At 45.4% G+C, this 144,179-nt stretch overlaps 4 protein-coding genes across 8 annotated transcripts in view; 3 read left to right on the forward strand and 1 right to left on the reverse strand.

Annotated features, from left to right (window-relative positions):
* Positions 1-4,928: 4,928 nt before the first annotated feature.
* USB1 (U6 snRNA biogenesis phosphodiesterase 1) lies at positions 4,929-35,498 on the forward strand. Of its 3 annotated transcripts, none has more exons than XM_068129239.2 (8): positions 4,929-5,407; positions 7,197-7,286; positions 13,364-13,521; positions 28,553-28,733; positions 31,374-31,427; positions 31,517-31,622; positions 31,790-31,873; positions 32,299-33,551. In XM_068129239.2, exons 1-8 carry the CDS (start codon positions 5,268-5,270, stop codon positions 32,401-32,403), a joined length of 918 nt encoding a protein of 305 aa, XP_067985340.2. In that variant the 5' UTR covers positions 4,929-5,267; the 3' UTR covers positions 32,404-33,551. The 3 variants fall into 3 exon arrangements, with proteins under 3 accessions (XP_067985340.2, XP_067985343.2, XP_067985341.2); XM_068129240.2 differs by lacking the exon at positions 32,299-33,551 and adding an exon at positions 34,667-35,498 and having other exon boundaries at positions 4,936-5,407; XM_068129242.2 differs by lacking the exon at positions 13,364-13,521 and having other exon boundaries at positions 4,934-5,407.
* A 15,046-nt stretch (positions 35,499-50,544) lies between these two features.
* Positions 50,545-80,911, forward strand: LOC137435451 (guanylate-binding protein 7). Of its 2 annotated transcripts, none has more exons than XM_068129238.2 (11): positions 50,545-50,715; positions 59,921-60,350; positions 62,212-62,365; positions 62,462-62,586; positions 71,105-71,250; positions 71,368-71,666; positions 71,871-72,063; positions 77,385-77,575; positions 78,197-78,250; positions 78,458-78,511; positions 78,615-80,843. In XM_068129238.2, exons 2-11 carry the CDS (start codon positions 59,932-59,934, stop codon positions 78,807-78,809), a joined length of 1,830 nt encoding a protein of 609 aa, XP_067985339.2. In that variant the 5' UTR covers positions 50,545-50,715; positions 59,921-59,931; the 3' UTR covers positions 78,810-80,843. The 2 variants fall into 2 exon arrangements, with proteins under 2 accessions (XP_067985339.2, XP_067985338.2); XM_068129237.2 differs by lacking the exon at positions 50,545-50,715 and adding an exon at positions 56,341-56,602 and having other exon boundaries at positions 78,615-80,911.
* A 14,368-nt stretch (positions 80,912-95,279) lies between these two features.
* Positions 95,280-116,878, forward strand: LOC137435458 (kinesin-like protein KIF20A). Its single transcript, XM_068129250.2, has 18 exons — positions 95,280-95,375; positions 97,424-97,528; positions 101,707-101,808; positions 105,471-105,609; positions 106,193-106,371; positions 106,669-106,735; positions 107,289-107,456; positions 108,531-108,642; positions 109,680-109,751; positions 110,049-110,204; positions 111,724-111,883; positions 112,858-113,004; positions 113,226-113,365; positions 114,661-114,829; positions 114,924-115,062; positions 115,396-115,508; positions 116,337-116,441; positions 116,541-116,878. The coding sequence occupies exons 1-18, from the start codon at positions 95,283-95,285 to the stop codon at positions 116,709-116,711; spliced, it is 2,337 nt and encodes a 778-aa protein (XP_067985351.2). The 5' UTR covers positions 95,280-95,282; the 3' UTR covers positions 116,712-116,878.
* An 8,142-nt stretch (positions 116,879-125,020) lies between these two features.
* Positions 125,021-144,179, reverse strand: part of SMARCAD1 (SNF2 related chromatin remodeling ATPase with DExD box 1) — a 107,600-nt gene continuing 88,441 nt past the window's right edge. For both annotated transcript variants that reach the window (XM_068129235.2, XM_078784300.1), the window contains 4 exons: positions 133,952-134,070; positions 130,631-130,813; positions 127,815-127,915; positions 125,021-126,025 (listed from right to left, as the gene is read on the reverse strand). In XM_068129235.2, the coding sequence (XP_067985336.2) occupies positions 125,973-126,025; positions 127,815-127,915; positions 130,631-130,813; positions 133,952-134,070 (456 nt within the window). In that variant the 3' untranslated portion in view covers positions 125,021-125,972. The remainder of the gene's footprint in view (positions 126,026-127,814; positions 127,916-130,630; positions 130,814-133,951; positions 134,071-144,179) is intronic.

The following is a 144,179-nucleotide window of genomic DNA, read 5'->3' on the forward strand; positions in this document are numbered from 1 at the left end:
CAGCGTGCCGTTGCCCTCAGCGTCGTCGACCCCCACGACCCCTGACAAAGCTGCCGTTCCCCGCAACTGATGCTAATCGCATGAAGCTACAACAGTATCTCCTTGACTACTATAAGTCAAGCACATTTAACACTTGTGAGCATCAAACATTGCCTCTAATGGATGGCCCGCCCATGAAACTGATGGTGGATCCTAATGCTGAACCAGTGGCACACCACACACCGGTACCAGTCCCACAACACTAGCGGGATGTGGTCAAAGCTGGGATAGACCACGATGTACAGTTGGGTGTGCTTGAACCAGTCCCCATTGGTGAACCCGTCACCTGGTGCCATAGAATGGTTGTCTGTGCAAAGAAGAATGGCCAGCCACGCTGCACCATTGATTTCCAGGCCCTCAACGCCCATGCTACACGGGAAACACATCACACGCCATCACCCTTTCATCAGGCTAGATCGGTTCCGAACGGTAAGAAGAAGATGGTCTTTGATGCGTGGAACGGTTACCACAGCGTGCCCATCTGCAAAGAAGATCGGCACCTGACCACCTTCATCACACCCTGGGGTAGATACTGCTATAAAACAGCCCCTCAAGGGTATATTGCGTCTGGCGATGGATATACAAGACGTTATGACGAGATCGTGTCTGACATCCCCAATAAGACCAAATGCGTTGATGACGTCTTGCTATGGTCTGACTCGCTGGCAGACAGTTTCTTCCAGGCTGTTCAGTGGCTTGACACCTGTGAACAGAATGGAATCACCCTGAACCCTGACAAGTTTGTGTTTGGCGAAGATATAGTGGAATTTGCTGGGTTCGAAATAACTCCCAATAGTGTCCGTCCTTGCAGGAAATACCTACGTGCGATCCTCGATTTCCCAACACCCAAGGACATCACAGATGTACGTTCTTGGTTTGGACTTGTCAATCAAGTGTCATATGCTTTCAGTATGGCTGAGAAGATGTTGCCATTCCGGCAACTACTTAAACCTAGTACACCGTTTAAGTGGGATGAGCACCTCCAAGATGCATTTGAAGAGTCGAAAGCTGTCATTGCCAGTGAGATCGAGGAGGGTGTCCGGATATTCGACCCAAGCAAGCCCACGTGCCTCGCTACAGACTGGTCCAAGACTGGCATTGGCTTCTGGCTACTGCAGAAACACTGTACCTGTACCAACATAAAACCCTTCTGTTGTCACACAGGATGGAAAATCACACTCGTTGGCAGCAGATTCACCCACCCTGCTGAACCACGTTATGCACCAGTTGAGGGTGAGGCCATAGCAGTTGCTGACGCCCTAGACAAGGCCAGATACTTTGTTCTGGGATGTGAAGACCTCATAATCGCTGTTGACCACAAACCTCTGCTCAGGATCTTTAATGATCGAAGTCTAGAGGATATCTCAAACGCTCGACTTAGGAACTTGAAGGAGAAGACCCTGCGATACAGATTCCGGATGGTCCATGTGCCGGGGATTAGACATCGTGCCACAGACTGCAACTCACGCCACACTACTGGAGAGCCTGTGAAACTGACCCTCACTGACGATATGGCGGCCATTGATTCCACACCCATCATCCTGACACATTCCAAAACCCTCCTGAGTGGCTTACGTAGATCAGCACCAGAAACCCCCGACGACTATGTTTCCACGTCTGCTATGTCCTCCCTCGCCTCACTCAGCCTCAAATCTGTAACATGAGACAGGGTTCGAACCGCAATAGCGAGTGACAATAACATGCAGAGCCTTGTTGAACTTATCGAGTCAGGTATCCCTGAATTCCGTCATGAGCTCCCTGGACCCTTACGCGAATACTTCCAATTTCGAGATAGTCTACATACAGTTGATGGTGTCATACTCTACGAGGATCGTGTCCTTATACCACCGTCTCTCAAGGACGAGGTGTTAGCCGCTCTGCACGCTGCCCATCAAGGGGTCACCTCTATGACTGCGAGAGCCGAGTCTTCCATCTTCTGGCCTGGCATCGCCCCTGCCATTGTGGCCCTTCGTGCTGGGTGCTACCATTGTAATCGGATTGCGCCCTCCAATCCAAGTGAACCACCCACTCCTCTGACACCTCCAGATTATCCATTCCAATGCATGTGTGCCGACTACTTGCACTACAAAGGATGCAACTACTTGGTAGTGGTCGACCGGTATTCTAACTGGCTGATAGTTGAGAGAGCCTCACATGGTGCAGGTGGACTCATCGCTTGCCTAAGACATACCTTTGTCATATTTGGTATCCCTGATGAATTAGCTTCCGATGGTGGTCCTGAATTCACAGCTGTCGCTACACGTTAATTCCTCAAGGACTGGGGTGTACATCATCGACTCTCCTCAGTAGCTTATCCACATAGCAACTGCCGTGCTGAAGTTGGTGTCAAGACTGTGAAGCGTCTTCTCATGGACAACACTAGCCCTAATGGAGGCCTTGATACCGATGCATTCCAACGTGCACTGCTCCAGTATAGAAATACTCCAGACAGAGACACAAAACTCTCTCCAGCGATGTGCATTTTTGGCCGCCCAATTCGAGACTTCATCCCAATACCACCTGGCAGATACAAACCTCATAACATCTGGCATGGGACTTTGGCGGCTCGGGAGGAAGCACTTCGCAACCGCCACATGAGAGACGCTGAGCGCTGGTCTGAACATACCAAGAGACTCTTGCCCCTTGTTGTCGGCGACTGTGTTAGCATCCAGAATCAGACCGGGCCACACCCCCTCAAATGGGACAAAACCGGCATCATCATCGAGGTTCGCCAGTTTGACCAATATGTGGTAAGAGTTGACGGTTCAGGATGGGTTACTCTGCGCAATAGGAAATTCCTGTGAAAGTACATTCCTGTGCTAACACCCCTACCAAGATTGACGATAAGAGTGGTAAGAGTTGACGGTTCAGGAAGGGTTACTCTGCGCAATAGGAAATTCCTGCGAAAGTACATTCCTGTGCTAACACCCCTACCAAGATTGACGAAAGATGGTGATATTGGAGTGCAGAGACCAATGGTTCGGCAGAACATCCCACACCCATGCATTGTGCACACCACAACCCCGGCCAGTCACAAGGAGGCTTGTGGCCCATCCATTACTAGTCCAATGCCACCACAACATCCCACCATCAACTCTGACACCACTCCACCGCAGCCACCTGCTACGTTTCCTGTTGAATCACCCAGGGTCAACCGGAGCCCTCCTGGCCGCCATCAGCTCTTTGATGATGCTACATCCTCATCCATGGCTAAGTCATCGCAGGTAACTCGGCATATCAGTGCAGCGACTCCAATGTCACCTCCTCAAGTCAGTGGTCCCAAACTCAATACGGTTACCACACGCCCTGCACTTGACAAACCAGCTGCTGCACCCAGACGGTCCGTCCGAAGCACTAGCAAGCCTGCCTGGCACTCTGACTATGACATGTGATTCTGGCATTGACCATTACTGACATTGTGTTTGGTTTCTGGTTCACCAGTTCTTCAATTAGCTTCAAAGTTAGTTACATATATTCTTCATATTCTCAGTCTTTGTCATGCCAAAAGACACACATACTTGTTATACACTTATATTTTCCATGCCAAAGACTTGGGGGGAGAAAGGGGATTCTTAATCATTACTGATCATTATGTTTGTTCTTATGTCTTTCAGACCGTGTTCATTGTTGAAGTTGCAATAAACCGCCAACTGGATTAACAAAGAGAACTGGTCTTATTTAGTCACTGTCCCCAGTGTCCACCACGGGCTCACAAAATTCCACCTCAATTTGCATTTAGCCCTCAAATTACCCGTGCTCTTTGGGCCAAGTTTAAACAAAATCGGTCCTAGTATGGCCGAGAAATGGTTGGGGACACGTTTCAGTAACAAAATGGTTTCTAGTCGGCCATCTTGGATCTGACCTCAAAAAGAAACAACGTGCATATTTAAGCTGTCATTCATTATCTGTGTGCCAAGTTTGAACAACATCGGTAAATACATGTCCTTGAAATGGTTGAGGACGTATTCAACATCAGATTTTTTTGCAACTAAAATGGCCGCCAATCTACCAGTCGGCCATCTTTGATCAGATCATAAAGTGAAGTGCACGTGTATGCACCATGTACTCTGCTTTTGCAAAGTATGAACAAAATCGGACCATACATGTTCAATAAATAGTTGGGGACATGTATGTCACAAAATGGCCGCCAGTCGGCCATCTTGGATCTGATCTCGAAAGGAAATGACATGCATATATGTAAGCCATAATTCATTATATGTGTGCTAATTCATTATATGTATATGTGTGCCAAGGCTAGACCGCTTAGAGGTGGGTATCACGAGCGACGAGCCAATAGTTTACATGCAGACAACATTGGGACATTGAATTGCTTCCACAGTGCAACCCCACGGTATCCTTCGCAGAGAGTAGGCGAGCTATGGACGATGGTACGCCTGAACAAATTCAAATGTAATTCCTGCCCTAACGTACAAGCACAAGGTCAGGGGCACGCACCTCCGAGCATTTTGTGACACATTGTACTCGTTCATTTTACTCACAGCAGGAGCAGGTGGAAGTTTTAACTCTTCAGTATAAATCAGTATATGCAGTGTATTATCGCCATGTTGGTATTGTTAGCGGCAGAGGCTTTCATGTTGATTTTGAAATATTTATTTACCTGCTCTTTCCTCACCTTCAGTCATTTAGAAAAGCACAATTTGTTAAATGCTTTTACAGCCTTTGGATCCAAAGGTTTTCGAAAAGAGCAGGACATTGGGGGAAATACGTGCTGTGCAAAAATAGTCAGTATGTATTAAAATCTGAAATCTTAAGATTGCGTAAATACTGTATATTAGTGCGATAAAAGGATCCGATCCGATGAAAGGATGTTTCGATTTCCATTATTATGAAAAATGTATGATTTTAACATTTTATTTAGGAACGGGATCACATCACACATGTGAGTTCGGCTAAACACTTCCGGCTTCGTACTTCCGCATTCGCTGAGGTGGTGATGTAGCACTAATGGAGCTCTGGTGGAGCTGTTAATAGTGTTACTGTATTAGTTCTTGTAAAATTATCCGGCTAAATCAAAAGTATTAAAATATACAAACAAACCCTTTATGAAGATCGTGGCACATCCTTCTTGTTCTATATCCTACGTTTGTGGGTTTTCCTTCGAGTTTTCAATAAAGACAACGCGACAGGGACTAAAATCGATTACTTTAGCGGCATTCGTTTTAACTATGGACTATTAAGGAACGAAATATCCCAACTTGATATTGGCCATGGCCTTGGGACTAGTCTGTTACAGTAGTTCGGAGGACGAGGATGGTGATGGTGATCTTGGACCAGGGGTCGCCATGACAACCATGGGAGATTGCAGAGCTTACTTTTGTTGTGAAAATCTTCATTCTTCCGAGGATGGGTAAGACGTCGTTAGTCTGTTTTTCGATTGTATGATCATAATTCTTAAGTAACGATGTATTAAAATGATCGTTTGCTGAATACAAATAACAAAAAGAAGGTAACTCTAGGTTGATGGGTAATGGAACACATACGTCATACATCCCTGGGGTGAGTTTCGTTGGTTTCTTGGAGAGTGCTCGCCAAGTCGCTTAAGCTCTCAAGCAAGCACTCCAACGGAACGGTTGATAAGGAACGGAATGCTTGCAAGCGCTAGCGAACTACCCGGTGTTTCACAGGCCGGGTGATTCATCAATGCGTGTTCCGTCCCTCGGATGGACGTTAAGCCGGGCGTCCTGTCTGCTGGTATTAGTTAGTGGACGTTAAAGATCCCACGGTGTCCTCGCTGAAGAGTAGGCTTGCTATCATCAGCATTCAGCACCCTGAACAAACTAGATGGTATTCATAGAATACTTACCCTGCACAGTCAATTATTATTGTCTCTTCTGCTTTTGAACGTTTTTTTTTTTTCTTTGATCCAATATGGCTGCCAGACCACGTGAGCAATGACATAAATTTATATTCTCGAATATAATTATTGCATAGATCACGCTCAATAAATTTCAAACTGATCAGACGAAGTGTTGTCTCTGTCAAATTATGACATCATAATTATAACACCAATGACGTCATCGTTAACAACACCTATTCTCCATGTGGAGTTATTTTCAAAGAGCCACGTTTCAATTTTTGTCCGTTCAGTGGTTTCGGATATATATAGAGGTGTAATGTTTTTCCAAGATGGCGCCCGTACCACGTGACCTATGACGTCATAATTATTAATTTAAAATTCGACAGGCGGAGGCACTCCTATGGTAAAATTTCGTGTCAATCGGACCAACGGTTGCCGAGAAAATAGATTTTTCAAATGCATACATGTACGCACGTACGCACGTACGCAACCGAATGCCTAACCCTGCTTTCTGCTTCGCGAGCGCAGGGTAATTACAAATTCCTGCCCTGACTCCCACGGGAAGGCAAAGGCAAACCACCTATTGCAATCCTCACTGTGGGGCTACTTTGGCAGTACTGAACCTGCTTTCAGGGCAGAACATTAGAAAGGAGGAATAATACGGAAACTAGAAAGGGTAATCAGAGATTCCAAACCCTCGCCAGGAATTTTGTGTGGTTTTGTATGGTGGTGTGGTTGTTTGTGGTGTGTTTTGTGTGGTGTGTAGACGATGCATTGACGATGTAGGTTTATGTTCATGCAACAGACAAACACTCCTTTTCGGTTTTATTGCACGGATTCACCTTCCAATCGTGTATATTTTATAGACTTACTCACATTCTTAATGGTACAACTTTTTAGAAACACTCGCATTCTAATAGTACGTACTTTATAAACGTGTTCACATTGCAGTAGTATGTACATTATAGACGTACTGAAATTGTGTGTGTGTGTGTGTGTGTGTGTGTGTGTGTGTGTGTGTGTGTGTGTGTGTGTGTGTGTGTGTGTGTGTGTGTGTGTGTGTGTGACACAGACAGACAGACACACAGACAGACAGACACAGAGACAGACAGACACAGAGAGAGACAGACAGACATCTACAGATAGGGATCAAGACTGCAGGAGAGGTGGTAAAACACTGATTCCACCGACCTGTCTCCGATATGAGATAAACAGACCTCGAGCTTCAGTCTCACCGCGAGAGATGCCAAATAATGTAGAGAGCTCCCTGAATTGATGGTGTTTTTGCTCTTTAAGAAATCATATCTCGCTCTTCCTTTTGTGCCCCCATTTCTTTTAGACAACCCAGAACCCCTCCGAAGAAGCAAGCTAAGTTGGAACAAAGGTCTGCATCTCCACAGCAAGACAGAACCTCAAAGCGGATGTCCTGGTAACTAAATATGCTGTCTTTGAATTAACGGATGTGCTAGATTGCATTTTTGGCCTGAACATTTGATTTTTGCTCACAAATTCAAAGAGCAACAGTTGAGCAATGGAAAAAAAACTATTCGTAATCGGGCAGATTTGTAACGGAATCTACCATCAAGGAATGGGTGAGAAATGTTATTTCACAGCATGTTTTACTAATTAGTGCTGCTTTTGTGTTCTTGGGGTAGTAACGGCGTCTATGCCTGGCTACCTCATCGCCCATCTTGAATCTGGGAGAACATACAAGCAAATGAGAACAGAACAGAACAAACTAGAACGGCACTCGGTAGAGCGTATGCTGCGTATACCTCCGTCAGGCTGGACAGTTTATGTTTTGTATCCCAATGCTAGGCCGGATCTGGATTCGGACCTGAACCAAAATCTAATCAGCTTGTTCTTCTCACCTAACCAACTCATCCAACAAGTTTAGTAATAACTCGTCCATAACTTTTTTTAAATATCATGTTGTATATCGGTTTTAGCCCTATCTCTCAATGGTGAAGAATCACTTTTTTTTTTTCTTTTTTTTTTTTGTATACTGAATCGGGGCTCGTGAAAGAGCTAACATTTACTTCACAAACAAATCGACCAGACAAACAAAATACACAAAAAGAGGGAGCGGAAGACAAGATGGGGAGAAAAGGGGAAGCACACAAACACAACATCCGAGAGCAGGGAGATGTGTGGAAGGGAGAGGGCCCGGGGGTAGGAGGCATGGGAAGGGGGGGGGGGGGGAGGGAGAAGTATAAAGCACAAGGACACCAAGGACTTCCAGGACAGAAGTTGGTATTTCAAAAAGTGGAATTGGGGTGAAATTAGTGGGGGTAGAAAAGATCAAGGTTTTGGATGGGGGAAGATAAGAGATGGTGGTGAACAGCTGTTTTAAAGACTTGGAGGGTGGAGTGGGATTGAAGAGAGTGAGGGAGTTTGTTCCAGAGGTGGGAGAAAAGAGGAATGAAGGAGTGAAGGTGAGCAGAGAGTCTTGATTTTGGCAGTTTAACCAAAAGAGGGTTGCAGGCAGATCTTGTGCGACCTGTAGGAATATTTGCGGGACAGAGCCCAGAGAGAGCTGGGGGGGAAAGGCCAGAGAGGAGTCGGTAGAAGACGGAAAGACCACCAACCTGCCTGCGGTGAGTGAGTGAGAGGCCCTTGGAGTTAGCTTCATCGCGGGAGATTCCAATGATTCTGAATGCTTTAGTTTCAACAGCGCGAAGGCGAGCTAGGTGTGAGGCAGGAGCACCAGCCCAGAGGGGAGAGCAGTATTCCATTGAGCTGCGGATGAAAGCCTTGTATGTGGTGAGGAGCTCAGGTGTGCCAAGGAAGGACTTCGCACGACGGAGGATGCCCAGTCGGCGACTGGCTTTGGATGCCAGATTTGAAATGTGGTTTTCCCAGGAAAGATCATGGCAGATAGTCAGGCCCAAAAGCTTGAGTGACAGAACTTCTTGGAGAGGATTATTCAGAAAGTGGATGGGAGGGTTGTCCAGTCGGTCTTTTCGGAGAGACATCGTAAGAGTGTGAGATTTGTCAGGATTGAAAGACATGTTCCACTTGTTTGCCCAGTCTGTGATTTTGTCAAGGTCTGCAGAGAGTGAGGAGGCTGCAGACTGCCGATCTGAGGGATGAAGAATGGAGCGACAGAGAGTCGAGTCGTCAGCAAAGAGATAGAGAGGATTTTCAAGAGAGTCAGAGAGATCATTGATGAAGACCAGAAAAAGCACAGGGCCCAGAACACTGCCTTGGGGAACTCCAGCCTGAACAGGAAGAGGAGATGAGAGAAACCCATTCAGGGCCACACGTTGACTACGACTAGAGAGGAAGTCCGCCAGCCATGCGTGGAGATTTCCATGGATACCAAAAGAGGAGAGTTTGGTGAGCAGAGCGGGGTGCCAGACCGTATCGAAGGCACGTGATATGTCAAGGGAGACTGCTCTACAGTCTGTCAAGGGAGACAAACAGACTTGCATTTAACTTGCAAGTTAAATAATTCTCATATCCAAATCCAAATTCAGATCTTCACCAAAATCGAAACGATTAGTCCTTGTCACACACGCAACCTTTCCACCAAGTTTCGTCCAAATCCGTCCACAACTTTTTGAGATATCCTGCTATGTATCGTTTTTGGCCCTGTCTCCTAATGGTGAAGAATCACTTTAAAAATTCTAGTAGCCGGATCCGGACCTTCACCAAAATCTAATCATTTTATTCAAAATGTAATTATTTCATTCTTCGCACATACGCTACCTCTCCACCAAATTTCGTCCGAGCCGCCCACAACTTTTTGAGATATCTTGTTCACAGACAGACAGACAGACAAACAGACAAACAGCGTCTCCTCTGAGTCTTGGTGGTCAAACCCTGGTCGAGTCATGCAAAAGACTTTTATGCACACAAGATGGCGGTGAGGGGGAGGCGGCGTGCTTTGCTGCCTCCCTCTCGCTTGGGATGGAAAGGGCTGATGGCCGAGTTGAATACAACAGTTTCAAAGTCAGCGAAGACCGAGCCGAAAATGGCAGCTTTGATGGGAACAAGGACCGCACACGAGGCGCCTGGTATCACGCCATTGGACATGTGTTTGTGACATGGCCTGGCCTGCGGCTTGGTGGGATTTGTTGACCCCATGCTGCTGGGAGTGAAGGCCCGATCTTTGGCGAATCCCTCTTCCAAAGTTCCGCCCGTTGAGGATGAGAGAAGCTGAGTTTTGTGTGATCAGGAACTGCACCGAATACAACGACTTTGATGGGAGTGTGAACCACGCCGAGGACAGTAGCTTTGTTGAGGCCGAGGGCCACGCATGTGGTGCTCCAGGCATGCTGTCATGTGCCTTTTTGTCAGGAGTGGCTTCCATAAAGCCTAGATTTGTGAAGTGCTGCAGAGACTGTTATCCTTCTGGCAGGTTTCACTAACATTATGGGCTATGAGGAAGAGTACTCGTCCCAAGTGATGGGAAAAGCTAGCAAGAGTATCCCCTCCTCTCTCGCTCTCCTGCCCCTTCACCCTCTTTTCCCACTCTTCTCCCTCCACCACGCTCTCTCCCTCTCTTCCCCCACCCCACTCCTCTGTCCCTTCCCCACTCCCCTCTTTCCACCACTCCTCTCTCTCTCTCCCCCTCCCCTGGCTCCACTACTTCCCTGTCTCCCCCCACTCCTCACCTTCCTCACTCTCTCTCTCCCCACTTCCATGTCTCTTCCCCCACTCCTTCGCCTCTCCGCCACTCACCTGTGTCCCCCACTACCCTGTCTTCTCCACTTCATTGTCTCCCCCACTCCCCTGTCTCCGCCACCCACTCTTCTCTCCTCTCCCCCATTCCCCTGTCTCCCCCATTCCCCTGTCTCCCCCATTCCCCTGTCTCCCCCATTCCCCTGTCTCCCCCATTCCCCTGTCTCCCCCATTCCCCTGTCTCCCCCATTCCCCTGTCTCCCCCATTCCCCTGTCTCCCCCATTCCCCTGTCTCCCACATTCCCCTGTCTCCCACATTCCCCTGTCTCCCCCATTCCCCTGTCTCCCCCATTCCCCTGTCTCCCCCATTCCCCTGTCTCCCCCATTCCCCTGTCTCCCCCATTCCCCTGTCTCCCCCATTCCCCTGTCTCCCCCATTCCCCTGTCTCCCCCATTACCGTCTCCCCCACTCCCCTCTCCCCCACTCCTCCCCCCCTACATGTCTGTGTCTATCCTTTTTAAACGGCTTTAATTTCCTTTTCAGTTTTTTTTTTGTTTTCGTTCTTAAGTTGTTACTTATATTACTTGTTACAGAGCATCTGTCACCAAAGCAGCTTTTTGAGCAATGGTTATACTGGGTGGTTTGCCATTGCCTTCCCAGCAGTAGTTTGGGCAGGAATTTGTAATTTGTTCAGGATGCCAGCAATAGATCACCCACTCTTCATGAAGGACATCAAGGGGATCGTTAACGTCCACCAAGGGGATCGTTAACGTCCACCAACTAATGTCGGTCGATGGGACGCCAGTTTGATGTCCATCCGAGGGACGGCACACATCGATGATTTACCCTGTCGGTGAAACACCGGGATGGTAGTTTATAGCTGGGTTGGGGTTCAAACCCAGGCTACACAGCTTAGGGGAGAGTGTGGGTACCTCAAAGTCATCCTATCAGCCCAGGTCTTTCCATGTATGTATTACATACACTAAAATGTATAATAGAAGTGAAGTAGGTTCCGAATCCAAAACGATTGTGACCGATGTCCCGAGACGGTGTAAAATAAAATCACACATACAATAATTACTTTTGAAAGAGTGGGAAAAATAATTTTGGAACCATTTTACCTCACATCTCACGGAGCCTATTATTTAATTTTTATAAATCACTTTTTCATAATTTTGTTCCAATTTCACTGTCGATTTTGTCATAATTATTTCGGCCAATGGTTTCGATCATGGAATATGGAGTCAGATTTTGAATATCAGCTTTTAATAAGCCTATGCGATACATTATTTAATCTTGCCAGGAGCCAATCACATTGCACCTAGCCTCACACCAGCCAATCAGCGTAACCGCGAACGGACGAACGGACAGCCATCTCTGTTTTATATACTGTATATAGATTATGCGCAGATCAGTGACAAAATATATCGGTTTAATCCATTTTATATTCAGGCTGTAACGCAACAAAATGTGAAAAGAGTCGAGGGGTGTGAATACTTTCTGAAGGCACTGTATGTCTGAACATGTTATAATCGAAACTTCGTGGCCAATTCCACTCAAATTTTACATATGTGCTTGGGGTGCCAAGGGTCAGGTCATGAGCATGAAATAAAGTAGTTTCTGTTTCGTTACAAAATTCAACAAAAAAGCCAAATGAGTTAATTAATTTCATCATTTGAAAATCGCAATTTGAAACAAAAACATTTTCTGTCTGCCTGATCTGATAAGTGCTTCCAAGAAGTGTTCTGGCAAGGATTGCACTGTATTGCCTTCTCAGTAGGAGTCAGTTCAAACTTTTGCAGATTGTCAGGATAATTGTCATATTCTGAAATGGGTATGAAAAGTCCCATTAGTTTGGGGTTTTTTTGGTTTTTTTTGTGTTTTTTTTTGTATACAAGATCGAGGCTCGTGAAAGAGCTAACATTAATCACACAAAAAATCAAACCGATACAAACCGACACATAAAACAAAAAAAGGGGAGCGGTAGACAAGATGGGGAGAGAGGCGGAAGGACACAAACACAACATTTGAGAGCAAGGACATCGAGAGAACTGTGGGAGGGAGAGGGCTTGGGGGGGGGGGGGGGGGGAGAGGTATAAAACATATAGACACTGCAAGGACTTCCAGAAAAGAAGTTGGAATTTCGAAAAAGTGTATCTGGGGTGAATTAGCGGGGGTAGAAAAGATCAAGGTTTTGGATGGGGGAAGATAAGAGATGGTGGTGAACAGCTGTTTTAAAGACCTGGAGGGAGGAGTGGGATTGAAGGAAGTGGGGGAGTTTGTTCCAGAGGCGGGAGAAAAGGGGAATGAAAGAGTGAAGGTGAGCAGAGAGCCTAGATTTTGGCAGTTTAACCATAAGAGGGTTGCAAGCAGATCTTGTGCGGACCTGTAGGAATATTTGGGGGACAGAGCACAGAGAGAGCTGGGGGAGCAAGGCCGGAGAGGAGTCGGTAGAAGACGGAAAGACCACCAACCTGCCTGCGGTGAGTGAGTGAAAGGCCTGGTGAGTGAAGTTTGCCCAAATATGTCACAAACTGGCTTGTCAGGCCTCGTGTTCAAGAATTTGTAATATGTTCCAGTGTACAGTCAATAACTCGCCTATTCTTTGCGAAAGGCACCACAGGATATTTAGCTTGGATCAGCAATAAATACTGCTCGATGGATCTCCAGCGTAATGTCCCATCTGATGGATTGCAGACTCATTGAATGCCAGGTGACTGTTATTAGATCTGGAATCAAATCCAGATAAGACAGTTCAAAGACAAGTAAGCTATAGGCTAAGCTATTCTGCCAGCTCTTATTTGGTGAAAAAGCACTACATAAAACACCTTATCAATGTTTTTTTTCTTGACATTTCATTACTTTCTGCCATCTCCTCAGGAAGAATGATCAAGGTGACCTACCATTACCTGCAAGTGTGTTAGCAATGTTTCCCGAGGTGGAAAAAGGCCCAGCAGATGATCCAGGCTTACATGAGGGTCGGGTCCGCAGCTTCGCCCATGAGCGTGGGAACTGGGCCACCCACGTGCACCTCTCATGTGTGTGGGCACTATTCAAAACCGATTATTTTTTTCACAAAACAGTATGACTGAAAATCACAACGTGATGCAACATGCCATTATCATTTCCTTCACTTTGCCTCTGTCTGCTCCTTCATTTGAGTATTTTTCCTTTATTTCCTATGAAATTGATAATTGTGATACTGACACATTATATTGTTAGATGTGTGCAAATGAAGGATACACATTGGAAATGGTCAAACGACATGCTTATTGTGTCCAAACATTCCAATCGAGAGAAAATAGCAAAGTTTATAAACAATTAAAGCTGAAAGGTAACACCAACATTTTTTACAAAAACAAAGAGGAAAAGGATGCAATAACAATATTGGGGAAAAGAATATACAGTCGTGGCCAAAAATATTGGCACCTGTCGTGAAAATCAACCACAGACACGACTTGTACCTTGGGTAGGTTTAATATCATTTAGATCTGTGGTAACATCCTGTAAAATACATTCATGCAATAGACATCAGAATCGGAGTATTACATGGGAAATGACCGATATCAATAGGCAAAGCAAGCAAGTCCAGCATATAGGTGCGTACATACCATTCAAACTACAGGACTATATGTCACAGTAAGTGTCGCTGGAGTGTCCTTGTGCCGCGGTTATCCCGGGTCTTAAAGACGCCCCTTTAGTGGGATAAGCGAGCACTCCCGGGTTCACCTTCAGTATAATTTCACTACATTCTCCCCGCCGTTAAAACTATACTGCCGCTAGGCAGGTCGCAAGCAAGCGTCAGCAATAATCGAATGGGGTACGTCAATCCACGTCAGTCGGTCCACACGTAGCGGTCGGGGCGGCGAACTACCCTGCCAGTTCGTGTCCGGAGACCCCAAGCCCGGAGTCCCCCGCGTCGGAATAGCTGCCGGAGGTGGGTGTCGGAGGGGGCACCCCAGAGCCATCAGGCAAGGGGGTGGGCGACGACGGTAGTGACGGCAGCAGTTCCATAGAGGAAGCTTCGGTAGAGTCCATAGACTCGTAGATTGGTTCGTCGATATCCCTGTCGTCGACCCCACAAGGGGCGAGATGGCGTACAGAGACAGTAGACTCTCGTCCGTCTGCCGTTATCACACGAGCATGCTCGGGATTAGCCTGGAGTACCCGCACCTTATCAACAAGGGGGTCGTACTTGCTAGCGCGAACCGCTCGTTTGAGATAGGCCGGCCCCGGCTCAGCGAGCCAGCTGGGTAAAGATTGGATACTACCCGAGCTTCTAGGGTGGTGGAACAGTCTCTCGTGAGGAGTCTGGTTGGTGGCTGTACATAGGAGAGCCCGGATCGAGTTTAGAGCCGCAGGTAGCGACCACGCCCATTTATCGAGGCCCCGGCCGAGGGTCCTGAGGCTTAGCATGACGGCTCTCCATATAATCCCATTAAAGCGTTCGATCTGCCCATTCGCCTGGGGCCGGTACGGGGTGGTGTAGCTCGAAGCGACATTATTTTGGAGCAAGTAGCCCCTCACCTCCTGAGACAGGAACACTGCACCCCGATCGGTATGCACGTAGGCCGGATACCCAAACATAGAAAACAAATTCTGCAGGCACCGTATAACCGTGGCAGCCGACATATCCCCACACGTATAAGCAAAGGGGAATCGCGAATACTCATCAACGATAGTGAGCAGATAGCGAGAGTTACTCGACACCGGCAGCGGCCCTTTGAAGTCCATCGCCAATCGCTCCCACGGTCTAGTAGCCCTAACCAGCGTCCCTATAGGAGGGTTGTAAAAACGCGGTTTGAGCTCCGCACAGATAGTGCAATCACGGCAGATCCGGCAGATGTCCTCAATCGAGTACGGCAGATTACCACTGCGCACAAAATGCGCGAAACGCGCCACCCCGGGATGACACATAGTGCCGTGCAAAGCGCGCAGTCCCTCCAAAGTTACAACCCCCGCGCAAGTGGCCGGCCTCGATAAGGCGTCGGCGACCAGGTTATCCTTCCCCGGGCGGTATTTGATGGTGTAGCAGAAGTCGGCGAGTTCGATACGCCAGCGAGTGATTTTCTCATTCTTAATGCGTTGAGCATGTAAGGTGTCGTACATGAATGCGCAACGCTCTGTTGGTCCGTGACGATTTGGAAACACCGCCCGAGCAAGTACGGCCGCCATCGCCGAATTGATTCGACGATCGCGTACGCTTCCTTTTCGACAGACGAATGCCTCCGCTCAGCGGAGGTGAGAGTCCGCGAAAAGAAAGCCACTGGGCGCCCCCCTTGGGAGAGAGTCGCCGCTATCGCATGATCCGAGGCATCACTTTCCAAGACGAAAGATGCACTCTCGTCAATTGTCGCTACAGCGGCGCCAGCGATGTCGGCTTTAAGGCCCCCGAAGGCCACCATGGCGGCCGGGCCCATGGGGAACGTGTCGCAGGCCACGAGGGGGCAGAGCTTCACGGAGAAATTTTGCACCCACTTTGAGTAGTGGGCAAACAGCCCAAAAGCGCGTTTCAGCGAAGCCCGATCGCTAGGCGGAGCCATATCGAGCAAAGGTCGCAGACGCTCCTTATCCGGAGAGACAGAGCCATGGGTCACGGTGTACCCCAGAAGATCTACCGTGCGTAGAGAGTAACGACACTTAGCCTCATTCATGGTTAGGCGATATTTCTGCGCGACCTCGAGGAAGCGCTTCAGATTAGCGTCGTGATGCCCCTGGTCATACCCACAAACCGTAAGATTGTCCAGATAGACAAAGACATCGGTCAAGTTCTCCTTCGTAATGAGGTCATCCATAGCCCTCTGAAAACATGCGACCCCGTTAGTTACCCCAAAAGGGAGTCGAGTGAACTGGTACAACCGTTGACTCGATTCAAAGGCTGTATAGACGTGATATGCCCTAGAGATGGGGACCTGATGATACGCACTACGCAGATCGAGAGTGCTGTAAACGGAGTACAGGGCCACCTGGCTTACCAGTGCATCCATCCCCAGTAAGGGGTAGGCATCCAGCTGTGTAAAACGATTAATCGTCTGTGAGTAGTCGATTACCATGCGCCGGCGATGGGCCTCACTTCGCACCACTAAGACTTGGGCCCGCCACGGTGACCGACTGGGTTCTATAATACCGTCCTTTAAGAGCTGGGCCGTTTCTTCCGCAATGAATTGCGCGTCTGCGCGAGAGTAGCGCCGCGATTTTACGGCTACAGGGGTACAATCCGTGGTCAGGTTGGGGAACAGCGAGAGAGGCTCCACGTCCATCTGAGCGAGGGCGCACACAGCAAGCGTGTCCGGCCCACCGAAGTCCATTTCCAAATGTCCATGTCGCTTAAGGAAATCGTGTCCTAACAGAACGTCGGCACATAACGCAGGTAATACCATGAGATACACGTCTGGGAACATGCGTCCCTTTATCACAAGTTTCAATCGACATGCCCCTTTTGTGCTCAGCCGAAGTCCTTGGGAGGCCATGAAGATCCGTCGTGTAGTCCCGAGAACCGGCCACCCATGTTGATGCACTAGTCGTTGATCGATAAAACTATCCGTAGACCCCGTGTCGATTAAGGCTTGCGCAAAAACGCCCTCGACCTTGAGCGGAATGATGGCCTGCGCAAGGCCGGAAGACCCAGCAGGTATTGTGCCGTCCGGGCGAGAAGATCGCGCCTCGCGAGTGGATCCCACACCGGCTGCAGTTTTCCGGTCGTTCGGGCAGCCCGTGGAGGACCCCCGTAACAAGGGCATAGTTGGCCGCATTGGAGCAGGAGCATGTAAATCGTAAAAGCCACTGTCAGAGGACGTTCCCACACCGGCTGCAGTTTGCCGGTCGTTCGGGCAGCCCGTGGAGGACCCTCGTGACAAGCGCATAGTTGGCTGTGCTGGAGCAAGTGCGTGTAATTCGTAAGAGCCGCCGTCAGAGGGCGCTCGAGTCACGCATAGAGGATCACTGCCATCCACCGTTCCATGAGCTGGTGCGGTAGCGTGTAATTCGTAAAAGCCGCCGTCAGATGGCGCTCGAGTCCCGTGCAGCGTTCCCTGCGAATCCAGAGGAGTTGGCAAAGCAGTACCTCGTTGCTTGTTTGAGGTGGGCGTCCGGATGCAAGCCAAGGCCGATCGCTCCGCGGCCGGTCGTGGTCGCGCCGGTTGTTTAGGCGGCCCGATGTCCCCCACCAAGGTCGAGCGTGCAGCCAGGGGCCCACGAGGAGGGGAGACGCTCATCAAGGCCGGGCAGGGCGCTCCGCTCGGTGCGCAGTCCGTTGGCTCAGCGATAAGCCCATTCAAGGCCGCGCGGGCTCGCGTACCTCGCGCGGACTTTTTGCAGACCTTCGCGAAATGGCCCTTGGTGGAGCACAGATGGCATATTGCCTCCCGAGCCGGGCATTCTAATCTGGGGTGCTGCCGATTGCCACAAAAATAACACTTCGCGTACCGTTCAGGCCGTGGCCGGGCAGCGGTAGCAGCAGTCAGGCCGGAAGCCGAGTCCGCTTCAGGAGCACCCAGAGACTCGGCCGTGGTCGAGTCCTCCCCCATATCCTCGGCGGTAACCCTCTCCGGTCGCGCGAGTTGAGAAGTCCCCGCCACGACTCGTGGGTGGTCATAAGCTGTAGATTGTTCACGGGCATCTGTAAAGACGTGAGCCAACCATAGTGCCTCCGTAAATGTCAGCTCCGCGGTCTCCAGGAGTCGGAGACTCAAGGCTCCAGAGCTGATTCCAGAGACGAAAGAATCTCGGAGAAGGTCATCCTGAACTTGCTCGTGGGTCCGTACCTCCTGAGCGCTGTCCGCAAGGAGGTGTCGCAGCTCCTGTGCGTAGCGATCGATCGATTCCGATGGTTGTTGTCGCCGCTGAGAGAGCTGATGCCGGCCGTGCACGGCGCTCCGTTTCTTTATGTATCGTCGCTTTAGCTCGGCCAGAGCGGTGGCGTACGTCTCAAATCGAGCAATGCACCGGTAAACGCGGTGATGGACCTTCGACTGTAACATGGACAGCTTCACCGCGGCAGTGGGCTCTGTTTCATGCGCGGCGAAGTAATTCTCCAGCGTTTTGAGCCAGTGGGTGAACTCCGACCCCGACTCCTCGGCTTGTGCGTCGGCGTCGAGAATCGGTACCATGATCATCTTGGGTTCAGCCATTTCGTAGATTTAAATGATATTAAATGTCGTGAAAATCAACCACAGACACGACTTGTACCTTGGGTAGGTTTAATATCATTTAGATCTGTGGTAACATCCTGTAAAATACATTCATGCAATAGACATCAGAATCGGAGTATTACATGGGAAATGACCGATATCAATAGGCAAAGCAAGCAAGTCCAGCATATAGGTGCGTACATACCATTCAAACTACAGGACTATATGTCACAGTAAGTGTCGCTGGAGTGTCCTTGTGCCGCGGTTGTCCCGGGTCTTATAGACACCCCTTTAGTGGGATAAGCGAGCACTCCCGGGTTCACCTTCAGTATAATTTCACTACAGCACCTTTGCACTGTTTTCAAATAACTCACGATTCTCTCTAAAAAGAAGTTGAAATTGGCAAAAGTATTTGGTCTCCAAAATTCTTTATTTCACTGTTAATATTACAGAATTTTTGTTTTTGATTCAGATCTTAATATATCCTTTTAAATCAGAAAATAAAAATAAATGGCATTGACAAAATTATTTACACCCTTGATTTAATATTTGGTAGCACAGCCTTTGGACAAAATAACTGCAGTCAAGCGCTTCCTATAGCCATGAATGAGCTTCCCCACACCTCTCTACTGGCAGTTTGACCCACTCTTCTTGTGCAAACTGCTCCAGTTCTCCCAGATTTGAAGGGTGCCTTCTCCCAATTGCTGTTTTCAGATCTCCCCACAGGTGTTCAATGGGATTTAGATCTGGACTCATTGCTGACCACTTCAGAACAGTCCAGCGTTTTGTCTTGAACCATTCCTGGGTGCTTTTTGAAGTGTGGTTGGGGTCATTGTCCTGCTGCAAGACCCATGACCTTCGGCGGACACCCAACTTTCTGACACTGGGTTGAACATTGCGCTCCAAAATTCCTTGGTAATCTCCTGATTTCATGATGCCATGCACACATTCAAGGCACCCAGTGCACAGCAGCCCCAAAACATCACTGAACCTCCTCCATGTTTGACTGTAGGGAAGGTGTTCTTTCTTTGAAGGCTTCATTTTGTTTTCTGTAAACATAGAGATGATGTGCTTTACCAAAAAGCTCTAATTTGGTCTCATCTGTTCACAGGACATTCTCCCAGAAGGATTTTGGCTTGTTGAGGTGTTAGTATAGGCTCTGGGGGGTTGCTTGTGTACATCTCTCTTCTACGGCAAAACTTTTGATTTTCCTGTTCTATATGTTGAGACCCTTGGAAAAAATCTGGGTAACACTCCCAGATCAAGTACGTTTTTTCTGCACACCCCAATACGTGATTATGACTTGAGGCCAATTAGCCGAAATAGCAAAATTCAGTTTTCATGGAATAATTCAAGAGTAGGCAGCTTTAGATTCAAATGTAACATTTATTTATCATGTTTAGACATAACTAACACATTTTTAGCATGGTTCAATACTATAAACTGTCTTTTTTAGGAAAAAAACACGTCATTTAGCTTCTTTTTCTCCAAAAATCACTTTCAGTTTGAAAGGCGCTCAAAATCCGATCACCTCTCATACACCCAATTATGTAGATAAAGCAACCAAAATTTGTCAGAAGCTTCCTTATGAAGCCCTTTAATAATTCCATGCATCATATTTATGATTCATTATATTGTATAGTGACAGTGGGGTCAAATGTTAACAAAGGTTACCCCTACCCCAAAAAGCGGTATAAACCAAAATTGGTTAAATTGGTCTAACTTTAGAAGTAAGTGTGATATTTGGCTGATTTTGGTGTCTATGTATGGGTTTTTGATAGCAAGCTATTCATTGGAACCATAATCAACCCCTTTTGAATATACCTAATTTGCATAATTTCAAAATGGCCACCAAACACCTCCTGGCAATGATGTTGACTAAATTTCGCTCAAAATTCAGCTTAAGCAAAACTATTACACTTACATAGCTAAGGATTCATGAATTAAAATCATAACATGTCCACAAACCCAATATAACTGTCATAACAAGGAAGCGCGTGCTGTCAATTACCACCATTTACCACCCGTGCAACTTCAATACATGTACTCTTTATCAAGCGACAGGATTCTTGCAGGCATCAGGGGAAGCCTTTTTGCAATGACAAAAATTTACACATTTGACTATGGCGGTCCTACAGGGGCATGTTGACCTGGCACACTTAAGTGCATGAACAGACAACTGTCCAATGTGATTCTAGAGTTTTCCACGTTGTCTCAGGTATCAGCTGTTCCTTGTCATGCGTATAACCACAATCCTCTGGCTTAAGTGCGATCACATTTTCAGAATCTTGATGAAGCTCCAAAGCATGCATGATATTGTAGGCATTGAAAAAGCTACGCTTCATATGTGGCAGGAGACCTTGGCTGGTTGGTGACAGGTTGTGATGAGCACTCCCTTTGACATGATGGAAGATCTCCGCACGCAAGTTCGAAAATTTCTTCGCATCGCTTTTTGGTTTCAGTACTTTGACCAAGTAGGATTCTGCATTCTTGATCAAAGGCTGAGAAAGGGTCGGCAACCCTCCAAAGTGCTTCAATAACTTTTCTGGCTCGGCATTCAAGGCGGCTTTCTTGGTCCCAACTTTGCTAGTGATATCACATCCTGTAAGACTGTGTACGGCAGGAAGAACAGCACAGAGTTGACATCCGATGCGCTCGAACAAGGTATGAAGGGGCACATACCGAGTGCTATCTCCAACTCCAGCTCGTACCCACAGCTCCTCTAGGTCATGTTGGAGAAAGACAGGCATGTGGTGGAGCAAGGCAACAACTACATCAGTATCATTGGAGATGACAACACATATTTTGTGTCCTTCTTTGAGCGCGTCCAAAACATGAAGGAGTATGCGAAGATCCGCCTCTTCAAATGTGGATTGAAGGTGTACCAGTGCGCTCTCATCTCCGTTGTGCATTTTCATACATTTCCAATCCTCGTTCTCTCTGGTCACCTGTCCGAGTACAGTTGGGTACTGACCGGTATTTGCAATATTTGAACGAACATGGCTGTAGATCAGTTTTTCAAGGGGAAGTTTGTTGTTGTTGGAAGGCCAGAATGTGTTCATATCCTTAGGTAGTGGTGTTGATGGCTCTATTGAAGTATATTCGATGGGTAGAGTGTCACTTCGCCTTTTCCTCTCGCTGTCCTTCACTGATGGGTCATCAGAATACATGTCAAAGACATAGTCAGTCTGCCCAAACCGATGATATATGGCCGAAAATGACATGAAATTTGATAGAAGGTCATTGAATTTGGAGAGTTTCGTAACATTAACCTTTCGGATTGTGGCCATGATGTCAACTACAAATGATGCGTCTTTCTGATGACTATATGTAAATTCTTCCGGTTTTAGGTGCGTCTCCAACTCCTTCAGTAGCTGGCTCTTTGCTGGTTTAGTCATCATTCCTGCATCATCAAACAACACTGGGGAGGGAACAACATCGTACTTTAAGAGATCATCAGTGGTGAGGCCACGCTCCCGAGCTATTTCTATGTTTCTCTCAGCGATGTTCATCTCCTTCACTGTCGTCTTGGTAGTCTTCTGTGGCTTCTTTCGAAGAGTTTTCATCGTCTTCAAGTTTGTGCGGTGAATGGTACTGCTTATTCGTTCAGTCTTGGTGACAAACCTTTCCTTTCTGAATTTCAGGTACTTCTCTTTTCCTTTTGAAAAGGCATTGAGCATGTCAGTTTTTATATCATCGGACATAACCTCTTTTGTCACAAAGTTTTGTAGTGTTTTGGAAGCGTCTAGAGACAGAGGGGACCCCTTCTCTTCAATGAATCTCATCATCTCCTGAATATGTCCTTCTTTGCGGTTCGTTGTGGCTTGAGATGATTCGTGGTGGCTGTAAGTCTCATGTGTCCTGTCAATCACATCACTGTATTGCCGATGTAGGTTCTTCACTGCCATCATTTCATGGTATATTAGGTCCCAATGGGCGACATACTGTTTTTGCTTTGCATGTCCAATGACTCCATCGCTGCACTTAGATGAAAGGTTAATGCTTTGCTCTAATTTCTGGTCTCCTCCAACAGCGGTGAATCGGCCGGGTATCTCTCTGATTGAAAAATTGCCTTTGGCAAATTGTTCATGAACTGATGGTGCAGTCTCAGGTAGACGTCGCATGTCTTCAAGGTAGAGAGAACACCATCGCAAGTAGTTGGTCGAATCGAATGCACGCTGGACAGCGTCAAGATGCAGTTCCCAAATCCCTTCACGATCAGCTCTCAACAGATCACGGACAATATCCATCATTTGCAAGAACTGAGTCCAGAACTTGAAGTTTTCATTGGTATCAGACCGTGTTTGGATGAATCTGTTCAAATCTTCGACCAACGTTTTTGATGCATCAGCAAACTGAACCATATACTTCTGACTATCTGTGATGCATTTCTCCTTGACACTAGACTGGAGGTTCGTCAGGATGGCAAGCTCATGTGTATATTGGTCGATGCCTTTCTCGGAGAAGAATTCTTTGTACTGGAGGCGTTCAAAGGCTTCAGCAAGGAGCTGCATACCCTCAAGATAGCGGCTGTAGTGACCTCCATGTAGAACAGAATTCTCGATGACAGTTGGACCAAAAACACCAGCCTGCAACCATGTGATGTCCACGCCACTTCCATCCAGGAGTTTGCCAATACATTTCAAAACAGTTTTCACTAAGTGAAACGTTCCCAGGCATGGAACCAGGGTGCTGAATTCCTCTGGTCTCAGCAGTTGTATATCACGGACGATGCAATAAACACCTTCATCACAATACATTGGTATCTCATTTTGAGTCAGCTGAGAACCAATGTCCATAAAGTTCTTCATAGCCGTATAAACTGTCGCGTACTCTGTAACTGGATGCGGCAGAACAGGCACAAATGCAAGATTATTTAATGGGATGGCCTCCTCCGTCCAAACAGAGTTGCTAGCACTCCAAGATGGCATTGTTTGTGACTCGGGGTAGATGGACACTTCATCATGCATGACGTTCAAGCGTGCGAGGGACCAAGAAATATCCTTCAGTTTTGCTGCATCGGCTTCGGAGGAAGTGTAAGGCAGTTCGGCCACTTTGTAAGTTGCTGGGATGTCAGCACGGCGTGCAGGCTTGTGAAAGTCGGACAGTACCTGGCATTTTAATATTAAACTGAATGACTGTGGACCATGTGTGACCTGCGTGTCAGAAATCTTTGGTTTACTGGTCGACGACGGGGGTTTGTCTTGGTGTAGAACAGTCACAGTGTCATGTTCAGATACATTTGCCCCCTCATGGTCCCAGTTGTCAATTGCATCGGAGGTGAATTGCCCAGGATCAAAGTGTGACGGCAGTGAAACGCGATCGTTGTTGTGCTGTGCTGTAAACGTGGCAAGGTCATGTTGGTACCTACGCAGCTCCGGGTAGCTGATTGCTAGTCCTCCGTGGTTTAGAACTGTAGTTACAATTTTGCCACCACGCCCAAGACCATGAACTGATTCCGCATTCATAATATGCATTGGAGTTCTCTTTCTACCGCAGTGATGGATATAGTACATGACTTGGAAGACAGATTGTATCTTTCTGCAACGCTGTGTGGAGAGGCTGTTACCTGATGGCTTGCTACCGGTATCGTAGTCATCATCATCTTCTTCATCCTCATCAACTGGTTCATCACTTTCTGTCATGACAGCTTCGGCTGCTTTTGCATATGTGTCAGGATTGAAATTGTACAAATGACTGAAAAAACGTAGTACAGGTTCAGGGATATTCATCTCGCTCAAGGAATGCTTTAGATCATGCGCATCACAAAAGCTATCGTCAAGGCCAAAATCATACTCATCTAGAGCCTTCCTAATCACACCAGCGCATACCTGAACAGGATCAAGGGAACGAATGCGCTCAGCTAACACTTTCTTTGGAACACTGAATACCATCATTGATTTTTTGAACGAACTGGGATATGTAAAATCAATCTCATTACCAAAAGTGTTCAACAAGAAAACTTTTACATCTCTATTATGAAAAATTGATAGATTGATAGCACTAAGTTCATAACCCCTCCCTTCTTTTAGGCCTTGCTCTAACTCTTTAACAACCTGATTCCAAGTAAGCTGTTTCTCAGACACTTTTGGTATGGAAGCTTTATCACGAGAGTCATACTTATACAAGTATTTAGTCATGCAGTCCCTGTGGTAGTACAGATCTGCTCCAAACACAGAATGCGCATCTTGAAGGTCGCACGTTCGGGTGAACACATCATCTTGAAAGAAGTTTGTCGCAGCCAGAAAGGCTGAAGCACGGCCTGATTCACTAATGCGATATTTCGTGTACTGTTGTTTGTGTGATTTACTGTCACAGATAATACACTTCACTTGACGTAAGGCTGTTGTGGACGTCTCTGTATTCGGTGGCTGTCGGACGGCCTTAGAACGAGTACTTCTATCTTCTTCCTGCTCAGAACGGGACAGGTCTTGGCATACAGCGAGACTCTTCCTTTTCCTATTGAGAACTGAAGTCATGGTGTATTTTTTGTAACAGTCATTGGTCACATGATAAACAAACCCATATCCTTTAACCAGCTTAAGCCGTTTGGAAACTTGATCATTGTGGATGTAACTTGCTTCTCGTATCCTTTTGCAACCATTAGTTGTGCTCACAGTTTTATCCCCCGCGCTTTTCTGGCAGATGATGCAGTTAGTCGCATCAAACGAACTGTCTTCGGGCGGTCCTGAGAGAGTAACAGACTCCATCGTCAGCGGCCACGCCTGAAAAACAAAAAATGGATATTAGTTACGTTTGTACGGCTGTAAAAATCGGCAAGGTCGGACCATATGCTGAAAATATAAAATGTGAAAGACTGATAAGCCACAAAGAAACCCATGTTTATCCCTATTAAAGGGCTTCATAAGGAAGCTTCTGACAAATTTTGGTTGCTTTATCTACATAATTGGGTGTATGAGAGGTGATCGGATTTTGAGCGCCTTTCAAACTGAAAGTGATTTTTGGAGAAAAAAAAGCTAAATGACGGTTTTTTTTCTAAAAAAGACAGTTTATAGTATTGAACCATGCTAAAAATGTGTTAGTTATGTCTAAACATGATAAATAAATGTTACATTTGAATCTAAAGCTGCCTACTCTTGAATTATTCCATGAAAACTGAATTTTGCTATTTCGGCTAATTGGCCTCAAGTCATAATCACGTATTGGGGTGTGCAGAAAAAACGTACTTGATCTGGGAGTGTTACCCAGATTTTTTCCAAGGGTCTCAACATATAGAACAGGAAAATCAAAAGTTTGGCCGTAGAAGAGAGATGTACACAAGCAACCCCCCAGAGCCAGGAGTATGTGTTTTGGCAAACTCCTCTCTCAGCAGTAGGGTCCTCCTGGGTCTCCTACCATAGAACGACGGCCCCCATCCCGCCTCCCTTTTATTGAGTTAGTGATGGATGGTGCGAGTTGAAACTGTCGTACCTTGTGTCTGAAGGTCAGCTTGAATCTGTTTGACAGTTGATCGAGGTGCTTTCTCCACCATTCAAGCAATCCTACGCTGCAATCTTCAATCAAGTTTTCTCTTGCGGCCATGTCCCGGGAGGTTGGCGACAGTGCCATGGGCCTTAAACTTCCTGATAACATTGCGTACGGTGGACACAGGAACATCAAGGTCTCTGGAGATGGACTTGTAGCCTTGAGATTGTCCATTCTTGGCTACAATCTTGTGTCTGACCTCCTCAGACAATTCTCTCGTTTTCTTTCTTTTCTCCATGCTCATTGTGGTACACACAGTGACACAAAACAGCAGAATGACTCCTTTTCTCTATTCAAACTGGTTGAATGAGTGATTTTATATTGCAGGCACCTGCAACTCACCATAGGTGAGTTCAATTCCAAAATAAAGGAGAATCAGCTGCTTGAAATGTAATTATTTCTAACAACTTCTAAAAGGTGCCAATAATATTGTCCGGGCCATTTTAGGATTTCTGTGTGGAATAAGCTAAGATTTAGTATTTTTCACCTTTTTTTGTTTTGTTCCACTGCAATCCAAAAAAATACATATGTGGATACCAAAATATTTTTTTATTTCAACAATTTTCTGGAAGACATGGTGCATTATTTGAAAAAGTGCAAGGATGCCAATATTTTTGGCCACGACTGTATATGAAGCAATATGTGACTTGTGTATGTTTCTTGTTTTTTACTCGCAAGTAACCAGCCCATAGGGCCTGGTTAATTCCCCACTTAGATGATGCCTGTGGCTACCAGCTTCCACCAGGAGGCACTATACAATACACGTTTATATAGAAGGAATTGGGATCTTGCGAGGGGATCGTGCGAGGGGTAAAAAAGAAAACACATACAGTATATAGCAACTTCTAAGTTACATTCGCATTGACAATTAAACAACTTTGGCATTCATTCTGCTTTGGCATTCCATTCATTCTTATGGGTGAAAGTGTTAAAAGACATTTTGTGTATGTTCCCTTCTGGCAATAACAGAAACAGGACAGCATCTAAGAGTATCCTTTAAATGGCCACGTCAGCTACATTCCTTCATGTTATGTATAATTTGTAGCTCCATTTGTAAGTTATGTACTATATACTTGTGGAAACGTTGATCGAAAGCAATATGGTCATTAAAACTTGTATTCCTGATTAGCAAGTCCAAGCTTTTTTGTATACAATGTCAAGGCTCATGGAAGAGCTAGAACACAGAACAGAGTGGAAGGGTGACCTGGGGAGAAGGTGAACAGCCACCTTGAAACCCCTTGTTTGTAGCACCCGCAAGCACATCTACAAAGTCTTTTATACGTCCAATTGCATTGTGTACCATCAAAATTCATTGTTTTTATAATGTTATAATCCACTGTCACATGCAGGCCTTAAAACACAATTTTCTCTCCAGCGCAGACGCATTGCAAGTTATATATTTACACATTAGACTCTTGTTAAAACAGTTTTTAATGCAGTGTGTGTGTGTGTGTGTGTGTGTGTGTGTGTGTGTGTGTGTGTGTGTGTGTGTGTGTGTGTGAGAGTGTGAGTGACACAGCCATTTGGTTTGGTTGTCGCACACATAAATCACACACGCACATACAGACGGACACACCAGATAACCCAAAACTTTACGCCGTAACTTCCCGGAACAAACTGTGTGCCGACATTGCCATCTAGTGGCGGATCTTTCCTCTCTATAGTCAGCTTGGGATTTTTATGGCGAAATCTTGAGCTGTTTTCAGCTGAAAAGAAGTAAACTCCACTCCTTTGCTCCTCTTTTATATCATTTGTGGAACTTCTTTCTGGAGACTGTTCAATAATCCCATTTGTCTCTCCATGGCTTCAAATTGACAGGACATCTCCATCGCATGTCATGCTCCAATCATACCCATAATCCTCTCCATCCTCATTAACCCTCCCCTACATATTCCCATCTAATTTCAGGTTGCTGTGTTTCCTTCCCGCGTCTCTTTCTCCTTTTTCGTTGATCCTCTTTTTGCATCTGAATGTTGCTCCACTGCCGCACTGTCAGTTCATTGCCTTTTACCAGCATCTTCCATGAGCCTAGACTTTGTATGTGAGTAAATAACCTAAGATAAATATACATAGTTACAAGTGCTACAAAATGTTTTTTTTTTCTCATTTGCATGAATTTCTTTGCAATCACACTTTTACTAATACTTAGCTTGTTTTTTAAAATACAATGTCAGTGAATTGAAGTTTCTTGCCACTTATCTTGAAATAATCTACATGGAGCTTCAACCTTCCTTTTAAACCTGGGCAAACATGTCTGTCCACCTGTTGGGTATTGAAGTGTATCTGTTTGTTGGTGACTTTATGTCCAACTTGGTTACTCACAAAATTATTTGAATTTTTGAGATTATATAAAAAGTCCATTCAACATTTTTGAAAAGAGCAATCTGTTGAGGAATATGTATGTATCCTATAACATTGTAACAAATGCAGACTACATCTTCCTGCTGTTTAACAGGTGCAGGTGGAGAGGATCTGAATGAATTTGTCGATCGGTTGCTGGATGTCACTGCCACCTTGGGTCATTTCTCTCGTCAGGATGGCTTCCACGTGAGCCTTTCACACACGGTGGTGCTTCGCCACCACTGGATCGCCCCATTCGTTGAGTCGTTGCGTGAACTTCTTCATTCATTCTCTAGGCATGTTACCATTGTCACACGGTTTTTAATGCAAATTTATTTTCGTCTTCATTTATATGGCACTCATGTTAAGACAAATGCACAAAATAATGCAAAAAATAAAACAAAAACATCAGATCAGATGAGATCATGAACCATGCTCTACACAGGGTGTCGCAGTTTCTTTGGCTGGGGTTAAAATTCTGGATGGGTTGCCACTGACAAAGGAAATCGTCGCAGGAATTTGGCCAGCATGCCGGCGATAGGTCGATTACTCTTCGCAATTCTGATAGACGGGACTCCCAGTTTGACATCCATCCGAGGGACAGCACAGACATTGATGGACCACTCCTCCTGTGAAACACTGGGATGACAGTTTATAGCTGGGTCGAGATTCGAACCCAGGCTAGACCGTTTAGAGGCAAATGTGCTCGGCCATCCTGCCAGCCCCTAAAACAAAAAGGTGATTTTGTTTTTGAAATCTCCACTGCTTAATGCAGCACTTCTTCTATACCATATCAGAGTGTATATGGTATAGAGGAACTGCATTTTCCTAGACTGCATTCCTAGACCCACTAGACAGTGCTTTTTTTTCTTCTTTTTTTTGTATACAAGATCGAGGCTCGTGAAAGAGCTAACATTCATCACACAAAAAGTCAAACCGACACATAAAACACAAAAAATAAGGGGATCGGTAGACAAGATGGGGAGAGAGGGGGAAGGACACAAACACAACATTTGAGAGCAGGGTCAAATGTCGTCGTTGTCGTTTTGTGTTGTCGCTTCAAATGCGCTCTGCTTTCCAGCATATACTTGCCGTACATTGAACTTTCTTTTCGCAAAATCCCTATAAATTAGCAGTATTCTTAAACCAAGCATGATTATGCCAGGGATGAGAAATTTTTCATTCTGTGCTGAAATCAAAGGAATGAAATCTCTGTCATCTTATTTTGGTATATCTGCTAAGATGATGGAGAGTGGTTTTGAGTCGTTAAGCCCTGCACATTTGTAAGCTCATTCTCCCTGTATATCCTGTACTTGGACTCACCAGCTTTCACATTTGTAAGTGACAGCAGTATGCATCTCTTCGATTGAGTATGATTATGCTTATAGTTACAAAGTATAGCATGTTGGGAATAAAGGTGAACAAGTAAAATGTTACAGCGGTCGCATCCACCAATAGCCGAATCGATGGCCTAATCGCACCTCTACCTACCTCAATCTTAATATAACTCACCAAATGTCCGTCCGTCTGTCTGTCTGTTGCACGTCTGTCTGTCCGTCATTCACCAAATGTCCGTCCATGAAAACGGGGATTCATCTCCACAGGGGGGAGGAGGATGCTTCCTCTTCATCAACACCCACTTCACCCCATGTCACTCAATCATCATCACTATAAATTTTGGGCCACGCACTTCAATCACATTTACCTTTCTCAACATCCATTCCCCCATTCATCCCTAATCCTGTTAGGACGAGAGAAGGGAGGAGGAAGGCATTCAATCTGAAAAGTCCAAACTGTCTGCCTGTGCAATCCAAGGCCAACTCCACTCTTGGATTACTGACTTCCTCCGCTCTCGTAGCCAATGTGTGGCTCAAAATGGAATCCTTTCTTCTCTCCCTGTCCAGGCTGGAGTCTCCCATGGCAGTGTTCTAGGCCCCCATCCTATTCCTAATCGATCTCACTGACTCTCCATAAAATTCTCTTCATATTTTGCCGTGACATCTCTCATCCTTCAGACAGGCAGGCAGACAGACAGGCAGGCAGCAGCCTCTTCCCTCTCTACAGACCTTGACAAAATCACAAACTGGTCAAACACTTGGAATATGTTTTTAACCCTCAGAAATCCCACACACTCATTGTCTCTCTCCAAAAGGACCGTACCGCAAACCCTGGTCCCACCAGCAACCCCCTCATATTGAAACTGCCTAAATCCATAACCACTGTGCACCTACGCTCATTTTTTTCCTCTTTTCCTACCTGTGGAACTGCCTTCAACACTCTCTTCAATCTCATTCTCCCCTCCGAGTCTTCAAGGCAGCTGTTTGCCACCATCTTAAGTGTTCACCACCCCGTCCAAAGCCCTGATCTTTTCTACACCAGTTAAATCCCTCCCATCCTTCTCAAAATGTTGCTGATGTATCCATCTTGTAAACCCCTCGTGTTCTCCCCAGGCCCTCATCGTTACCTGCATTCCTTGTTTGTCCATCTCTGTCTACCTTCTCCCTCCGCCCTGCTGTTGGCATTTCCCCTTTCTCTTGCTGTTCCCTTTGTTATGTGATGTCCTGATCTGTTCTGTATCCTCGTTCTCCCACGAGCCTAGACCGGGTATTTTTTTTAAGTTTTGGCCCCATCTCCCAATGGTGAAGAATCACTTAAAATATTCTAGCACCCAGATCTTCACCACAATCTAATCATTTCATCCTTGTCACACACCCAACCTCTCCACCATACTTTGTCTGAATCCATCCACAACTATTTGAGATATCCTGTTCACAGACAGACAGGTTTCATCATGGAGTTTTTTTTAATAGATTAATTATTTACATCCGTTTTATGTTATTTTTTGGGTCTGACAGTATTATGATGTGTATTTCTTAATACGTGCTCTGGGTTTCGCATTTGAACGTTGCGCTAATGCTGATGTAATTTTCTTGCAGGTTTTCCTTTGTTGCAAATAAAGTTAATATTTACACAAACGAAGAGAGAACGCGGTAAGGATTCCTTACATAGTTTGATGTTTTGGTGTTCGTTTAAGGCCTTGTTCCACTCAGTCTCCCTAATACCACGTCACTTGCTTCAGCACATTCCTTGGCTTGGCAGTGACTGGAGGAAATAATCAACTGGAAAACCTGGTGACCGAGGTGAATGAGGCTTTACATGAGTTCCGCCTCCCTTCATTTTACGAGGTATGCCAAGGCCTTTTTATTTGCCTTTTGTGAAGCTTTCAAACGTACTATTTCGAGCCGGAGTTAGATATGCAATACCGATGCGTTTTCCTTCTCCGTACAAGCTGCTGCTGTCACCTGTTTGGCTATCAGAGGTGCAAACAGATTGGCCTATCACTATTTTGCAGGAACCGTCCTTTCACGTCACCTTGGCTTGGTGTATTGGAGACTTGTCTGCAAGCTTTGATGATTCTATGAAAAACAAGTTTCAGGTAAGATGGATGAAGAACATGCACTCATCCCATTAAATCTGATTAAATACAAAATGGAAGAAGATTTGGGGAAACTTTCTTGTTTTGTCCATCATCAGATGTGCACACATTCCATTTCATTACTCAGTAGTGGACATCAATAATGGTAAACAAGATTTTTCTTCTTGATATTTACCGATAACAATCTTCAATGTGTGTAATGTCAATATAAGGTAGTAGTCAACAAATGCAAGCTGACTGTGTAGAGCTAATCTATCTCTACTACCCTCTGGCTCCGCTCACTGTACCTGCTGTTCTACCATCAAAGTCCTCACTGAAAGTTCCTGTTTAAAGAACGTGCTTTATTCACACGATATTTTGTATTTCCTTTAACCAAGTTCTGCCCCCGTCCCACTCACCCCCATCACCCTTCCCTTCTCCCTTAGGCCCTAATAGATGACTTTCAAGACATCAGTGAAGTATTTCATTTTAAGGTTGAGTGCGTTATGTGCAAGGTCGGTAATAAACACTTTACCGTCCCTCTTCATTAAGCTTTCTTGCAAAAGGAATCTTTCCATTCCAGAGGCATTCTAAATTAATTTTTGTATATGTGCTTTTGATGGCTTTGAAAGACCATGTTCTTCACTCTAAATGCAAGCTTCCAAACTGCAATCCACATTCAAGTAAGTCACACATTTTACTGTTATCTGGTGCATTCAATTAATTCTCACAATTCACACGTGAAGATTACTTAACTACCCCTATTCTGTTTGGTGATGTCATTCAGTAAAATGATTGGCTGGTCATTCTTTCAAATTTGGATACAGTGGTCGGACGGTTATTCGCCGGAACCCTGTCCAAATTCCCAATACCTGACACCTTCGGTTTAAACGGCTGGTCTGGTCAGCCAGTTTGTGAAAGACTTTGGGCAAAAACGTTCCCTCACTGTGGGAATAATTGGTGCCTTTAAAAAAGGTGGGGGCGGTGGTGGTGGTGGTGGTAGTGGTAGTAGTATGGTTATTACTCTAGACAGAGATTGTGAGCCGAAGTCTGAAAACCAAACGTGTCTTAGTACATTCACCATATTGCTCTCGTATTCCAATAAAACCCAGCTATCTCACTAATATATAATCTTCAGGAATGAGATATGTGCTTGCTCCACGTAGTGTCAATTGAAGCTTTGTATGTGACTTCTAAATGTCCGTCAAGAAACCTGAGATTGGAACTAAAATGAATTGAAAGGCAGGTGCGCCCACAGACACTGTATAGATAATCGTAAATATATTCTTACAAATTCCCTCCTGTTTTATATGAATGTCCTGTGTGGGCCTAGTGGCGGGTTGGGGAAAGCGCTCACCGGTGTCGGTTCAATTCCCATTGCTCCTCAAAGGAAGCATTTCTGTTTCATATCGGGCCTGGCCATTTTGTGATAACGTTTGGCCAATCCTACATGAATGCTCTATGAACCGCTACCCCCAAACTAACTGGGCACTGATTTATGATGATGGATATTCCTGTCTTAAATCTTCCATGAAAGTTTTGCGAATTTGTGAATATCTTGTAACTGAACCATTTTAGAGTTCAATCGTACAAAATAGCACAATTTATGGAAATGCTTTTTGACTCATCAATTCATTTATTGGTTTATTTAAACATTTATTAACAATGCAATAAAAAGCATTTTTCTAATGAAAACATATTTGATTTTGAATAGAAGTTCGTTATTTCATTTTGCTTTGGACAACAATTATTTAACTATTTTCGTTTTTTTCTGCCAATTAATGGATAATATTCAGAGGATTCTCTGGTGTTCCAGAATGGTGCACAGGTAATTGCTGGTCTTCCAGGATGGTGCACAGGTAAGTGCTGGTCTTCCAGGATGGTGCACAGGTAAGTGCTGGTCTTCCAGGATGGTGCACAGGTAAGTGCTGGTCTTCCAGGATGGTGCACAGGTCTTAGAGTAGACAGCTGGTGCCCAGATGTCTAGTCTAAAAGTTTAATACATGACACGATATAAACGATCAGAATGGGGCTTCACAAGTGGGTCGTTGCATCACAGAGTTCACCCTCCAAGGAATGGATGTTAAGCTGGGTTTCCCATCTGTAGTATTGGCTGATAGAGGTTAAATATGCCACAGTGTCATTTGCAAAGAGTGAGTGAGTGAGGTATCAGCATCACTTTCACCAAATTGGCTCCAGTGGAACGTCACGTATGGTCAGCCGGTGCATCAAAAAAAACTTGAGCCAAAAACCTTCATTGGCTGACCCAAAGAAGTCATCGTTGTATTCGATTCATATGACGTTTGCCAGTTCATATTATCCTTTTTTCAATGCTTCTCATTAACCAAAGTTCATACAGGTCCTGAAAAGTCATGGAATTTTAATATGATGTTTTCCAGGCTTGGGAAGTCCTGGAAGCTTAGTGTATGTTGTGAAAAAGCATGGAAAAAACTTGAAAAAGAGGATTTTTAAAAACAATAAAACATCGATTTTCACTTCAGGCAGTTGATTGAAATGTCTGTTTGTTTTTTTTACATGATGTAAGCCTCATAGTGTAGAGCTAACTGCCTTTCCCCCCTAAAGCCCCCCCCCCCCTCCCACACCCCTCCGCACACATGGACAAACAGATGAACATATGCGACACAACACAAGTCAGAGAATGTGTAATATTAAGAGGCTAATCCTTATATACGAGTAGTTCTGCAGCGCTTCTTTGTCAAACCACAGGTTTTGGTCATTCCAGCACTTCTTTGTCAAAATAGTTAAGATATTCTTTTAAAGGTAACTAATTATATTGTCGTGTCTACCCTGTAGTGAACACCACAGGGCGACGGATGACCGAACGAGCTTTAACTCCTTGAGGCATTCGGTCAATGGCAGATCTTCTTTATACGTGTGGAGGGGGTGGGGGGAGGTGAGGGAGGAGTGGGGGAAGGGCCGCGAGCACTTACCTGCACCGGTGCACCGGATGTCTTCGAAAGCCCTGGCGGGAAGTAGGCGTCAGCGCGCCCTTGTTCACTCAGCCGTGCTCATCCTCGTCGTCCGCCTCACCAGCACCCACATCTCCCAGCGCAACAGCCCTATGAACTGTGGCTGCACGGCACCAATGTTCCAACGCAAGAGCTTATCGGCGACCGTTCACCTCTGGTCCACAAGCCGGGAGAAAGCCAAGAGCGCTCATGAACTTCGACCGTTTGTTGCGACATCCCGAAGCAGAGAGAGATATAAAATCGTGACCGTTCTCAATGAATTTCCCTCGTTCAAGAGCGCACCGTATGTGTGACAGTTCGCTATGGAGGCCAGCCCAGAGAGAGCGATCAAACCAAAGAGACAAAATGTCAGGAACACGACCGTTCGCCACCAAACCCAGAAAATGAGAGAGAAAATGTCAGCTCTCCAACTCCTTTGTACTCAAGGCTCTGACGTCATCCGACGCCACATGCGTGTCCGCTCCTATCAGCTAGTGCCATCTCATCGCTCTTGGTGGTCCTGACCAATCACTGCTCTTCGGGGGCGTGGCCGCCCGGACTTGCCTGCTTGATGTCATCACCTGTCAGTGGTTGAATGTCCTGTTTCCGATTAGTGTTTATTTAGTGTTATAAATGCGCGATTTCTTGCTATATGTGTGTGCTGCATTGTCATTAGGAACAAAGAAAAAATAACAGAGGCCATTACATAAAAAGGATTAATTACCCATAATCCCTAACTAATTAACATAACCCCACCCCTCATGATGGGAACGAACATACACACTTACACGACATCCGGTCTAAACGAATTTCCTACTTATGTACATGGGGGTTCTTCTTCACGACAGTTGGAGCACACTACCTATACAATTCTATCTTGCTCTATCTAAGGTAATCATTGCCTACCTCCCACCCCCCCCCCCCCCCCCCCCACAAACACAACAATAGAAAATGTTAAATAATGCCATATCTGTGTATTTTATAGGTTTTTCATTTATAGGTTTTATTGGTCATGTGCCTAACATGGGTGAAGGTTATCTTCTGGTTGTGGATATTCTCCAGGTAGTGTAAACTTGCTACTTTTCTTCAACTTAAGATGCTGTTAGATCCTGGAAAAAATATATACAGGCCATGGAAAAGGTCATGCAATGTCGTGGAATTCCAGCTACCATTAGGAGTATAAACCCTGTTAACATGTCAACATGGTAATAAACATGCATTGCATTTCTCTATTTTCTATCGAATACTGTTCATCGACAAATGTGTACATCGATATTAGGATACCCAAAGCTATTTTACACAGAACATGCCATTTGAACTTGTTTCTTGTTGGCCTGTTTTATGTGTTCAAAGTATTAGGCTCCAAAAGAAAAACCTTTAGAACGTTACTCTTGTTCCAAGCTTTATTATAGGTAAATTTGTTGTAATTTTGTCAGCCACCGATCCAGTCCACTTGTTTCTCAGACAAGAAAGGCATTTTTTTAGTTTACAGCAAACTGACAGGACACTTGGCAGCCTTTGATAACGGATAACCGCCTGCATTGCCCATTTTCAGTGGACTGGTAAAGAGATGACAAGTACAGAGATTGGAAAATAGACAAGAAGTAATGCAAGGCGTTTCTTAAACACGTATTTATGCTGCAAGTATCTGATCCCAAAAAGACTAGGGCCAGCCAAGATTAAGTACCTGTTACACACCACTTTCTGCATGATCGAGTAAGGGATTAAAATTGTATAATTTTAGTATCTTTTTCTGTCCAGCAGTGCGTGTGTGCATTAGTAGATTTGATCATTCATTCTCATGTATGGTAATCTAGTAAGGCAGATAGGTGAAATATTTGGGAGAATTGTGACTTTGATGACACAAGCACGAGAGTTGGCACACAGTTAGAGTATGCCCTAAGGAAGATATTTGGCTATAGGGCCATCGCAGATTTGTCCTGTGACAACAATGGCGGCCATTTTTCAAAAGAGGACAAATCTGCGATGGCCCTATAGCCAAATATCTTTCTTAGGACATATTCTGTGTGCCAAATGCCATGCTTGTATCATCAAAGGCACAATTGCTACACCTATCTGCCATACTAATCCCCCACTTTAACATAAACGTAAAAACACAAGTTGTCGGTGCTATCCTGAAACACACAAGCTATCCTGAAACACACAAGTGTAAAAACACACAAGCTGTCCTGACAACTGCGAAGAATGTTCCCGTGCACACCCAGAGTACAACCACCACTTATCAACTTAATTCGTCCAGTAGTTTAGGAGTGCATAAAATACAGAGCACATATGGAAATTGGCCAAGTAGTTATCGATTCCAGAAGGTTTTCATACAGCGACTCATGTGATAAAACTGAAAAATACAATAAGTACCGGAAGCCGAAAAACGCGGTAGGTAGGTGTTTGTCGCCAACCGTGCTGCTGTCCTCACTTTCAACTGCTGTAGCTTTGACTAAAGGCTCAAATGTATGCCCGACATAAAGTCTTGGAATTCTTGCAGCACAGGTCCTTGTTCAAGATTCTTGGAAATCTTGGAGTTTGAGCCAGAAAGTGACACCACACAAACAGCCATTTGGTTTTATTGCAATGCAGCATATTCAGCAAATAACTCAAAAATCCATCCACCTGAAAGTTGGGCAAACTGCAAGTACTAGTATTACAATACTGTAAACCGCTGAGACCTGTAATACTCTCCCACTGCGAGAGGTGATGCACGGATACACATTTACATAGAAAATTTGTTTCCATCAACCCCCACTACTGCTGGGCCCATGCGCCTATTTTTTATGCCTAACGCCTTCCCGCTCACACACCAAGTACAACTAGCATAGGCGCATCCCACCCACTGTGCGGGATTCCCCATCTCTGCCCACCTTCGGTAGGCAATTTGAAGTGGTGGTATTTTCCACAGAGTGATACACGTACTTTCATCTGGAAAAAAACAATTTTTGAGACGCATTATAAGCATATTTTGCCTTGCTGGACCACACTGTAAACGCCAAGTGGTCAATTGTGAGGTTTTCGTCATATATGATGATGATGATGACCATTCCATTTTGCACCGTGATGATGCATAGGGCTGCCGAAGCAGTCTCCTTGGCTATTGGGCACAATCCTGGAAGGGTCGCAACTCCAACACAGGATACCCGAATGGCTCATTCATCCCAGCAAGCTGGTACTCAATTTGCCGACCTCGGAAGGATGACAGGCTGAGTCAACCCCCCTGGCGTTAATTCAACGATCGACCGGGATTCAAACTCTGGACCCTAGGGTCCCAAGCCGGCACCCTAACCGCTAAGCCAACACCAGGCTTTTTCATTGTATATTTTGACTCCAATACTCTTCCAGCCAAAGAAAGCTGCATAAAACCACCAAGAAATGTTACACCAGGTAAGCCCTTTGCTATTTCAAACCATACCCGGGTTCCTCTACAGATGGAGACATTCACAAGTAGCACATATGTACATGAGAATCCCAACGCTATATGCTCTCCTCAGCCGCCGGACCAGTTTCATCGCCTATTGGCGAATCATCAACGACAGTGTAGACAGAAATGTGCACCAACAAGGCTCCCAAGCAAGCACCACGTGCAATGCCGTTGCAGTTAACATATAAATAAGCGCGCAGGTTGGTGTAGCATACAAGCCTCTACGCACCATCCATAATGTTATTTCAAAGCTAAACGACAGGACATCAACTTGTGACAAATTCAGAGTAGTTTACCATTCATCATGTAGAGACTGAACAATTCTACATTGGTGAAATTGCAGAGAGTTTGAAACAAAGGCCACATGAACATGGCAGAGCAATTAGGCTGGGAAAGATGATGGTCAGCCACAGCGCATTATTGCTTGCAAACTGGCCACAAATTTGACTTGGATGGGACCCGTGTCCATGACGCAATATCCAACAAACGCCACAAATTGATTTTGGAGGCATGGCAGATCAAGAGCTGAGAGGTTGGTCCAACTGGGGGGATCGTGGACATACCCACACAATACACACCTCTGATATGAATGGCAATAAACATAGGGGCAATACCCCTGGTGCTCTCCTGGTACACTAAACAGTATACTACACTGACTAAAGGTATTTTAAACCAATTTTAATGGTTTCTAGAAGACAGGGCAGCACGTAGAATCATACTAACATAATCATAAGACTTTAAACAAACAAACAAAAAAATACCTATTTTGGGGGGCAACCCCTACCCCCTCCCCATCCTGTATACCTCCTCAGACCCCAATTTTTCTTATGCCTTGAACAAACATTGGTACATCACAGGTGATGAAGGTTGTGGTGAAGTTTCATTGAAATTGTGTTTGTAGTTTTAGAGAAAAGAGCAAATACCTATTTTGGGGGGCAACCCCTCACCCCCTCCCCATGCATCCCCTCACGGCCCGATATATTTTTTTAAATGCTGTGAACAAACTCTGGTACAACACGGGTGATTAAGGTTGTGGTTAAGTTTCATCAGAATTGCTTGTGTATATTCTGAGAAAAAAGCAAATACCTATTTTTGGGGACAACCCCCCCATGCACCCCCTCACGGCCCGATTTTTTTTAATGCTGTGAACAAACTTTAGTACATCACGGGTGATGAAGGTTGTGGTGAAGTTTCATTGAAATCGTATGTGTAGTTTCAGAGAAGAAAGCAAATTCCTATTTTGGGGGTCAAACCTGGATCCACTTTGACCCCCCCAAAGATCCCTTTAAACTTTGATTTTCTTCGTGCCATGAATAAACTTTGGAACATTATGGGTGATGAAGGTTCTGATCAAGTTTCATCAAAATATTGTGTGTAGTTTCAGAGAAAAAAGCAAATTCCTATTTTGAGGGGTCAAACCTGGATGCACTTTGACCCCCGGTAGACCCCTTAAACCCTGACTTTTAAATTCCTTAAACAAACTATAGTCACAACACAACAAATATAATTTGTTCCAAATTTGGTCGCAATCCTATCGGCGATTTTGGAGAAGAAGTTTAAAGTGTTTACAGACTGAAGGGCTGACTGACAGGCTGGCTGACGGATGGACTGGCTGATGGACTGACTGACGGGCTGACTGACGGATGGACTGGCTGACGGGCTGACTGACGGATGGACTGGCTGACGGATGGACTGACTGACAGACTTGTGGACTGGTGGACTGACGGACTGACTGATGGACTGGCTGACGGGCTGACTGATGGACTGGCTGATGGGCTGGCTGACTGACGGACTAGCTGACGGACGGACTAGCTGATGGACGGGCTGACTGATGGACTGGTGGACTGACTGACGGGCTGGCTGACGGACTGGCTGATGGGCTGGCTGATGGGCTGACTGATGGACTGGTTGACGGGCTGGCTGACGGACTGGCTGATGGGCTGGCTGACGGACTGGCTGACGGACTGGCTGATGGGCTGGCTGACGGACTGGCTGACTGACTGACGACGTGCCATTGCATAAGCTCCGCTGAACTTCGTTCCAGGTGAGCTAAAAACTGGATGGTACAAACAGATGAATAAGGTGAGCAAAAAACAGCGCCATGCCCAACACCATGCCAATCGTGTACAACGTGTACAACGTGTACAACGTGTACAACACCCAAAGCAGACACCCCTAATCATGCAACCCATTCGTCACCATGTCCAACACGGACACAAACCCAGCCATGCTCGTGCTTGGAAAAACACGAACCAGCACACACACTCGCTCTCCCCCACACATACAATACCATATCATGGGTGAATAATAAAAAGAGCAGAGCAGGTCATCGATGATTATCATGGTCACATGTAAATAATTATGTGTTATGTCGTCCTGATTAGCCCCAACAAGAGTGAAACCATGGTCGATGACTCCACGATCCTTTACTTTGACCTTAAATCCTCGGTTTTTTGCAATAGACTCGAGTGTGCACTGCTGAAGCTATTTGTGCAGGAGGCGAAGTGGTACGCATGCTCTTGTGACGCCATGATGCATTTATTGGGTCGGAAGGGCCATATTTTGGTTTGAACAAGATTGGCAAATGCATGTCCGAGAAATGGTCGAGGACGTGTTCAACATCGGTTTTTTTAACAACTAAAATGGCCGCCAGTCTACCAGTCGGCCATCATTGATCAGATCACAAAATAAAGTGAGGTGCACGTGTATGACATTATGTGCTGAGTCTGTGCCAAGTTTGAACAAAATCGGACCAAGCATGGTCAATAAATTGTTGGGGCATGTTTAAGTAACAAAATGGCCACCAGTCGGCCATCTTGGATCTGATCTGGAAACAAAAATGACGTGCTTATGTAAACCATCATTCATTATTATCTCCATGCCAAGTTTGAACAAGATCTGTAGATACATGTCCAAGTAATAGTTGAGGACGTGTTCAACCTCGCTTCTTTTTTTTTTACAAGTAAAATAGCCACCAGTCGGCCATCTTTGATCGCATCGTGAAACAAAACGAGGTGCATATGTATAACATCATGTATTGTCTTTGTGTCAAGTATGAACAAAATTGGTCCATGCATGTCTAAGATAGGGTTGCGGACGCACGGACATGACTGTAGTGCCGTGTACGGCCGAGTGAGGCCGCTATGAGCGGGACCGAGAGAGGCCTGCGTTGCCGTTGCCTGGAATAAAGATGGTGCTTGATCCTATCCGCGTGTTCGCATCTTTATAACAGACATTACAATTGGCGACGAGGATTTTTCGGACCATGGCTACGTCGTATGGAAAGGTCCCAAGTTGCCACTGCGTGCCAAGGGACAACTTTGAACTTTTTTGCGGAGCAGCTGAGCTTTTATTTCATCGCGAACGACATCGTCCAGGCAGGGAAGCAGAAAGGGATCCTTCCGTCGTCCCTCTCGGCGGAGGTTTTCCGTTTGCTGTGTGACTTGATTTCGCTGGTGAGGACGTCGGATAATGCTGTTACCTACAAGTCCATCGTGAAGACGTTGCACAACCACATTAAACCAGGTTGGTCACCACAGTTATCGCGATACGAGTTCAACAACCTGGTTCGGTTTCCCGATGAGAGGGTAGCTGATTTCGTGGCAGGGCACAAGCATCTGGTGGGGGATTGTCGTTTTGGTGACGATGAACGAACACAAAGGTTGAAGGATCGTGTTATCGCGGAGTTGCGAGATGAGAAGATGGTCGCGTCAATTTTGCGGATGACATTTGAAGAGATTACGTTTGCTAAAGCAGTTGAAACTGCGGCTGTTGTGGAACAAGCTAGAAAGGATGTTTGCGCCATTGTTGGGGAGGACTGCGGTTGATGCCATTGCTGCGGGAGGGTCACGTGCTCGCAATTCTCCAACTGGGTCGGAGGATCAGGGAACTTCTTCTTCTTCTTCTTCCTGGGTACATGCAAGCAGTGTGTTACAGGGACAACTACCACAGCAGCCTTGTCAGGGATGTGGTGATTCACATTCTCGTGGGTGCTGTCCATTTCGGAATGCGGTGTATTACTGGTGTGGTAAGACTGGCCATGTGCGGAGGGTCTGTCTTGGCCGGGCACCGTCATCGGTTGATGTGGTCGGGGCTGGCAGTGAGTTTGATTAACAGGGTGTGTTTCCGATGATGTCACATGTGAATCACCCGTTTGTGGTAGCTGTGAGTGTGAATGGCAGGCCAGCCAACTTCACAGTGGATACCGGGGCATCAGTCAGTCTCATGAACATCTGGCGTCAGTTGGGTTGTCCGGTGTTAGCCTCGATACACACAACCTTCGTACTTACACAGGGGAGATGATTAGCCATTATACGCATGATAAGCCATTCGGCTTCATGGATGTATTGGTTCGTTATCGGGACCAGCAAGCGGTGTTGCCCCTGCATGTGGTTGATGGTTCTGGACCATCTCTACTTGGTCGTGATTGGTTGCACACCATTCGTCTGGATTGGGCAAACATTTAGGCCTACAGTGTGCATGTCATTTCCGTCTCCTTCGCGCTTGGAGACGATCTTGGAAAAACACCAAGTTCTATTTGGGCCTGAACTTGGGAAGCTCAAAGGTGCTCAAGGTCACCTGCACCTGAAGGAGGGTGTCAGTCCACGATTCTGTAAGCCTTGGCCAGTGCCATATGCCCTTCGCGATTGGGTCAAAGCGGAGCTCGATCGATTGGAAAGGATTGAGGTCATTGAACCGGTGGAACACTCTGAGTGGGCGACGCCCGTGATCACAGTGCTTAAGCGGCATGGAGGCGGCTCTCAGAGCGAGTGGAGTACCTGGGGCATGTTATCACCCCAGAGGGGCTGTCACCTGTGTGGTGATTTTAAAGCGGCTGTTAACCCCAACCTCTGTGTGGTGCAGTATCCACTGCAATCCATTGACGCTGTATATTCAAAGTTGGCGGGGAGTTAGTACTTCATGAAGTTGGACTTGCGTGATGCGTACTTTCATCTTGAGATCGCGCCAGAGGATCGTCACCTCCTTACCGTCAATAGGTGTCAGGGTATGTACCAGTATACCTGTCTTTGTTTTGGGATCGCTTCAGCTCCGGCAATGTGGCAGAAGGTGATGGTTCGTCTTTGTACCGACTTACCTGCACAATGCTCCTTGGATGACATCCTCATTGCGGGTGCCATGGCGGAACAACATCTTGAGAACATTGACAAGGTGATATCTAAGTTAGCTGCTCATGGCCTTCGCTTGAACCAGGACAAATTCTTATTCTTTCAGAAGCGAGTGGAGTACCTGGGGAATGTCATCACCCCAGAGGGACTGTCAAAACCCCCTCAGAAAGTCGACGCTATAGCCGACATGCCCAGCCCAAGGGGCAAAGTTCAGCTCCGTTCCTTCATTGGGCTTGCTCAGTATTACCAGAGGTATGTCATCAACCTGAGCATTGAGCTTGCTCCGCTGACTCGCATGCTGCGTCGAGATTTTCGTTGGAGGTGGAGTTCGGCGGAACAAGCAGCATTTAACGAGTCAAAGCTCGTTTTACTGCAGACACGGTACTCGCACATTACGAACCTTCACGTCCTCTCATTCTGGCGTGTGACAGCTCGTCATACGGAATCGGTGCCGTCTTGTCTCAGGTAAGGAGTGACGGTGCTGAGCGTGTGGTGTGCTTTGCGTCACGTGCTCTGAGAGCCGCAGAGCAGAACTTTGCTCAGATTGAGCGTGAAGCGCTGAGTTTGGTATGGGGCATGTTGACATTTCGTCAGTACATGTTAGGTCGGCATTCTCCTACAAACTGATCATCAGCCACTTCAGTTCTTGTTTAATCCTCAGAAAGGCATTCCAGTCACTCCCGCTGCTCGACTACAGAGATGGTGTCTTGTCCTCAGTGTGTACGACTATGAAATCAAATTTTGTGCTTCCGAACAGCATGCTAACTGTGATGGCCTGTCCCGGTTGCCGTCTACAATGGCCAGTGCCGAACCTGCGGATGAGGTCGAGGTGTTCATGTTGGAACAGATTGAATCTAGTCCGGTAATTGCTGCGGAAGTGGCTGCTGCCAGTCGTCGTGATCCTGTGCTGTCACGTGTTGCGCACGTTGTTTTGTCAGGTTCTTGGCACGAGTTGCCCTCGAAGTCAGAATATGCTCCATATGTATCATGTGTGTCCAAGCTGTCTTTAGTTCAAGGTTGTGTAATGTGGGGCATGAGGATGGTCATTCCTGCTGTTTTACGTCAGCGTTGTCTCAATGAGTTGCATTTGGGTCATTTGGGTATGGTCAAAACAAAGAGTTTAGCCTGGAGTTTGTTGTGGTGGCCCGGGCTTGATGCGGACATCGAGCGGACGGTAAAAGCATGTGATACGTGTCAAACTGATGCTGATAATCCCTCACTTGTGTGTCGTTGTTATGGCCGCCTGCTGATAGAACATGGCAGCGCGTCATGTAGATTTTGCAGGGCCAGTCATGGCCCTGCAGTTGCGGTCGTGCCTGGATTTGCTTCGACCTGGTGCACCTGAAATTGTTATGGTGACCAATGTTCCTTCATTCACGGTGGACCAGCCAGTTTTGGCGGGACTATGTACACCGACAGAAATTGGTGCCGGCTGTTGTGGTCCGGGTTCTCGGTCTGGCGAACTACCTTGTTCGTACTTCGGCCGGGCTTACCTGGAAACGTCATGTGAATCAGTTGTTGGCTCGCGGGTCCGGTCATCACACACAACCAATTCCGTTCCGCCGTGCGATGTGTCCTCATCCATTGAGGTGCCCGTGACCATGTTTCGGCCAGCTGCCCATCCATCTGTGGAGCCGAATGTTCATGGCAGTGAGAGTAGTGTGGATGGTCCTCTTGTTTCGGTTGAGCCTAGTTTGATGTCTGGTGGGAGCCGTCATCTGTTTCCAATATTCCTCACCATCATGGTCGTGTCCACGGCTTAATGCCCGCATGTTTCGTCTAGACGCATTGTGCGACCAGCATATTTGAAAGACTATGTGACTTAAGGGGGGAGGATTTAGTGCCGTGGGCGGGGCCGAGTGAGGCCTGCATTGCCGTTGCCTGGAATAAATATGGTGCCGCTTGATGCTCTCTGTGTGTCCGCATCTTTATAACAAAGACATTACCGTGACCCAATCCATAAGCCCCCGTTTCGGACTGAACCCAACAGGGGATAATAATGTAAGCCAATATCAACAAGCATTCTGAGTATTGCGCTGCAATACATGTCCCCTACCAAAGTTCAAAGTGCCATAACTTTGTCAAAAATGATCGAATATGCAAATTTATGCACGGTTGATGCTGGTTTTCAAATTTGATCTGAGGTATGCTGAGACACGTGTGTCATGCCTCGCCTCGTTGATAAGCCCGCAAGGTCGCTCCGTGGAGCGGCCTGCACGTATTGCACTGTGTGAATTATATAATACTAGCCCAAACCCGTGGAACATCCACGGAAGGGAGGATGTGGTGTATGGATAGAGTGTACCATTATGGATGGCAGAGGGGAGCGCTCATGGGATCTTCTTCTTCCGTTAGGCTCCAATTTTTTCTCTTTAAGTTAAGTCCAATCAGTCCTCTCTGCTCGAAGTGCTCAGGCCATGCCTTCCCGCTCTCATACTTTTATTTCCGTTCGGTGTAGAAAGAGATTGACATATCGTTCGTCTGTTTTCAGCTCGTTATCTTTAAGCTTCCTTACGTCTCGCCACCTGCTACACCTCTCTGAGTTACAAGGATTTATGCAACGCACCCCGAGTATCGCAACGTCACTCCATTTAACTTTATTAAAATGACGATAAAGACGTTTCCTTATATATCCTAATTTAAAATGTTCAAGGGAATAAAAAGACCATTTGGTTCACACCACCCATGTTCACACCACTCGACTGTCCAATCAGCCGACGGCTCGCTTCGCCTTCGCCCAGCAGACGCCAATACGATGGCGTCGTAAGATGGCGTCGTATCGGCAGTTAATCGGATGCTTTTGGGCCCCAACGTCGGCTAATTCAGATTTTTCGAGTATGTCTGTACGTGATAAACAAAGAGCGCGGTTCGTAGATCGTAAATCCATTAGTGCCTTGGGCATCGGGTCACTGGGTGCGGCGTAAAAGGGATAACAAAGTCGAGTCCTTACGGTATTATTATATAGACTAGCCGAAACCCGTGGAACATCCACGGAAGGGAGGATGGGGTGTATGGATAGAGTGTACCATTATGGATGGCATAGGGGATAGATGGTAAATCCATTAGTGCCGTGGGCATCGGGTCACTGGGTGCGGCGTAAAAGGGATAACAAAGTCGAGTCCTTACGCTATTATTATATAGATACTCCCCGTCGATGTGCTTCTGTGGTAATCGCGAATATGAGTCACATACACGGTCACAGTGCCTGACGCCACTGTGACCATGTTTTGATTAATAAATCTACGAGTCACAAAACACGAACCGAAATCACCTCAAGTAGTAAAAACGTGCAAATCGCTCCTAGAAACCACCTCATCTCTTCAGACCTCAACACACCTCGATAAGTGACGGCAGCGCTCATGGGATCTTCTTCTTCAGTTAATCTCCAATTTTTTCTCTTTAAGTTAAGTCCAATCAGTCCTCTCTGCTCGAAGTGCTCAGGCCATGCCCTCCCGCTCTCATACTTTTATTTCCGTTCGGTGTAGAAAGAGATTGACATATCGTTCGTCTGTTTTCAGCTCGTTATCTTTAAGCTTCCTTATGTCTCGCCACCTGCTACACCTCTCTGAGTTACGAGGATTTATGCAACGCACCCCGAGTATCACAACGTCACTCCATTTAACTTTATTAAAATGACGATAAAGACGTTTCCTTATATATCCTAATTTAAAATGTTCAAGGGAATAAAAAGACCATTTGGTTCACACCACCCATGTTCACACCACTCGACTGTCCAATCAGCCGACGGCTCGCTTCGCCTTCGCCCAGCAGACGCCAATACGATGGCGTCGTAAGATGGAGTCGTATCGGCCGTTAATCGGATGCTTTTGGGCCCCAACGTCGGCGAATTCAGATTTTTCGAGTATGGCTGTACGTAATAAACAAAGAGCGCGGTTCGTAGATCGTAAATCCATTAGTGCCGTGGGCATCGGGTCACTGGGTGCGGCCTAAAAGGGATAACAAAGTCGAGTCCTTACGGTATTATTATGTAGATTACCAACTCATGGTCTTAAGTAATAGCGATTCAAGAGATATCCATTTTTAAAAATATTTTCGTTTAATTAACGATATCTGCCAAACCACGTGCCCTATCGCAAATTCCAAAAGGACATTTTAGTAGGCTGACATGCTGAACAGATTTGTGAATTTTACCCTCGATTGGATCAAAAATGAGAGAGGAGCTCGGTTTTAAAGGTTTTTTTTTTTTTTTTTTTTTTTCTATACTGAATCGAGGCTCGTGAAAGAGCTGACAACCGCGAGGGAAAGACAAAGACAGTACATGGGGACCGCGAGGGAAAGACAGTACATGGGGACCGCGAGGGAAAGACAAAAACAGCACATGGGGACCGCGAGGGAAAGACAAAGACAGCACATAGGGACCGCGAGGGAAAGACAAAGACAGTACATGGGGACCGCGAGGGAAAGACAAAAACAGCACATGGGGACCGCGAGGGAAAGACAGTACATGGGGACCGCGAGGGAAAGACAAAAACAGCACATGGGGACCGCGAGGGAAAGACAGTACATGGGGACCGCGAGGGAAAGACAAAAACAGCACATGGGGACCGCGAGGGAAAGACAAAGACAGTACATGGGGACCGCGAGGGAAAGACAGTACATGGGGACCGCGAGGGAAAGACAGTACATGGGGACCGCGAGGGAAAGACAAAAACAGCACATGGGGACCGCGAGGGAAAGACAAAGACAGTACATGGGGACCACGAGGGAAAGACAAAGACAGCACATGGGGACCGCGAGGGAAAGACCAATTATGTTCATGCTTAAAAACGTCATAACTCTGAAACCATCAGTAATTTATTATATTTTCCGGTTCACGATCAATGATCGATGTGTATAAATATGTTGCTCGGCTTGGCTCCGCCCCTCCCGAAAGCGCGCGCCGTGTCGCGCTGTTGACGTTCGCGAGACGAGGCTGAGGACGCGCAGTGCGGCTTGAGGAGAACTCGAGAATAAACAAGAGATATCCATTTTTAAAAAATATTTTCGTTTAATTAACGATATCTGCCAAACCACGTGCCCTATCGCAAATTCCAAAAGGACATTTTAGTGCTGAACAGATCTGTGAAGTTTCCCCTCGATTGGATCAAAAATGAGGGAGGAGCTCGGTTTTAAAGGTTCATGCTTAAAAACGTCATAACTCTGAAACCATGTGACGCCTGACGTTATGCTCGCTGACTTTTTTGTTCGTCATGGGTATGCGATTCTGCCTGCAAAGTTTGGCCTCGATCTGTTCAGCCGTTGCAGAGAAAAAGGGGTTTTCGTGTTTTCACGAAAAACAATATGGCGGCCGAACCACGTGACCTGTGACGTCATAATTACCATTAAAATATTCTGCAGACCGAGTCCATCATATGGTGAAAATTTTATCTCAATCGGTCCTATTATTGCAGAGAATTGGTTTTTAAAGGAAATTAAAACTTAAAATGGCACTGAGTTAAGGATCATCAGAATTATCAGAATTACCAAAGTTCAAAGTGCCATAACTTTGTCAAAAATGATCGAAACGTCGTGAAGTTCGAACTTGACCTGTAACTTATCATGAGGAAACCATGTGCCAAGTTTGAAATCATTAGCATTAAGCGTTTAGAAAAAAAGTCCGGAAAACTGTTCTTTGCGTGACGGACTGACAGACTGAAAGGACTGACGGACTGAGGGACGGCGTGCAAACCTATAGTCCCCTCCGGTGTCCACCGGTAGGGGACTAATAAGACGAGGCAACTTGCAGGGGTGGATCCGGGAATTTCAATATGGGACGGGCAAGGAGGGAGAGGGGTGCATCAAGCCATAGTGCTGAATAAAGGAGGGGATGCGGGAGTCTGGGGGTCCTCCCACAGGAAGTTTTGAAAAATTGATCATCGGAAACGGCATTTCCTGCGTTCTTGGAAGTTTCTGCAATTCCTTGAGTTCTTCCCTGGCCTGAAAGTTCAGCAGATTCGCGTTGACTAATGGGCTAAAGTTGCGAACTGATGAGTACACTTGTCCAGCCGGAATCCTTAGTCAAAACAACAATGACGTCGTTGTGATCACAACCTGCAACAAAAAATGGTAACGGGCCGATTGGGAAACACACATTTAAAACCATTAAAAGATTAACTCAAAACCTCCCATCCATGTCAGCCTTCACCACAGTTATATCAGAACGATCCGATACTGGTCAAGGATTGTTCAACCCCAATATGGGACCGTTCAAAAATTACGTAATGCTATTTTTTTTTTAGTGATGTAAGCACAATAGTTGGTTAGTTATATGTAAGCACAATAGTTAGCTGGCTATAATATGTAAGCACACTTGTTAGCTAGCTATGATATGTAAGCACAATAGCTAGCTAGTTAGATGTAAGCACAATAGTTAGCTAGCTATAATATGTAAGCACAATCGTTAGCTAGCTAGAATATGTAAGCACAATCGCTAGCTAGTTATAATATGTAAGCACAATAGTTAGCTAGTTATACTATAAGCACAATAGTTAGCTAGTTATAATATGTAATCACAATAGTTAGCTAGTTATAATACGTAAGCACACTAGTTAGTTATACTATGTAAGCACACTAGTTAGTTATAATACGTAAGCACAAAAGTTAGCTATTTCTAATATGTAGGCACAATAGTTAGGTGGTTATAATATGTAAGCACAATAGTTAGCTAGTTATAATATGTAAGCACAATAGTTAGCTAGTTATAATATGTAAGCACAATAGTTAGCTAGGTATACTATGTAAGCACAATAGTTGGCTAGTTTTAATATGTAAGCACAATAGTTAGCTAGTTATAATATGTAAGCACAATAGTTAGCTCGTTATAATATGTAAGCACAATAGTTAGCTAGTTATTTGCATTCCCAGCTCTTCTTGGAGTGTCTTCTGGTGGTTGTTTTTTGGGCGCGAAGACGGGACGGAAGTGTGGCCTTGAGGTGCTAATTTGAACTGTTGGTGTGTGCTGCGCCCGCTTGGAGTAATCGTTACGTTGGTCGGTTCTGTATTGTATATACTGGAAATACTGCCCTTGGGTGTTATAGTAATATTTGTTTAACGTAACGTTTGATTACCGTACGTTCTGACGTGCCCATTGGGAAACACACATTTAATGTGTCATTTAAAGATTAACTCGACACCTCTCACCATGTGACGTGTGTCTGCTGTAAACACACGCATGATTGACTCACACATGAAGATAACGTTGAATTTGTGCCACCACTGTACCTGCCACTCGACTTCATCCAATATATTACAGCGAATAACTTATCATCGAAAATCCGAAGGGGAGGGGTTCGCACATCACCTGGATCCGCCTACGACTTGCTACCCACCACAGCCCAGGTAGGAATTTACAATTGGTTCAGACTGCCGGCGATAACTCGCCCACTCTTCGCGAAGGACACCGTGGGATGTTTAACATCCACCAACTAATGATAGCAGATGGGAAACCATGTTTAACATCCGAGGGGCGGCACAAACACATGTGAAACACGAGAACGGCACTGAGTAGAGAGCATACCTCCATCTGGTTGGCCATATCATTCAATGGTGAAGAATCACTTAAAAAATTAAATAATTCTCATATCCGTATCCATATTCAGATCTTCACCAAAATTGAATCTATTTGTCCTTGTCAGACACCCAACCTCTCCACCAAGTTTCGTCCAAATCCATCCATAACTTTTTGAGATATCCCGCTATGTATCTTGTTGGCCTCAGCTCCCAATGGTGAAGAATCACTTAAAAATTCTACTAGCCGGATCCGGATCCGAATCTTCACCAAAATCTAATCATTTCGTCCTTGTCACATACGCTACATCTCTGTCAAATTTAGTCCGTATCCGTATACAACTTTTGAGATATTTTGTTCACAGACAAACGGACAGGGGTGGAAACATAACCATAACCTCCATCCACCTTTGGTAGTGGAGGTAACCAGAATAAAATGGCGGGCACAAAGGGCAATAATTCCGCGCACCAGTGGGTGGCGCGAGCGTCCAGGCGGGGGACGAAAGCACATGCCCGCCTTTCGACCGATCGGCCACGCCCGGGGACTCGGCGTGGCCTCGGCACATATATGCAGGCTCTAAGCTCGAGCCCGCCCAGTGCTGAAGTACGAGCTTTGAATAAAGACTCTTTGTTATACCAACGCGTTGTGGCCTACCTCTCTGGCAATCGAGTCGTGTGTGCACAGCACCACACTGGTGACCCCGATTGGTTCAGCCGTTGCTGACCACCGAACGCGCCATGGCCACCAACGCCATCGCAGTCAAACTCCCGGAGTTTTGGGAAGCGCAAGCCGACGTTTGGTTTTTGCAAGCCGAAGCTCAATTCCAACTCCGAGGCATAACGGCGGACGAGACCCGGTACTACCACGTGGTCGCCGCCCTCGGGCCCGGCACTGCCGCCCGAGTCGTGTCCATCCTTCGGCGCCCGCCAGGCGACAACAAGTACGAGGCGCTCAAACGTCTCCTCATCGCCACGTTCGGGCTCACGGAGATCGAACAGGCCGACCGCCTCCTGGACCTTCCCGCCCTCGGCGACACACGACCATCCATCCGGATGGATTCCATGCTGTCCCTGCTTGGAGACCAGCCCCCGGATTTCTTATTCCGGGTGCTTTTCCTACGCCAGCTACCTGCACAGGTACGCCTCGCGCTGGCCGGTTCCAAAATAAAGGAACCCCGCGCCCTGGCCGTAGAAGCCGACAAGTATTTCGCGGCCTGTGACACGCGGTCGGTGTACGGTGCTGCCGTAGTGGATCCCGGCGCAGAGGCTCCAGCGCCCCCGGCTTCCCTCGTGGGCCGCTGCTACGCCCCGTCCACTACCGCCGCCGCCACCAACACCGCCGCCGGCACAGCCGCCGCGGCCGTTACCGCCACAAACCTGGTACTACTACTATGCCAGGTTCGGCCGCCAGGCTAAAACGTGTCGCCCGCCGTGCTCTTTTGACGGGTCGGGAAACGACCGGCGCTCACTTGCGGCCATGAGCGTCGGCCATTCCGGCAGCCTCCTGTTCATCACGGACACCTTGTCCGGGCACCGTTTTCTTTGTGACACAGGAGCGCAAGTAAGCGTCCTCCCCGCCTCCACGTCCGATAAGCAAACCGCGGGCCGGGGCCCCGCTTTGCTTGCCGCCAACGGTACACCCATCCGCACTTTCGGGAAGCGTTGCCTATCCCTGCGGTTCAGAGGGCAGCGCTTTCAATGGTCGTTCATGACCGCCAGCGTGCCAATGGCCCTGCTGGGCGTGGACTTCCTATGTGTGAATGGGCTGTTGGTCGACGTGAAGCGCAGATGGCTCGTTCAGGCCGAAACCTTCAGCTCGCTCGCTTGTTCGCTGAGCGGCTCGTTGAGCAGCTCACTGAGCGGCTCACCGAGTGGCTTGCCAAGCGGCTTGCTGGATGGTTCTGTCCCGGCGAGTTTAGTTTGCACGCTTCTGGCAGCGGACGACTTTACCCGCCTCCGAGCCAGTTTCCCGGCCCTCACGCGGCCCACCTTCTCAGCGGTGGCCGTTAAACACGGGGTGGAGCACCATATACCCACGGTCGGGCCGCCGGTCTATGCCCGGGCACGCCGACTCGCGCCCACGAAGCACGCCGTGGCGAAAGCGGAGTTCGCCACGCTGGAGCGGCTGGGGATCGTACGGCGCTCCAACAGCGCTTGGGCTTCTCCTCTGCACATTGTGCCGAAGACCGGCGAGGGATGGCGGCCGTGCGGGGACTACCGCCGGCTCAGTGATGCCACCACCCCTGACCGCTACCCGGTCCAACATATCCAGGACTTTTCCGCCGGTTGGCAAACACGACCGTGTTTTCCAAGGTGGACCTCACCCGGGGCTACCACCAGGTCCCCGTCCAACCGGACGACGTCCCGAAGACGGCCTTCATCACCCCCTTTCGGCCTCTTCGAGTTCCTGAGAATGCCTTTCGGGTTGAAGAATGCGGCCCAGGCGTTCCAGCAGCTTATGGACAGCGTCTTGCGCGACTTACCTTTCCTTTTTGTCTACCTGGACGACATCCTAGTTGCGAGCGCGTCCCGGGAGGAGCACCTGCTCCACCTCCGCACGCTTTTCGAATGCCTGGGCCAGCATGGCCTAATCATCAACCACACCAAGTGCCGTTTCGGCGTCGCCACCATTGACTTCTTGGGGCACCGCATCACCAGGCACGGGCCGTCCCTTTACCGGCCAAGGTGGAGGCGGTCAGGGATTTCCCGTGGCCCCGCACGATCAAGGGGCTCCAGGAGTTCCTGGGCATGGTAAATTTTTACCACCGCTTCGTGCCCCCACGTCGCCCAGCTCCTCCGCCCCTTGCACGAGGCCCTCCGGGGCAAGCTGGGCAAAGGTGACATCGCCTGGTCGGAGCCGATGGCCGCGGCGTTTGCAGGCGCAAAGCTGGCCCTGGCCGACGCCACCATGCTGGCGCACCCGGCGCCCGATGCACCGATCGCCCTCACAACCGACGCGTCGGATTACGCGGTGGGCGCGGTGCACGAGCAATGGGTGCGTGGTGCTTGGCAACCTCTGGCGTTTTTTAGCCGGCAGCTTCGCCCGCACGAAAGCCGCTATAGCACCTTCGACCTGCTCGGGCTCCACCTGGCGGTCCGACACTTCCGCCATCTGCTGGAGGGCCGCCCGTTCATGGCTTTCGTCGACCACAAGCCCCTTGTGTTCGCGATGGCCAAGGTCGCCGAGCCATGGTCGGCACGGCAGCAGCGTCACCTCTCTGCCGTGTCCGAGTACACGACGGACATCCGCCACATGGCGGGTAAAGACAACCGGTGGCGGATTGCCTTTCCCCGTCCGTCGTGCACGCGGTCCACCTCGGGGTCGACTATGCCCGGATGGCGGAGGACCAGACCGCCGACCCCGGCGTCCAGGCCTTGCGGACCGCCGTCACGGGCCTCCGCGTCACCGAGGTGCCATTCGACGCCGCGGGCACGGCCCTCCTATGCGACGTCTCCCTCGGCCGGCCTCGCCCCATCGTGCCCGCTGGCTGGCGGCGCCCAGTTTTTGACGCCATCCACGGCCTGTCCCACCCGGGCACGAAGGCATCCCAGAAGCTTGTCGCGGCGAAGTTCGTCTGGCATGGCCTCCGGAAGGACGTCCGCGACTGGGCCAGGACGTGCCTCGCGTGCCAGCGCGCAAAGGACCACCGCCACACCCAGGCCCCGTTGGCCCCGTTTGCGGTGCCCGAGCGTCGGTTCGACCACGTGCACGTCGACTTGGTGGGACCTCTCCCCCCCCTCGCGGGGGTTCACCCACCTCCTCACCATGGTGGACCGCACCACACGGTGGCCGGAGGCCGTCCCATTGGCGGCGACGTCTGCGGCTGACGTGGCGCAAGCCTTCATCGCCACTTGGGTTGCCCGGTTTGGTGCCCCCTCGGACATCTCGTCCGACCGCGGCCCCCAGTTCACCTCGGAGCTCTGGGCCGCGGTGGCGCAAGGGCTCGGGGTGAAACTACACCGCACCACGGCCTACCACCCCCAGGCCAAAGGCCTGTGCGAGCGCTTTCATCGCTCAATGAAGGCCGCGCTCCGGGCCAGCCTCCGCGACGGCGGCTGGGTCGACAGACTCCCCTGGGTCCTGCTGGGCCTCAGGACGGCGCCCAAGGACGACCTGCGCACGTCCTCGGCGGAGCTGGTCTTCGGGCAACCACTGCGGGTACCGGGTGAATTTATCCCCGACTCCACGGCTCCTTGGTCCGCGGCGCAACAGCGCTCCGCCCTTCAGGAGACCGCCCGGACGTTCGCCCCGGTGCCGACGGCACACCACGGTTGCCCGCCTTCCCACTTCGCCCCGGAGCTTCGCACGGCAAAGTACGTCTTCGTCCAGCACGACGCCCACCGGGCACCACTACGGCCCCCGTACGACGGGCCGTTCCGCGTGCTGGAGACCGGGGACAAATTTTTCACCATTGACATCGGCGGTGCCCCGGATCGCATCTCCGTGGACCGCCTCAAGCCGGCCCACCTCGATCCGGACCACCCCCCGCAAGCAGCTCTGCCTCCGCGTCGAGGCCGCGCCCCGGTGGTCGGACCCCCGGCACCCCCCAGCCCCGCTGTCCCGCTACCCCCCAGCCCTGCACCCATCGCCAGGGGGCGTTTTGGCTGGGTCATCCGGCTTCCCCGCAAACTCACCCTTCAGCTGCGCGGGAATTCTGGGGGGGGGGGGGCGCGTGTGGCGGGCACAAGGGGCAATAATTCCGCGCACCAGTGGGTGGCGCGAGCGTCCAGGCGGGGGACGAAAGCACATGCCCCGCCTTTCGACCGATCGGCCACGCCCGGGGACTAGGCGTGGCCTCGGCACATATATATGCGGGCTCTAAGCTCGAGCCCGCCCAGTGCTGAAGTGCGAGCTTTGAATAAAGACTCTTTGTTATACCAAGGCGTTGTGGCCTACCTCTCTGGCAATCGAGTCGTGTGTGCGCAGCACCACAATAACATGATAACTGTGTCAAGATTCGAACCCAGGCTGAACAGCTCACAGGTGATTGCGCGTGCCTGGATTATCTTCCAGAAAGATGGAATCCTGTTGGAACCCGGAGTACAATTTATCGATGGGATTCGGAAGTTTGATGCATATCCTCCTCCCATCAGAAACCTGCTTTATTACCCACCGACACCGATATCAAATTAAACGTTCTTCACACCTGTACGAGCACGCACTACCCAAACCACTGTGGTTGTTCGAGGAGTTTTCCACACCAAGGCGGCAGCACGTGTGTGTTTTCGGGACATTCCTCCCACGTGAACTCAGTGGTGATGAATGAACTTTGTACCGTCTTCGTATTGAAATAACCAACAAGGTCACGTGTCCACAAACTTTGTACCACGAACCTGAGGCATTCTAACGGACTCGAGTTGATCATTAACACTGATGTAAATTATGTTAATTATCAAAAACTAGGTGCGTGTGCGTAATTACTGCTGTTTCTCGAATAACCATTGCAAGCAAAGTTCAGAGGACGATTTGGGCGGGGCAAGGTGAAAATGACGCGCAGCAAGGACGACCGGTGGAGGAAGAAGAAGAAGAGGAAGAAGAAGAGGAGGGGAGGAGACGTGCGAGACGACTTTTAGTTACCGTACACAGAAACTAGAGCACGGTGTTTCCAGTATGCACTTGTCTTCCATTGGATCGCAGCTTCCGAGGATTTTCTTACTCTCCGCAAAAGTTTACAGTTTCAAGTGAATCCACGGCGGTGGTTTTGGGTCTTGTGACGAGGTAAGGAAAGTCTGCTTTGGCTCCGCACGAGTTAAAGAGAAGTTGATCAAAGTTCCAAACGAGCTTGTACGTTACATTGCGTGACGTTTATGCAATGGACACAGCTCGTGGTTTGGCTTTGACTTCCTTGTTTCATGTTTGTTTTTCTGGTTGATTGTAATTTTTTGTTAACTATTTTACCGCCTCCACCGGAGGTTGATGTGTTATGTGTTTTCAGCCCTGTCTGTCTGTCTGTCTGTCTGTCTGTGCGCATTATGTCTCAAAAAGTTATGGACGGATTCGGACGAAACTTGGTGGACGAGTTGGATGTGTGACAAGGACAAATAGATTCGATTTTGGTGAAGATCCGAATCCGGATCCAGATATAATATTTTTTTAATTTTTAATTGATTCTTCACTATTGAGTGCTCGGGCTAAAAACGATATATGATATGATGTTTCAAAAAGTTATGAACGGATTCGGACGGAACTTGATGGACGTGTTGGGTGTGTGACAAGGAAGAATTGATTCGATTTTGGTGAAGATCAGAATCCGGATCCAGATATAAGAATTTTTTAATTTGTAATTGATTCTTCACTATTGAGTGCTCGGGCTAAAAACGATATATGATATGATGTTTCAAAAAGTTATGAACGGATTCGGACGGAACTTGATGGACGTGTTGGGTGTGTGACAAGGAAGAATTGATTCGATTTTGGTGAAGATCAGAATCCGGATCCAGATATAAGAATTTTTTAATTTGTAATTGATTCTTCACTATTGAGTGCTCGGGCTAAAAACGATATATGATATGATGTTTCAAAAAGTTATGAACGGATTCGGACGAAACTTGGTGGACGTGTTGGGTGTGTGACAAGGAAGAATTGATTCGATTTTGGTGAAGATCCGAATCCGGATCCAGAAATAAGAATTTTTAATTGATTCTTCACTTTTGAGTACTCGGGCTAAAAACGATATATAATATGATGTTCCAAAAAGTTATGGACGGATTTGGACGAAACTTGGTGGACGAGTTGGATGTGTGACAAGGAAGAATTGATTCGATTTTGGTGAAGATCGGAATCCGGATCCAGATATAAGGATTTTTTAATTTTTAATTGATTCTTCACTATTGAGGCTCGGGCTAAAAACGATATATAATATGATGTTCCAAAAAGTTATGGACGGATTCGGACGAAACTTGGTGGACGTGTTGGGTGTGTGACAAGGAAGAATTGATTCGATTTTGGTGAAGATCCGAATCCGGATCCAGAAATAAGCATTTTTAATTGATTCTTCACTTTTGAGTACTCGGGCTAAAAACGATATATAATATGATGTTCCAAAAAGTTATGGACGGATTTGGGCGAAACTTGGTGGACGTGTTGGGTGTGTGACAAGGAAGAATTGATTCGATTTTGGTGAAGATCCGAATCCGGATCCAGAAATAAGAATTTTTAATTGATTCTTCACTTTTGAGTACTCGGGCTAAAAACGATATATAATATGATGTTCCAAAAAGTTATGGACGGATTTGGACGAAACTTGGTGGACGAGTTGGATGTGTGACAAGGAAGAATTGATTCGATTTTGGTGAAGATCGGAATCCGGATCCAGATATAAGGATTTTTTAATTTTTAATTGATTCTTCACTATTGAGGCTCGGGCTAAAAACGATATATAATATGATGTTCCAAAAAGTTATGGACGGATTCGGACGAAACTTGGTGGACGTGTTGGGTGTGTGACAAGGAAGAATTGATTCGATTTTGGTGAAGATCCGAATCCGGATCCAGAAATAAGAATTTTTAATTGATTCTTCACTTTTGAGTACTCGGGCTAAAAACGATATATAATATGATGTTCCAAAAAGTTATGGACGGATTTGGGCGAAACTTGGTGGACGAGTTGGGTGTGTGACAAGGAAGAATTGATTCGATTTTGGTGAAGATCCGAATCCGGATCCAGATATAAGGATTTTTTAATTTTTAATTGATTCTTCACTTTTGAGTACTCGGGCTAAAAACGATATATAATATGATATTTCAAAAAGTTATGGACGGATTCGGATGAAACTTGTTGGACGAGTTGGTTCGGTGACGAGAACAAGCCGATTCGATTTTTGTTCAGGTCCCAATCCAGATCTGACCTATCGGTGGGATACAAAACGTAAACTGTTCAGTCTGGCGGAGGTATGCGCTCTACCGAGTGCAGTTCGAGTTTATATATTTGACACTGGAGCTTGTTTTTATATAGTTATCTAAAGCTCATGCAGGAGCTTGTACATACGTGACAAAGAGGACACCAAAACACGAACGAGAGACATTCAGACGGACAAGGGACAAAATAAATCCAGTAGAGTATGTGGGATTTTATTGGTCTTTCTGTGGAAATGCGTCATTCCAGGAAAAGCATACAGGGATATCAGTCAGAAACACAGGTTGCTTGGGATTGGTTTGTGTGATTTGTGAGTGTTGTTTTCCTGGTGTGCTTTAAGGATATTGGGATATTTAAAAATTCTAAACTTATAAAAACAATACATTTTATATAACCTATAGTGCTATGAAAAGTGGTGTCTAGGTATTCCTTCTCCTCCATGCCATCATTCCCCATTCCACCCTTTTCTATCCTCTCTAACCAAGCTCCGTATCTCCCACCCCTAATACCACCACCAACACTGAGTTACTTTGTTTAGATCGTATTTTTGAGTGGTCTGGATATGGTACAGGCAAAATGGTCCAAGTGGCCACCTGCATATGGATATCTTTGTGTGTATCCTTTTTCTTTTCTTTTTTTCAATCCAGATTCAAGGCTCGTGGAGGAGCAACAGAACAGAATGAATCAAGACACAACAGAACAAAACGAAGGGCAGAAGGAGAGGGGGAAAACACAACAGTGGGGCTGAGTGACAAGATAGAGAGAGAGGCTTCACGATAAGGGTTGGTGAGGAAGAATGAGGACTAGGGGAGGACACAGGATGGGCATGATGGATACAGAAGCAAACTCTCAGGAAAGGAAAATAAGAAACTTGGAAAGAAGTGGGCTTGGGGAGGGTTAATGGGGGTGTAAAAGATCATGGTTTTTGATGGGGGTGATCTGAAATGGTGGTGAACAGCTTTTTTGAAAACCTGGAGGGAAAATGCAATTAAAGAGAATGTGGAAGTTGATTCCACAGGTGGGGGAAAAGTATGTCAACCTGGGATCCCAGAATCATGAGCTATGTTCCAGGTGCGAAACCTAGAGTATTAAACATTAAGACGCATCCAAACATAGGTATCCTTACATACAAAAGCAAAGCATTCGTCTAATTTGTGTACCTTCCCCTCTCCCTACCTTAGCCATCACCACCATGGAGCAACCAGTCCATTTCATCTACATTGACGAGAGTGGAAAGTTTGAGGTAGATGCTACAACAGCGAGGCACCTGAGCTGTCTCGAAGGACCCTCTACAGTCATTGCCATTATTGGAAGTGCACGGACTGGGAAATCTTACCTGCTGTCAAGGTTCTTTGGCTGGGAGCGATCAGGCTTCGAGACGGGAGCCAGCACAAAGCCGGTGACTCGTGGTGTATGGCTTTGGGCTCGGCCGCATCCATTCAAACCGAACACTCAGCTAATTCTCCTGGACACCGAAGGCCTGGATGAGCCAGGCACGTTGGAAGGCAACGATTATGACTACAAGCTCTTCTCACTTACCATACTTCTTGCAAGCTGTGTACTGTATAACACGGTTGGAAAGATCCAGAGGAGCGACATCGAAGCCCTTCGGTGAGCCACACGATGATTCGAGGAGTTCTTAGCATCTGAACACCGGTGTCGGTCTTGTGTTTGCCGCACCTTATATGTATATCTGGTTTGCCAGCTGGGAAATTATTAGGTTTTGATTAGGATTTTGATGATTAGGAAAAAAATTCGATTTGCCAGTGTGTTTCATCATCACCCTGTGCTTTTATGAAGGTCACATTTCCAATACGATCCTGTTTGTCATTAAAAACAAAAAAAACAGTGTACACCAGCAACCGCATGCCGAAGGTGCAAAAGGTGTAACACAACTTTACTCCGGCCCTCAGGATGCACTGGAGCCCATATCTTGTTGAGCCTGATCTCTGCGGTTGCAAGATAAATAAATTGGAGATCGTATGTTGGTGCATTTTAAAACGATTCCATTAGAATCTAGAACTCGACGCGAATGCGCCGATGGATATGCCTCCACCAGCATTAGTTGTCGACCTGCTGTTCCGTTTGTTACGATTAAAGGTCGCATGGTAAAAAAACAAATTAAAGGTCACATGATAGAGAAAAGAGACACGACCTCAGGTGTTTTTAACTTGAGTTATGGTCTGCAAAATGAATTTCAAAGGGCACATGTCCCATGACCTTTGATCTTTTCAACGCAAAATGTAATCTGTTCATCTTTGTATTCCATGCCTGTACTTGTGCCAGGTTTGTGGTTCACAAGTTATCATGGTAACAGAAAACCAATAACGGACGCATGCACGGATGCCGAGGCATGAAGGTTTGAGGAAAGCACGGATGCCTTGACCTGTCGAGGCATAAAATATATAAAAAAAGAACATTTGTCGAAGAACAATTGATAAAACAACAATTGATTAAGTCGCCGACTGGGCATCCTCCATCGTGCGAAGTCCTTCCTTGGCTCACCTGAGCTCCTCACCACATACAAGGCTTTCATCCGCAGCTCTATGGAATACTGCTCTCCCCTCTGGGCTGGTGCTCCTGCCTCACACCTAGCCCGGCTTCACGCTGTTGAAACCAAAGCGTTCAGAATCATTGGAATCTCCCGCGATGAAGTTAACTCCGAGGGCCTCTCACTCACCGCAGGAAGGTTGGTGGTCTTTCTGTCTTCTACCGACTCCTCTCCGGCCTTGCTCCCCTAGCTCTCTCTGTGCTTTGTCACCCTAATAGTCCTACAGGTCGCACAAGATCTGCCTGCAACCCTCTTATGGTTAAACTGCCAAAGTCTAGGCTCTCTGCTCACCTTCACTCTTTCATTCCCCTTTTCTCCCGCCTCTGCAACAAACTCCCCCACTCCCTTCAATCCCACTCCACCCTCCAGGTCTTTAAAACAGCTGTTCACCACCATCTCTTATCTTCCCCCATCCAAAACCTTGATCTTTTCTACCCCTGCTAATTCACCCCAGATACACTTTTTTTTTGAAATTCCAACTTCTTTGCTGGAAGTCCTTGCAGTGTTCATATGTTTTATACCTCTCCCACCTCCCCCCAAGCCCTCGCCCTCCCACATTTCTCCCGATGTCCCTGCTCTCAAATGTTGTGTTTGTGTCCTTCCCCTCTCTCCCCATCTTGTCTGCCGCTCCCCTTATTTTTTGTGTTTTGTGTGTCGGTTTGACCTTTTGTGTGATTAATGTTAGCTCTTTCACGAGCCTCGATCTTGTATACAAAAAATACAAAAAACTTTTTCTGGATTTGTTGAAAGTTTGGTTCTGATTGGAGCATTTTTTGCAGTATTTCCTGAGTCTGCCCACTGTCCTGGGCATAACTATGAATGCCTTCTGGTTAAAGAGCTTGCCGTAGAATCATTCGATTTATTGAGGCCTAAGGTATGTCCTTTAAGCACCTTTGTTTCTGCCACCTTTGTTGCCCCCAGTATTGTGCTTAAGCTCTCGGACTACATCCGGGTGAAACCAGTAAAGGAGGGAGCTACGGACCACACACTGAGCGACCAACTTGCCGGGGCACTTTGCTGGGTCATCCGTGATTTCCATCTCGAGCTCGATGACGCGCCTGATGAATATATGGAGGCATGACGACCAACCCATTCTTGCAGATGTTGCACGTTGCCAAAAGGGAATTCTTGACGGCATGTTTTGCAAAATATCACATTTTCTGTGTTTCAGGATGCTTTCCGACGCTTTGAAATGTCAGCAGATGGACGTGAGTTGGTGAGCACCCTCAGGAAGTACTTCCCAAAGAGACGCTGCTTCCCATTAAGCACACCTGTGCCAGATGCCAAAAACTTAGGGTGAGCTTGGAATTGCTAGTTCGACCTCTCAAGCCTAAAATCCCATATGTTGTTGGTAGAAATAATATAAATGACCGTATGACAGCCATAGGTTATGCTTACAATATGACACAACAAGATGAGAGGAAATGGTGTAACAGGAATTGCCCTTTTAAGGGAATGTTTCACCAGTATCGCTTCAATCCCACCTTGTGACGGTCCTGTGATGAAATTGGCACTGGCTACCAGGGTCTCATCACTAGTGATGTCGCTTTAAGGCTTCCACCCCATTCCATGACCGGTGACCATCTATTGTATCCCATAATTACATAGTGGTGCTGGTGTATCCCTTTTTTCTTTTCAAAAAAACATTTTGCCACTCAACAAATACTATGTCAGCAGATTTCATTGTTTATTTTCTGCAATTGTGATGCTAAGTCACATGGTACACTCAAAAAAGATGAGAAGTCGCCTGAAAAAGATAAAACCCAACAGCGCTATTTATTCGAAAGATTTTTTTCAAGAGAAAAATCTGCAGGAATGGATTGAATGATTAATGTTTTAAGTCAGGTAAGTGTATGAATTGTTTCTGGTCATTATGTTTTCAAACAATACCCAATGCAATTGGTTAAAAAAATTTTTAAAAAATTCTTCTTCACTGTCTAGTCCACAGCTTCCTGGCGAGTACGTGATCTGAGAAAATAATCACCCGAATGGAAAGGGCAGGCCATTAGGCTTTAGGAATATGGTCGAACAGTTCCTCACAGCCAGATTAAGCTGCTTGCGGACTTGTTGCAACTACAACTAGCGGTACCCGACCCTAACCCACCACCTTTAATAACAAGCTACCACAAATATTTTTATTAAGCTATAATGTGTGCATACTAACTACAACTCAAGAGTATTTCACTCATCTCTCATGATGCGTTCAAGTTTTCTCGACGTGATTTGGTGACAGTAAATGATTCAATCGGTTGGCCCACTGCACCACCACATTGTACTGGGAATACGATGGTGTGTGTTGTGTGTGCTACATTTGACGTTAATGGATCGGAGTCGTTTTCACAAATTTACAGCATCACTTTCACTAATTACAGTGTATGTTTAATTGGACTTCTTAACTGACTAGATCGCTTTTTCATTCATCATGGCTACTTGTAATATTACGAGCCACAACTCATTCAGTATATTGCGCTAAATGTTCCCCATTCTAGAGCCACTCTGCAGCACTATTCTTTTTTCACCGTCAGTGATATTCTCCATCCATTACTCGTGTATGGATTATGAAATTGTCCACAATTCATACGGATGCACAAGGAACTTTGTCTCAGGAGGAGGCCATTCGACCCATCATGCCTGCAATGCACCAGCCCCAGTATCGTCAACCATCCACACACAACCAAATATACCTACACCACTCTATCTCCAATGCATACAGGCACCTACAGTCTCGTGAAAAAGTAAGTACACACCATTGTAAAGTTTTGACTTTTTCAACATATTTCAACATACAGCTATTTGATCTTCATTTCAACAATATCGATAGATAAAGGTGATATTGAAGCACGCGGTGCTACGCGCGCGACTTGCTACCAAGGAGGAAGCGGACAACGCGGTAAGTTTAATGTTCTTTATTCCAAGAGGTCACTGTAGCACTGGCCCGCTCCGGGCTGCGCGCCCGGTGTATATCCTGAGGCCACGCCTACCCCTCGGGCGTGGCCGCCGCCCACTTGGTGCGCGGAATGATGTCACCACGCCAGTGGCTTTCGTGTCCGCCACAATATAAAATAACAAATATCATGAAACATTTACATTTTGTAGTCCATTGTATAATTTAAATAAACATAAATGCAAATTTCACATGTGGAAAAAGTAAGTACACCCTTGGCTCTAATAGGTGGTATTGCCCCCTTAGGCAGAAACAACCTCAAGTAGGCATTTCTTATAACTGTCTACCCGTCTCTGACATCGACTGGGAGAAATTTTTGGCCACTCCTCCATGCAGAATTCTTTCAGCTGTGCGATGTTTGATGGGTTTCTTGCATGCACAGCTCGTTTCAAATCACCCCACAACATCTCGATGGGATTTCGATCCGGGCTTTGGTGCCATTCCAGAACCCTCCATTTCTTTCTTTTCAGCCATTCCTTGGTGGATTTACTGGTATGTTTAGGGTCATTGTCATGTTGCAAGGTCCACCTTCGGTTGAGCTTCAACTTCCCGACAGATGGCCTCACATTATCCTCAAGCACCCTCTGGTACAATGAAGAATTCATAGTGGATTATATGATGGTGAGCTGCCCCAAACCATAATATTTCCACCACCATGCTTTACAGTTGGTATCAGGTTCTTGTGGTCAAATGCTGTCTTTGGTTTTCGCCAAACATGTCTTCTGGTACTGTGGCCAAATAGCTCTACCTTTGACTCATCTGTCCAGAGCACATTGTTCCACAAGTGCTGGTCTTTGCCTTGGTGTTCATTGGCAAACTTTTGTCTTGCCCTGATGTTCTTTCTGGACAACAAAGGTTTCCTCCTGGTACACCTCCCATGTAGATCAAATTTGTGCAGCCTCTTTCTAATGGTAGACTCGTGCACTTTGACATCAACCGTGGCAAGAGCTACCTGTAGGTCCCGTGATGACATTCTGGGGTTCTTAGAGACTTCTTTCAGCATCTTGCGGTCTGCTCTCGGGCTGAACTTGCTGGGGCGGCCTGGCCTGAACAAGTTGGCAGTTGTTTGGAATCTTCTCCATTTGTAGATGATCTTCTGGACAGTCGAATGATTGATTTCAAATTGTTTGGAGATCTTTTTAAATCCCTTCCCAGACTCATAGGCATCTGTAACCTTCTTTCTGAAGGCCTCAGAGAGCTCTTTTGATCTAGGCATGGTGACGCCGCACACTTCAACAACAAAGAGCAAACCAAACGAAATGTCTGAGGTTTAAATAAGACAGGTTCCTCCAAGATCCTCTCTAACGATGTTCTAATCATTTGCACCTGAGCTGGTGCACCTGATTCTAATTTTAGGTATTTGAAGTAGTGATAAATGTAGGGGTGTACTTACTTTTTCCACATGCGAAATTTGCATTTATGTTTATTTAAATTATACAACGGACTACAAAATGTAAATGTTTCATGATATTTGTTATATTATATCACCTTTATCTATCAATATTGTTGAAATGAAGATCAAATAGCTGTATGTTGAAATATGTTGAAAAAGTCAAAACTTTACATGGGGTGTACTTACTTTTTCACGTGACTGTATATAATTTCCATTTAAACCTTTCCACCCACTTCACTGCCACTACCTTTTCAGGGAGACCATTCCATACATTAACCACTCTCCAACTGAAAGACCCTTGCATTAAACCTGTCCTAACTCTTATACTGTTTTTACCCTCAACCTATGGCCCCTGATCCTAATACTGTCCTCTCTGCTGAAAAACTCCACTTTACATATCTTGTCCACACCCTTCATTATTTTAAACACATCTAACAGATCTTCTCGCAATCCCCTCCTTTCTAGTGTATGAAGTCTTGTCTCCTTCAAGCATTTCTCATGGCTTAGTCTCGCTCGCCCTGGAATCAATTGAGTTGCTCGACGCTGAAACCTCAGTATGGCAGCTATTTTCTTCCTCAGGTGTTGTGACCAAAACCATGCAATATTCCAGATGAGGCCTCACTAAATTCCAATACAACGTTAACACTACCTCTTTTGATATATAGTTTCTCTCCCTACAAATACAACCAATGTATAAACTAAATGCAAAAAAATGGATTTCCTCTGGTTTCTCCTGTGTGTGTGGTGCCCATGCAATGGGTCATGGGGTCTATCACAGTTGCAAGAGTTGCAGCATTGTTAATCCTGGTCTGCTACATCCATTTCATTTCATTTCAATGCCTATGGTGTTTATTAATATATGAACATTGAACAAGCTCTTCAAATTACAGTCGTAAACAGTATAAAGATGTACACATGTACATGTACATTCAGTTGAGTGCTGGGCATAGGGCAGTGATGTACGAAAAGTAAACGTGGGACAGAGCGGTGGAGAAGAGCTGCACTTGTGTCCCACAAACCAAATTGCGAGTTATCTTGAAGTTCTTGGATTGTAAAAAATAATACTTTTTCACATTGAAATCCATTTCTCGTATTTTCAACATTACGACAACACCTCCACCTTCTATCACAGCCCAGAAGAATCCAATGTGTACCAACACGCGTAAGCTTGCGATGAGCCTCACAAGCGAATTAACCAATCGTGATTGTGTCATGCATACATTAACACGTTAACACATGTCTGTATTATTAAATGATTAAGTTTAGAATATGATAATGGAAGAGTTTTATTTGTTAATCTGTGAGGTACCCATGCTGCGCATGGGCAGCTGGGCATGGGTGGGATTCCACATTCGGTAAATGGCGAAACTGCGAATGCCGAACCCGTGAATGAGTCTACATGCAGAGAGAGAGAAGTTTCATACGGGTGCAAACTCAAAATCACAACTGTATTGAGAATTACCAAACTAGCGAATGTTTCCACATGCGGGAAATGTTGAAACTGTGAATGCCGAACCCATGAATGTGTTTACATGCAGAGAGGGAGGGATAGAGGGAGAGGGAGAGGGAGTGATGTATAACTTCAGGATTTATTTGATTTAGCATTATGCGGAACTTCAGAACTTCTCCCTCTTTGGTATGCAGCACAGCATAGCATCAGTGCTGGGAGTATGGCTGTGCTGCTAATGCAGTGCCCTCCTGTAGGTAAGAGCAGCAATTTGGAATTTATTCAGGGTGCCGGCAACAGTTCAGCTATGCTTCACGAAGGACACCATGGGATCTTTAACATCCAACAACCAACGCTGGCGGACAGGATGCACAGTGTAATGTCCATCCAATGGACGGCACACACATTGACGAATCGCCCTGCATGTGAACCCCTGGGATGACGGTTTATAGCCGAGCCAAGATTCAAACCCAGGCCAGTTAGCCGAGAGGCGAGTTTGCATCCCTGTCGGCGATTCCTGCCATCAGGATGGAACTTGTTCATTAATAAAAAATATATTTAATGAAAGATTGTCCATGAATGCTGAAACATGAAATGTGTATTATTAGCTCACCTGAACTTTCATCTGGTGAACTTATGCGAATCGAGCAGTGTTCGTAGGTCAGTGAGTCAGTGAGTCCGTAAACACTTCAGTCATTATCGCTTCAACCAAGCAAAGCCTTTTGATGAATCTTGGCCACAAGCTTCATATCTGATGCTTAACAAAGGTGTATTGACCTCATCAATACCTACGCTCATTATGGGAGTCTACGGGGGGGAGGGAGGGAGGGTTTGACTCCCCAAAATAGGTATATGCTCTCTTTAAAATAGGTATATGTATCAAAGTTTGTTCACGGCATAAAAAATATCAGCGTCTAAGGGGATGTGTGGGAGTTTCACCTCCCCTCCCACCAAATAGGTATTTGCTCTCTTCTCCAAAACTACACACAAAATTTCAATGAAACTTGACCACAACCTTCATCTGTGATCTACCAAAGATTGTTCACGGCATAAAAAATATCTGAGTCTGAGGGGATCTGCGGGGGGGGGGGGGGGGTTTGAGTGACTGTTGCTCCTGACCCAGGTGAGCTTCAAGACCCACTGTCGTATTTTTGTGGTCTGTAGCAATAAATTACCTTACTAATTCTTCACTCTTATTTCAAAGTTCTTTGAATGCCATTTTGTTCACATCCTGAACTGACTGCAAAACTATTTTCTTTGTTAATCATATCGATATGAAGAAGCGCTTCTGTCTGAAAAACAGGAAATATAGTAAGTTTTAAACTAAATCAGTTTGACTTGCTTCGCGTTTGGTCAGCCGTGTAGTCATTGTGGGGAAAGGAAGGGACGAAGTACATGGAATGTCAAAAGCAAATTTGGTGTTGAAATATCTCGAGAGAAAACCAAAGAGGAAGTACCTCTAAAGTTCAGAATCTGGAATGAGTCATCTTCCAAACATTTGTTATTTCTGTCATCCAAACCACCACAGTTAAACAGATGATTGTAAGACAGAAGGTCATCAAATGGGGACGATGAGCTACGGTCAAGCATTTTGATGAATATTATTGTTCATTGTTATTGTCAGCCAGTACCGTGTTTGGAATGTCAAACGATGGAAGATTTCATTTCACCTATTTTGGCTCATATTGTTCATTCTGGCTTAATTATTCACATTCCTTCGATGTTTCAAACTTGGATGTTTCTTAATGAAATGGCATTAGTGATCAGTCGTATATCAAAATGTAAAAAACCTAGCCTATAACCTTCCCAGGCCCGTCCCGACATTTTTAGTTATTTTTCAAATGAATTTACTATTATAGTTCAGCTTTTACTCGCGGCCGTAAAAGATTGACTACGACAATTCAGCTCGGCTTTTAATTGCGAAATGGGCCCAGCCTGGCCGAGGTGAGCCTCGACCGGCCTCGCCACCTAGCCTATAACCTTCCCGGGGCCCGTCCCGACATTTTTAGTGGTGAGATCTCCTTGCACCATCTGCATCCACTCACCTGGGATGACGTACCATTTCAAAACAACATAACTTGTCAGAAATCTATGCTGCTTTTTAGTATCCCTTGTTTAACGGAGTCTACATGCACACTCACCTGTAAGCTGTCTCGCCTGGGTTTGAGTCCCGACCAGCTATAAACTGTCATCCTGTTGTTGCACAGGCACAGGGTGATTCGACAATGTGTGCCGTCCCTGGGATGGACGTTAAACAGACGTCTTCATTCCAAATTGAGCTCAGGTGCATCCAATTTCCTTTGGTCATCCTTGAGATATCTTTACAACTTAAATGGAGTTCACCTGTGGCCAATTCAATTGATTGCACATGACTGAGAAAGAAACACACCTTTCTATATAAAGTCCCACAGTTGACGATGCATGTCAGAGCAGAAACTCTACCATGAAATCCAAGGAACTGTCCGTACAACTCAGAGATAGAATTGTGAGGAGGCCTAGATCTGGGGGAAGGGTATAAAATAATTTCTAGAGTGTTGAGTGTTTCCACGAGCACAGTGAGCTCCATCATTAGGAAATGGAAAGAATATGGAACTAACCAGATGCTTCCAAGAGCTGTCCGTCCGACTAAGTTGAGCAACCGGGCAAGAAGGACCTTGATCAGGGAGGTGACCAAGAACCCATTCACCACTCTGACTGAACTGCAGAGTTCCTTGGTTGAGATGGGAGAACCTGCCGAATGGACAACGGTCTTTGCAGAACTTCACAAATCTAGGCTTTATTGGAGAGTGGCCAAGACGGCAGCTACTCCTGAGAAAAAGGCACATGACAGCATGTCTGGAGTTTGCAAAAAGGCATGTGAAAGACTGAGAGCACGAGGCAAAATATTCTGTGGTTTGATGAGATGAAAATTGAACTTTTTGGCCTGAATGCAAAGTGCTGCATCTGACGGAAACCGAGCACAGCTCATCACATCTCACACCATCCCTACGGTGAAGTGTGGTGGTGTCAGCATCATGCTATAGGAATGCTTTTCAATGGCAGGGACTGGGAGACTTGTAAGGACAGAGGGAATTATGAACGGAGCCAAATACAGGGAAATCAATCCTTGAGGAGAACCTGCTTAAGAATGCAAAAATACCTTAGACTGCAGTGAAGATTTACATTACAACAGGACAATGACCCCAAACATACAGCCAAAGCAACAATGGAATGGCTTAAGAACAAGAGTGTGAAAGTCCTTGAGTGGCCCAACCAAAGCCCAGACTTTAGTTCCATTGGTAATTATCTGTGGAAAGACTTAAGGATCGCTGTTCTTTAAGTCTTTCCTCGCTCTCCATCCAACATGACAGAGCTTGAGAAAATCTGCAAGGAAGAATGGGCTAAACTCTCCAAATCTATATGTGTAAAGCCGATACAGACATACCCAAGAAGACGCAAAGCTGTAACGCTGCCAAAGGCGCTTCTACGAAGTATTGACTCAGGGTTGAATACTTATGTAAATTAGAAATATGTGTATTTCTTTTTTATTTTTTTTGTGAAATTTCAAAAAAACGTTGACATTATGGGACATCATGTGCAGATCAGTGACAAAAAAAATCTCAATTCAAAAATCATTCCAATATCAATAAAATAAAATAAATATTCCATTTTAATTTCAGGCTGAAGCACAACAAAATGTGAAAACGTGAAGGGGTATGAATACTTTCTGAAGGCACTGTGGGAGATGACATTAAATGGTGGTGAGCTGCAGTTTTGAAGCACCAATGAGAAGAGCGCGATTGGTTAGACATAGAAAAGTGATTCCACAGGTGAGAGGATGGAAACAAAAAATGGACTCGATTTTGATTGGACTTTGAAAAGCCTTGATTTTGGAAGGATGAAAAGAAAGATGTAAGTGGATGACAAAGGTTGCCTCAAAAAACGTAGGAGTGTAATTAAGAACTAAAAAGGTAATAGGTGCAAGACCTAATGTTGCCGGATCAGGAAGCCAAAGCACTGTTTTATAGACTCACTACTCATTGTTGTACAGGAATCTTCAAGATCTTGCCCCGAGCGATCTCAGCGAGGCTTTCCGCTGTCAGACCGAAGACATGATACACACGATCCTCACCTCGATTTCCTCTGTAAAGAAGATTGTTGGTGAAGAAGCAACTGTCCGAACAATCAACCCAATACGTGAGTCCTGGTCTTGGGTGTCATTCAAAACCAACATAGTTGCTGGTGCACATTTGTGACCTATTCTTGACGGTTCTATTTGCTCCTTGTTTTTCCTTCCTTTTTAATTTTTTGCAGAATTGCTAACGTTGGCAAACCACTATGTGGCTGCCCTCAACTCAGGGCGGCAGCCTTGCATCCAAGATGCTTATCAGCATTTACTGCAGAGCGATGCTCATCGTGCCCGTAACCACAGCCTCAAGACCTACCGTGATACTCTAGCTGCGGCTTTAGAGGCCTCTTCACAGCCGCGGTCAGCAGACAACATGGCTTTACTCTGCGCTACACTTCACGATACTGCCATGACAGATTTCATCGCACAGCTGGATAGCCTAAACCTGCAGATGCAGGCTTCAAATTTCTTATCATCAATGCTCGTATGTATTCACTTGGTTCTATTTTGCTTCTTAATGCAATCTTTGTTGTCCGTTAAAATTGCCGCCTGTTGGACACCTTCAGCAGTGTGCCGATGAGCTGTGTCGAAGAGAAAGTCTAATCCAAAGCTCGGGACATTGATTTCAGTCCACTCGTGATGAACATGCATTGCCATTGTCACCAAATCTTTCTTTCACCTTTCCCAGGATGTCCTGAAAGAGGAACAGAACAAAGTATGGAAACAAAATAATGACATTTCATTGGAGTCCAGCAACGCAGTTCTTTCTGATCTTGTAACCAGCTGCGCAATGGATGAACCAAAGTACCTGATGGTGGGAGGCCACCACAACTTCCTAAAGGATGCCTTCGGTCTTATCATGACCTACCTAAATCACGAGGGTAAGAAATGCTGAGATAATACATTCTCTTGTTATTTTAAAAGGCGAGAACAATTTATTTCAGCAGCTTCCAAGACCCAAGCAACCCGAGAGTCTCCAAATGCACACCAGCGATTTGGTGGGGGTGTTAAAAGTAACATCATCTAATCCATAACTGACAAGCGCAACATCTTTTACTACACCACCAAATAGTGTATTCATTGGAAATATGGGCCATCTCCATGTATACTGGATGGTATTCATAGAATACTTACCCTGTGCAGTCAACTTGGTGTGAGCCAAGTCTTTTGTTTTTGAAGTGTTCTTTTCTTTACTTTTTTTACTTTATTTTCTTTACTTTTCTGTCAGACGATGTGACTTATGACATCATAATTATAATTAAAATATTCTACAGGAGGAGGTGCTCCTACAGTGAAAATTTTGTGTCCATCGGACCAACAGTTGTAGAGAAAAAAAATTCATGCTGATCAGATGAAGCATTATACTTCTTGAATTATGACATCATAATGGAAGGCAACATAATTATTAACATATCTTATTCCCTATGGGGATTACTTGACAACGAGTCGAGTTTCCAAAAAAATTCCATTGAGCGGCTTCGTAGATATAGAGGTGTAACGTTTTTCCAAGATGGCGCCTGTACCACATGACTTATGACATCATAATTATGAATAAAAATAATTATACAGGTGGAGGCGCTCCTATGGTAAAAATTTCGTGTCAATCGGATCAACGGTTGCCGAGAAAATGAATTTTAAAAATGCAGACACGTACGTACGTATGCCACACATACGCAAGCGACCGATCGCCTAACCCTGCTTTCCGCTTCGTGAGCGTAGGGTAAAAATGAATAAAAGCCTTTCCTCTATTTTCTCATCTATACAAAGTGGGGGGATTGGGTAGAGGAGAAGGGGGGCAATGTTTGAGGTTTGGGGGTAGTGGAGGGTCTTTTGCCGCTTGCCGCTCACGGCAAGTTGCCGCTACATCAGTAGCTACATCAGTAGCATCAGTAGCATCAGTGCCGCTACATCACGAGTTGCCGCTTTATACATCAGTGTAGTTCGAAACGATGCCAATTACCACCTTTGATCAAAGATGTATGCCTGGTTTTCAAGGAATGTCGAAAAGGCAGTTTAACTCCACTTTGACCGACATAAAACACGAGTTGAAAAGGAACCCGAACAAATAAGAACGATCACTGTAAAGAATGTTACTCACACATTTTCTGCAAACCTGGCATCAGTTTTGGAGAGGTGTAGAGTGTTCGCAGACACAAAGGGCCAACTATTTATTGTACAACCCGTGCCTCCCTCGCACCTCACCCCCACCTTTGCCTGTATAAAGTACAGATTGGAACTTAATCTCGATGATTTAATATCACAATGCAAGAGAATTCTCCACAATTTAAAAACTTTTGGCCGAGCATATGGTATTCCAATAACAAAGTAGAAATATGAGGGCAAATGTCATGGTACTGATGGTGGTACTGATGTAATGACCAGACTTGGTGGTGTAATGGTGAGAACGTTCGCTCAGAGTCGAGGAGGTTCGAACCCCCACTCGAATCGTAACAAGACTAGTAAAAATGTTACGAGCTGCTTCCTTGCTTCATGCTCAGCATTTAAAAGGATAAAGCACGGACAAACAACCATGAGTTGGTAACCAATGTGCAGGCTTTGATAGGCCTAATGACCTGTGTTGAAGTTCCTTGTAAGGGAACTTGTATTTACTGTAAGTTGATCATTATATTTTGGACAATGTTTTAATGTAAAAAAAAAAAAAAAAAAAAAAAAAGTCTTTATTTCAACAAAATGCGCATCATGTTCAATGTAGGCTTGAGGTTACCGACCGTCTGAAACCATCAGCTCTCGGTGGGAATTTACAGGTGATTTACAGATTTACAGGGTGATTCATGTGATTCATCAGTGTGTGTGCCATCCCCGGGATGGACCTTAAACTGGGTGTCCCCATCTGCCGGAATTATTTGGTGGATGTTAAACATCCCAGGGTGTCTTGTGAAGAGTAGGCGAGCTATCACCGGCACCCTGAGTAAATTACAAATTCCTGCCCTGACTACTGGAAGGCAATGGCAAACCACCCAGTATAACCCTCGCCCAAAAATGGCTTCAGAAGCACCGTCGCTCTGTAACAGAGTATGGTAGGCCTACTTCAGAAGCACCGTCGCTCTGTAACAGAGTATGGTACTTCAGAAGCACCGTCGCTCTGTAACAGAGTATGGTACTTCAGAAGCATCGTCGCTCTGTAACAGAGTATGGTACTTCAGAAGCACCGTCGCTCTGTAACAGAGTATGGTACTTCAGAAGCACCGTCGCTCTGTAACAGAGTATGGTACTTCAGAAGCACCGTCGCTCTGTAACAGAGTATGGTACTTCAGAAGCACCGTCGCTCTGTAACAGAGTATGGTACTGCAGAAGCATCGTCGCTCTGTAACAGAGTATGGTACTTCAGAAGCACCGTCGCTCTGTAACAGAGTATGGTACTTCAGAAGCACCGTCGCTCTGTAACAGAGTATGGTACTTCAGAAGCATCGTCGCTCTGTAACAGAGTATGGTACTTCAGAAGCACCGTCGCTCTGTAACAGAGTATGGTACTTCAGAAGCATCGTCGCTCTGTAACAGAGTATGGTACTTCAGAAGCACCGTCGGTCTGTAACAGAGTATGGTACTGCAGAAGCATCGTCGCTCTGTAACAGAGTATGGTACTTCAGAAGCATCGTCGCTCTGTAACAGAGTATGGTACTTCAGAAGCATCGTCGCTCTGTAACAGAGTATGGTAGGCCTACTTCAGAAGCACCGTCGCTCTGTAACAGAGTATGGTACTTCAGAAGCACCGTCGCTCTGTAACAGAGTATGGTACTTCAGAAGCATCGTCGCTCTGTAACAGAGTATGGTACTTCAGAAGCACCGTCGGTCTGTAACAGAGTATGGTACTGCAGAAGCATCGTCGCTCTGTAACAGAGTATGGTACTTCAGAAGCACCGTCGCTCTGTAACAGAGTATGGTACTTCAGAAGCATCGTCGCTCTGTAACAGAGTATGGTACTTCAGAAGCACCGTCGCTCTGTAACAGAGTATGGTACTTCAGAAGCACCGTCGCTCTGTAACAGAGTATGGTACTTCAGAAGCATCGTCGCTCTGTAACAGAGTATGGTACTTCAGAAGCACCGTCGCTCTGTAACAGAGTATGGTACTTCAGAAGCACCGTCGCTCTGTAACAGAGTATGGTACTTCAGAAGCACCGTCGCTCTGTAACAGAGTATGGTACTTCAGAAGCATCGTCGCTCTGTAACAGAGTATGGTACTTCAGAAGCACCGTCGGTCTGTAACAGAGTATGGTACTGCAGAAGCATCGTCGCTCTGTAACAGAGTATGGTACTTCAGAAGCACCGTCGCTCTGTAACAGAGTATGGTACTTCAGAAGCATCGTCGCTCTGTAACAGAGTATGGTACTTCAGAAGCACCGTCGCTCTGTAACAGAGTATGGTACTTCAGAAGCACCGTCGCTCTGTAACAGAGTATGGTACTTCAGAAGCATCGTCGCTCTGTAACAGAGTATGGTACTTCAGAAGCACCGTCGCTCTGTAACAGAGTATGGTACTTCAGAAGCACCGTCGCTCTGTAACAGAGTATGGTACTTCAGAAGCACCGTCGCTCTGTAACAGAGTATGGTACTTCAGAAGCACCGTCGCTCTGTAACAGAGTATGGTACTTCAGAAGCACCGTCGCCCTGTAACAGAGTATGGTACTTCAGAAGCACCGTCGCCCTGTAACAGAGTATGGTACTTCAGAAGCACCGTCGCTCTGTAACAGAGTATGGTACTGCAGAAGAAGATGGCTCAAGGGAAGATGACGCGTCTTTCCACTCATCGCAGGTTTATTGAACTATCAGTTTTGTGTAGTTAGATTTGCACGTTCGTTTGTTTTTAATCGATTCAAATATTGTAGTCTTGTTTGAAATCTGTTTATATTTAAACCATCCAATCCCTTCCCTCTTTTTGTCCCCCGTAGCACCGCGGAGCGAAAGGGGGACGATGGTTTTCCCCTCCGTCCGTGTGTGTGTGCGTGCGTCCGTCCGTGTGTGCGTGCATGCGTCCGTCCGTGTGTGCGTGCGTGCGTGCGTCCGTCCGTGTGTGCGTGTGTGCGTCCGTCCGTGTGTGCGTGCGTCCGTCCGTGTGTGCGTGCGTCCGTCCGTGTGTGCGTGCGTCCGTCCGTGTGTGCGTGCGTCCGTCCGTGTGTGCGTGCGTCCGTCCGTGTGTGCGTGCGTCCGTCCGTGTGTGCGTGCGTCCGTCCGTCCGTGTGTGCGTGCGTGCGTCCGTCCGTGTGTGCGTGCGTCCGTCCGTGTGTGCGTGCGTGCGTCCATCCGTGTGTGCGTGCGTCCGTCCGTGTGTGCGTCCGTCCATGTGTGCGTGCGTGCGTCCGTCCGTGTGTGCGTGCGTGCGTCCGTCCGTGTGTGCGTGCGTCCGTGTGTGCGTGCGTCCGTCCGTGTGTGCGTGCGTGCGTACGTCCGTGTGTGCGTGCGTGCGTCCGTCCGTGTGTGTGTGCGTGCGTCCGTGTGTGCATGCGTCCGTCCGTGTGTGCGTGCGTCCGTCCGTGTGTGCGTGCGTCCGTCCGTGTGTGCGTGCGTCCGTCCGTGTGTGCGTGCGTCCGTCCATGTGTGCGTGCGTGCGTCCGTGTGTGCGTGCGTCCGTCAGTGTGTGCGTGCGTACGTCCGTGTGTGCGTGCGTCCGTCCGTGTGTGCGGGCGTGCGTCCGTCCGTGTGTGCGTGCGTGCGTCCGTCAGTGTGTGCGTGCGTCCGTCCGTGTGTGCGTGCGTGCGTGCGTCCGTGTGTGCGTGCGTGCGTAAGCTAAGGACCGAATTCTAATCTGGTGTGTGGGTGTATCTCGGCATAAGGAAAACCCCTATTGAAAATTGAGTCGCCACGTCAAAATCCAAGATGGCCGCCACCATATATGTCTGAACCTTGTGAGCGAAATATCTTGAAAAATAAACGAAGTACCAACTTCTAATCTGGTGTGTGGGTGTATCTAGGCATAAGGACGAACGCTATTTAAAATTGGGTCGCCACGTCTTCCACTTCCACTTTGTCAACTCGCATCACTTCACCGACTGGGGACCGAGGCGTAACGCTTGTTGACTACATAATAAATGCATGGCCTTTAAGCCACTCTACATTTGCTATTTTTATGTGGTGGCATGAGAAATTAATTTTAAAAATTGTTAATATAATTACGTTTGTTTTGTCTGGGTGGGGACTGGGGAGGTGGAAAGGCATCACCCTCATTTTTTCGTCATTTTTCTTTTAGAGATGGGTCCTCGCTGCCAACTCGCTCTGCACGACTTCGTGTCTGGGCGGCTGGTCCACCTGGGCTCGACGGTCAAACATACGGAGGCAGAATTGGCACGACGTGAACACGAAGCTGCTGAGAAGAAACGAGCGGAAGAGATTGAAGAAGCACGAGCACAGGGTCGGCGTGAGGCAAAGAGCAAGTACAGAGTGAGTCGTCGCATTACCAGGCTACCTGCACAAATGCACCGATGGAATTAGGGTGGATATTGGGACTTATTGGGATGGCACGATGGCCGAGGGGTATGCGGCGCCCCTCTCTGAGCTGTCTAGCACTGGGTTTGAATCCCGACACAGATATAAACGGTCGTACTGGTGTTTCGCAGACAGGGCGATTCATCAATGTGTGTGCCGTCCCTCACAAGGACGTTGAGTCGAAGAGCCAGTCTGGTGGCAGTCGTCGCATCTGCGGATGTTAAAGACGCCAAGTTGTCTTTCACGAAGAGTAGGCGAGTTATCGCGAGGAAGGAATTACAAATTCCTTCCTCGACTGATTTCTGGGAAGGCAACAACCCGTCATAACCCTCGCCAAGAGACTGCTTCAGCAGAACCAACACCCTGTCAAGAACTTGGCTCGTTGATGATGATGGTGATGATGATGATGATGGTGATGATGATGATGATGACGATGACGATGATGATGATGGTGATGATGTTGATGGTGATGATGATGATGATGATAATTAGGATAGAATACATGAATGACTTGTTACGTCTATATAGTTTACTTACGCAAAAACAAATTGCTCAAGTAAATGAACTATTTTTCAGGAGCAAATTCAGGAAATGCAAGAGAAGCATCAAGAAGTTTGTGCACAGCACAAGGTAAGGTGGATTTTCACAAAAGTGCGTAATTTGACATGATATCCGAGCCTAGGCCCGGTATCCGAGCCGAGGTACCAAGGACAACTGGGAGATAATGAGACGGGCAGCAGACGCAATTCTAAATGACGTCATCACAGTAACATATGCATTCACTCTGTGTGTATAATTCGATTAATGGAATGTTTTCGTCATCGAATTTTCCTACAGCTCGAGATTCAATTGCTCGAACAGAGTCTGAAAGAGACGACGGAACAACTCGAGGTAAGTTCAGCCTGGTAGCCCAAGGAACTCTGGGTCAAATGACGTCGTGCTTGTTGACCGGTCCGTGATGAGGATGTTCATGAAGGAACGACTGTGTGGGCAGGAGGACCTGGCTGTAGCCAAAGCGAGCTGGCGAGAAGAGCGGATGAAGATGCAGTGCGATCTCGAAGTGGAGAGGCAGCACTCTCACGACTTGCAAACGAGGTCGCCAATTTCCTCACCGGGTCAATGGAGCCGACGGTCGCTCCAGAGGAACATGCAGCGGTTGTCGTGTCTCGGTCTAAGTAAGAGTGAATGAAACAACATGGGGGGAGTGAGGACGTCATTTGGAGACGAGTTCGATGCGATGGTTTAAGGAAGCAGGTGCTTGGCATCCGGTGTGTGTGTTTTTAACAGATTCCTGGTGTTTTGGCCAAATTGATTTACCTGTGTGTATCATTTTTGTCAATCCCGATAAGGGTCCTGGGATTGGAGCTCAAATTGGTCCGGATCAAGATTATGGTTCACCAGGTGCAATGGCATATCGGTATGTAATCACCTTGACAGGCCCAGTGCGATAAGGCCTCGCTGCCCCTTAAGCTAACTAACTTGCAAGAAAATGCAGAGTTACCTGCGTTGCTTCAGGTTTCATCTCACGTTATCGACCGGACTGTCATTAAAATAAATTAACTTTTACTTTGTTGCAATAAAATGAACAAAACAGAAAAACAAAACCGTGGTTCCATTTCTTATGCGTGGCTGGTAGGATGGCCTAGAGGTGTGCGCACTCACCTTCGAGCTTTGTTTCTCGACACACCTATAAACTGCCATACTAGTGTTCCCCAAGCAGGTGGAGGTATCATTATGTGTTCCGCCCCTCTGAAGGACATTAAGCCGGACGACCCGTCTGCCAGTACTGGTCGTTGGTCCATATTAAAGTTCCCACTGTATCTGTGACGAGTAGGCGAGTAGGCGAGTTATCACTGGCACCCTGAACAAATTGCAAATCCCTGCACTTTCAGTCGAATGTCAGGCCTGGTCGCCCGGTTCCTGATGGACCTCGGCCCAAAACGTTCTTGGCCGACCCCGCAAGAAGGTGGGAGTAATTGCGGTCATTGATGAAGAAGACGTCGTCATAGTAGTAGCCGTTTCATTCTGTCTGCAATATATTTTTCTATCCATCTTGGATTTAATAGAAAAATGGATTTGATTATACCACAGTATACAGTATAAAATACAGTTTAGGGGTTGGTGTCGTGTATACTCTGATTATACTACAGTATACAGTATAAAATACAGTTTAGGGGTTGGTGTCGTGTATACTCTGTGATTATACTACAGTATACAGTATAAAATACAGTTTAGGGGTTGGTGTCATGTATATTCTGTGATTATACTACAGTATACAGTATAAAATACAGTTTAGGGGTTGGTGTCATGTATACTCTGTGATTATACTACAGTATACAGTATAAAATACAGTTTAGGGGTTGGTATCATGTATACTCTGATTATACTACAGTATACAGTTTAGGGGTTGGTGTCGTGTATACTCTGTGATTATACTACAGTATACAGTATAAAATACAGTTTAGGGGTTGGTGTCATGTATACTCTGTGATTATACTACAGTATACAGTATAAAATACAGTTTAGGGGTTGGTGTCGTGTATACTCTGTGATTATACCACAGTATAAAATACACTTTAGGGGATGGTGTCATGTATAATCTGTGATTATACTACAGTATACAGTATAAAATACAGTTTAGGGGTTGGTGTCATGTATACTCTGTGATTATACTACAGTATACAGTATAAAATACAGTTTAGGGGTTGGTGTCGTGTATACTCTGTGATTATACCACAGTATACAGTATAAAATACACTTTAGGGGTTGGTATCATGTATACTCTGTGATTATACTACAGTATACAGTTTAGGGGTTGGTGTCATGTATACTCTGTGATTATACTACAGTATACAGTATAAAATACAGTTTAGGGGTTGGTGTCGTGTATACTCTGTGATTATGCTACAGTATACAGTATAAAATACAGTTTAGGGGTTGGTGTCGTGTATACTCTGATTATACTACAGTATACAGTTTACGGGTTGGTGTCGTGTATGCTCTGTGATTATACTACAGTATACAGTATAAAATACAGTTTAGGGGTTGGTGTCGTGTATACTCTGTGATTATACTACAGTATACAGTATAAAATACAGTTTACGGGTTGGTGTCGTGTATACTCTGTGATTATACTACAGTATACAGTATAAAATACAGTTTATGGGTTGGTGTCGTGTATACCCCTAATTGCCCTTCAAAGTAAAACTTGTACCATGCTCTTCTTTTTTTTGTTGTGCTGGACACAGGATCAACTCGATATGCAATAATAAATAAACCTTGTGCGGCTGTAGATATGTCCAATGAACAAGTGATTACATTGGTGACATGTTACTGACCAATCAGATGTGCCTGTTTTACCCTTCACACGTTGATTGGTCGTGGAACTGAGGTGATTACAATTTTGGTGATTATGGTGCAGTGTGTTTATCACATGCTTTCCTCACCTCGTGTTACCTCAGCCCATGTTACCTCACCTCACACAGCAGATTACAGTGCAGTGTGTTTATCACATGCTTTCCTCACCTCATGTTACCTCACCTCATGTTACCTCACCTCGTGTTACCTCATTACCTCACCTCGTGTTACCTCACCTCATATTACCTCACCTCACACAGCAGATTACAGTGCAGTGTGTTTATCACATGCTTTCCTCACCCCGTGTTACCTCACCCGTGTTACCTCACCCCGTGTTACCTCAACTCGTGTTACCTCACCCCATGTTACCTCACCCCATGTTACCTCACCTCGTGTTACCTCACCTCACACAGCAGATTACAGTGCAGTGTGTTTATCACATGCTTTCCTCACCTCATGTTACCTCACCTCGTGTTACCTCACCTCTCATGGCAGATTACAGTGCAGTGTGTTTACCACATGCTTTCCTCACCTCATGTTACCTCACCTCGTGTTACCTCACTTCTCACAGCAGATTACAGTGCAGTGTCTTTACCACGTGCTTTCCTCACCTCATGTTACCTCACCTCGTGTTACCTCACCTCTCACAGCAGATTACAGTGCAGTGTGTTTACCACATTCTTTCCTCACCTGTTACCTCACCTCGTGTTACCTCACCTCATGTTACCTCACCTCACACAGCAGATTACAGTGCAGTGTGTTTATCACATGCTTTTCTTACCACGTGTTACCCCACCTCGTGTTACCTCACCCCTTGTTACCTCACCTCACCTCACACAGCAGATTACAGTGCAGTGTGTGTATCACATGCTTTCCTCACCTCGTGTTACCTCACCTCGTGTTACCTCACCTCGTGTTACCTCACGTCACAGCAGATTACAGTGCAGTGTGTTTATCACATGCTTTCCTCACCTCATGTTACCTCACCTCGTGTTACCTCACCCCTTGTTACCTCACCTCACCTCACACAGCAGATTACAGTGCAGTGTGTGTATCACATGCTTTCCTCACCTCGTGTTACCTCACCTCGTGTTACCTCACCTCGTGTTACCTCACGTCACAGCAGATTACAGTGCAGTGTGTTTATCACATGCTTTCCTCACCTCATGTTACCTCACCTCGTGTTACCTCACCTCGTGTTACCTCACCTCACACAGCAGATTACAGTGCTGACCGGCCTCGGCCGGCCTCGCCACCTAGCCTATAACCTTCCCAGGCCCGTCCCGACATTTTTAGTTATTTTTCAAATGAATTTACTACTATAGTTCAGCTTTTACTCGCGGCCGTAAAAGATTGACTACGACAATTCAGCTCGGCTTTTAATTGCGAAATGGGCCCAGCCTGGCCGAGGTGAGCCTCGACCGGCCTCGCCACCTAGCCTATAACCTTCCCGGGGCCCGTCCCGACATTTTTAGTTCTTTTTCAAATGAATTTACTACTATAGTTCAGCTTTTACTCGCGGCTGTAAAAGATTGACTACTACAATTCAGCTCAGCTTTTAATTGCGAAATGGGCCCAGCCTGGCCGAGGTGGGCCTCGACCGGCCTCGCCACCTGGCCTATAACCTTCCCGGGGCCCGTCCCGACATTTTTTGTTTTAGAGGTTTCCTCCTATCTTTCACAGTTCAGGAGATTAGCGCGTGCAGACAAACAAACAAAAACTTTCTTTTATATATATATATATATATATATATATATATATATATATATATATATATTGTTACAGACGTGGCTTAGATGTTCTTTACCGAGCGGTTTGGTATGACCACGTCTGCACAAGTTACCCGATTATACCCGAACGTTGACTAATCGCGCTACGCTAGGTCAATGAAGGAAAAGACACATGGCTGGGATTAAAATGACACGACACCATGGATACGGTTCTCAAGACCTCCGGAGGAGATTATATTCGTTCGGAAGGTCAGATTACAGGGACGAGAGGTACAGCATAGAAAGACAAGCACTTAGACACAATCTTATCTTAACCCCAACAGACGACAGATAAACGGGACAAAAGGCTGACTCACACGGGGATTGATGGCTAGGAAAGGCAGGATCGATGGCTCCAGGTGCACCTGGGCTCAGGGACAGAATCGACTCGGTCCGGTCCAGAGATGCGGGAGGTCTCACAGCGCTCGAGGTGGCGTCTTGTCGTCTCAAGCTGGGGGCGCATCTGACGTCACGTCCGGTGAGTCGCTTCGTATATCCGGCGGGGAGTGACACGCCCTCGGCTCGTTAGCTCCGCCCCAGATGGAATCGGCACGTCGCTTCTCATTGGGTGCGTGCGGGGGGGTTACCGGCTCCGCCCTTGACGAGGAGCTGACAAGGAGCCCCTTCGTGGTAACCCCGTGGAGCGCATGGTCCGGAGCGCATTGTCAATGGCGGCTAACCGAGCCGGTGTGATGACGCACACTCCCCCCGCGCAGCGTCGTTGTTGTTGTCATTGTTGTTGTAGTTGTAGTTGTAGTTGTTGTTGTTGTTGTTGTTTGGGGAAGAAGATGGAAGGAGGTATGGGAAAGGTCCTAAACTCACTACTGGTGCCATATAATCACATTCTGGTGCAACGAAGAGTCAGAATTAATGGAAAGGAGTCCTTAACTGACATAGACTAAGAATAACTAGCAAGATGTCCGAAAGTTGTCTACGTGAGATGCGGTGGACCTGGGCACGACATTTAATGGGGGAAAAAGGGGAAGGTCGGCTCTACTGATTGTTGTTTACAGACAATGGGACTAGGGAATGGGGGATTGGGGATAGTTGGGGAGTATTGGGGAAATAGGGGAATATTTACAAGCGGATATGGAGGCCAAATTCCATATTCGCAACATTGCACCCTTCTCTACCCTCGGGGCGTCCCGACCCGATAAATTTTTACCTACTTTAGTGTGGCACGCAATGTAGTTCCCTCTACTATTAACTCTACCCTGAGTGCGACAGTTTTACAGATATTCACAAATGAGTAAATATGTCCCCCTGCGACGTTGCACCCTTCTCCTCACAGAAACACACCCACAGGATAACCGAATCCGGAAAGAATCCTCAAACTAAACATACAGCCGGTAGGGAGCATTATTTACAAGACTACGCTGCTATTTACACTACGATCCAGGACCTGTTTTTGGAGGGACACATGCAGATGTTATGCATAGAGAGAGCACGCATGCCAGCATCGATACACCAACCCACGAGTGCTCTGTGGCCTACGGCCTTTAATAACGTGCAGAGCACCCTTTCCCAGCACGAAAAGCACCACCCCCTCATGTACAGTCAGCACCATCCGGTGCACCAATAAAGTGTCTATAAATCACCGGTGGTGTCGCAGCCGGCTGGTGTTCTGCCGCTGGTCTTGCCTTCGTGTGGTGCACTTGGCCTTCTTGCCTCTTTCAAAAAATAAAGAAAGGCGCCAACCGCGTCCATTTCTATATTGTGGCCTTCAGTGGTGTCAACTAAAAGTGGTTCACCTGCATGGCATAGGTGCCACGTTGACCCATAGGTCCATCCACGGGTGGTGCTTGGCCGCAAAAGAGCTGCGGTCCATGATGGGTGGCCACAAACATTGCGGTCCATATGGTGTATCGATCCAGGCAGCAAACAGCGAAAGTGCAGGCCCACAACTGCGAAGCCAGCACCTCTCTCTCCTCTCTCTCCCCACAACTGCGAAGCCAGCACCTCTCTCTCCTCTCTCTCTACCCCAAAGCCAGATCCTCGGAGGTGGGAGACAAAAGAAGCAGACAAGTGAGTAAGGTGGTAAGGGCGCAAAAGTGCACGCAATGCAAGGTAATGCACACTGGGGGCACATGGGAACCAGGTGAGACAGGTACGTTCCTACCGTACGCTCCCCCCCCCCACCAGGTAACCTACATGGCCCCTCCCTTACCCCTTACTGTATCCACAAAACACAACACTACCCATAAACATCTACTTTACAAATCAACAAACATCCCTACTGTCTTCCCCGTTCCTCCCATATACCAAATTCGTCTTCTCTCCCTCCTAACCAATCAAATTTGCCATTTTCAACTCAACATCATAATTTGCCATTACCAATTCATCATCAGTCCCTCCTAGGGAGGGAGAGATGGAATCACCCCAATGTCTCATCCACGTCGTGATGCGTCTCACCAATCCACACAGCAATTCTCATTTCTGCACACAGAACAAAGAAAACACAGGTGTGGAGTCATCATCACCACAGGTAAGTGGCTGCGTATGGTGCGACAGGTTCATCAATCCTAACTATTTCCTAAATGTCTTTAACAACTTTACACTACCCGGGGTCTTTCTCCGGCCAAACCATTGGCCCTCTTACACTATGGGTTCTAAAAACCAATTCCCATTGGCCAAACTGTGGTGCTTTTCAATTTGGGGTCTCACTCCCCCGATTCATCTCCCGGTGCCCTCGCACAATTTCTGGGCTGTGGCGTGTACCTCTCCCAGCGGGTCTACCCACCTGCACACCTCCACCACTGCAGTTGCCTCCGAGCTTACCTGCTCCTTACCCTAACCTAACTACCTGGGGAAGGCCCTCTGGCGCTCTCCCCACTCGGTGCCCTCTCTGGCACGGGGCTGCCCGATCCACACCCGGGATCCTCAGGCACCCACTCACAACTACCGGCTCCCAGAGCCCACCTGCGGCCTCACCTGGCCGACATCCTCACAGTGGTGGAGTGCCCAACCAACTACACACACTAACAGGCTACACGCCCAGCCATTTCCACGACACTAATGCACCCATCCACAACACCATTCTGCAACCGCACCACAGATGCCAATATCCAACCACAATTTACCTGTACCCTCTACCTAACACTTACACTACCCGCCCCGGGTACTCGTGAAAGGGGTTCACTCTTCCCCCATCCACACCTTCGCACCATGCACACCACTCCGTACCACTTACTCCAACTCTCTCCACACACCTGTACTTGCACACCTGTGCTCTCACACCTGGTGCCACCTGCACCCTTCTCTCCCCAAGCGCATTCGCGCTGATCCACACACTCACTACTCATACACTGCTCCACACACCCGTCCAGTTGCACACCTGTGCAATCACACCTGTTCAATTCTCACACACACGGCATCATCTCAGCTAACTACTCCCTTCTGAAACTTGCGCGTCCCAGTCGTCCCTTTAAACTATTGCGCTCCCTCGTCATTATCATCCACACTAAACTACCTGCGTCCCCACTACAGGTATCAGTCACTAACTAAACTTAACGTCACCTAATGTCATCTTTCTAGATCCCTACACACATATAACCTAACCCACCCGGGCTAGTTTTCACTGCCATACACCCCATAATCTAGTGCTCCTTTGCCCCCACACATGGGAAGGGTGGCAGGGATGCCATCCCACCACATCGGGGGTCTCTCACTACCAATTTTGCACATCAAATTTCAACAAATCAAAAATTTGCCAATCACTACCTATCATCTGCCAATCACTACTGCCAATCCCTTGCCAATCATCAAATTTTGTTTTTCTCCAATTTTGGGTCCAAAACACTAACCTCATCACCCAGTCTACTCAATAATGCCTCTCGGTGCGCCAATTCCTGTCCAAAGCCCGGCTTCGTAAAGCCAAGCAATGGATGCTGGTTGTTTTGTGCCGGCGGCAGGATGCGTCCGGCACTCGGTGCAGGGACGGGGGCTTACCCGTGCCGAGATCCCACGCACCACCTCGGCGTGGAGCCATCCAATGCCCCGATCTAGACCTGCCGGCACGTCTCACCAAAAAGTGGTCGCCATGACGACCCTTTCTATCGGGCTGCCAGCTCCGCCTAGTGGAGCACGGACGCGGCCGTTCAAAGCGAGGCCCAGCACGCACCGAGGGCCCGATTCGGCTATAAGTCGTTCTAAACTCTACCCCGTCTAACGTCGATGCTTCACCTGGACGCTTACACCCCGCAGCCCGTTCCTTGCTCACACATCCAGCCGTGCCCATGCTCCTCGTACCTTTCCTTACACACCCAGGTACCCTCATTCCACTCACAGCCTTGGTCACACACCTGACCACCGAACACTGTGGCACACATTCGTTGCTCGCACACCTCACCAACACACCTCTTCGCACCCCCTCCTCGGTCACCTCCTCTGTGACAATCACAGGTGTGCTCTTACTCGCACATCCTACCACGTGCCTCACTACCAATTCCAGCGTGCATTCCCACTCACGCTCTACCATTCCAGGTGTGCATCCTTCCATCCCAGGTGTACATCCTCGCTCACCTGTCACAACCAACTCACTCTCCTTGTCACTCGTACTACTCTCACCACCATTCTTGACAGCGCACTCACCCTTACTCTTGACAGCGCACTCTTTCCTCAGGCACCTGTCCGTTACACACCTTTCTCGCGCACACTCTTGCGCACACTCTCCCGTCACACCCTCTGTAACACTCACCACAGGCGTGCATTCTTCCTTGCCTTTGACAGCGCACTCTTTCCCCATGCACCTGTCCGTCACACACCTTTCTCGCGCACACTCTTGCGCACACTCTCCCGTCACACCCTCTGTAACACTCACCACACCACGCTTCCATGTGCTCCCTCGCACACGCGCTACGACCGACTCACTCTCGCCAGCACCCTCACTCCTTGGCACGCACTTTTTCCTCACACACCCCAGAGTCGGACTTTCTCGCACACCTCCTCTTTCGCACACCAGACCTGTCGCACACTTCACCAACGGCCTCTCACGAACACCCGGGTCCATCTCGACCCCCAAGCTTCTTAAATCCCCTGGCGCATCATACGCACGACCATATTGGTCACCACTTACACCAGGTCCTCTTCCTCTTCGCTTCTCCTCCATCACCTGCGAATCCCTCATCCGGTTAATGAGCACATCATCACGATCCAAACACAGACTTTGGACCAATTCTTTTACTTCCTCCTTTATCTCCTTCTTATCCCCTCTCCGTCGCTTCTTAATTTCGCTCATCCCTTCTTCCACTTCTTCTAATTTGTGCTTCACCTCTTTTATTCCCCGGTACGTCTCCTCAAGCTCATCCTCTAAGGCTACCTTGACCGTTTCCAGGTGCGTCCTCACCTGCCGGTCCTTCGTCTCCATTACCTCTATCACCTCGTCCAACCTCGTTGTCAGTCCCTCACGTACCATCTGACATTCCCTCTTTGTCGCTATCAAGTCGTTTTTTATGTCGTTTTGTGTCGCTTTTAAACCTCCTAATACCGCAGTGTTCCTTTGAACCTGCTCCACTAACTCCGTTTGTCCCACCGTCAGCTGCTCCACCTCCTGCGTCAGGTCCTCTATGCCCCCTTGTAACTTTACAGTCCCCTTTCTCACCTCCTTCTCCATGTGCTCCTTACAGTGCCTCACCTCCTCGCGCACTCCTCCGACCTCCTCACTCACTCCTCTTCTGATCTCTTCTCCCATCACTTGCATCTCCTGCCCAGATGCCACCCTCATCTGCTCCATTTCCTCCCTGTGAGCATCCAGTTTGGTTTCTACCCCCATTCTGACCCCCTCTATCTGCTGCCCCATTTGGTTAACTTCCCTTTCCGCTTGGTCCCTCATGTCCCTCAATTTGCCTTCCATACTGTTTTCTAACCCCTCTAACCCTTTTTGCATCCCTTCCATTTGATTCTCTTGAGCGGCCATTCTGTTTTCTACCCCCATTAACCCATGTTTCACCCCTTCTATCCCATTGTCTAACCCCTCTAATTTCTTGTCTAATCCCTCACCGGTACCCCTCGCTTCGTCCCTCATTACCCCCATTTCGTTTCCCATTACCCCCATTTGGTTCCCCATTACCCCCAATTGCTCACTCTGAGCCTCCATCCGGTTCCCCATTACCCCCATTTGGCCCCCCAAGTCATTCCTCAGGTCTTCACTTGTCTGGACCATGAGCGCCTTTATTTGTTCCATAAATAGGCCCCAATCCATCGGCGGCGCTGCTACGGTCGCGGGCGCGGTGACCAGCGAGGCGCCATTTTGTGCGTTTGCTACCCTCGCTGCTTCGCTCTCCTCACGTCCCTCAATTTGGTCCTGGACCGACCCTGCCTCACTCTCCCCTACCGGACCCCAGCTGTCTTGGTCTGCCATAGCGCGACTTTCAAAATTCGGGTTTTTATTTTCGTAAAACAAATTCAAATTTCGCCGTTATAATTTCGCGCGGGAAACGCGCTCCGAATTGATTCTACTACAAATTTGGGCCTAATAAATTTAGTCCCGGGTTCGAATTCCACTCCTCGACACCAATTGTTACAGACGTGGCTTAGATGTTATTTACCGAGCGGTTTGGTATGACCACGTCTGCACAAGTTACCCGATTATACCCGAACGTTGACTAATCGCGCTACGCTAGGTCAATGAAGGAAAAGACACACGGCTGGGATTAAAATGACATGACACCATGGATACAGTTCTCAAGACCTCCGGAGGAGATTATATTCGTTCGGAAGGTCAGATTACAGGGACGAGAGGTACAGCATAGAAAGACAAGCACTTAGACACAATCTTATCTTAACCCCAACAGACGACAGATAAACGGGACAAAAGGCTGACTCACACGGGGATTGATGGCTAGGAAAGGCAGGATCGATGGCTCCAGGTGCACCTGGGCTCAGGGACAGAATCGACTCGGTCCGGTCCAGAGATGCGGGAGGTCTCACAGCGCTCGAGGTGGCGTCTTGTCGTCTCAAGCTGGGGGCGCATCTGACGTCACGTCCGGTGAGTCGCTTCGTATATCCGGCGGGGAGTGACACGCCCTCGGCTCGTTAGCTCCGCCCCAGATGGAATCGGCACGTCGCTTCTCATTGGGTGCGTGCGGGGGGGTTACCGGCTCCGCCCTTGACGAGGAGCTGACAAGGAGCCCCTTCGTGGTAACCCCGTGGAGCGCATGGTCCGGAGCGCATTGTCAATGGCGGCTAACCGAGCCGGTGTGATGACGCACACTCCCCCCGCGCAGCGTCGTTGTTGTTGTCATTGTTGTTGTAGTTGTAGTTGTAGTTGTAGTTGTTGTTGTTGTTGTTGTTTGGGGAAGAAGATGGAAGGAGGTATGGGAAAGGTCCTAAACTCACTACTGGTGCCATATAATCACATTCTGGTGCAACGAAGAGTCAGAATTAATGGAAAGGAGTCCTTAACTGACATAGACTAAGAATAACTAGCAAGATGTCCGAAAGTTGTCTACGTGAGATGCGGTGGACCTGGGCACGACATTTAATGGGGGAAAAAGGGGAAGGTCGGCTCTACTGATTGTTGTTTACAGACAATGGGACTAGGGAATGGGGGATTGGGGATAGTTGGGGAGTATTGGGGAAATAGGGGGATATTTACAAGCGGATATGGAGGCCAAATTCCATATTCGCAACAATATATATATATATATATATATATATATATATATATATATATATATATATATATATAAGAAGATAGAAGATAGATAGACCAGATGGATTTATGGAAAAAGGCCATGTATAAGCTTCAAGGTGCATTTTTGGTTAAAAGTTGGGAACCTCACTTTTTAACATAATTAAGGTATGCTGAATTCGATTAACTCAGTTCCCAAGCCGAATTTTGAGTTTTTAATTTTGAGAATTTTTTAGGGTTCCTCTGTTGATTTAGCACGACATATGTTCTCCGAGACTGGTAAACCAGAAGCAATGTCACCGAGAAGTGATGCTCTTCATTTCCATTTGATGCGAGTACACTATCAAGCCATGGTATGGAGAAATGCTCATTCTGCCATACCTGACCTTCCTGCACCTGTGGAAATGGGATGGGAACGTGGTGATTCAGGACTAGAGCCTATTCTGATGTCACTGAGTCCAATCCCAGAAAGTTGCCTCGAGATGATTTGTTGTGCAAATGTCGCTATTCAGAGTTGAGGTGCACACCAATGTGTGCCTGTCAGCAACAGAGTGATGATCAGACCCCTTGTATGAATTTGATGTAGTTTGGCAAAACAACATGTGTGACATTCCTGAATGTTTGTGCTTCATGGCCAATGGCCTTGTATACTTAATTTTAGAATAAATGGTTGTATGAAACATTGTCTTATTAAAACCATTTCCCATTTTATAGTGTCCAATTTCAATATCAGTTTGAATGTCTCTTTCAATATGTCGCCAACCATAATATAGACTAGACGGATTTTTGAAAAAAGGCCATGTATAAGCTTCTAGGTGCATTTTGGGGTAAAAGTTGTAAAGTTAAAGTAAAAGAGCTGCATGTATATACATGATGTATAAATGCTTGTTCAAAGAAATTGTCCAAAAATGGCAATTTTGCAGCCATTTTGTTTATGCTAATTAGAAGGTCCAAAACTCAAAATTCGGCTTGGGAACCGGGCTAATCAAATTCAGCCTAACCTAATTATGTTCAAAAGTGAGGCTCCCAACTTTCACCCAAAAATGCACCTAACATTCACATTTCTCAGAAATCCGTCTAGCCTAAGAGTTGAAGACCAGATAAGGGATTCATGGCATGGCAAATTCGTAATCTTTGTGCCTGTATTTGGGCAAGCTTCTTTACTTGTGAGGAAGATCCTTCAATGTTTAACGGTTAAGATGGTATTGGCTCAAGATCTTAGGGTACCGACTTCAAGCCCCAGGCATGCCAACATAACATCAGGTACGTTGACTCAGCCTGTCATCCTTCCGAGGTGGGCAAAATGAGTACCAGCTTACTGGGAAGAATGAGCCATTCGAGTATCCTGCGTCGGAGTGACTACCTGTGCAATATTCTGCTCCTTAGCCATGGAAAATGGCTGCTCTAGCTTGAGCGTCTGACAGCGCGAGGAGGAAGATCCATCCATCCAAGATGCTACGTCATCAACGATACAGGCACAACCCAGGGAAGACTGCATGGTTCATGCCTTGATAGGTCATCAGTAGAATGAACATTGGTGAATCCCATTTCTGTGAACCACATCACATCATTTCATAACAAGAAACAGCAATCGGAGATTGCAGATCTTCGCCAGGACTTGTTTTGTGTGGCAAATAAATGGAAGGATGTACTAAATGAAAGGTTGGTGATTGCATGTCAAAGTTGTGATTGCATGCCTCGTTGTACATGCAAAGTTGTGATTGCATGTCTAGTTGTACATGTGTCAAAGTTGTGATTTCATGTCTAGTTGTACATGTGTCAAAGTTGTGATTGCATGTCTAGTTGTACATGCAAAGTTGTGATTGCATGTCTAGTTGTACATGTGTCAAAGTTGTGAAAAGTTGTAAAGGTCAAATGGTATGAAGGCCTAAAGGTGGAAAGGTCTGAAAAAGTTTAAATGGGTCTAAAGGATCGTAACGTCGAATGGGTCAAAGAGGTCTACAGGGTATTAAAAGGTTTGAATGTGTGAATGTCTAAAGGTTTAAAGGGTCTTAAAAGGTCGAATGGGTCTAAAAGTCAGAGGTCAACTGGGTATTAAAAGGTTTGAAGGTGTGAATGTCTAAAGGTCTAAATGGGTATAAAGGAGTCTACGGTTCTTCAGGATTCTAAAGGATCTAAGGGTTCTAAAGGGTGTAACAGAGTCTGTAGGATCTACAGGGTCTTCGGATTCTGTATGGTGTTTGAGGGGTTTTAGGGATCTTAAAAGGATCTAAAGGGTCTTTAGGTTCTTAGTGGGTCAAGGGGTTGTTAGGGGCCTAAAATGGTGTTAGGGTTTTCTTTTTCTTTTTTTGTATACAAGGTCGAGGCTCGTGTAAGAGCTAACATTAATGACAAAAAAACCAAACGGACATATAAGACATAATAAAGGGAGCGGGAGACAAGATGGGGAGAGAGGGAAGCACACAAGTGTAACATTTGAGAGCAGGGACATCAGGAGATCTGTGGGAGAGAGAGAGAGAGAGGAGAGAGAGAGAGGAGAGAGAGAGAGAGAGAGATAGAGAGGGCTTTGGGGGAGGAGGCGTGGGAGAGGTAAAAATCACATGGACACAGCGAGGACTTCCAGGAAAGAGGGTATTATGGGTCCGAGGAGTTTTAGGGGTCTGGGAGTTTTAAGGGTGTAAGGGGTTTTAAAGGGTGTTAGTGTTCTAAAGAGTGTAATGGGAATCAGCACGTACCATTTTTAGCTCACCTGAAACCAAAACTTGTTCAGGTGATCAGATATCAGCATCGTGTGGTGTCCGTCAGGTAGGAAGTCAGGCTGTATGTAAACACTCCTCTTCTCCAACTCCAAAACTACACACACGATTTTGATGAAACTTGACCACAACCTTCATCACATAAACTAAAGGTTTTTCACCACAAAAACAATAATCAGGGCGGTTTGGAGCACTGATCCACCGTTCGACAAAGCTGTCCAATTTAACCACAACATGCTCACATCAAATTTAACCACAAGTTGATATTTTACCTTCAATGCGCATTATGTCCAAGTTATGGGCAATTAATCCTGTGTTATAGAATTTGGGTAATCTCTTCAGTTGGTTGTTATCTCCATGTGCGGGTTTTCGGAGGTGGGAGGAAATTCTCCCATAGCTCAAAATCTCCACCATTTTCGGTTAAGGATCATTATTCATGAACCAGATTGTGTAACTTTGTTCGGCCTTGGCTGACAGTTTTGTTCATTTCAACGGGTTCATGAATCTTTATCCTCGACCGTTAGTCCCCCATGCTTCATGCGCAGAATACGCTTTGCAGTGGAGGATGATTCCCTTCTCATCTAAGCTCCTGCTCATTTAAAGTCTGGAGTTGTTTGTGGAACAGGCGACACCCATTTTAGCTTTGGTGTAGAGGTTTGCCCTTTCTCACTGGAGAAGGTGCAGACATTATCCTTTTCGGCACGCATTATGGCGGGTCGGTGTGGCCGGCCGTACAGACTTTGGCCTCAGTCTACGAGGTCCCTTTAGTCATTTTCTGTGACTGGTCGTCATTGTTTGGCATATTTTCGTTACAGCCAGACATTTTACATTCCCCGAGAGGCTGTCGGGCCTCGGCTGCTTGACAGGGGTCACCGATGACACTCGGGGGAATCGTGCCAATAACGTACGTGCCAGAGTTGTGCGTCTGCCTACTCGCTTTCTCCTCACTGGTTTGCTTAACAGCTTGCTGTCGCTTGGGATTGTTCACAGGGTAGGTATCCACAATCAAACCCCCTCCAAGATTGTGGGAATAACTGTAGCTGTAAAAGAAGATCATACTAAAGAAACTGGAGTAAAGAGATGATAGAAAGTAACTTCTTTTCTCCACCATCAGGTTTTAACATGGGGATGATCCACATATGTTGCCATGGTTACTGTATTTGGTACTTTTATTGTCGACCAGGAAAGATTAAAGATAATAATACTTAGCCTCGACGTTACTGAAGGAGTGGAAGCGGTATTGTAATTGGTGTGTGTCTCTTGACCTTGTGTCTGTCTGTCTGTCTGTCTGCATATTTTTGTCAAGAGCCATACTTTGCTTATCTTAATGTGATGGGAATACAAGTGAAGACACTGGGTGATCAACCAATAAGGACACAGCAAGTGGGATGCCGTAGAAGTTATTTGCCACAGGTTCTTTTGCATGTGCCATACCGCAGGATGAAAACACCGCCAAACAGGTGGATGTACACCTCGAACCGGTGTTCTGAACTATTCAGCGAGTGTTACACCATAGGGGTCGCATGACAGATTCAGTACTCAAGGTGAGTAGCCGCAAAACGCCTGGATAACAAATCAAGGCCCTTGAAACTTAGTCAGTCCGAAAAGAACCTCGATTCGTGCCAGGTGGGCAGTAATGGCGGCGCCCACGTCTGACGTCACCCACAGCTAGCATCACGTGTTCATCAATGACGCTAGGCAATCATTAAAACGTCACTCTTAATATCTTCCTAACTTTAAAAATACACCTGAATGGCCGAATGCGAAGAGGATATAAATCACAATTTATACGGAAGGGGATGAAAAAACGTAAAATATTTATGAATTCCCTCACCGTTCGCACAACTCCGGAAACTCCTGGTTTGGCTCATGACCAAACTTGGTGGACCAAATGTCCTGTATGCGCAAGTTTCCAAGCTCGTGGGATTGGTGTATTCGCGCGAATCAATTACACACCTGTGCGGCTACACCTGGCTGCGATTTGCATTTAATACCGTTTATACCGGCACGGGATTTTCTTTTCTTTTTAAAGTTGTTGCTTTTAAGCCGGTTTCAGCAAATTCATTTGAATCGTCGTCGACTGAACGAATCTAAATTTATTTATTTATTTACATACATATAAATATATATATATATATACAGTATATATATTTATTTATTTTTGGTTGTCCTTTTCCTTTGTATATTCAATGACGGATATTGGACAGTGTGTGGACGAAGAGGCGCAATGCCTGGTTTCCGAACCTCTATCTACACCTCCTCTCACCTCCAACAACGTGAAGGTCTGAGTTGTGTTTTTGGACTTCTGGGAGAATAATGGAGCGAAGCTGTAGGGTTGGAGTTGTTGTTTAAAAAACGAAAGTATTGTGTGTGGGATTTTAAATTGGGGAGTAAGCTACTGTATAAGGCATGGGTCGCCATTTAATTGGAGGTGGTGGATTCGGGAGAGTTTGTATTGAAGATTGGAGGTGACATGTGATTGTTTGATTATAATTACTAGCAGAGTAACCGCCCTATGGGCGACCTTGTTTGAAACATGAAGAATGTTCTTTTTATGCGTACCTTTATTTGGGTGGTGTATAGGAAACTAACCTCCCTCAATCACTCCCGAAAATAAAATAAAATAACCCGTGTTACGTGCATGAAGCAAAAAACATGCCTACTACTAATAATTCAAAACACCTTGCTGTATTGGAAAATGTGGGGACAGGAGTTACTGACTAAAGGGTGCGGCCTTGTAATACCCTCGCCCACCTGAAGGTGGCACTACACGGTACACATTTACATAGAGAATCTGCGTCGTCCCCCTTAAGTCCCACTCCCAAAACCACTGGCAAAGATAAAACACCTCTACATACTAATTGGGGCTGTGCTGATCCTGTGTAGCAAGTCGATGTAATCGGGCCACAAATGTAAGAGTAGCGTGACACACAAACACCGGTCCGTGAATTATACTATCGTAAGGATTATTATCTACTATTGTGTGTGTGTGTGTGTGTGTGTGTGTGTGTGTGTGTGTGTGTGTGTGTGTGTGTGTGTGTGTGTGTGTGTGTGTGTGTGTGTGTGTGTGTGTGTGTGTGTGTGTGTGTGTGTGTGTGTGTGTGTGTGTGTGTGTGTGTGTGTGTGTGTGTGTGTGTGTGTGTGTGTGTCGGTCGCCATTTTTCTCAGAGATGGCTGAACGGATCTTCGTCAAACTTTCAGAGGTTCATCAGTGAGTGCCTGGGAGTTTTTAAGGCAAAAATAAATAAATTGAAAAAAAGTAAATTCGCTATGTAAATGTTTACCATGTAGTGCCACCTGGTGATGGTGGCAGAGGGTATTACAATTTCCTTTTTTCCTGGGCAACACAGGTTATAGGGTATTACAATGACCTTTTTTTTTTTCACCTGGGCAACACTGAGGTTAAAGCACTTTGCACGGGTAATTTTTTTTTTCCTTCTCATCCCCCCTCCCCCAAAAACGGAGGGGCCTGTCAAAGCCACCACCCAAAATATGTATATGTAGTACATCTCTCACCTCCCTCTCCCATTCCTCCCCCTTCCACTCCCCCCCCCCCCCCCCCCACCACTCCCTTCCTCACCCCTCCCTCCTCCTCCTTCCACCTTCTCCCCTCCTCCCCCCTCACCCTGCTCCTCCCCCCTCACCCTGCTCCTCCCCCCCTCACCCTGCACCTCCTCCTCACCCTGCACCTCCCCCCCTCACCCTGCTCCTCCCCCCCCATCCCCCCTGCCCGGTACTCCTGCTAGTTATTAATAATTATGCAGTTTCTCTAACTGTTGTAAAGTTTGAAGCCTGGTGTTGGCTTAGCGGTTAGGGTGCCGGTTTGGGATCCTAGGATCCTGGGTTCGAATCCTGGTCGATCGCTGATTTAACGCCAGGGGGGTTGACTCAGCCTGTCATCCCTCCGAGGTCGGCAAAATGGGTATACCCGCTTGCTGGTAATTCCAAATTGAGTACCAGCTCACTGGTAATTCCCTGTGTGTTGCAAAAAGGTGACTAACAGGGTTGGCGACAGGAAGGGCATCCGGCCATAAAACATTGCTTCAAAAAAGGGGACCACGGTGCCCAAAAAAAGGCCAACCCCCACGGAGTGGGGAAAAATGGCCCCTAAAGGTGGTTGTAAAGTTTCAATTTTAATCATTCTATTAACTGGGCTGACAGGATGGGTGAGAGATATCCAGTCCTGGTTGGCTTGCTTTTCGGTTGCAGAAACCTCTTGAGAATGTGCACTTTAAAAACTCGTTGCTCACCAAAGATGATGTATTTTGCTTTTGATTCCCTTGCATTGTGTTCTCTATGCTCGTGTATGAATGAAAGGTGTGCCATGCAGGATGTTGGGGGAAATTCCGAGCGCAAGGACTGGCCTGATGCTTTGCGGGTGTACCTCCGAATCAGGCCGTTGTCCCCCGAAGAGGTTGCCGGTGGAGAGGACAAGGTAGGAGTGTTTGCATGAATGAGGTATGGCCTTCTAACCAATTAACATTGCAGCAACTTGTGGTTATTAGCCCACGCATGCGACACAAAAATCCGGCTTAAGAAATTGTTTCGTGTCCGTCCATCCGTCTGTCTTATGAGTTTATGATCGAGGAACAACTTATTGAACGTTTTATTTTGATCACCAATCACAACATGAATAGGAAGGAAAGGATTGCCATTTACAAAAAAATTACCAAATTACATTGCAAATACAAATTAAATTAATTATTAAAATTAATTGATTAATTAATTAATTAATTATTAATTATTAATTATTATTTATTAATTATTAAAATTACAAATTGCATTTACCAAACCAAAATTTTCCATTTACCAAACTCTGACTCTGACTCTGAAGTTTTCGGAATCGCACCGAATTTTCGGTGTTGTGCAGCTAACCAACCTCATAACCGATTATACATTATTTTCTATCTCATTTCAAGGTCAGTAACCTTCGTTTTGCCATTTCCGGGCCTGTCCTGTCCGGGCCTGCTTCGGTTATAGTCCGCCCTTTTGTCATTGAATACCGCTCGTTCGTGAACCATCGTCGTCTCCTGACTTGTATTTACACACCTTTAAATCTTAATTTCAATTGAATTATGTACGAGCACAGTCAGGGTGAAGAACAGGCAACCTATATGCCGATTGGTCTATTGTGGTTGGTAAGGCCTCCATCTCTTAAAGTGCAACTCATCGTCATCTTATTACAGTATATAGGTGTGATGTACACACTGATGTACACACTGATGTACACACTGATGTGTGATGTATAAGACTGCTTCAGCAGCGCAAAACTTCCGGGTTTTTTGAAACAATCTTTAAAATCATTATTTTATTAAAATTGAAGTATAAACTTGAACACTACGTGGGGTACGTAGAACACTACGTGATCTATGCAACAAATCGTGTTCTATGAACTGTCTAGTAGTGTAGTTACCCTGCGCGCGCAAAGCGAAAAGTGGGGTTAAGCATTCATGTGCGTACGTGTGCCGTGTCTGCATTTTAAAAATTCATTTTCTCGGCAACCGTTTGTCCGATTGACATGAAATTTTCACCATGGGAGGGCCTCCTCCTGTAGAATATTTTAATGATTATTATGACGTTATAGGTCACGTGGTACAGGTGCCATCTTGGAAAAACTTCGTACCTCTATAGCTCTGAAACCACTCCATGGAAAATATTGAGACTTGGCTCATTGTCAAGTACTCCCCATGGGGAATAAGATATGTTAATGATGATGTCATCGGTGCCTTCGTTATGACATCATAATTCGACAAATACAACGCATCCATCCGATCATAATTATTAATCTTTTTCAGCAACTGTTGGTCTGATGGACAAAACATTTTCACCGTAGGAGCGCCTCCCCCTTTCGAATATTTTAATGATAATCATGACGTCATAGGTCATCTTCGAAAAACCGAAAAATGTTGCACCTCTATATCTCCAAAACCGCTGCATTGAAAAAATTGAAACGTGGCTCATTGTAAATAACTCAATATGGGGAATAGTTGTTGTTAACGATGACGTCATTTGTGCCGTAATTATGACGTCATAATTCGACAGGGACAACGCTTATTCTGATCAGTTTGAAATGTATTGAGCGTGATCTATGCAACAATTATATTGGTGAATATAAATTTATGATGTCATCGCTCACGTAGTCTGGTGGCGATATTGGATCAAAGAAAAGAAATGTTCAAAAACATAAGAGTTGGCTCGCAATAAGTTGACCGCAGGGTAAGTATTCTATGAATGCCATCTAGTTTATATTCTGCAGTTTGGTTAAAATTTGCAACCACTCAGCAAGGTCAATTGCAAGTTTTCTACCTTTTATGACAGTTTGTACTTCAATTTTCTTTTCCTTTCTCTCTCTCTCTCTCTCTCTCTCTCTCTCTCTCTCTCTCTCTCTCTCTCTCTCTCTCTCTGTCTCTCTGTCTCTCTGTCTCTCTGTCTCTCTGTCTCTCTGTCTCTCTGTCTGTCTGTCTGTGTCTCTCTTTCTTTTCACGTGTGTATGTCTGTCTCACACAAAACTTCTCTGTTCTACACTCTAGCGACTTGTATGTTTTGAACCTAAATCGAATATTGTGCAAAACTCCAGTGTATTTTTTATTTATTGCATGTTTGACGTTTAGTATAAAATCTTGATCACAGATAAATAAATACCAAGTTTAAATTTTTATGCCTCCACCCCCGAAGGTGGCCGAAGGCATTGTTTTTGGGTTGTCCGTCCGTCTGTACGGACTAAACCTCGTTTTTCTCAGCAACCACATGGCTGATTGAGATGAAACTTTCAGGGTATGAGGGACACCCATGCACAATGTTTTTCATGATAATTGTGACGTCATATTTCACGTAAGGCAGCCATCTGGGATTAAACACAAATAATTAAAATTTTATTTCTCGGAAACCGCTGAATGGAAAAATTTTAAACTTGGCACATTGTCAAGTACTCTCGATGGGGAACAAATACCTGATAATGACGACATCATAGGTGAAGTGGCATACCAGGCAAAAATGTTTTAATCGAATTCCTTATCCTAAAAATCTGAAATTGCATGCACATGATCTATGACCCATTTGTATTGAAATATTAGATTTATGACATCATAGGTCACATGATTTGGCAGCCATATTGGATTTAACCTAAAACCTTAAAAAAAACATCTCCCAAACCACCAAATCGATTGACTCAAAACTTTACGTGCGTCATTGACCAAGAATGGCGATTAAAATATGATCGCAAAACGTCATTGGTCACATGGTGTGTCAGCCATATTGGATTGAAGGGAAATATTAAATAATTATCTCTTAAACCGCTTACCCTATCGAAGCTAAACTTTACAAATATCATCTAACACCATTGTTGCATATTATTTGAAAATGATGATGTCGTAGGTCACTTGGTTTGGCAGCCATCTTGGATAGAAAAATGAACCTTATCGGATCAACACGAAACTTCACAAACGTGATCCCTGAAACATACATATGCAGAGTGTACATTTTTAAAGGTCATATCTCACGTGGTGTGGCAGCCATATTAGCTTGAAAGCCAATATTTAAAAATAAAATCCTTTTTCTGAAACAGCTTCACCGATCGATATGAAAACAGCTGAAGGGATTTAAATCAAACTCGTTTATTTTTAGGATGGTGAACGAGGGCATCTACCCATTGTGGGACTATGCGGAGGCATATTGGCGACAGTCGTATTGCTCTGGTTTTTATATAAAAGAAATTTGGGGAAATTCACTTTCACTTTTCATTCTTTATTTATTTTCCTCCCTACATTTATTTTACCATGTTGTTGTTGGTTTTGTTGTTGAGGTATTTTTTTTCCTTCTCTGAGATAGGGTTCGATTGATAGTGGGACAAGAATTGGGCACAACTGGCAAGGGAATACTGGAAGCACTGTAGGGAAAAGGTCGGAAAGAATGTTCTCTGGAAGGCGGTTCCATAGATGAAAGAAACGAGCAATAAAGGATACCATGGAATTTTAACGTTTGGAATGTATCACAATCAGCTTGTTGTTTAAATACTTTTACATTCAAAAATAAATAAATGTTTCATCTTGGGATATTGTGAGTATCTCTAACGTTTTCATTGCAACACAAAATAGAATCTTAATTGTTAAACTAAATGCAGGAGCAAAATTGTGTAACTTTTTATAAATGTATGCATTTTTTTATTTTGGGTTGAGCTGAAATCAGTGTTTATGGGGCAGAAACGATTAAAACTGATATAAATGTGAAGAGATCATAAGTTATTGCATACTAGACAGCATGGACATGTGTAGGATTGGGCATGAGGTTTTGATGAGCGGACTGATTGAAATTCTCTTGAGATCATGGCTTCTTGGGGGTAAAGAAGTGTTGTCCCAAAGTTGGGAAAAGCGGTTAAGCAGCTTGAACAGCATGAACTTTGATAAACCGAGGCGATTCTCAAATGAACATGAGACGACTTGGGCAGGATTTGAGAGTGGGATGGGTAAGGCTTTCACAATGCTCGAGAAAATGTGTACAAACTGATAATCTTGTCGAGGTAAGCAAGTCTACCTTTCATATCATTGATGTTCGTCCTCTGTCTAATCATGATATCGTCCTTGCCTGATTATGCCTGTTAACCTGTGGTGTATGCAGCGTTGCGTGCGCATAGATGATGAACGTACGGTCGAGATCACAGCCCCACTGGGTATGGCACGTGTTACAGGGCATTCTGTGCAGCGGTTCACTTTTGCGCAGGTATGTGTGGTAGATTAGGTGCAGACTGGGATGAAGCAAACTTTTTGTTGGTGGGGCAAAAAGAGCAATGAAGGTGTTTGCCAATGAGGTTCATTTATCTGTAGCTGTCGTGAAATGGATTTTGTCACACCTGGTATAGATAGGTATGTAAAAATTACATGCACATTTGGTGCTCAGTTTTGACATTCTGCACTCATTTTCTACATACATTATATCGATGCACATTTTGGATATGGATATACAATACTGCTTCCTCAGGTGAGAGGGCCTGGCATTTTCATTTATTTTTTCTCAGCAGCCAGCTTTGGAATTACTTTACTGATGCAAATAACATACAATACATTTAATTATTTTCGAAACTAGCACTTTTAAGTTTATATGTTAAAGATTGAGAAAACTTGTTATCTTGATGCTTAATAAGTTATCATATAAAGTGATGTATGATTTAAGTTATTAGTTTGTTTTAATACTTTAAATAAAAGTAAGAATTTAATTAGTTTGGTTAAGGATATTGCATTGCTGTGTTGCCTGACTGTCTGGACACAATTTTGAGGATGTGGGTCCATTGATGTTGAGTAATCTAATGATGTGGACCTGTGGCCAAGGTTGTGGATCCACCGTTTGGAGAGGTTCTGGGCTGAAAAGATCGAAACCTCAATGAAAATCGGTGCCCAGCTGATGATCCGGGCAGTTGGGAAATCGGTCAATTGCTTATAAGTTAAGGATATAACTTCAAATAGAATAGCTTTTGCAAGTACTTAGAAGTACATAATATATGTATGTGTGTTTGTATATATGCATTGTGTTTATATATATGCATTGTGTTTATATATATATATATGTATGTATATATATATATCTCTCTCTCTATATATATATATATATATATATATATATATATATATCTCTCTCTCTATGTATATATATATATATATATATATATATATATATATATATATATATATATATATATATATATATATATATATATATATATATATATATATATATCTCTCTATATATATATATATATATATATCTCTCTCTCTATATATATATATATATATATCTCTCTCTCTCTCTATATATATATATATATATATATATATATATCTCTCTCTATATATATATATATATATCTCTCTCTCTCTCTCTATATATATATATATATATATATATATATATATATATATATATATATATATATATATATATATATATATATATATATATATATCTCTCTCTATATATATATATATCTCTCTCTCTCTATATATATATATCTCTCTCTCTCTATATATATATATATATATATCTATATATATATATATATATCTCTATATATTTATATAGATATAGATATATATCAGGGGTCACGCTTGATTTCCTTTTTTTGTTTTTCTTTGTGATCCGCTGGGACTTTTTTTTTTTTTTTTTTTTTTTTTGTGTCTTGACCGTATATTTTCTGGTGAATCAATATCCACATTTAAATTACTATTTCTCACGACACCTACAGATCGAATTTCAGTGCTTTTCATACCAGCAACCTCGCAACTCGTAATCACAGAACATTCCCGTCGGTTCAATCATCTACCTACTAATTTGCAGCAAAATAATACGAGGAGAATTTAAATGTTTGAAGAAAAATTTCTTCAAATATTAACTCATTTATTGCGTTTTCCAAAACATCTGTTACCTCTGCACTACTTTCAGCTATTGACGAGATAATTGTAGGCATGAAATGTCGAAAATAGTACTAAAATACCTGTCACTGTAAAACTTGAGTATTTTTATTTGATGAACATTCAGTTTCAAAAAATATTGGGTCAAAATTTGATGTAAATAACAGTGAATTTTCGTGATTAGCATGCGGCTAACAATGTGGTGCATACATATTGCAAGCTCGCGGCCTTGCTTCTATATCCAGAGGCGACGTTAAGGGGAATGCAAGCCAATCTCGGTCTCACATGTGCTGGGGTGTGTTCACTGAGCTGTATATACAACTGGAGCGCAGCCACAGCATGTGCTTGCAGGGCAAGCAGCCACCATGTTGGAATACCCTTCCCTCGCGAGAACACGAGAGGTACAGGCATAGCTGAGAGTGTGATGAGCATGAACGCATATGGACTTTATCGGTTTCCCTTGACCGATTGATTCACATTAATTTTGTTCTTTTGTTTGTTTTCCTTTGGAGCCTTTTCATAGAGCTACAACGGTGACTGACAAAACTATGTCTGATTTTGGAAATTCAGAAGGCGTCAAGTTGAGTTGGTCTGCGAGAATAACTGAGACTCAGTGCCCCAATAAAATTGAATGAAAGTGTGGTGGTGGGGTGTGGACTCTACAAGTTGATAAATTGGCCATAAACTTGCCGCTTCGATTGTCTTTTTTAAGCATTAAGAAGAAAAAGCAATAAGAAACCTGTATAAAGTAAACCACACACACACACACACACACACACACACACACACACACACACACACACACACACACACACACACACATGGATTGGATACTTTGAGACCTGGGAGGGCTACGTTCCACCTTCTGAAACCTGCATATAGAGTTAACGACCGACCCACAGGCATACGCACACATCCGACCAATTGTCACATTGAACGTCACCAGAACTCACTTTTCTGGTTCATTTCTAGCAGAAGGTGTTGCATCTAAGAACAGTCCTTTTGATTGTCGGAAAGTGAATACTAAAAATAGGAAACAATTTGCGAGAGACGAGATACACCCGTTCTCTGCAGGAGGGGCAGGGTCATGTCATTACCTCCTTGTGGGGTATATTGATTACCGTAGATCTTCACTCCGTTCCGTAAGTAAAATTTGCCTTACTGATGTCAGAATTTCTCAATTTCTTTCAGTTTAATGTTAAACAGCATTTAAAGTTTGTGAGGGATGTTGCAGTAGCTCGTGGATAGTGGGAGGTGACGTCACTGCTGGCGGAAAAGGTTGAAGAGCAAGAAGTGGGAGAGGGAGTGCGTGGGCGAGCAATCGGACGAGGGGGGTACTGCCTGTTGAGAGTGTGTGGCGGGTGCTCTGAATCATCCAGCCACTCTCAAGGGTTACCTTTGGAGACGGGACCAGTGTGGACGTGGGAGGAAGCCGGTGGGTGATGACTGCATGGAGTAGGTAGCAGATGCGAGCCATAGGGTGAGACCATGTTGGGCCGAAGAAGGCCGTCCGTTGTTTCCCACGTTTACTGGGATTGCATGGACGACGTTGTGAAAGTATTACTTTCAGAGATTGACCTCAGGGTTCTCTTTTTCCACTAATTTGATTGGTCAACAACGGCTGAAGTAAATCCATTCAGCTAATACCTGCCACAAGCACTACTTGATGGTTGTTCACCCGAACATTCCCATGACAATGAGTAAATAAAGCCAGGTGCCCTTTCCAAAAAATCTGCAGAATCCTTTGAAAAGAAAAGGGCATCGTGTGATCGCAGCCGCACAAAATTGCAGCTCTGTTTGTAATTTTAAGAGCATCATATGCAATAATTAGGTGTTCGGTGCAGATAATAGCTCAGCAGTGATGGGCAAAGTTTTCTTGTAAACATTTCTAGGAGTGCATTCGGCCAGCACTCTTTTCTGGGGGTGTCGGTGCAATCCACTCACTTTTCTTATAAACCTCCCGAACCCCGCCACCTCCAGGTATTTCCACCCTCGGCGAGCCAGCAGGAGTTGTATGATGCCACGATGTGTGACATGGTTCGAGACTTCATGACCGGGACCAACATCTTGATTTTTGCTTATGGCGTGACAAATTCTGGGAAAACGTACACTATTCAAGGTACTCCATGCTTATTATGGTTTTTTTGTGCCTGAAAGTTGTTTATATAGTTGGAACATGATTGTTTGTGCTTACCTTTTATGTGTCTGGTTCTGTTTCGTACCCATTGGAGTAAAGTTTTACTAACTGTGTTCCGTTTGTGGTAAATGTACAACATTCTGCTTTTAAAATACTCGGTGCCACACCGAATGCACGGCAGATTGAGCAACCTTCAAAACTTGTACCTTTCTCCGGGGGAGCATCGTACCCCTCGGACTGCTGAACCGGGTAATGCTGGGATCAGTTCCGATGCAGGGGACATACATGGTAGTAAACTGGATTTGCTTGAGGTTCCAGTTGTTGACAACCTGTTGAGTAAATGCGGATGGAATTGAACGTGTTTTTGTACAACTTGAAGCGTCGTGCTTGGAACATTGTTGGTATTCGGGTTCAGCCAGGTATTAAATGTCTTCAAACAAGAAATCTCCAGCATTATTGACACCTTTTGTTAGTTCAACTATAGGTTTACGTGCAGTCGGTCACCAGACAACTGATCGGCTCATTGTCTTTTTTTCTTTTTTTTCTGTCTATCGGAAACTTGCAGGCCCAGCAAGAGACCCCGGCCTCCTCCCACGTGCCTTGTCCACCTTGTTTTCAGCACTTGCTGGCCGCCACTCTGCGTCCTGTGATTTACGTCCTTGTGGCGCGGGAGAGGTCCGCCAGACAGAGGCGCATGAAGCTCAGCAGGATGTAACTGTTACCAACGAGTTGTTTGGTTCTGAGGTGCGCTATTGTCGTGCTTTTTTTTTTTTTTTTTTTTTTGGCAATTATGGTCATTGAACTCTGGTGAGGAGTGATTTATCAAATGTTACATAGTATAGTAGGTAAGAGTTCAACAACCGATGTATTCTGTTTTTCCAGGTGTTCACTTCCATCGGCTCATTTTGATGTCTGCATCGGGCTTTCTTTGGTGCAATGATACTATTTTGCTTTTAAAACTGGGTTGAACTTTTATGATATCTTAGGATGGAATTGCGATTTTAAAAGCACTCTAATTGCATTTGTTTATCTCTTAATCAGATTGATCCGAGTCTGTCGACGGGATGCAATAGCACACCGACGCTCCTGACAGAGTCCCGTGATATTGGTGAGATTGCTCACTAGTTGCCGTGTTCACATATCCCCATCTTTATTCATTATTATTGGACCCCTTGTCCTCTCATTTTGCCATTTCCGCAACCAATTGTGTCCATGGTCTCTCCACCCGCACCTCCAACCTCCAACCATCTCAAACTTTCTTCCCATACACAAAGATTCAATTTGTTGGACCTCTTATTTCAGATGTGCCAGACTTCAGCCAAATGACTGATTCCTATTTCCTTTTGCCTCTCCCACCCATACTCCAAGCCCCCCAATCCACTCCACAACTGCAGTTTTAACTTGTATAGCTGACCAATGGGGTTTTGTTTTATTAATCTGATTTGTGTGACTGGCACTGAAAACAGCGGGGGTTATGTGGGGAAGCTTTATTCATGGATGGCCAATGGCCATTCTATAATTTTGTTTACATTGATTGTATATTTCAGCACCGTTGTTTACCTTCACTCATTACGAGAAAGCCTAGTTTCTACTTTGACTTACATTTTTTGAGAAACTCGATTGATCACTTTATTTTTTAATGATCATTTTTATTTCTGAAGCAGAAGCAGCATTGCCGGCAAACTGCTCCTTTGCTGTTTGGATTTCCTTCTGTGAGATATATAATGAGACCGTTTACGAGCTTTTGGAAGCACCAGCGAGGCGGGTGGGTGCACGTCGCGTGGGATTACACTTTGCAGAGAACAGGCAAGGCAAGGCATTTCTTAAAGGTAAGACGTATGCTCTGAGGGTGGAGGCACCTGCTCCGCATGGATGTGACCTGATGCATGGTTTGCTTCACTGGTGTTGCAGGCCGTGCATGTACTGCGTACCCTTTTCTATGCGATGCCCTGCCTTCACAGCACCAGTCAAAACGGATCATAGTTTGGGACAGATTCCATCGCATTACTTGTACTTTAACATGCGTCACGAGGACAGACTGGCCATCAAAATTTAATTTGTTGTCTCTGACAATTTGCCAGATTTCATAATTACATATTAGGCCTGCCGGTGCTAGCTCAGTGGGCCAACTCCTGATTTTGTGCTACCCAAGGATTTTGCATGATGGCGGATGCCCAGTCAGAGATTGGCTTTGGAGGCCAACTTTGAAATGTGGTTTACCCAGGAAATATCATGGCTGATGTTGAGACCCAGTTGTGAGTGACTGAACGTCCTTAAGGGGATTGTTAAGATGGGAGGGTTTGCCAGACAGTCGTTTCAGAGAGACAGTGAGATTTGTCTGGACTGAAATAAATATTCCAAGTGTTTGACCAGCTTGTGATTTGGTCAAGGTCCGAAGAGGGAGGAGGCTGCTGTCTGTCTATCTGAATGATGAGGGATGTCATGACATAGGGTGGTCATCAGCAAATAGGTAAAAGGGATTTTCCAGTCGGATCAGATCTGGTCTTTTCCTTTATATGGATCTTTGCAGGACACATTGTAGTGGCCTGGAGGGAAGTGTGCGAAAAAATTACCACATACAAATTACGACGTTAAACGGGGTCAAATCTGCCAGCATTAGTTTGTGGATGTTGAATATCCCACGGTGCCCTTCGTGAAGAGTTGACAAGCTATCGCTGACACGCAGACCAAATTACAAATCTCTGCACTTTCTGTCAAATGTGAGATCTGGCCAGTCAGCTGTTGAAAGACTTGGGCTAGAGTAGTTTCCTGGCATATGCCACAAGGTGCAGTAGTAACCAAACGGGTTAGGTCAAACCTGGGGCACACCTGTGTTGCATGCTTTTTAGTAATTCCCAAATATTCGTTTCTTTAGTTTTTCTGTATCTCTCTTTGTGGGTCAGATGTTCGCTGGGTGAAGGTAAACAGTGCAGCGCAAGCACAGCAATTGGTGATGCTTGGCCAGAAGAATCTGAGTATGGGAAGCACTCGCTTGAACCAGAACTCCAGCCGTGGGTAAGCCCTTCCTAAACTCGTCTCAGACATTTCCAAATTGTCGGTTCAATTTGTCCTGTTTTCTGCATCCTGCTGCTCTCTGAACGTTGATCTTTGATGTCAGGAGTTTTTGCATTCCTGTCTTCATGTTTTCAAATTTGTGAACATTTTCTACATCCTGTTTTTGTCCCCCGTCGCAACGCGGAGCGAAAGGGGGACTATGGTTTTACCCTCTGTCCATGTGTGCGTCCGTGCGTGCTTCTGTCCGTCCGTGCGTGTGTGCACTGCAATATCTTTATAAAAGTAAGCGAAGGACCGAATTCTAATTTGGTGTGTGGGTGCAACTAGGCATATGGAAGACCCCTATTGAAAATTAGGTCGCCACGTCAAAATCCAAGATGGCTGTCACCATATCTAAACCTTGTGAGCGCGATATCTTGAAAAGTAAATGTCTGAACCTTGTGAGCGGAATATCTTGAAAAATAAATGAACTACTAACTTCTAATCCGGTGTGTGGATGTATCTAGGCATAAGGAAGAACTCTATTGAAAATTGGGTCGCCTTGTCAAAATCCAAGATGGCCGCCACCATATATGTCCGATCCTTGTGAGCGGAATATCTTGAAAAATAAACGAACTACTAACTTCTAATCTGGTGTGTGGGTATGTCTCCAAACCACTCGCAAATCTTATCGACTCTTCCATGTTTTCTGCGTCTTCCACTTTGTCAACTCACATCACTTCACGGACGGGGGACCTAGGCGTAACGCTTGTTGTTTTGGTGAATCGGCCAATGTAAGTTGGTCCTAGATAAGCCAATAATGAAAAGAGCTTATTTATAGGTTAGAGCATCGTACAATGTTGCAATCTTTTCAAGGTTCATAATGCGTTCGACCTGCTCTGTGTTGTAATGGGGGTTCTCTTGCAAGAACTCCAATGCAGGAGGCCATTCAGCCCACCAAACGTGTGCTGTGATTGCCAATCTATGGTTGTTTATCCGTGATCTATCCTTAAATGCTGAACATGGCAGTCATTTTTATTTTCTTTCCTTTCATGCAGGCACAGTATTTTCTCTGTACGTTTGCTCCGGATTTCTGAAAATGAACATGGACAAGATGTCACCGTAAGCGAGTGAGTTTTGCTTTTGAAACTACCAATAGCATCCACGTGGCCTTTTCTGCCCAATTAAGCTGCTCTGCCGATTGGCCACGACTGGCTTGTCGCACGCCATAGGTTATGTGCCGGTAAGACAGCCTCGAGGTGTTGAATTCAAATTCAGATACAAATTGTCTACATCCTGGTGTAGAGCTAGAAAATGTCATCTTGTGATCTTGAAATTTAACGTTGGTAAATTGTAACCTGTACAAATAGTTTGCGTCCCCCTTGTAAAAAAAAAAATTTATTGTAATTTTTTCTCTCTCCCTGCAGATTAAACCTGTGTGATCTGGCAGGCTCGGAGTGTCCGAGCCGCTCTGACACGACCGGAGATCGGCTGAAGGAGGGGGGGAATATCAACGCATCCCTCATGACGCTGGGAAAGTGCATTCATGCCTTGAGGAGCAACCAGTTTGGGTGTCTGCAGAGGTCTGGCTTGTCTGATACTTATTCGATCGCACAACAAACGCGTACCATCAAACATGAAACTCACATGTTTTTGGCATGTATTACCAGTGACTCTCCCCATCTCTGCATCAACTCAACTTTTTGTTTTAGTTCGTTCAATTGGCTTCGCTTGTTTACTTGGACTTATCCCTACCTAAGGCGAATTAATGTTGTAACGTCTGTTAGGTTTGTTCCAAGTTTTGAATTGTAAAAAAGAAACTTCCTCTTGTATTCTTTCTTTTAATGACTCTGCAGTATAACTGCAAAGTTTTTCTTGACCTGGGGTTTAAACCCTAAACCATCCTGCGAAATGGTAATCAGTATTTCCCTCTGTTCTCTCCTATCCTTGGCCCCAAACTTCCTTAAATTTTTTCTAATTGCTGTTCTGACACAAATATTTGCTCCTGTAATCATTCCCCACGTCTTGCAGAAAGCTCGGTGACAAATTGTCCGAGTGGCAAGCAGCCCCATTTGCCTACAGCCGATCGCTTTTCTGTAGCGTTTTCATTTTTCTTTAACATTATCTGGGAATTGGAAGGGAGTGTTAGGTGAAGATTACAATCTCATATTCGATCTGTAGGCTGCTTTTCATAGCTCGGCTCTGGTCGCAAAACTAAACTAACAGTCTGTTGCATAGTCGTTCCCCCTTTTTAAAGGCCATTTTCCCTGCTGGAGCGGGGGTTAGCCTTGCGGGTCCCATGACAATCATGGTTCCCTGTTTGAGGCAATGTTTTTATGGCCAGATGCCCTTCCTGACGCCAACCCTTGGTCACGTTCTTACGATGCGCAGGGATACGGTGTACCTATTCTAAGCCGGGGTACACACCGGGATCATTCATCCCAGCAAGCTGGTACTCAATTTGCCGACCTCGGAAGGATGACAGGCTGAGTCAACCCCCCTGGCGTTAATTCAGCGATCCGACCGGGATTCGAACCCAGGATCCTAGGATCCCAAGCCGGCACCCCAACCGCTAAGCCAACACCATGCTATTTCTCATGCACCTGTTAAAAAATATTCCTTCACAGAGGTTTATTATTACACTCCCGTATTTAGATCTCAAGTGAGTATGTTATTTTTCCGCAAGTGATGGAGTAATATGTTTTGTGATTGTCATGCAGGAAATATTTAAATACATGTTTCACTGAATTTCCCTGGGCAATACTGGGTACTTCAGGTAGTGCAGTGGTTCTTAACCTTTTTTGGTGCCCTCACCCCCTTCAGTTCTTAGAATATTTTCTTGCACCCCTTGTCAAAAATGAATGACTTGGTGCAGGTCTTAGAATTAGATTATTAGCACTCCTTTAGTAACTTTGCAATTTAACTGGCAGCTCAGTTAAGAACCACTGAGCTCGTGCCATATTTTTTGTGATTGCATTGTAAATTCTTCTACCTGGCAGAATTTGGTATTACCTGCATTAGGTGTAAAAAGGGGTTGGGAGGGGTTAAATGAACTAAATGGTTATTCTCTACTGTATTTGCCTCGTCATGCCCCCAAAACAGGTTTCGAAAAGTTGTGCCCTTCCGTGAGAGCAAGCTGACCCGTCTCTTCCAAGGTTTCTTCTGCGGGCATGGCCAAGCTTCCATGGTTGTAAACATCAATCCTTGCGCTTCGTATTATGAGAGCCTACACGCCCTCAAATTCTCCTCAGTGGCCAAACAGGTGCTCTGAGATAACGGGGGATTTGGGGTAAGGCATAATAATTGTTTACAGGAATAGAAGAAGCACTATGAAGATGCCGACTTGGTTAATTTTCCATGAAGACAGTTTTTTTACTCAGAATGTACAGCAAATTGGAACAACACTAAAACTACACAAGTGGGGCTCGGATTGAGCTGAACTTCAGAATGCAGTGCATTCCAGATAATGGGACCATTGTTTAAGTTTTTTTCCCCTCTGTTCTATGTACAGTTGAGTTTTGTGAATTTGTGTTGGAATAAAAAAAAAGAAAAGAAAAAAATTAAGGACCCCCGTGGCTTGCGACAGAATCGGTCCACCGCGGTTGTATTAAACGGCCGATTTACCCAATGTAGACGGGTAAACTTGTCTGTACATGTGCAGTCGCGCCATCAAAAGGTTCAATGTGTGGGTGCTGGCACTGCGAAGGGGCAACGTTACCTGGGCACCGATGGCGATTAGTCCGAGCCACCCCAGAAGGTAATTGCGCCCGCTAAGATGGAATACTTGTTCGCCATTCTCCAAGTACCTTGACCTTGTATAGATGAATCGCCTGCTTTTGTAAGCCAATGGGGATACATGTAGCTACATTTGTCTGCGGGGTCGGCCTTCCTCACCGTTGATGTGCATGGGGTGGGATTCGGGGAAATCTGCCCGATTGGACCGCTTCGAAGTTTGTTAATCCCCCACGTGCAATGCTGTAGATATTTGGTTGTATTGCACCAAATAAGTGAATTAAAAGTACAAATTTCATATTTTTATTAGTTTAATTTATTTTTAGGACTTTCATCTTTAAATAACTAAATTAGTTTCGTTTTGCACATACCAGATTTATGCTTTTTAAAGTCGATTTGTTTTTTGTCTTCATATATTTAAATTTGTATTTTTCTGCTGTAACATTTTTTTTTTTTTGAATATAAAGTGTCATGCTGAAGTCTCCAACCACGTCTCTTGCGCAGGTGGTGAGTGTACAGGTATGTCCGAGTCCCACCGTGGGGCTGCGTCTCACGACTCGCGAAATGGCTTTGGTCACCGGATACCCCACACTGCAACATTTAATCGAAAAGGAGGAAGAATCTGAGAATGACAGCATGGTTGAGACGGAGGTTTGTTGACCAAAATGAGCCGAAGATGGTCACTTCTGCAGATCATAATCATCGGTGTCTGTGTAAACTTGATATGCCATCTGACATTCCCTCGATGTTCAATTTCTCAACATCCCGACAATACTGCAGCCTTTTCTGTGATGGCAATGCAATGCTCATCGGTATCTAGTCTTAACTATTTTCTATCAAGGCCCCTAAAAGCCAGATACTGCTTTCTCCAGGATCTCTTGGAGGTGATTGAGGCGTTGAAACGACAACTAATCGATGAGAGGAAGGAAAAAATAATGGCGGATTGGCGAGCAAGACAAGAAGTTGTGCAAGACATGACCAAACAATTTTTGGACCTCGAGAAGTTCTGGAGGTAGGACCAAGTGGAGGGATTCTTCTTTTTCACCCCAAATGATTCACCCCGAAGGTGGCCGGAGGCATGATGTTTTTGGGTTGTTTGTCCGTCCGTCCGTCCGGGCTAAACCTCATTTTTCTCAGCAACCACCTGTCCGATTGAGACGAAACTTTCAGGGTAGGAGTGACACCCATGCAGAATGTTTTTATGATAATTGTGACATCATAGGTCACGTGGTATGGCAGCCATTTTGGATTCAACGCAAATAATTAAAAATTACTTCTCAGAAACCGCTGAATGGAAACATTTGAAACTTGGCACTTTGTCAAGTACTCCCAATGGGGAACAAAAGCATTATTATGATGATGTCATAGGTGAAGTGGTATGCCAGCCAAAAATATTTTAATCGAATTTCTTATCCTAACAATCTGAAATTGCATGCACATGATATATGACCCATTTATATTTAAATATTAAATTTATGGCATCGTAGGTCACATGGTTTGGCAGCCATATTTGATTTAACCTAAAACCATAAAAATAAAAATAAAACTTTCTCCCAAACCACCAAATCGATTGACTCGAAACTTTTTGTCATTGACTACGCGTGGCGATTAAAAGATTATCACAAAAATATCATTGGTCACATGGTTTGGCAGCCATATTGGATTGTAGGAAGATATTAAATAATTATATCTCTGAAACCGCTTACCCTATCAATGCGAAATTTTACAAATACTATCTAACACCATTGCATATAGTTTAAAAATGATGTCATATGTCAGGTGGTTTGGCAGCCATCTTGGATAGAAAAACGAACCTTATCCGATCAACACGAACCTTCACAAACGTGATCCCCCTCCCCATACATATGCAGAGTGTACATTTTTAAAGATCATATGTCACGTGGTGTGGCAGCCATGTGAGCTTGAAAGCCGGTAATTAAAAAAATATCTTCTCTGAAACTGCTTCACCGATCGATGTGAAACCTGTCATGGCTGATGAAAATGTGATGCTTGAAAACAGCTGAAGGGATTTAAATCAAACTTGTTTATTTTTAGGACGGTGAACGAGGGCATCTACCCGTTGTGGGACTATGAGGAGGCATATTGGCGACAGACGCATTGCTCTCGTTAAAAAAATAAATTATTTAGTTGTTTTTTTTTTCCATGAATGGTTGGCCTTCAATGACTATAGCTGTTGTATTTTCATCTTGGCATTGGACTTGACTTCAGATTGATGCATCAAACACAAACTGTCACTTCTGTATCTGAAACTTCTGAACAAGCATCGTCTTTGGTCATGCATTGCAGTGACAAGCTGGAAGAAGAGCGCCAGGCCACGGAGGAGAGGTGGGAGCAGCGGATGGAGCTCTACACAGACGCAATGCGACAGTACGCGGAACGCAAAGCGGCCCGCACTGGGCCAGATGACCATATTGTCACACTTGCTCAACTGCACACAGAGAAAAGCCGCACACTGGTGAGCAATAATTCTCAAGTGAACCTGCTCAATTCACGTTTGTCTTTTTTTTTTTTTTTTGATCTTCGCATTTTAAACCGAGCTGTTTGAGCAGGCACTTGAACAACAGTTGAAAGAGCAACAGGATTTGCTGAAGGAACAAGATAGCCAGCTGGTATCCATGACTGAAGCTCTGGGTCAGACTGAAGCCTCACTGCAAGCTTCCCAGCACGAGTTGGAACAGAAGGCTACAGGCATGGAATAGTTTCAGATGTGATGTCTTTAAGATTTTGATGCCTATTATGTAACATCCATCAGCAAAGGTGTTTGGTTCCACAGTGCCTATGGTGAAACCGTACATTGGTTCTATTAGTTTGTAAGATGGTGTAAGATGGACCTCATTAATTAATAAGATGGTGGGTGTGAATGGTAGTGCCAATGCAAGGGGAGCAAGGGTCGTGATATGGAAGATCTGATTATCATGGAGAGTAAAATGACTGATCGGCCTAGCATTGTCGACTGTAAATCTATGGCATTGTGATCATTTAAGTCGATCTGCTTTTGTATATTGTGATTTGGTTTGGCAGAGCTCGAGAGATACCGGACAGTTTACTGGTCTGAGAGAAGGCTCTCGCGGGATTTCCTGGGAGCTTCCCCAGGCCACCTTGAGATTCAGCAGAAACTAGAGGAGGCCTTAAAGGTAGCTTTTACAAGTGTAATATGGTTTCAGAGGTTGGTATACAGTTCTACATTAAATGTACTGTCCTCAAACGACATGTACAAAATGTCATTTTATGAAAAAGGGAAGGGTTTGTGGAAAACATTAGATGAGCACCAATGGAGGCATGTATCAAACATTTTGCCATCTAGAACGGCACTCGGTAGAGAGCATACCTCCGCCAGGCTTAACAGTTTACGTTTTGTATCCCACTGATAGGCCTGATCTGGATTCTGACCTGAACCAAAATCTAATCGACTTGTTCTTGTCACCTAACCAACTTGTCCACAAAGTTTTGTCCAAATCCATCCACAACTTTTTGAGATATCCTGCTATGTATAGTTTTTGGCCCCCTCTCTCAATGGTGAAGAATCACTTGAAAAATTAAATAATTCTCATATCCGAATCCATATTCAGATCTTCACCAAAGTCGAATCGAATCGTCCTCGTCAGACACCCAACCGGTCCACCAAGTTTCGTCCAAATCCGTCCACATCTTTTTGAGATATCCTGCTATGTATCGTTTTTGGCCTCGTCTCCCAATGGGGAAGAATCACTTAAAAATTTCTAGTATTCGGATCTTCACCAAAATCTACTCATTTCGTCCTTGTCACATACGCTACATCTCTGCCAAATTTTGTCCAAATCCGTCCAAACTTTTTGAGATATTTTGTTCACTAACAGATAGACAGGGGTGAAAACATAACCTCCATCCACCTTTGGTGAAACAAGAAAAAACCTTTGGTTAAAAAGAAGTGAAAAATGATCTTGCAACTTTCCTCACAAATGTAAATTCTTTTATTGGTGCAGGAGGGGGAAGTAAGACGACGTGAAATGCACGAGGCGAATCAGAGTCGAGAAAAAGCAAATGTGCGAGCTGAGTTCGAATCCCTTCATGATGTCGGAGCGCCCCATGTAAGCAACGTTTCCTGCCTGTTCATTCCTACGTCCAATTTCTCTTCGGCAGTGTTCCTGACACTCCAACTTCCTTTTGACTAAACGTTTTCCCAACAGATGCCTGTGAATGCTGAAACAAAACGGTGCCCTCGTTCAATGAAGAAGGCCCTAACCGGGTTGCGCCACTGCTTGGCCGGTGGTCAGACACGTTCTGGGTCTGCTAAAGGCCAAGGCACAAGTCCCACTACTCCCTCTTTCTTGCCCAAGAATAAGAAAACTATGCTGTGATCATGGGGGAGTGTGCGGAGAAGCTCCTATGGTTTGATAGGCCTGACCGAAATAGCATACTTTTCTTTCCTTGCCAATATAATGCACTGAAGCTCCTTGGATAATGAAATTGCTTTAGTCTACTTTTTAAAACTTTTTATATATTTCTAATAAAGTTGATGCTATTTAACTGAGTTGTCTCGGTTGTTTTAATGTCGTTTCCAACCATGCAGGTCGTGGCTTTTTATTTATTTTTTCCTCCAAGCTTCCAAAAGGGAATTAGTGTTGAAGAGGAACTCAGTAACGGAAAAAGGTTTGTTGGTGTTTAATTTTGGCCAATAATGCTAAAATCTGCCAATTGCTTTTGGTAGTTCAACTCTAAAAAAATAATTGTACTTTGATTCAGGAAAGTTGTTTTTAAAGATTGATTAAAAAGTGTAAATTAAACAAGCATTGAGTATTGCGCTGCAATACATGTCCCCTACCGGCAGTCTGTCGTCCGGAAAACTGTTGGAGAAATTCCCAAAGTTCAAAGTGCCGTAACTTTGTCAAAAATGATCGAAACGTCGTGAAGTTCGAACTTGACCTGTAACTTATCATGAGGAAACCGTGTGCCAAGTTTGAAATCATTAGCATCAAGAGTTTAGAAAAAAAAGTCCGGAAAACTGTTCTTTGCGTGACGGACTGACGGACTGACGGACTGACGGACCGTGCAAACCTATAGTCCCCTCCGGTGTACACCAGTAGGGGACTAATAAAGTGGAATGTAGGCTTAAGTATGTATTTAAAAACAAGTTACTTTACAAAATTCTGTGCGAAGAAAGCCAGTAATGAATATCGTTCAGGGTTCAAATATGAAAATGGTTTCCTTATTAGTCCCCTACTGGTGTACACCTGAGCGGACTATAGGTTTGCACTCCGTCCCTCCGTCTGTCCGCCTGTCAATCCGTCGTGCAAAGAACAGTTTTCTGGACTTTTTTTCTAAACCCTTTATGCTAATGATTTCAACCTTGGCACATGGTTTCCTCATGATGAGTTACAGATCAAGTTCGAACTTCACGACGTTTCGATCATTTCTGACAAAGTTATGGCACTTTGAACTTTGGTAATTTCCCCAACAGTTTTCCAGACGACAGACTGCCGGTAGGGGACATGTATTGCAGCGCAATACTCAGAATGCTTGTTTTTTGGTGTCCTATTTGGTACTTGCCAAATAAATACTGTAGTAAGTTGAGCAGTATGGCTTATGTAAACAAACCAGCATGTTGATTAAACCCACAGGAAGAACAGTTTGACAAGGAAATGTAGATTACAAAGAACAGGTTTATATGCTTTGCTCTAACTTGTATTGGGGGAGGGAGAAGGGAAGGGAAGGGAAGGACAAACATTGGTGGCTGATGACTCCAATTTTGCTCTTTACCGCTTTGTGTTTCTTCTGATGAATTCAATGCAGTATTTTGATTTCTGCTTCATTACAATTGTACTACATCCTAATGCTGTGTGGATTGTGCTTCCCTGCCGACAGGCCTCTGGTAGCTTTCACCTGTTGCCGTGTTTGAGCCTGGGGAGTAACTCCTGGAATCTCTGGGTTCTTCCCGACATCTTTGTTCTTTGATTCATTCACACTTCTTTCTACTTTTTCATACTTCATTATAATTCTTGGTTTTTCTTTTCTTTTATATTGTACTTATTTTTATTTGTCTTGGGAGAAGTGAATTCTTGCAGAGTTTTCTCTGCACCTGGATGGGTTTGAGGGAAGAGGAGTAGTGGTTCAAACCCAAATCCAATCCAGGTTCCTCCGGATGACTCCATCTTTGCTCTTTACGTCTTCAGGTTCCTCCTGATAACTCCAATGCAGTATTTGGCTTTCTGTTTTATCCAGTCTTGAAAGATTGCAGGGAGGCATGAACAGATTGTCATTCGATTAGGGAAAAGGAAGATAAAATTTGGATTGTTTGGGAGAAATGGGTGAGTAGCATGACGATGAGCAAGGGTGGTGGGTGGGGTGGAGCCTTCCCATTTGGCTTATGGGAAATCGAAACTTCCATTCACTGGACATCCAGAAGAGCAAGGTGGGGGGTGAGCCGCAGTCCACAGTGGAAAAAGCACATTTCACTCGAGATTTGTAAGCTGCGTGAAGCCATTGAAGCATTTGTCATGATGGAAAAATGCTGGAACGGTCAAACAAAATAAAAGGTTGCAGCAAATGGAACCATGAATCTGATCAGTGTCTTCCCTAAAATTAATGGGAGGATTCAACGTTGAATGATTTTCTTGTATTAAAGGTCATGTTCCATGCTGGTGCCCGCTGATATTTTAGCCAGAAAAGGTAGGGGGGGGGGGGGGGGCATGGAGTAGCAAAATTCCCATCCGATGCACTGTTACCCCATGTGCAGCACAAAGCAGGGTTCAGCAATTGGTTCAGTCTGTATTAAGGAAGTACTTGGTGAGATTGTTTTTATTTTTTGAAACACGAACCTGCACTTTAGCAGTACTTTGGCTCTGAATTTTGCAAATGGTACAAAATCTTGTCCTGAATGAGCGTCTGCACAATAAGGTGATTGTTTTTGTTTTCCCTTCTGGCAGTCAACATTGAAAATCATTCCAAACAGTTTTTAGGGATGCCATGAAGGACACAAACACAACAACAACACAACAACATGCATTTCAAGGCCATTTTCCCTGCTGGAGCGGGGGTTAGCCCTGCGGTCCCCATGACGATCTTCTCCATAAAGGACACAAACGGGCACAAAAAACTAATTCAACGTGTTCCTTAAGGTGGTGTAAAAGATTGTGCATAAACAATGGTAAACTTAGGTAAAAAAAATTTACAACCTCCAACTTTCGTTTTATTTCAATTGAATCATATTATTAAACACCAACACAAATGGCCTTGTTTACACTTTCAATAACGTTGGGGGAGGGAGGATGGAGGATGGAGAAGGGAGGGGGAAGGGAAGGGAAGGACAAACATTGGTGGTTGATGACTCCAATTTTGCTCTTTACCGCTTTGTGTTTCTTCTGATGAATTCAATGCAGTATTTTGATTTCTGCTTCATTACAATTGTACTACATCCTGATGCTGTGTGGATTGTGCTTCCCTGCTGACAGGCCTCTGGTAGCTTTCACCTGTTGCCGTGTTTGAGCCTGGGGAGTAACTCCTGGAATCTCTGGGTTCTTCCTGACATCTTTGTTCTTTGATTCATTCACACTTCTTTCTACTTTTTCATACTTCATTATAATTCTTGGTTTTTCTTTTCTTTTATATTGTACTTATTTATTTATTTTTATTTGTCTTGGGAGAAGTGAATTCTTGCAGAGTTTTGCAGAGCACATATACCAGAAATAAGAAAAAAGAAAGAATAAACTACTCAGTCAAGTCTGTCAACATATAATTACCTTTTCGTCCATTTAAGTCAATGAGAAAACTTCATTCTATTGGAAACGAATGTATTCTACAAACGGAACTAATACTACGAGCACTGACATGAAATTAGAAGCCATTTTGTATCCATCGAGCCCAATGCAATGAAGCCAAAATTGTGTGTGAAGCGCAACTTGTGTTTTCTAATGAAACATTTTCTGCCCCAAAAAGAGGAATTGTCCTTGGCTGTTTGGCAAGGGCGATAATGGGTGGTTTGCCATTTCCTTTCCAGCATAGTCAGGGCAGGAATTTATAATTTGAGCAGGATGCCAGTGATAACAAGCTTCTCTTGGTGAAGAATACAGAGAGAGAGGGGGTGGGGGTGGGGTACTTTTGGCGAGGGAGGAAGTTAGCGGGTTCAAGGCTTGGCGTGAACGGCAGGTGCAGGATTGAAGCCTTCAGGTTGGAAGGGGGAGGTTCAGGACTTTGGGTTTTTGGGAGTCGGGTTCTGACTTGGGGTTTGGCAGGAGGGGTTGAGGAATTGGCGCTGGAACTAAGGGTGGGGAAGTTATGACTTGAAGAAGAAAGCGGTACTGAAGAGTTGGTCACTTTTTACATTACGTGGAATTCCGATGGATCCCTGCCATTATGGTGTCGGAGGACGTTCTTGTCAAACTCCCTAAATGTTCCACACACTAATGGGAACTAATTCCTTTAGAACAGCCCAGTGGAACCAGGTTATCTGCTAGTCTAATATATAAAGTTTGTATGTTTGTTCATTATACATTCAGATCTTGCATGAACCAGTGCAATCAAACTTCGCATGGCTTCCTCTTTCATCCAGAAGAATGTCACGGCTGTTTGGATTTAAAAAAAAGAAAATTCGCTTTCAGGCCTCGATCGAGTTTTGTGCTTATACACTGCCTGAATTTTTCCCTGAGCAGCAATTGAGCAATATGTTTTGTGAAGAATGCATGTTGAGGGGTGTCCGTCCTTCCGTCCACCCAAAATGTGTTGGCGCTCATACCTCAAGGGCTATACATTGAAACTAGCAGAAACTTGGAATATACATAGGCCAATGCGTCCAACTAATGGTTTCGAAACAAATTCAAAATCTGTGCTTAATAAGGGAGTCGATTTTGATCCCACAATAGTATTTGCCTTCTCCAAAACTTCACACATGATTTGGATGAAACTTGACCAACAGCTTCATATCTGATGTCTAACGAAGGTTTGTTGACTGCATCAAAATCTGCGCTCATCAAGGGTGTCTACAGGGGCGAGGATGGCTGTGGGGGCTGACCTTGTTTCTCAGTCCGAGAGTCCTTTATGTGAGGAGGATTCCATCTGGCCACTCTGCCATAAAGCCCAGATCAGTAGAATGTTGCATTGTGGTTGTCCTGGAAGTTTCTCCCAACTCCACACAGGACCTCTGGAGCTCAGCCAGTGACCATCGGGTTCTTGGTCACCTCTCTTACCAAGGCCCTTCTCCCCCGATTGCTCAGTTTGGCCGAGTGGCCAGCTCTAGGAAGAGTCCTGGTTGTTCCAAAGTTCTTCCATTTAAGAATTATGGAGGCCACTGTGCTCTTGGGAACCTTCAATGCAGCAGAATTTTTTTTGTAGGATTCCCCAGATCTGTGCCTCGACACAATCCTGTCCCTGAGCTCTGCAGGCAGTTCCTTCGACCTCATGGCTTGGTTTTTGCTCTGATATGCATCGTCAGCTGTGAGACCTTATATAGACAGGTGTGTGCCTTTACAAATCATGTCCAATCAATTGAATTTACCACAGGTGGACTCCAATCAAGGTGCAGAAACATCTCAAAGATGGTCAAGAGAAATGGGAGGCACCTGAGCTAAATTTCAAGTGTCATAGCAAAGGGTCTGAATACTTATGTAAATGTGATATTTCAGTTTTTTTCTTTTTAATAAATTTGCAAAACTTTCTAAAATACTGTTTTCTCTTTGTCATTATGGGGTATTGAGTGGATTGATGAGGGAAAAAAATGAATTTAAACGATTTCAGCATAAGGCTGCAACATAACAAAATGTGAAAAAAGTGAAGGGGTCTGAATACTTTCTGAATGCACTGTACTTACTAGTAGAAATCCCATCAAAAATGATGAGTTGGAACAGTTTATTTGACGGTGCACCCTTGAGCGTGTCAAAGTCTGAAGTCTGGGTCTGTCAGCTGTGCTTCTATCTTCTTTATTTATTAGTCATCATACAAACGTAAACGAACTCGTTTTATTCGATGCTCCTTACATAATGTGCAGCTCACCTTGTATTGGTTATGTTAAAAAACAAAACCAAACAAAAAACGCTTCTGTACACCACCCTTGAGGCTTGGTTTGCAAGCCACCATCTACAATTTAAATAGAGGAAACATAATTCGTCTTGTATGGAAAATATTTTTCGAGTTTGTTTTTCCTCAAAAAGAGATTGTGGGGAACATACATTCGTGTTAAAAGATTGGCCTTTAAAACCTACCCCTATGAAGGGGAACAGACATCTGTACAAACACAAAATGACAAAATTAATGTATCAAGTTTGGTCAAAATCCCATCACTAGTTCACAAGTTATCGTGGTAACAGGATTTTACGCAAGATAACCTCTAACCTTTGACCTCTTGACACAAAAATCCAATCAGTTCATATTTACATCATTATACATACAGACTTGGCATTTAATATGGAATTTTTTTTTTGTGGGGGTGAACTTACTTTTCAAGATGACTTGGAACCAAAAGTTCATTGGAATTATGTTTAAATTATTCTAGATTTTGTTAATGTGACCTTTAAAAGAAACAAAAACCACATTTGACATTTTGAAGCAAATAAATTGATCCTTGAAAGTGATGTAAACTGATATCGAACTCAATTCACGGACAGTACTGTGTTAAACTTTGGTGCGTTTTCCAGAAGTATCTCTTTATTTTGCACATTAGCCAAAAAAATTTTCAACAAAAACAAAAGCTAAATTATGACTGGGATTACGGACAGTAAAATTACAGTTCAGTACTTCGTGTAACCCCCACGAGCATTCAGGAGAGCACGTACATGTTGAGGCATGCTGTTCACGAGATTTGCCAAGGTTTGGACAGGAATCGCTTGCCATGCAGTGACAATAGTCTGATGCAATTCACGCACAGAGGCAGGCTGCTGGTCCAAGTTGTCGATTTGACGCGTTAATTCTGCCCACAAGTTCTCTATCGGATTCATATCCGGGGACATGGCATGCCACGTGGTTAAAACTTTAACCACTTTAACCACTGCCCGCAGTTTTAACCACGGTTTTAACCACGGTATGCTCTCCACCACGGTCAGCAAGAAAGTGTTGGATCATGCGAGCACGATGAGGCCATGCATTGTCATCTTGGAAGACAGTTTCCTCGAAAGGCTGCACGAGCAAATGGAAGCAATGTTTCTTCCAGAATGACCCTGTACTTGAACTGGTTCAGGTTTCCATTCAGAACAACCAGGTCAGTTTTGCCCCCGACATGAAAAGCAGCCCAAACGGTCACCCCACCACCTCCAGCTTGGACTCTTAGCACTATACAATCTTCGTTGTGGGCTTCATGCACTTGTCTGCGCACTCGGACGTGGCCATCTTGACGATAGACCAGAAATCTGGACTCGTCACTGAAGGTCACGTGATTCCAGTGTCCTGGCTGCCATTGACGGTGCTCTCTGGCCCACTGCAATCGGCGCTGGCTGTGTTGTCTGGTCAGGCGTGGCTTTCTCAGGGGACGCCTGGCATGATAGCCTGCTTGAACCAGTCGTTGGTTGACTAGCCTTCTGGATACAGGCACATTTGTCAGTTGCTGCCACTCAGCCCTAAGCCGATTAGCTGACTTGGTACGGCCATTGCGGACTAACCGGTGCAGCTGGCGATCATCTCTCCTTGTGGTTCTGCGTGGACGTCCTGGCTTCCGTATTGGAGTAGGGACACCCCTCTGAGCATTTCGTTTCAGGATCTTTGACACCTGACCTTGAGTGATGCCACACTGCCGAGCAATAGCACGCTGTTTCATGCCAGAATTTCGTAAAGCCACCACTCCATGACAAACAGCATTGTCAAGTTGACGGATCATCTCCAGAGGAACCGGCAATAACCTTTGTAGACGTGCAGCAGTTGTTTTCCACTAATACAGAACGCAACAACCCTTATATACCCGATTGTGAAGCCAATCGTCAAATGTACCTGTCCTTACATTTTGTCACGCCACCTGTGATATAATCCTGTTATTGACTTCTTGCTGCGAAAGACAATCAGTGACATGGTTCTTTCAACAAAGACATCACCGAAGGGTAAAATAAACTCACCAGATTGATATACTGAGTTCAGAAAGTAAACCCAAGTCAAGAAAAAAAAAAAATTCCATATTAAATGCCAAGTCTGTAGTTGTACCAAGTTTGACTAAGATCCCATCAATCGTTCTTAAGTTGTTGCGGAAAGGAAAACCTGAGGCACGGACGGTCAATCCGAAAATATAACGCCTACGGTGAATTTGGCAGCGGAGGTATAAAAAAAAAAAAACTACTTTGCCTGTCCGTGGGAAGAGGGTACTGTGGAGCATCATGTGGAATCATCCAAGGGAAGAGAGATCAGTATAAAGAAGACTGCACTGCTTTGGTGCACTCATCGTCTCAACAGATTCCCTTGAGAGCAACTTCGTGACTGCAAGCGGAGGAAGTTCTAAAGCCGAGTACGTTGCAGCGACCTCGGTAAGCAGTGCAGGAAGCCAGACTGTAAACCAACAGAAATGTGCAGGGAAATGATCATAACGTCTGAGATTTCAGGTGTCAGAGCTAGAGTATATTGAAAGTTGTGACCAGTACAGAAACCAAACCGATGGTCAGTAATCAAGAAATATCTACCATCTGATGAAAAAGCAGCAGCAGCTTGCAGAAGGTAATCAACATTATGCCAGGCTTATGTTATGGAAATGCAAGCATCCTTTCCCAATGGGAAAATGAAAAAGTTTATTCACAATAGGGAGGGGTCGGAAGAAGTGCATAAACCAGTCAAACCGTCAATTCACAATATTGGTAACTTTGTTCAGAAAGAAATTATGGGATTCAACTGACCAATTCGCTTACATCGGTCCTTTTTAAACATTCCTGGGCAAGATTGAGCAAAGGCGGAAATAATTTACACCAGGCACATCACCAACCACTTCCAGAAATATTTCACTCGACGAAAGATATTTCACGAGATTTAAGGGCCAGAAAGACGAAAAAAGACCAACATTTCTTGACAAGGAATCGCGTTTGACCGTAGTGTGGAACCCGAATCCATAAGCAAACTAAAGATTTGCTCGAGTTCATATTTAAAGACATCACAAATGTAACAAAACAGGCTCAACGGTCAGAGAAGAAATTATTTCATTGCATTTGCACCTTTGCCCAAAGGCAAGGCTCAAATCGCTGGGCCGAGGTGTCCATTTACACCGCATGTTTCAAGCCGAGTTAGCATAATCTACAAAACAGTGGGCCAATCTCCAATGAATTAGCTTTGCAATTACAAATCTGGTTTGGTGCCATAAAAATATCATATAATGGAAGGCACGGACGGTTGCTTGACCGTCCGTCGAAGCGGGGGTCGAGGGATGAGATTTGGGGTGTAAATTCAGAAAACTTTTGGAAAAAGGGAAGCATAAAGGTATAAAGGAAGTGCAAGGAGGGGGACATATTTGACATCAAGGGGGGAGTTGGGTAGGCATCAAAATTCCAATAATGGTCTTGATCAGTTCATAAGGAAAATATACTTATATTGGAACAGGAAAAAAAAAAAATGGAGAAAGGATACAGTAACAATATACAAAGTTAAGGCTGGCCTTCATTCATTTTTGGAAATGACAGCCCAAAGATTTTCATCTTCGAGGAAGATGCAGTGGATCAGGTGGTTCGACGTCGTCAAGATTGCAGCTTTCGTTTCAGCATGGATATGACTTCTAAGGAAACGTCATCTGGGGAGAGGGAAAAAATAAACAGAAATGCACAAGCATGGATGAGTGCGAAAGACAAAGTAAAAGACGAAGTAGCTTATTTACTCCTGAAGTCCTACGAAGGAAGTCGCACACCCCTGGAAGTTGTGAACACCTTTAGGAATTCGCTTTGCTGCACAATCTCTACAAACCCCAACGGACAAAAAAGCAGTAGCTGGCACTCTGTGCTGGGCTGTTTCATAATTATATAACTAGAACGGAACTCGGTGGAGTTCATACCTACGCCAGGCCGAATAGCTTACATTTTGAAACCCACTGATAGGCCGGATCTGTGTCAGGACCTGAACCAAAATCCAATCGCCTTGTTGTTGTCACCTACCCAACTGATCCACCATGTTTTCTCATAACTCGTCCACAACCTTTTAAAAAATATCAAGCTATATATCGTTTTTAGCCCTAGCACTCAATGGTGAAGGATCACTTTAGTAATTTAAAAAATTCTCTGATCCGGATTCGAATCTTCAACAATATCTGATAAATTCGGCCACGTCACACACCCAACCTGTCCACCAAATGTCGTCCAAATTCGTCCACAACTTTTTGAGCTTTCCTGCTCACAAAACCAAGCAGACAAATAAACAGACAGACAGACAGAGTAGTGAAAACAACTTCCGTCCACTTAAGGTAGTGGAGGTAATTAGTAAGTAGTTTTTTAAATCGATCATTGACGTTTCTTTGACTATTGTGAATAACCTTATTCAGAGATCTTTTCCGAGTGCCTCTTGGATTATTTCAAAGCACAATGAAGAAAACAACCGAAACATGTCAGCATCTGAAGGTCAAGCAAACATTTTGTCATCAATAATTGTAAAAACGATAAATCATAAACATTTGTGACGTGGTAGTAACATACGTTAACTCCTGTGTGGCATGACAACACAGCTGTGGAAAGCATTATGGATATTTCCAAGATGGTTGCAAAGTATGTTGTTGTTTGTTGGGGGATATCATACTGTAGTGAGGTTGCTGGTGGACAAAGATGCCAAACCAGATGAAATTTACAGGTAATTGTAGTGTGGTGATATGCGTCTCATGCAAAAGTGTGGTGTTTGATTGGCGCAAAAAGTTTTACAAGTGTGGTGTTTGGTCATGGATGACGATGGATGAGGATGATGGACGATGTTTGGTCATGGATGAGGATGCAAATTGGTCATGGATGACGAATATCCTTGTGTGTAACGAAGTGGAATGGCTGTGTTTACATTGATTTTGGGCATCATGTTGGAACAGAACTGGGCATCAGTATTGGAAATGTGGCAAACCAGCATTTATTCACAAGTGGAATTCAATAAAAGTATTCAACAACAGTTGTTACAAAATGATTCCCATTCGATCAAAAAACAATTTGGATGTGAAGTTCTTAACCATCCTTCTTCATATTAGTCGACATGCGTCATCGTGCTATTTTCACAGCTTTGGACTCCCTCCAGGTGGAGTCAAATTATAGTGATATTTACGTGGAGGCCGATGTGCTGAAATGGCTGCGTATCTTGTCCTAATGATTCTGGCATTATGATGTAAGCAAATGTACACATAGTAGGAGAATATCATGAAAAAAAAGGACACAAAAAGATCACGTTTCATTAACTTCACTTTCAAATCTACTCGAAAATCCGTTAAAAAAAGCAACAAATTACCTCAGAAATGTCAATCGAAAGGCTAATTGTACGAAACCAATGAGGGAGCAGCGTTACTGCAGAGGATGAAAAGGCCAAAATGAACGAGAAAATGTCCAAGACATCATTATTACCATTGTCAAGCTCTTGCTGGAGATTAAGCTTCTGTCTCCCAAGTGTCTCTATGTCGTCCTCCACCGTCTCAGTGGTGATGAGCCGCAGCACCCTGACCGGCCTATGGAGGGAAGAGAAATTATGTGAGTGCCATTTGTGTGCATCGTAAAATCATCAGCGCTCCATGCACAAAATTCATCCGCAGCTTGATTGAGTACTCCTCCTCCCTAGCCCCGTCTCACACATTGCTCAACTTAACACTGTGGGCCCAGTCTTCTACTGCGGCCTTTCTGGTCTTGCACCCTTTGCTCTTTCCGTGCTTTGTTTCCCCCCACCCCCCCCCCCCCCTCCAACCCCAGAGTTTCAGCAGAGCGCCCACGGTCCACCATCAACCCCCTTCTGGTGAAACGACCTAAATCCAGAATTATTGCTTACCTCCACTCATTCGTTCCTCTTTTCTCCCACTTGTGGAATAAACTCCCATTTTCTCTTCAATCTCATCCTTCCCTCCAGGGTTTCAAGACACATTTCACCACCATCTCAGATCATTCGCCATTCATAACCATGATCTTTTCTACCCCCATTAACTTTCCCCAAGACAAGCTCTTTCCAACTTTGCTGTTTTTCCTTCTTGAGAGTTTGCTATTGTATCCATCTTGTCAACCCTGTGTCCTCCCCTAATCATTAGTTTTCCTGACATCCCTCATCTTCTAAGATGCCCTCTTATTTGTCCCTCAAACCTGCTGTTGTTTTCCACCAACCCCCCTCGCTTTGTTCTGTTCTGGCCTGATCCATTCTATGGTCTGGCTCCTCTACGAGCCTCAACAATGTAAAAAACTAAAAAACGAGAAAGAGCAATCAGATTGCAGACCCTCGCCAGGACGTGTTTTCAGTGGTTTTTATGGCTTTTGTGTTAAAACAAATATGGCGGCCGAACCACATCACGGATGACATCATTTTTTTTTGTCCACCAATTTAACCCAAGATGATGCTCAAGAAATTTCATCTTGATCGGACGAAGCTTTGTACTTGTCGAATTATGACATCATAATGGAGGCACCTATGACATCATCATTAACATATTTTATTCCCCATGGAGAGTTCTTTACAATGAGCCATGTCTCAATTTGTTCGAAGCAGCGCTTTCGGAGATATAGAGGTGCAATTTTTTTTCAGTTTTTCCAAGATGGCGCCCATACACGTGACCGACCCTTTGACGTCATAATTATCATTAAAATTTTCTACATGTGGAGTAGCACCTATGGTGAAAATTTCCTGTCAATCGGACCAACGGTTGCAGAGAAAATCATATTTATTCTGTGCGGACAAACAAACAAACAAGAAGACGTCATGCAGAGCACAATACTTGCAAAATCCGCCCCCCCCCCCCCCAATAATTTTTTTCCCCATTGATACAGAAAATTGTCCAGATTGAAATTGACAATCTTGATCAAATCTCGGGTCAATAGGAAGAAAAGTGACGAATTTTCAGATGAAAAATTATGATTTTGGAAGGTTGACCTTGAGTTGAAGTTTGACCTCAAAAATAGTTGGTTTCCCTATTTAGTGACTCAATGTGCAAATGCTGTTCAATTTTCAAGTTAATCGGATGAAAATCGACGGTTTTTCAGATGAAAAGTGATGATTTTGGAAGTTTGACCTCGAGTTGACCTTTGACCCTTTGACCTCAAAAATAGTATGTTTCCCAATTTAGTGACTCGATATGCAAATGCTGTTCAATTTTCAAGTCAATCGGTTGAGAATTGACGGCTTTTTAGATGAAAATTGATGATTTTGGATGTTTGACCTCGAGTTGACCCATTGACGTTTTGACCTCAAAAATAGTAGGTTTCCCAATTTAGTGACTTGATATACAAATGCTATTCAATTTTCAAGTCAATCGGATTTAAAATGGCGATTTTAGAAATTTGACCCCCAGATGATCTTTGACCTTTGACCTCAAAATCAATAGGCTTCTCAATAGGGAGGACTTATACAACTTGGTGAAGTTTCGTGACGATCGGTTTAGAATTGTGACCTGTAGGCCGGTGACAAACAGACAGAACCACAAACGGAACCGACCAATATACTTGAAAAATCTTCGATTTTGCAAGTAACAAACGGACTCAAATGCAATACCCTCTCCTCTGGCAAGGGTAATAAAGTTTCTCATCTGGTGCAGTGGTCTTCAGCTTCCTGCCATCAGAACATGGCAAGTTGTTTTCAATACTTTGTAAATGGAACACTTCAGAAGCATGAGGTATGTGCAAATATTAAATTGCAATACAGTAATTTTGTCGTGTGTGGTGAAAATGAAGAAGAAAAAGAGCCTTTGTAGGCGTGGAGCATCTTGGATGCCTATTTATGCTCGCTCGTGTGCGAGAGATTCAGTATCTTGTCTGCTGAATGAGTTATGCTGAGATGTGTGCTGGTTCTTCTTGTTAAGGAGAGACTGGGATTGATGACTAATGTCTTAGAATGCTTGACTTCGCTTTATAATGCTTTGTAGGACTGATTAAATGATTGTCTGTTGTGGAGGATGCCAAAGATCGATTTCAATAAAGCCTCGTATCCTGAAGTGAGGTCTGGAAGCTTTTTCAATACAGTATGTAACCTACAAATTACTCCTATAAGTCGGTGAAATTCTTAACTTGAAATTTAAGGCTTCAAGCACTGTGGATCCAAAAATCACATCAAAAAAAGAAAGAAAGAATGCTAAACTGGAATTAAAAATAAATAAATAAAACCTTGAGCTGAGTTGGTCACTAGTTCCGACTAGCTATTAATTCTGCCATGCAGAAACCAAAAGAATGCAGATGCATTTGTTGCTTCTAACCGAGTCTGGCCCAGCCTGTGGACCCTGGCAGCAGCCTGTTCATCGTTGTGGGGATTGGGGTCCGGGTCATGGATGATCACAGTGCTTGCTGCAGTGAGATTCAGTCCGAGGCCTCCAGCACGGGTTGACAGCAGGAAGGCAAATATATCAGTGTCTTCCATGAATTGATCCAATAGTTCTTGCCTGAAACACAAAACAGGTAATTAAAAAAACCAGTGGGGGACCATGCAAACAACAGTGTCAATAGGACACCTTTTGAGTGAAACCAGTCATTACTCATTGTGGATTATTTTGTGGCTGGCAACTCCTTTGTTATTATTGCATAATCTCCACTGGCAAAGTTGCACAAACTGACTGCCTGGGTTATTCAAAATGAATACGAAGATTATTCAAGTTATAAAATGTGGTCAGAGTATCAACGATGAGCTTTCAAATCCAGATTTATTCCTGCCCCGTGAAATGGGTCAACAACAACAACAGGCATTTTTAAGGCCATTTTCCCTGCTAGAGCGGTCATTAGTAATGGTCATTAGTAAAATAACAATTTTTCCATTTATTGACAGACTTATGATTGAATCTTATGACAGATCAACTTATGACAGAATCATTGACTTATGATTTATGGGAGCGAGACATGGGTAATGAACGTAGAGCAGCAACGAAGGTTGGAAAGGGTGGAAATGCGAATGGTTCGATGGATGTGCCGAGTATCGTTCAGAGAGAGGAAGACAAATGATGAATTGCGAAAGATGATGGGAATAGAGCCTGTGATTGATGCTGTGAAGAGGAACAGGTTGAGATGGTTTGGTCATGTGTTGAGGAAGGATGAAAGTGACTGGTTGAGAAGAGCGCTGGAAATGAATGTAGAAGGAAGTAGAGGACGGGGAAGACCGAGAAAGACTTGGCTAAAGATGGTGGAAGAAGAAATGCGGGCAAGGGGGTTAACAAGGAGAGATGCAGAAAATAGGGCAAAATGTAGAACATCGTCATGGGGACCGCAAGGCTAGCTCCCGCTCTAGTAGGGAAAATGGCCTTAAAATGCCCGTTGTTGTTGTTGTTGTTGTATTGACAGACTTGTCTGCAACTCGTTTATGGAAGTTTACCTTCACCACCGAAGGTGGACAGAGGTTATGTTTTCATCTCTATCTGTGAGCAGGATCTCAAAAGTTATGGACAGATTATGACGAAACTTGGTGGACAGGTTGGGTGTGTGAGAAGGATGAATTGATTAGATTTTGGTTCAGGTCCACATACAGATCCAGCCCATCAATGATACACAAAACGTAAACTGTTCACTGTTCAGCCTGGCAGAGGTGCATACTCCATCGAGTGCTGTTCTCGTTCACTCAGTTAATCTCGATTTCTTGATTTGAACAAGAAGGTTTTGTGAAACTCCATCAAATCCAGTTTTGTCACACAGATGCATGTATAATGTGCACAGACAAAAATAGGAGCAGATAAGGCAAAGAGAAGGAGTGCATGCATGCACACACATGCAGAAGATAGGCATTCAAAAACGACTACATAAAGATACTCAGACATCCAAAACACACCAACGTGGCACTATTTTTCAATATACAATTAGAAATATTCGGTAAAAATATAGAAAATTGTGTTTGATATGTTCGTATACCTGCAACTTGTTATACGTACATATTCTGTTGCTTCTATGAATATTGTAAATTTCTCGTATGAAAGACTTCTTGAATGCCTCACATACAGTGCTTATTGTTCCACTGTCTAATAGACTGCATATTCATGAAAAGGTACGCTACCATCTCCAAACATCCTGTCATTCTGTCATTAGTAAAACGTTTATGGAAGTTTACCTTTAAAAACTTTAAAAGTGAATAGTAAAACTGTCATTAAAGTTTTGAGTCTTGCAGAAAGATTGTGAAGGTTGGAAATCAAAAAAGCATCTATTTTTATCATCCCACCAACAAAGAAATATGTCGTGCATAGCACGATACTTGCGAAATCCCTAAAATAATCTGTTGGCCAATGATGACCTCAAAAATACTTGGTGGTTGAATTCAGTGACCTGGTATTTAAATTTCAAGTCAATCAGATGAAAATTGAGGATTTTAGAAATCTGGCCTATGTTGACCTTTTGGCCGATGTTGACCTCAAAAATACTTGGTGGTTGAATTTAGTGACCAGATATGCAAATCCTCTTCAAATTTCAAGATAATTGGATGAAAATTGAGGATTTTAGAAATTTGACAAAGTTTGTGACCTTTTGACCCCCAAAAAATAGGCTTCTTGATTATGACAAACTCTACCATTTGGTGAGGTTTCGTGAAGATTGGTTGAAAATTGTGACCTGTAGGCAACTGACATACAGACAAACAGACAGACAGACAGACTGACAGACAGACAGACAGACAAACGGACAGACAAACGGACAGCATAACGCACAAGACCAGCCAATATACTTGAAAAATCTTCGATTTTCGCAAGTAACACGACGTCATGCTGAGCACGATACTTGCAAAATCCACCCCAGCCCCAAAAAAAGGTTGCCATGGATACATCAAATTGCCCATTTCATCAAGATTAAAATTGACGATCTTAATCAAAGCTCAGGTAAATCAGATGAAAATTGATGATTTTGGATGTTTGACCTCGAGTTGACCCATTGACGTTTTGACCTCAAAAATAGTAGGTTTCCCAATTTAGTGACTCAATATACAAATGCCGTTCGATTTTCAAGTCAGATGAAAAATGGCAATTTTATAAATTTGACCTCAAGATGAGCTTTGACCTCAAAATCAATAGGATTCTTCCTTATGACTAATTGTACCATCTGGTGAAGTTTCATGAATATCGATTTAAAATTGTGACCTGTAGGCGATTGACAAACAGACAGACAGAATAATGCACAAGACAAACCAATATACTTGCAAATCTTCGATTTTGCAAGTAACAATTATGCAAATCCAACTCCACAAGCAAAGTGGTTGGTATAATAAAGGCCAAAAGACATACGGAAGACGTCCACGCTCAAAATCGCCACTCAGGTTTTAGAGGTATTGAGCAGTTATCCCAATTCCAGGTACATTGCAAAGTATGCACTTTATTCCCGGCTATTTGACCTATCTCATCCCTGTGTCATATCCACATCTCAATAATGCTACACATTGGAGACAGTAACTGCTAATTGAACTAACTCGAAGCAGGGCATTTGATAAAGGTACCAGAATGACATCCATCTTCCATTATTCCTTTATTTTAAGAGATGGTGGAATTTTTTCTCATGTACAAGACAGTAACAGTAGATACAAAACAGTTCACGTGGGCAGACTATTGTGTTATCATTACCTTTCAGCAACGGGAGTGCTGCCATCGAGACGTAAGAAGCGAAGACGCAGATGAGACAGCAAACAGGCAAGAAGATTCAGCATTGAAGTAAACTGAGAGAAAAGTGCCACCCGGTCTCCCTGCACAGAGCAAGATGTAACAATAACTCGCCATCAACTTACCAGACAACTGGACGAAACACACAGGGTTTGAAATCGAGTACGTCAGGCAGAGGTGCACAAAAATAATCTTCAGGTAGAAATGTAGAACAACAGATAAGGATAAGGCACAAAAGATAAGGCACTGCTTATTCATGAACAACCCAACCAGTCATTGACAGCCATTTTGTCCTAACAACAAACTCTGTACTAAACTAGAGGGTCCAGAGAACACGATACACCACGTGGTGTTACAGAAGGAAAAACAAGGAAACTAAATGCAGGAGAAGGCCACTCGGCCCATTATGTGGCTCATTAGGCCAGCACAACATCGGCACCAGACAAATTTTATCCACTAAAACGACAAAATTCCATTGGAGGAATGAGGGGAGGAATGAGGACGAGAATATGTGGCATGCCCCGGGATATCCCAAGGATACCAAAATAAAAATAGTGAAATATATTTATTTTAATTATTTAAATAAAAAGTTTTTTTTTTTTTCTTCCAAAGGTGGCGGAGGGGTGGACAAAGGCGGTTCTTGGGTGAGAACCATACATCAACCACACCACCCCTTGACGAGACTCCCACAGACACGGGACTCCACACAGATGCACACAATCATCCATCCATAATCGAGCTACCTCTATCTAAAAGTCCTGCCGATATCCCGATACCCTTCTATCTCAAATGGTTCCAAGTACCTATCTAATTCTAATTTAAACTTATCTCCTGCTTCTGCGGCTACTACCTTTACAGGGAGACAATTCCATGCATTAGCTACTCTCTGAGTGATAGACACCTGCCTTATTAGCGTCTTAACTCTGTTATTTACTCTCAGACTACGGCTCTGGATCCTATCACCATCTATTGTGCTGAATAATTATTCTGCACTTGTTTTGTCTCTACCCTTCATTATCTTAAACATCAAACAGGTAACTGCTTCCTTTATAAAGTACTAGGGCATGCCCGTACTATATATAAGCTAGGACGTGCCCGTACGTGGGTGCCCGTTCCTTGCCAAAAAAAAAAAAAAAAAAAAATTTGTGTAGGGGTGTGTGTGTGTAAACATCCTAGGGCGTGCCCGTACGTGGGTGCAAAAAAACATGCGTGCAAACAACAACAAAAAAAAACTTTGAAACCACGTGGCAGTAACGACCACAGAACCTCCCCCCCCCCTCTATTTACATGAATGGTTTGGTCCATTCGCAACGACCACAGAACCCCCCCCTCTATTTACATGCAATGGTTTGGTCCAAAGCGAACGGCTTGCGGTGTTTGGTAAAGAAATCGCCATAGCTCGGTAACTACTTGTCCGATTAATTTCAAACCTTGAAAAGGCACATCCTCGGGTCCCCAGCAATATACCTGGCAAGTTTCAAGTATATCGGACCCGTGGTTGTCGAGAAACAGCGGTCACAGACAAACAAACAAACACACACACAGACACACACACACAGAGATTACTGGAATTATAGATAGATTAAGCCCTGTTGCCTTCAGCCGCTCCTCATAGCTGAATCAAGTTAGGCTCAGAACCAATCTAGCCACCCTCCCCTGAACCCGCTCTGTAGAAGCTAAGTCTTTCCTGAGATGTGGTGGCCAGAACAGCACACAATATTCGACATGGGACCTCAATAAGTGTTCCAGTATATACTTCAATTTCAATAAAATAATAATACTAAAGATCGTTTAAAAATAATCCGGACCAGAAACGGCGGCGATTGGCCTCGTACTTGCATAGCCATATTGGCAAATCTTCTTCAGCCTGCTATTCGTACATGCTTCAGCCCTCGTACGTGCCATGCCCTCTCATGCTATATATCTATATACAGCTCGGTTATTGGACGTAATAAGGCGGCAATTAGTCCGGCAGATAGGTGAAATATTTGTGAGAATTGTGCCTTTGATGACACAAGCACGAGAGTTGGCACACAGTTAGAGTATGCCCTAAGGAAGATATTTGGCCAGATTTGTCCTGTGACAACAATGGCGGCCATTTTTCAAAAAAGGACAAATCTGCGATGGCCCTATAGCCAAATATCTTTCTTAGGGCATACTCTGACGGTGCGCCAAATGCCATGCTTGTATCATCAAAGGCACAATTCCTGCACCTATCCGCCATACTAAATTTGTGTTCTACAGTGTTCAAGCATATACGTTTTAAAAATTCAAGTTTAGAGGTTTAAATAAGTTGCTCCTTTATCATAAATTGACGATGATAAACTGATAAGAGACAGACAGACAGACGGATGGAGGGAGGGACAGCCATGAACCAATTGCTTAACCCAGATTTTCATTGTTTGGTTGAAGGCAACCAGTGTAGGTTTTGGGAGTCGGGTCAGTCTTTTGGGAATGCCACTGGTAACATGTGTTGTGAAAATCAACCAGATCCACAACTTGTCCCATAGGTAGGTTTAATCTCAATTAGATCTTTGACATCATCCTGTAAAATACAATCATGCAATATATATCAGGATCTTGGTATCATACTGAGCAGACCGATAATAATAGACAAAGCAAGCCAGTCTAGCATATATGTGCGAGTCTAGCATATACGTACCATTCAAGACTACATGTAAAGTAAATGGCACAGGTGTGGCTCTGCGTCGCGGACGTCCCAGGTTTTATAGACGCCCTTCAGTGGCTGAAGCGAGTAACTATCCTGGGTTCAACTTTGGTATAATTTCACTACATTCTCCCCGCCGTTAGAACTATACTGCCGCTAGGCAGATCGTAAGCGTGCATCAGCATTAATTGATTAGGGTACGTCATTCCATGTCAGTCGGTCCACCCGTAGCGGTCGGGGCGGCGAACTACCCTGCCAGCCCGCGTCCGGAAACTACCGGGTGCGGCGTCCCCAAGCCCGGAGTCCCCGTCGGAGTAGCCGCTGGAGGCAGGTGTCAGAGGGGGAACCTCAGAGCCTTCAGGCAGGGGTGTAGGTGACGAGAGGGGTGACTGCAAAGGTTCCATAGAGGAAGCTTCGGTAGAGTCCATAGACTCGTAGATCGGTTCGTCGATATCCCTATAAGGGTCGATGACCCCACAAGGGGCGAGATGGCGTACGGAGACAGTGGACTCGCGTCCATCTGCCGTCAGCACACGAGCATGCTCGGGATTAGCCTGGAGTACCTGCACCTTATCCACAAAGGGGCCGTACTTGCTCGTGCGCACCGCTCGTTTGAGATAAGCCGGCCCCGGCTCAGCGAGCCAGCTGGGTAAAGATCGGATACTACCCGAGCTTCAAGGGTGGTGGAACAGTCGCTCGTGAGGAGTCTGGTTGGTGGCCGTACATAGGAGAGCCCAGATCGAGTTCAGAGCCGCAGGTAGCGACCAAGCCCATTTATCGAGACCCCGGCCGAGGGTCCTGAGGCTTAGAGTGATGGCCCTCCATATAATCCCATTGAAGCGTTCGATCTGCCCATTCGCCTGGGGTCTGTACGGTGTGGTGTAACTCGAAGCAACATTATTTTGGAGCAAATAACCTCTCACCTCCTGCGACAGGAACACCGCACCCCGATCGGTATGCACGTAGGCCAGATACCCAAACATAGAAAACAAATTCTGCAGGCACCGTATGACCGTGGCAGCCGTCATATCCCCGCACGTATAAGCAAAGGGGAATCGCGAGTACTCATCAACGATAGTGAGCAGATCAACGAGAGTTGCTCGACACCGGCAGCGGTCCTTTGAAATCCATTGCCAATCTCTCCCACGGTCCAGTAGCCCTAACCAGCGACCCCATGGGAGGGTTGGAAAACGTGGTTTGAGTTCCGCACATGTAGCGCAGTCACGGCAGATCCGGCGGATGTCCTCAACCGAGTACGGCAGATTACTACTACGCACAAAATGAGCGAAACGCGTCACCCCTGGATGACACATAGTGTCGTGCAGAGTGCGCAGCCCCTCCAAAGTTACGATCCCCGCGCACGTAGCCGGCCTCGATAAGGCGTCGGCGACCAGGTTATCCTTCCCCGGGCGGTATTTGATGGTGTAGCAGAAGTCGGCGAGTTCGATACGCCAGCGAGTGATTTTCTCATTCTTAATACGTTGAGCATGCAAGGTGTCGTACATGAACGCAACGCTTTGTTGGTCCGTGATGATTTGGAAGCATCGCCCGAGTAAGTACGGTCGCCACCGCCGAATCGACTCGACGATCACGTATGCTTCCTTTTCGACAGACGAATGCCTCCGCTAGGGCGGAGGTGAGAGTCCGCGAAAAGAAAGCCACCGGGCGCCCCCCCTTGGGAGAGAGTCGCCGCTATCGCATGATCCGAGGCATCACTTTCTACGACGAAAGATTCGCTCTCGTCGATTGTCGCCACAGCGGCGCCAGCGATGTCGGCCTTAAGGCCCCCGAAGGCCGCCAAGGCGGCCGGGCTCATGGGTAACGTGTCGCAGGCCACGAGGGGGCGGAGCGTCACGGAGAAATTTTGCACCCACTTCGAATAGTGGGCGAACAGCCGAGAGCACGCTTCAGCGAAGCTCGATCGCTGGGCGGGGCCATATCGAGCAAAGGTCGCAGACGCTCCTTATCCGGAGAGACAGAGCCATGGGTCACGGTGTACCCCAGAAGATCTATCGTGCGTTGAGAGTAACGACACTTAGCCTCATTCATGGTTAGGCGATACCTATGCGCGACCTCGAGGAAGTGCCTCAGATTAGCATCGTGATGCTCCTGGTCATACCCACAAACCGTAAGATTGTCCAGATAGACGAAGACATCTGTCAAGTTCTCCTTAGTAACGAGGTCGTCCATAGCCCTCTGAAAACAGGCGACCCCGTTCGTTACCCCAAAAGGTAATCGGGTGAACTGGTATAACCTTTGACCCGATTCAAAGGCGGTGTAGATGCGATCAGCCCTAGAGATGGGGATCTGATGATACGCACGACGCAGATCGAGAGTGCTGTAAACGGAGTACTGGGCCACCAGTCGTACTAGCGCGTCCATCCCCGGTAAGGGGTAGGCATCCAGCTGTGTAAAGCGATTAACCGTCTGTGAGTAGTCGATTACCATGCGCCGGCGATGGGCCTCACTTCGCACCACTAAGACCTGGGCCCGCCACGGCGACCGGCTAGGTTCGATAACACCGTCCTTTAAGAGTTGGGCCGTTTCTTCCGCAATGAATTGCACGTCCGCTCGTGAGTAGCGCCGCGATTTTACAGCTACAGGAGCGCAGTCAGTGGTCAGGTTGGGGAACAGCGAAAGAGGCTCAATTTCCATTTTCGCGAGTGCACACACAGCAAGCGTGTCCGTCCCACCAAATTCAATTTCCAAATGTCCATGTCGCTTAAGGAAATCGTGTCCTAACAGGATGTCAGCACATAAGGTAGGCAAGACCATGAGATGTACATCGGAAAACATGCGTCCCTTTATCACAAGTTTTAATCGACATTCCCCCTTCGTGCTGAGCCGAAGTCCCTGGGAGGCCATGAAGATCCGTCATGTAGTCCCGATGACCGGCCAACCATGTTGACGCACCAGCCGTTGATCGATGAAACTATCCATAGATCCTGTGTCGATTAGGGCCCGTGCAAAAATGCCTTCGACCAAGAGAGGGATAATGGCCTGATCAAGGCCGGAAGATCCGGCAGGTATTGCGCCGTCCGAGCGAGAAGATCGCGCCTCACGCGTGGATCCCACACCGGCTGCAGTTTTCCGGTCGTCGAAGGAGCCTCCGGAGGGCCCCTGTGCCAAACGCATAGTTGGACGTGCCGATCCAAGAGCGTGTAATTCGTACGAGCCGCCGTCAGATGGCGCTCGTGTCACGTGCGAAAGATCGCAGTCAACATGTGCTCGATCAAGAGCGTGTAATTCGTACGAGCTGCCGTCAGAGGGCGCTCGTGTCACGTGCGAAAGATCGCAGTCAATTGTACTTTCACTGCCGTCAGATGGCGCATGCGCAAGCACATCAGGAGGAGCTTTCAAAGCCGGAACTTTTTGTTTGTTTGAGGAAGGCGTTCGAACGCCAGTCAAGGTCGATCGGTCCGTGGCCGGTCGCGTTCGCGACATTTGTTGTGGCAGCCCAATGTATTTCACCAAGGACATGCGTGCAGCCAGGGGCCCGGGAGGAGGAGGACAGCTCATCAAGGCCGGGTGAGGCGCCCCGCTCCGTGCTCGGTCCGCTGGCTCGGCAATTAGCCCGTTCAAGGTCGCACATGCTCGAGTGCCCCGCGCGGCCTTCTTGCAGACTTTAGCAAAGTGTCCTTTTGTAGAACACAAATGGCATATGGCTTCCCGAGCCGGACATGCTGACCTGGGATGCTGCCGATTGCCACAAAAGTAACACGTCGCGTTCCGGTCAGGCCTAGGCCTGGCTGCTGTAGCTGCTGCTAGGCCGGAATCCGGGTCCACCTCGGGAGCGGCCAGGGGCTCGGCCGTAGTCGAGTCCGCACCCGCATCCTCGGCGGTAGCCCTCTCCAGTCGCGCGAGTTGAGTAGTCCCCGCAACGATCCGAGAGTGGTCATAAGCGGTGGATTGTTTCCGGGCCTCAGTGTAAACGTTGGCCACCCGTAGAGCCTCCGCGAACGTTAAGTCAGCTGTCGCCAGGAGCCTGAGTCTCAGATCTGTAGAGCTGATTCTGGAGATGAAAGCGTCTCGGACAAGATCGTCCTGGACTTGCTCGTGCGTCCATACCTCTTGAGTACTGTCCGCGAGGAGGTGCCGAAGCTCCTGAGCGAAGCGGTCGATCGACTCGGTTGGCTGTTGACGTCGCGTGGCGAGCAGATGCCGGTTGTACACCACGCTCCGCTTCTTAATGTAAAGGCGCTTTAGTTCCGCCACGGCGGTATCGTACGTCGTACATCGAACGATGCTCCTGTAAACGTTGTGGTCGACTTTGGTCTGCAGCACAGACAGCTTCGTTTCAGCGGTGGGTACAGCATCCTGGGCACCGAACTGGTTCTCCAGCGTTTTGAGCCAGTGAGCGAACACCGAGCCCGACTCCTCAGCTTGTGGGTCGGAGCCGAGTATCGGTACGTTGATCATCTTGTGTCCCGCCATTTCCGTAGATCTAATTGAGATTAAGTGTTGTGAAAATCAACCAGATCCACAACTTGTCCCATAGGTAGGTTTAATCTCAATTAGATCTTTGACATCATCCTGTAAAATACAATCATGCAATAGATATCAGGATCTTGGTATCATACTGAGCGGACCGATAATAATAGACAAAGCAAGCCAGTCTAGCATATATGTGCGAGTCTAGCATATACGTACCATTCAAGACTACATGTAAAGTAAATGTCACAGGTGTGGCTCCGCGTCGCGGACGTCCCAGGTTTTATAGACGCCCTTCAGTGGCTGAAGCGAGTAACTATCCTGGGGGGTTCAACTTTGGTATAATTTCACTATAACATGTAACCCAGTCCGACCTGACGCATGGTCGGGTTGCCAGTGACTAAACAGTCACCCCTTTCTGACTTTGCTAGTGTGGAGGGTGACCCCCACTTGTCCCTGCCAGGACTAAAAACAACACCTGACAAAGAGTGGATGAGCTTCCATCGGGAGCCAACAGCTTAAAAAACACTGAATGTGGGTAGGAAAATGTATTTTTCCACCTGGCCTAGTTACCCCATCCTGCACAGTGGTCTGGTGAAGAGGTTTCCTTGTTTCAGGATGAGGTGAACGTTCTTCCCATTTTCCCTCTTCTTTTTCTTTGTAGCCCTTCACATGTCGAGTGGATTTCAATTAAAAAGAGGCTAAATGCCAGAAAAAGTGATGTTAATGACTGGCTTTAGAAAAATGAAAAATCTTTCAGTGCAAAAATGTATCAGTATGTTTTATCAAGTACATGTAAAGCTGTTTTTTTTGAAAGTGTAATTCGTCTAGATGTTTGTGTTGTACGGTTTTTAGAACCACCGAATCTTTTGTCAGTCATGTTACAGGGAAGACTTTTGTTGTTGATTGTGAAGGTTCGTTGGGATGCAAATCAAGACAAGTTATTTATCTTCTCACCTGTGGAGATTGTGGCGTGCAATATGTACGGTAGGTAAACTTCACAATGCTTGCATCAACGTTTGAATAAGAATAGTGTGTCTTCTGGTGTTGAGACGTATTGATATAATCATTTTAATGAAGTAGGGCATGATTTTAGTCATTGTTCAATCCAAATTATAGACTCAGTTAATGTTAATAATTTTGATAATGAAGAAGATTGTAGTGTTGATCTCGGACACAAAGAGGATTTTTGGATTAGGACTATTTGTGATTTATCGGATCTTAATGGTAGTGTACAAGGTACGGGTCAGTTTCTCATGGTAATCTTTGTGGTAATGAGTATTTGGCTAATCCAATTAGGAGACCGAGAGGTGATGGACATTGTAGGAGGGGTTCAGCGCCAAAAGTGGGAATTTTAGATATTATTGATCGACAAATGCTTTTATGATGGGAAACTTTTTCCATGACTTTTATGTTCCTTTGAGATCATGTTCCAAGTATTTGGATAGTATTACACGGAGTTTAGCAAATACATATGACGTGTTTTCTTTTTTGATGGAGGCTTTTTATAGCGGGGTTTTCATAAGTAGGTCTCCTGCCGAAAGTCATGTTAGTAGTGCGTTCTTGATTTGTGAGTTTTCTAGCAAGCAGGTGGTAAGCTTCAGCTACATTCAATTTTAAGGGCTGTAGTATTATATTTTTTTTGTATACAAGATCGAGCGAGGCTTGTGAAAGAGCTAACATTAATCACACAAAGAGTCAAACCGACACACAAAACACAAAAAACAAGGGGAGCAGCAGACAAGATGAGGAGGGGGGGGGAAGGACACAAACACAACATTTGAGAGCAGTGACATCAGGAGAAATGTGGGAGGGGGGGGGGGCTTTGGGGGAGGTGGGAGAGGTATAAAACATATGAACACTGCAAGGGCTCTGTGGTGAATTAGCGGGGGTAGAAAAGATCAAGGTTTTGGATGGGGGAAGATAAGAGATGGTGGTGAACAGCTGTTTTAAAGACCTGGAGGGAGGAGTGGGATTGAAGGGCGTGGGGGAGTTTGTTCCAGAGGCGGGAGAAAAGGGGAATGAAGGAGTGAAGGTGAGCAGAGAGCCTAGATTTTGGCAGTTTAACCATAAGAGGGTTGCAGGCAGATCTTGTGTGACCTGAAGGAATATTTAGGGGACAGAGCACAGAGAGAGCTGGGGGAGCAAGGCCGGAGAGGAGTCGGTAGAAGACAGAAAGACCACCAACCTGCCTGCGGTGAGTGAGTGAAAGGCCCTCAGAGTTAGCTTCATCACAGGAGATTCCAATCATTCTGAAAGCTTTGGCCTCAACAGCGTGAAGCCGAGCTAGGTGAGGCAGGAGCACCAGCCCAGAGGGGGGAACAGTATTCCATTGAGCTGCGGATGAAAGCCTTGTATGTGGTGAGGAGCTCAGGTGTGCCAAGCAAGGACTTCGCACGACGGAGGATGCCCAGTCGGCGACTGGCTTTGGAGGCCAGCTTGGAAATGTGGTTTTCCCAAGAAAGATCAAGGCAGATAGTGAGACCCAAAAGCTTGAGCGACAGAACTTCTTGGAGAGGATTGTTGAGAAAGTAGATGGGAGGGTTTTCCAGTCGGTCCTTTCGGAGAGACATAGTAAGAGTGTGAGATTTGTCAGGATTGAAAGACATGTTCCACTTGTTTGACCAGTCTGTGATTTTGTCCAGGTCTGCAGAGAGTGAGGAGGCTGCAGACTGCCGATCTGAGGGATGAGGAATGGAGTGGCAAATAGTGGAGTCATCAGCAAAGAGATAGAGAGGATTTTCCAGAGAGTCGGAGAGATCATTGATGAAGACCAGAAATAGCACAGGGCCCAGAACACTACCCTGGGGAACTCCAGCCAGAACAGGAAGGGGAGATGAGAGAAATCCATTCAGGGCCACACGTTGCCTACGACCAGAGAGGAAGTCCGCAAGCCATGAGTGGAGATTTCCATGGATACCATAGGAGGAGAGTTTGGTGAGCAGAGCTGGGTGCCAGACCGTATCGAAGGCACGTGATATGTCAAGTAAGACAGCTCTGATTTCCTGTTTGGCATTGAGGACCTCCATCCATTGTTGAGACAGCAGAAGCAACATGTCCAGAGTAGAATGACCAGTTCTTATCCAAATTGAT

Source organism: Myxine glutinosa, chromosome 9, assembly GCF_964187855.1.
Source record: "Myxine glutinosa chromosome 9, kmMyxGlut1.1, whole genome shotgun sequence".
NCBI classification, from domain to species: Eukaryota; Metazoa; Chordata; class Myxini; order Myxiniformes; family Myxinidae; genus Myxine; species Myxine glutinosa.

Excerpts from the sequence above, each read along its gene's own strand:
- USB1 (XM_068129239.2), top strand. The coding sequence starts at position 5,268 with ATGGCCTTGGGACTAGTCTGTTACAGTAGTTCGGAGGACGAGGATGGT. Across the intron at positions 7,287-13,363 it reads ACCTCAAAGCGGATGTCCTG|GAAGAATGATCAAGGTGACC; the intron begins GTAACTAAATAT and ends CCATCTCCTCAG. Across the intron at positions 13,522-28,552 it reads CACCCACGTGCACCTCTCAT|GTGCAGGTGGAGAGGATCTG; the intron begins GTGTGTGGGCAC and ends GCTGTTTAACAG.
- LOC137435451 (XM_068129238.2), top strand. The coding sequence starts at position 59,932 with ATGGAGCAACCAGTCCATTTCATCTACATTGACGAGAGTGGAAAGTTT. Across the intron at positions 71,251-71,367 it reads CCGAACAATCAACCCAATAC|AATTGCTAACGTTGGCAAAC; the intron begins GTGAGTCCTGGT and ends AATTTTTTGCAG. Across the intron at positions 71,667-71,870 it reads ATTTCTTATCATCAATGCTC|GATGTCCTGAAAGAGGAACA; the intron begins GTATGTATTCAC and ends CACCTTTCCCAG.
- LOC137435458 (XM_068129250.2), top strand. The coding sequence starts at position 95,283 with ATGACGGATATTGGACAGTGTGTGGACGAAGAGGCGCAATGCCTGGTT. Across the intron at positions 107,457-108,530 it reads AGGCAAGGCATTTCTTAAAG|ATGTTCGCTGGGTGAAGGTA; the intron begins GTAAGACGTATG and ends TTTGTGGGTCAG. Across the intron at positions 113,005-113,225 it reads ACAGCATGGTTGAGACGGAG|GATCTCTTGGAGGTGATTGA; the intron begins GTTTGTTGACCA and ends TGCTTTCTCCAG.